Source organism: Raphanus sativus, chromosome 5 (genome assembly GCF_000801105.2).
Source record: "Raphanus sativus cultivar WK10039 chromosome 5, ASM80110v3, whole genome shotgun sequence".
Classification (NCBI taxonomy): domain Eukaryota; kingdom Viridiplantae; phylum Streptophyta; class Magnoliopsida; order Brassicales; family Brassicaceae; genus Raphanus; species Raphanus sativus.
In genome coordinates this window covers 26,158,435-26,289,579 of record NC_079515.1, presented here as the reverse complement: position 1 = coordinate 26,289,579, position 131,145 = coordinate 26,158,435, and the positions used below count along the sequence as shown (strand labels likewise).

The 131,145-nt window shown below is 34.7% G+C and overlaps 19 protein-coding genes, 2 long non-coding RNA genes and 1 pseudogene across 24 annotated transcripts; 13 read left to right on the top strand and 9 right to left on the bottom strand.

The window, feature by feature from the left end:
- Positions 1-10,191: 10,191 nt before the first annotated feature.
- LOC108858627 (uncharacterized) lies at positions 10,192-10,857 on the top strand. Its single transcript, XM_018632523.1, has one exon. It carries the CDS (start codon positions 10,192-10,194, stop codon positions 10,855-10,857), a length of 666 nt encoding a protein of 221 aa, XP_018488025.1.
- An 8,926-nt stretch (positions 10,858-19,783) lies between these two features.
- LOC108860082 (uncharacterized) lies at positions 19,784-21,681 on the top strand. Its single transcript, XM_018633994.2, has 8 exons — positions 19,784-20,006; positions 20,105-20,345; positions 20,512-20,723; positions 20,806-20,864; positions 20,961-21,002; positions 21,101-21,226; positions 21,300-21,382; positions 21,469-21,681. Exons 1-8 carry the CDS (start codon positions 19,799-19,801, stop codon positions 21,554-21,556), a joined length of 1,059 nt encoding a protein of 352 aa, XP_018489496.1. The 5' UTR covers positions 19,784-19,798; the 3' UTR covers positions 21,557-21,681.
- Positions 21,682-22,393: 712 nt separating this feature from the next.
- Positions 22,394-23,809, top strand: LOC108858626 (lysine-specific histone demethylase 1 homolog 3-like; annotated as a pseudogene).
- Positions 23,810-24,656: 847 nt separating this feature from the next.
- LOC108856976 (acetylglutamate kinase, chloroplastic) lies at positions 24,657-26,059 on the top strand. Its single transcript, XM_018630893.2, has one exon. It carries the CDS (start codon positions 24,850-24,852, stop codon positions 25,861-25,863), a length of 1,014 nt encoding a protein of 337 aa, XP_018486395.1. The 5' UTR covers positions 24,657-24,849; the 3' UTR covers positions 25,864-26,059.
- A 5,892-nt stretch (positions 26,060-31,951) lies between these two features.
- LOC108856512 (guanylate kinase 2) lies at positions 31,952-34,569 on the bottom strand. The gene is made up of 11 exons (XM_018630330.2): positions 34,355-34,569; positions 34,116-34,169; positions 33,927-34,037; positions 33,773-33,849; positions 33,569-33,698; positions 33,131-33,493; positions 32,922-33,043; positions 32,704-32,839; positions 32,566-32,611; positions 32,381-32,474; positions 31,952-32,295 (listed from the first exon to the last, which is right to left on the bottom strand). Exons 2-11 carry the CDS (start codon positions 34,116-34,118, stop codon positions 32,211-32,213), a joined length of 1,167 nt encoding a protein of 388 aa, XP_018485832.1. The 5' UTR covers positions 34,119-34,169; positions 34,355-34,569; the 3' UTR covers positions 31,952-32,210.
- Positions 34,570-39,495: 4,926 nt separating this feature from the next.
- On the bottom strand, positions 39,496-39,893 carry LOC130495177 (uncharacterized). The gene is made up of 2 exons (XR_008934450.1): positions 39,772-39,893; positions 39,496-39,610 (listed from the first exon to the last, which is right to left on the bottom strand). It is a non-coding gene; the product is annotated as an uncharacterized LOC130495177 (long non-coding RNA).
- On the top strand, positions 39,738-41,395 carry LOC108805348 (remorin 4.1). Its single transcript, XM_018577370.2, has 2 exons — positions 39,738-40,701; positions 40,990-41,395. The coding sequence occupies exons 1-2, from the start codon at positions 39,994-39,996 to the stop codon at positions 41,188-41,190; spliced, it is 909 nt and encodes a 302-aa protein (XP_018432872.1). The 5' UTR covers positions 39,738-39,993; the 3' UTR covers positions 41,191-41,395.
- A 1,484-nt stretch (positions 41,396-42,879) lies between these two features.
- LOC108863319 (calcium-dependent protein kinase 32) lies at positions 42,880-45,783 on the top strand. The gene is made up of 7 exons (XM_018637702.2): positions 42,880-43,762; positions 43,869-43,992; positions 44,082-44,225; positions 44,310-44,462; positions 44,553-44,836; positions 44,927-45,154; positions 45,306-45,783. The coding sequence occupies exons 1-7, from the start codon at positions 43,232-43,234 to the stop codon at positions 45,459-45,461; spliced, it is 1,620 nt and encodes a 539-aa protein (XP_018493204.1). The 5' UTR covers positions 42,880-43,231; the 3' UTR covers positions 45,462-45,783.
- Positions 45,784-50,250: 4,467 nt separating this feature from the next.
- On the top strand, positions 50,251-54,744 carry LOC108862547 (probable galactinol--sucrose galactosyltransferase 2). Its single transcript, XM_018636707.2, has 13 exons — positions 50,251-50,483; positions 50,728-50,923; positions 51,025-51,266; positions 51,358-51,448; positions 51,545-51,593; positions 51,676-51,767; positions 51,861-51,968; positions 52,453-52,575; positions 52,675-53,227; positions 53,304-53,371; positions 53,469-53,821; positions 53,910-53,998; positions 54,195-54,744. The coding sequence occupies exons 2-13, from the start codon at positions 50,733-50,735 to the stop codon at positions 54,534-54,536; spliced, it is 2,301 nt and encodes a 766-aa protein (XP_018492209.1). The 5' UTR covers positions 50,251-50,483; positions 50,728-50,732; the 3' UTR covers positions 54,537-54,744.
- A 6,281-nt stretch (positions 54,745-61,025) lies between these two features.
- LOC108860447 (polygalacturonase ADPG1) lies at positions 61,026-69,045 on the top strand. The gene is made up of 10 exons (XM_018634327.2): positions 61,026-61,280; positions 61,447-61,578; positions 61,687-61,860; positions 61,977-61,997; positions 62,088-62,295; positions 62,385-62,466; positions 62,599-62,707; positions 62,789-62,902; positions 62,994-63,171; positions 69,020-69,045. Exons 1-10 carry the CDS (start codon positions 61,026-61,028, stop codon positions 69,043-69,045), a joined length of 1,299 nt encoding a protein of 432 aa, XP_018489829.1.
- A 4,496-nt stretch (positions 69,046-73,541) lies between these two features.
- LOC130512810 (uncharacterized) lies at positions 73,542-75,703 on the bottom strand. The gene has a single exon (XM_057011173.1). It carries the CDS (start codon positions 74,568-74,570, stop codon positions 73,557-73,559), a length of 1,014 nt encoding a protein of 337 aa, XP_056867153.1. The 5' UTR covers positions 74,571-75,703; the 3' UTR covers positions 73,542-73,556.
- A 526-nt stretch (positions 75,704-76,229) lies between these two features.
- LOC108859399 (uncharacterized) lies at positions 76,230-76,818 on the bottom strand. The gene has a single exon (XM_018633298.2). It carries the CDS (start codon positions 76,752-76,754, stop codon positions 76,365-76,367), a length of 390 nt encoding a protein of 129 aa, XP_018488800.1. The 5' UTR covers positions 76,755-76,818; the 3' UTR covers positions 76,230-76,364.
- Positions 76,819-78,062: 1,244 nt separating this feature from the next.
- Positions 78,063-79,001, top strand: LOC108859635 (zinc finger AN1 and C2H2 domain-containing stress-associated protein 13-like). The gene is made up of 2 exons (XM_056986657.1): positions 78,063-78,270; positions 78,353-79,001. Exons 1-2 carry the CDS (start codon positions 78,172-78,174, stop codon positions 78,920-78,922), a joined length of 669 nt encoding a protein of 222 aa, XP_056842637.1. The 5' UTR covers positions 78,063-78,171; the 3' UTR covers positions 78,923-79,001.
- Positions 79,002-79,408: 407 nt separating this feature from the next.
- Positions 79,409-85,277, top strand: LOC108863355 (insulin-degrading enzyme-like 2). The gene is made up of 25 exons (XM_018637749.2): positions 79,409-79,641; positions 79,722-79,797; positions 79,913-79,980; positions 80,058-80,149; positions 80,242-80,315; positions 80,399-80,442; positions 80,573-80,624; positions 80,696-80,818; positions 80,899-81,011; positions 81,105-81,267; positions 81,387-81,479; positions 81,581-81,666; positions 81,755-81,841; positions 82,036-82,139; positions 82,323-82,425; positions 82,555-82,650; positions 82,738-82,927; positions 83,040-83,101; positions 83,190-83,294; positions 83,359-83,560; positions 83,650-83,983; positions 84,247-84,298; positions 84,369-84,455; positions 84,616-84,738; positions 84,866-85,277. The coding sequence occupies exons 1-25, from the start codon at positions 79,480-79,482 to the stop codon at positions 85,109-85,111; spliced, it is 2,937 nt and encodes a 978-aa protein (XP_018493251.1). The 5' UTR covers positions 79,409-79,479; the 3' UTR covers positions 85,112-85,277.
- A 382-nt stretch (positions 85,278-85,659) lies between these two features.
- On the bottom strand, positions 85,660-86,282 carry LOC108859593 (uncharacterized). Its single transcript, XM_018633502.2, has one exon. It carries the CDS (start codon positions 86,181-86,183, stop codon positions 85,902-85,904), a length of 282 nt encoding a protein of 93 aa, XP_018489004.1. The 5' UTR covers positions 86,184-86,282; the 3' UTR covers positions 85,660-85,901.
- Positions 86,283-87,962: 1,680 nt separating this feature from the next.
- On the bottom strand, positions 87,963-90,067 carry LOC108860883 (uncharacterized). Its single transcript, XM_018634734.2, has 5 exons — positions 89,820-90,067; positions 89,567-89,723; positions 89,086-89,438; positions 88,866-88,932; positions 87,963-88,715 (listed from the first exon to the last, which is right to left on the bottom strand). The coding sequence occupies exons 1-5, from the start codon at positions 90,065-90,067 to the stop codon at positions 88,707-88,709; spliced, it is 834 nt and encodes a 277-aa protein (XP_018490236.2). The 3' UTR covers positions 87,963-88,706.
- Positions 90,068-90,095: 28 nt separating this feature from the next.
- On the top strand, positions 90,096-92,935 carry LOC108861217 (pentatricopeptide repeat-containing protein At3g57430, chloroplastic). The gene has a single exon (XM_018635046.2). It carries the CDS (start codon positions 90,164-90,166, stop codon positions 92,819-92,821), a length of 2,658 nt encoding a protein of 885 aa, XP_018490548.1. The 5' UTR covers positions 90,096-90,163; the 3' UTR covers positions 92,822-92,935.
- A 2,610-nt stretch (positions 92,936-95,545) lies between these two features.
- Positions 95,546-96,246, bottom strand: LOC108860576 (uncharacterized). Its single transcript, XR_001950715.2, has 3 exons — positions 96,068-96,246; positions 95,895-95,982; positions 95,546-95,779 (listed from the first exon to the last, which is right to left on the bottom strand). It is a non-coding gene; the product is annotated as an uncharacterized LOC108860576 (long non-coding RNA).
- A 4,654-nt stretch (positions 96,247-100,900) lies between these two features.
- On the top strand, positions 100,901-109,065 carry LOC108862173 (villin-3). Of its 2 annotated transcripts, none has more exons than XM_018636221.2 (25): positions 100,901-101,049; positions 101,205-101,230; positions 102,292-102,396; positions 102,546-102,645; positions 102,815-102,883; positions 102,982-103,218; positions 103,309-103,486; positions 103,616-103,748; positions 103,867-104,026; positions 104,106-104,256; positions 104,352-104,452; positions 104,543-104,701; positions 105,092-105,160; positions 105,237-105,305; positions 105,390-105,527; positions 105,704-105,832; positions 105,979-106,126; positions 106,306-106,316; positions 106,391-106,531; positions 106,626-106,751; positions 107,112-107,174; positions 107,342-107,443; positions 107,943-108,159; positions 108,284-108,468; positions 108,555-109,065. In XM_018636221.2, exons 3-25 carry the CDS (start codon positions 102,341-102,343, stop codon positions 108,666-108,668), a joined length of 2,856 nt encoding a protein of 951 aa, XP_018491723.2. In that variant the 5' UTR covers positions 100,901-101,049; positions 101,205-101,230; positions 102,292-102,340; the 3' UTR covers positions 108,669-109,065. The 2 variants fall into 2 exon arrangements, with proteins under 2 accessions (XP_018491723.2, XP_018491724.2); XM_018636222.2 differs by having other exon boundaries at positions 101,205-101,234; positions 102,295-102,396.
- A 5,868-nt stretch (positions 109,066-114,933) lies between these two features.
- Positions 114,934-121,855, top strand: LOC108862174 (villin-2-like). Its single transcript, XM_056985810.1, has 19 exons — positions 114,934-115,184; positions 115,361-115,460; positions 115,672-115,740; positions 115,837-116,073; positions 116,163-116,340; positions 116,458-116,590; positions 116,766-116,784; positions 116,886-117,044; positions 117,430-117,498; positions 117,586-117,654; positions 117,747-117,884; positions 118,067-118,195; positions 118,354-118,501; positions 118,688-118,698; positions 119,933-119,995; positions 120,171-120,272; positions 120,773-120,989; positions 121,114-121,298; positions 121,385-121,855. Exons 1-19 carry the CDS (start codon positions 115,129-115,131, stop codon positions 121,496-121,498), a joined length of 2,196 nt encoding a protein of 731 aa, XP_056841790.1. The 5' UTR covers positions 114,934-115,128; the 3' UTR covers positions 121,499-121,855.
- A 4,108-nt stretch (positions 121,856-125,963) lies between these two features.
- On the bottom strand, positions 125,964-127,651 carry LOC108805318 (uncharacterized). Its single transcript, XM_018577336.2, has one exon. The coding sequence runs from the start codon at positions 127,487-127,489 to the stop codon at positions 126,146-126,148; it is 1,344 nt and encodes a 447-aa protein (XP_018432838.2). The 5' UTR covers positions 127,490-127,651; the 3' UTR covers positions 125,964-126,145.
- A 1,426-nt stretch (positions 127,652-129,077) lies between these two features.
- Positions 129,078-130,719, bottom strand: LOC108858624 (peroxisome biogenesis protein 3-2). 3 transcript variants are annotated; one of them, XR_008946117.1, is made up of 6 exons: positions 130,445-130,719; positions 130,263-130,336; positions 130,062-130,169; positions 129,742-129,950; positions 129,467-129,594; positions 129,078-129,376 (listed from the first exon to the last, which is right to left on the bottom strand). XR_008946117.1 is itself a non-coding variant. In XM_057010674.1 (6 exons), the coding sequence occupies exons 1-6, from the start codon at positions 130,456-130,458 to the stop codon at positions 129,169-129,171; spliced, it is 585 nt and encodes a 194-aa protein (XP_056866654.1). In that variant the 5' UTR covers positions 130,459-130,719; the 3' UTR covers positions 129,081-129,168. The 3 variants fall into 3 exon arrangements, 1 of the variants encoding a protein (XP_056866654.1); XM_057010674.1 differs by having other exon boundaries at positions 129,081-129,376; positions 129,898-129,950; XR_008946116.1 differs by having other exon boundaries at positions 129,742-130,169.
- Positions 130,720-131,145: the final 426 nt, after the last annotated feature.

Below are 131,145 nucleotides of genomic sequence, written 5' to 3'. Positions count from 1 at the left end.
TTGACATTGTATAAAATTATATAATTATTATTCCGCATATATGATTTTACAAATTATATTCATGTTATTATTTATATAAAATAATTACACAAAATAAAAGGAAAATATTTATGACAATTATATTTTTTTTTTAAGTTTTATGTTATTGTAGTTGTTAACTAAGGTTAATTTTTTTTAATATATGTCGTTTTACTACTTCTTTTAGTTTTATCTTATATATAATGCAAAAAAAATATTTCACAAAACAAAATTTGTATCTGAATTTTTAAGATTATTTGTATTAACAGAAATAAATGAGATATCCGTAAGTATTCGTAAATATCTGCAAATATCTATTTATTTTTCGGATATCTGTTTCTCCAAATATCTGTATTTTTCTGAAGCAAAGCAAATCGAAAATTAAATATCTATAACATACAAGCAAATCAAAAATACGATATGTGCCAAGGCTTACAAATATGGTATGCAATTTTTATTGTAATTCGTGTAATTTCTTTTTATAAATAAAAGTTAGTCGACAATAGACAAAGTCTATCAAACTCATAAAAAAAAAATTTTGTTTAAAATATTTATACACAACAACCAAAAACTTTATGCTAATTTATCAACAATATGGATCTGAATGATGATCACAATTTTGATAATATAAGCTGTACAAAATTAAAATGCAATATGATCGAATTGCGGTTCATGTGGTTTTTGGAATAAGTATGGTTTTGATAAAATTATTGGTGTGAAATTGTGTTTGGTTGGTAAAAGTATTATATGCGGAATTGAAAAATAAAGTAAAATTGAAATGAACAATAAATATATCAATATAATTGATACAGCTAAAAATTAAAATTTTCTATTTAGTGTTATTAGTGTACAATTTTATTTACTACTTAGAACTTTTAAATACCAAAATTCATCTGAAATAAAATACATGTTTATCTATTAAAAACTAAATAAATACAATAAATAATTATATTTATAAAAATAAAAATAATTCTTTTGATCGAATAACTAATATGCATATAATTTAAAGTCACTAATTACTTTTGCTTATCATAAACATATTAAATTTTATAAATATGATGAGTGTATTCAGTTTCATCACTATAGCGAGGCTGCTTGAGCTTAAATTTAGTAATTATACTAACCAATTTTTACTAACATTAATTATTCTAAATTACTATAATACTCAAAAAGATACGTATAAATAAATTTTATATCACATTTTTACTATATATTTTATAAACTATGTAAACTATTAATTATACCTTACAAATATGTATGCAGTGCCGTCCCAAAGTTTAGGGTGACTTAAAACGCCATTAAATTACGAGGTCTTTTATAGAAGTACTAATGATACATAGTAGTACAAATAATACAAAGGTATAAAATCATTGAATATAGTTAGAATAGAAAATATTTTGGACAAAGGAGGGATCAAACAAGAGTGTATGTTAACTCAAAGCTTTTTCAAGAAAAATAACCTTAGGCTAACTAACTTGTTATGTTGTGGCCCTAAAATATTCAATATCTTTTATGGCCTAAAGCAAGTGTTTTACTTGTTTTATACCAGGGACGGGTCTGTCTGTATGTTAGTCATTTAAAAAAAAAGTATGTATGTCGCTTGTTAAGTAAAAGAAAAACAAAATTCTCTAGTTTTGACTTTTGATACACAGACAAAGAATGAAGGAGAACACTGAATTATTCTATTTCAATTTCACGTAACTCTAGAAAATATTTACTGTGTTAAGTAAAAGAAAAAAAATTATATAATTTTGACTTTTGATACACAGACAAAGAATGAAGGAGAACTTTGAATTATGAGTCTATTTCAACTTCACGTAACTCTAGAAAATATTTACTGTGCAGAGATGGTTTTATAGTGAACCTCATGGTTTTGTACGAAAAGAAAAATACGAAGTGTTTTTAATTTTCAACTAGATTTTGATCCGCGTTTCGAAAGCGTGAATTGTTTAGGTTTATTTTCGAAGCATGTTTTTTTTAAATTTATAAATAAAATTTGACACGAAGTATATAATTTAGTATTTTGTGATTGTTATATATTATTATGTAACAAAATTGTATAATATTGAAGAAGAGAATTTGTGTAAAATTATATACTTTATGAATTAGTTTATTTTAGATTTTATATTTACATTTTTATATATTTATTTTTCTTAAACCTAGACATTTACTCAAATCTAAAAAATCTGAAAAATCTGATCGTGTCCGAGTCCAAAAAAATTTACATATTAGGTATTTTTGGACCAGCGGATCTTGGTTCGGAAGGATCCTACCCAAAATCCGGTCGGATACTCAACGTACATGAAATGTTTTGTATATATTAGATATATTTGAGTATTTTGGATATGTTTCGATATTACAGATATTCTTTTTTGAGTTAAGTTTTCAATTATTCTTTCAGATTTAATGTAAAATTTCAAATTTTAAAAATATATTTTTTTCGTATTTTTGTTTTTTTGGGATATATTTCGGCAAAAATTTCAGAATTTTTTTGGGTATCTAAATATATTTTCGGTATTTGTTGGGTTTTTGATTATTTTTTAATTTTTAGATTATTGTAAAGTTTTCAGGTACTTCTAATCTTTTCAGATCTTAATGTCTAAACCAACCTAGACCTGCTATGTACCCAAATATTACATGTATGTTACATGTATCTGAATTATCATTTTGAACCGACCCAGACATGGAACCAACCTAAACCCTAATTAAAAAAAATCAAATATTTATTGAGTCCAAATATTTAAGACCTCAAAAGCCCAGATGAAAAACACTTGATCCGAATATATGAATATCCAGCCCTACTCTCTCACTATATTTTGTGTATTTTATAAAGGTACTAGTGGTTTTCCGGCGCTACGCGCCGGGTGTGTATGTTTTATTCTTACATGAATTTATAATTCATTATATGATCTTAGTAAAGAAAATATGTTAAAAATATGAAAATAAAAATATATTAAAAATGATATTTTTCTAATATTTTTTATAGTAGTTAACGAACGTAGTATATTACTTTGTTTGAAATTGTTTAATTCAAAGAGAAATAACATAAGTGGCTGTTACTAATTGATTTAATAAAAATAGAATAAAAAGCTGATAATCGTAACAAAGTTAATTTAGTTAGAAATAAAGCAAAGTTGACATTTTATTTAGAGAACATACTTATATTATTAATTATTAGAATACTTATGACCTATTAAACTTGTACTAATATATGTAGTTCAAAGAATAGAAAGATAGAAAAAGTTTCATATTTTATAAATTTTATAAAAAAAATAAGGGTGAAGTATCAATTTTTGGTAAACTAATTGATGAGTATTAATACATACTTTTCAGATTACCATGTTTATTTTTTAAATATGGAGGTGCGAGTTGTATGTGTTAGTTTAGTTTGAAGGCCTCTAAAAATATGTATTTTAAAATAAGAAACATAAATTTATTTTCTATATTAATTTTGTTATAATGGAAGACTATGTCCGTCTCTTAACGAAATTCTTGTTTGTCTACCCTTATTTGCAAATATCAATGAATCTTGATAAATTTAAATATATTTTTTTAGCTAAAAATATAAATATTTGGTAAACTCCTCTATTTAATGGACAAATTCTGTTTTAACCGGAGTGGAACATTTCACCAAATCTTCTTACCTTTCCATCAAGCAACAACATATCAACCCCACCAGCTTGCCTCTTTCTTAACATTTCAGGCTTGCCAAAATTGTTGTATCCTAGTCTTAACAACATCTCTATACCGGCTTGTCTTTAACTCTGAACAATGAAACTGGGACTTCGACATGATCTGAAATGAAAAAAGTAAAGGGATTTCCACCCGAGCTCTCACACCGTCTATACATAGGCAATGAAGCTAAGGAAGCATGAATTAAATAAATATTCAATATGAGAGAGTGGGATGAGTGGGATGAGTGGGATTTCTGGATTCATGAACGGTTACGTCGATTATGTTAAAGAAGAAGAATCGTAGAGGTCCTATTCTCCATCGTCAACATCAAATTCTAAGAAACCCTGTGAAGCAATGTTTTGAAATTTGATTCGGATACTAAACCAGACGATTTACCGGGTCCTTGGGTCAAATGATCAACCGCTGATTAATATGAATTAAATTTATTATATAATAATATATTAGCAATGAAAATAAATATATAAAACTAAAGTTAATATTTTAAAATGTTTTTAAACATCAAAATAATAGTTTTATAAAATACTACAATTCCATCAAATATTTTTTCTTTGGTTCTTAAATTTTGGATTTTTTACAAAACCTAAATCCGATTAATATGAATTAAATTTTGGTGACAAAAAAAAATCTGATTTACATTGGGTCACCAAATCTACCGGTTCAATCGCGGATCCGGATCGGATTCAAAACACTGTTATAAACTTGTGGACATTTATGAAAGAAAGTTTAAAAATTCAATGCCTTTCACAATTAACACCAATTAAAACCCATTAAATATAAATTGATAAAATATTTTAATGGTTAAAGAAAATGCCACATGGCATTTTCCCCCCAAGGAGATAAAAAAGCCTACTTTATATATAAAGACATGCGTTAAATTGATATGGATTAAGATTTACTTGGTAATTTTTTTTAGCTAATTCAATAGAACATATTTGTATGGTTTCAAGAGTTTTTAAAATTTCTTAATAATTCTTTTTATCATAATTCTTTTTATAAAAAATTAAGTTGATGTAATCTACAATATTTATAATATGTGGATCTACAATATTTATGTGGATTTACATATTGTACTATATCATTTTACATTATATAGTTTCAAATATTTACAAACTCAAATTTAATAAAAATAGTTTGACAAATCATATGTTAAAACACACACACACATATATATATATATATATATATATATATATGTGTGTGTGTGTGTGTGTGTTTTAACATATGATTTGTCAAACTATTTTTATTAAATTTGAGTTTGTAAATATTTGAAACTATATAATGTAAAATGATATAGTACAATATGTAAATCCACATAAATATTGTAGATCCACATATTATAAATATTGTAGATCTTCAGCATAAAGTTAATTTATAGAAGAAGTGTCTTATACAAAACGAAGAGTAATAATAACAAAAAATTAAAATAAGATTTTGAGGCATGTTTTTAGTTGGATGATAATATATTGTCCTAAATTAAATATGCAGTTTATTTTAATCAAGAAGTATAAACAATAAAAAATAAAAAACATGTATGGACATGCGGCATAGATGGGAATGCACAAGAGGGTGCAACAAAAATAACGATATTAATTTGATTCCTATTCCTTTGGACTCTAATGTTTTAGGAAAGTCCCCATTAATTGATTTCCTTTAATTTCGATAACAAATTAACGATATTAGTTAATAATATCACGCATATTGGTTAAAGGAAGGAATAAAAATTGGGTAAATATATTGTATTGACTAAAATATTATTACAAATATATAAAGTAAGACCAGTAAAAACTAAGTCTAAATTCAAGAACCAGAACAAAAAAATCAAAACTTTTCTGAAACAGTTACCAATGAAGACTGTTTGGGAAATTCCTGGAAGAATTTTCGGCCAGAATCCGGCCCCTGTTTCTGCTAGCAAACCACCAGACCCACCGATGATCCCTCCTGACCCACTAGATCCATCCTCACCCCTCTCACCCAACAACTTCCAAACCCTTTCAGATACCAAACCAACAGCTAAGCTCTCGCCTAACTTCAGATTTGGCAATGTAGCCAGATCTACAACTGTTCCCTCATCCGCAAGGAAATGGATTCAAACTGTAAAAGCTTCGGCTGCTGTTTCAACTGATACAGAGATGCAATCTCTGTCTCCTGCTACTACCTCTTCCCCAGTACATGAGCCCACCGAAACCCTTGTTCCTTGAGACAAACCAAACGCATAATCTAAGATTAATCCCACCAACTTCCACTTCTCCTACCATAACTAACAAAGCTTCATCCCCACCACCCTTCCTCCTTTCCACACCTATCACCAACTCCCTAAAAAACCCAGATACAAAACAAAACCCTGTAACAGACCAAAACCCACCTTATCTCTACTGTATCTGAAAATGTTGCTCTTTCGACCTAAATAGAAAGAATAAGGACTGAAGAGGATAAGATTCTGCGACATCGTGCTCCAGTATCTATAAATTTGTCAGGTAGACCTAGGGTGCTCATCCCAGACTCAGTCTTCAAAAAGAGAGAGGAGATCCACAAAGATTTCATCATTTGTTACTTTAATGGGACGCCCCCTCCCTTTAACCAGATTCAAAGTGTTTTTCACCACCTGTGGAGCAAGGGTAAGCGCTTAGAAATCCACAATAACCCTCTTAACCGATCTGTTATTGTTCGAATTCAAAGTGAATACCTTAGATAGAAGATACTAGAGAAGAACATTTGGTATGTGGGGGACTCAATGTTCCACATAGCTCAGTGGTCTTCAGCCCATTTTAAGACTACACCACCGCTCAAAGCCATTAAAATCTGGGCTCACTTGACAGGAGTCCCCCTTGATCTGCGCCATGAAGAAGGTCTAAGTCTAGTAGCAGGACTTGTTGGGGAACCAAAGGAAACTGATGACTTTACAAAGAACATGGTAAGACTTACCTTGTCTCATGTTAAAGTGGAGGTCGATCTCACTCAGCCGCTACCTTCAGTTGTCGAGTTCGAAAGAGAGAATGGCGAAGTGGTTGAGGTTTTGGTACATTACCCATGGGTACCACAGACTTACTCACACTGTCATGAACTTGGTCATATTGTGAGAAATGTCTTTTGTATACGCCTCTCCCACTTGATGAAGCTGAAGCTGCAAAGAACAAAGCAACACTCAAGCAAAGAAATAAAAAGCAAACTTCTCAACAGAACTCCACAATAAAGAAAAAAGTGTTCAGGCCTGTTTCCACCTCTCAAATTCCTCATGTTCCTGTGGACTTAACGGAAATTGATGCTATGGAGGTTGCTATTACACCTGAAGTATGCTCTGATACTCTAAAGTTTGTTGAGTCTGCTGACGTGGCTTCTTCTTCTCGTCATGTTCCCACCACTAACCCAATCTCCCATTTTCCCAATCATGTAACCTCCTCAAACTGCCAGCCCATTCATGCCTCAATCTTTTCATCCTCCTCCTTCAACTCCCATGAGCCTCCTCTCAGACCTTCCTTAAAAAGATCTTGTTCCTCCCCTATCCTTTCTCCCCCTTCAATTTCCACTTCAAACCCATTCTCCCAACCACAAAATCAGCTTTCTGACCCATCCACCTTAAATAAACCAACCCTTTTTTCTCTCCCACTTTCTACCCTCCCATCAGTGTAATCTTCACCTTTTGTTAACCTGGGTTCCTCTATTCTTTCAGAGGACCCTCCTTATACTTCTCAATGAGCGTAAAACTCTTTTTTGGAATGTCTGGGGACTTAATCTCCCGACTAAACATAGACGTTTTGCTTCTTGGCTTAATATTAACAAGCCAACTTTTGATGCGATCCTCGAAACACATATCAAGCAGCCTAGTTTAACCCCAATCATCTCTTCCATTTGCCCAAATTGGAAGTTTATCTCTAACGATTCTTCTGACCCTGATGGTAGAATCATCCTCATATGGAGGGATACTGTTGATGTCCAGATTCTCACCAAGAGCAGACAGTGTATAACATGCAAGATCACCTTCCCAAATCATCAGCCTATCTATTACTCAGTAGTTTATGCATCGAACTTGACTGCCGAAAGAGTGGAGCTTTTGAAACAGCTCATACATATACAAACAGTCCTGGATCTTGAAAACAGCTGTTGGTTCTTATGAGGAGATCTAAACCAGATTCTTCATCCCATGGAGCATTCAGAGCCAAGCGTTGTAGTCCCTGATTTTGAAATGTATCAACTACGAGACTGCTTAATTCAACTGGGGCTGTTTGATCTCAGATACATTGGACCTACCCTAACCTGGATCAATTCCCAACCTTCAGACCCAATTTCAAAAAAGCTTGATAGGCTACTCACCAACAACACATCCATTGCTTCCTTCCCCCACGCCCTGGCTTCCTTTTTACCCCCTCTTTTCTCAGACCATTCGCTTTGTATCCTAGACCTAGCTTTTACCCTCCCCTCAGCTGGAACCCAACCTTATAAATTCCAAAACTACCTTATAAAGCACCCTGGTTTCGCTCAGCTTTAAACTAGTCTCAAACTCTTGTGCAGCTCTGTTGGAAACTGAAACTAATCAAGAGTGACCTTAAACTTCTAGATAAAGATAACTACTCTAAGATTCAAGAAAGAGTGAGTGAGACTAACCGTTTGTTACAACTTGTGCAGGTTGAAGCCCTCCAAAATCCAAGCCCCGCCTCGTTCCTAGCTGAAAGAGAGCTGCATCAAAAATGGAATTTTCTTCGTGAGATAGAGGAAATATTCTTCAAGCAAAAGTCAATGATAAATTGGCTGAGGGAAGGAGAACTCAATACAACTTATTTCCACCGGATCTGTCAGATTAGGGCGACTTATAACGTAATTCGAGTCTTCATTTCCATCACTGGCGCCTGGATAACAGATCCCCAGGAAATGAGTAACCTCGCTATCAGCCACTTTAGATCAATCCTTGGATACCAACCTCTAATGCTCGTCACACGGCCTGAATGGTTTCAAGATCTGCTCAACTTCTCAATCCCTCAACATCTACTTCCCATGATGCTTCCCTTGCCAACAGAAGAAGAGATCAAATCAATATTCTTCAAGCTCAACCCTAATAAGGCTCCTGGTCCGGATGGCTTGACTTCGGAATTCTTTAAAGCGACATGGGACATCCTGGGCTCTGAGGTCTCCACCTCAATAAAGAACTTCTTTGCAAGCAACTTCCTTCCTGCAACAACAAATGCAACAATCCTTACTCTGGTTCCGAAATTTCCTGGTGCTTCAAAAGTGATTTCAGACCTATATCATGCCTAAACACCATATACAAAGTTATTTCTCGGATTCTAGTTAGGCGACTAAAGCCCCTGCTTTCTTCGCTAATACTACCGACCCAAACAGCTTTCGTAAAAGGGAGATTACTGGTGGAAAACACAACGCTAGCAAGAGAACTGGTTAATGGGTATCACAAAAACAAGGGAGCAAAAAGAATTACCATTAAGGTGGACATAGTGAAGGCGTTTGATACTCTATCCTAGTCCTTTTTATTCTCATGTCTTCAAGGTCTTCAGCTACCTGAAAGATTTATCCGGCAGATTAAAGCGTGTGTTACAACATCCAACTTCATGGTAGGCTACAATGGTTTGGTGCATGGCTACTTTAAAGGAAAAAAAGGAATGAGATAGAGAGATCCTTTTCCCCCTTATCTATTTGTCATTGCTATGAATTGTCTCTCTCACATGTTAAATAAGGCAGCAAGGCAGAATATATTCAACTACCATACAAACTGTGCACCGACAAAACTCACTCTCCTATCGTTCGCGGATGATCTCCTAATCTTCATAGACGGTTCGATTGAATCGGTGCAACAAGTATTGCAAGTGTTGAATGAGTTTGAAACACGGTCCGGTTTGGCTGTGAGCATGCAAAAAACTAGCTTTTATGCTTCAGGATTGTCGGTAGCGGAAACAGATACAATACAAGCTGCGACTGGAATGGCCTTGGGCTCCCCCCTTCTGGTACTTGGGTGTCCCCCTCAACTCAAAGAAGCTATTCCTGACAAACTACGAACCTCTCCTGCACCAAATAAAAACAAGATTCTCATCTTGGTCTGTCAAATCTCTATCTTTTTCAGGACGCTTGCTACTCATAAAGTTTGTGATTGCAGGGATTACTACCTTCTGGTGCTCGGCCTTCAACTTGCCGAAAGCGTGTATCAACCGAATCAATTCTCTGTACAGCATTTTCCTGTGGAAAGGCAATATTGAAGGTCACAACTCAGCCAGAGTTTCTTGGGAAACGGTGGTGCTGACTAAACGACAAGGAGGCCTAGGGGTAAAAGATTTGTGTACCTGGAATAAAGCATGCACGCTTCGACTTCTTTGGCTCTTGTTTTTCAGGCCAGATTCTGTGTGGGTGCAATGGTTCAAAGAGGTTATTCTCTAAGGATCGCTGCATAACTACTGGACAACAACACCAAAACAATTATATTCCTGGCTAGTTAACAAGCTTTTGAAACTCAAGCAAGTTGTGTTCCCTCTGATAAAGATGCGTTTGCAAAATGGGGAATCAACAAGGTTCTGGTCAGCTAACTGGACTCCATTTGGAGATCTCACTACTTTCTTATCAGGGACTAATTCAAGAATGGGAATACCTCGCAATGCCATGGTTTCAACGCTGTACTCAAATGGAGTTTGGTGTCTTCCTCCAGCTACGTCAGAAGCTCGGATACAGCTCTATACTCACCTCACGACTCTTCACCTAACTGCAAATCAAAACTACTATGAGTGGAAAATCGAAGGTCGTGTGCACAACACTTACAAAACATGCACCGTCTACGATTATCTACGGGAGAGTAAACCTGATGTCCAATGGCACGGTGCGGTCTGGTTCTCCAAAGCTATTCTGCGCCACACTTTCCATACTTCGCTTGTAATCCAGAATTTCTTGCCTATTAGAGATCGACTGATAAGTTGGGACCTACAGGTGGATGATCGTTGCCTCCTATGCAATGCTCAACCGGAAAGTCGTGATCAGAATTACTTCTCTTACGCCTTCAGTAATGATTTGTGGCAGACTGTAACAAGAAGGTTGCAGCTACAACCGTCAACTACATGGCAGGACACTATTGATCGGATGATCTCTCTTCCTTCGCCGCTTCCTCATCGTCTCCTTATACTCCTAGCTTGGCAAGCCACTCTGTATTGGCTCTAGAATGAATGGAACGCTCGTCTCCACACAGCGACATTCCGATCAGCCAATCAGATTTTCACCATTATGGACAGGCAACTAAGGAACAAACTACAAAGCTTCAGGAAATCGAACCCGCCACGTTCTTCAACTATGATGCAAGATTGGCTCCGGTTTGATTGATCTCGACTACTTCTCTCTCTCGTCTGTCTTCTTCTCCTTCGGTGAAAACAAAGCGACGATTGATTCTACTGTTTAAATTAGTTACTGGTAATTGGGTATTGGGCTAAAATTGATTGTGCTTTTGGACTCTGATCAAAGTAAAGTTTATGGGCTATGGGCTTTTGTAAAAAGTTTTTATTTTTCTTTTATTCAATATTAAGAATGCAGTTTACAAAAAAAAAATTATGTCTAATGAAAAGCTCCAAACAACATTTTTAAATAGATTTATTAAAACTTCTTCTCTTTTTATAGTATTGACTAGATCTCGATCCATACAACTGTACGGGTGATTATTTTTATTTTTATACATGTAACTATTTGGTCTACATGATTAGTGGTATATAATTTTAATATTTATCAATTATTAATATTTTATTATATATTTTCAAATATAATAATTTTATAGTTTGTATGCATGTATTTATTTTTTATTTCAAATTATTAGTGATATCTCTCTTATTAATAGATGAACACTAATTAAAACCTTACATTGTATGATATTTACGAAAATTTCCATTCAACTTTCTATTAAATTAGATATTAATTTCCATTATAGTTTTATTTTAGATTTTGATCATACATACATATTAATCGAATTATACGTATGATTTAAATCTTTGACTAAATAATCTACATTAAGTGTAATTAATATCAACCTGCATTAAAAGTATTATATTAAATTAATATCGCAAATTTAATACAAAAGTGTACATGATTTTAGTATAATTAAAAAATTAGTTAGATACTTAAAAGGTTTATTTTAGTAAAAATTAAATATACATGTATATTATAAATAATAACGAAATTAATTAAATATTTAAAATATTTGTTTAAGTGAAAACAAAATATACATTTATATTTTAAATAAATACAAATGTATATTTATATTGTAAATAAAAATGTTTGAAAAGATTTTGTTGGGATGTAATTTAGAGAAAATCTTGGAATATCTATTTGATTTGTTTGTTAAGAATAATTCAAATATATATACAAAAAATCATTAAGTAATTTTTTAAGGCGTGGTCCAAATAAAAAATCACATATGAAATAAATCATAACTTCTATTTTAATATTTTAGATGTTTTTAAATATGTGTGAAATTTTATCTTTTCTATTTTTTCAAAAACGCTTTTATGCCCAGATATCATAAATGGTGAAAGCGTAGCAGTTTTTATAAATATGCTTTGAAATCTGCGTTGAACAAGTCACCAACCACAACTGTAAAATAAACCTGGCTACGATATGTGCAATAAATTAGGGATGACTATATCATTGCTGATTAAACTTCCTCTGTATTCACTGACAAAAGAAAACATCCTTTGTATTCATTAGAAAGAAAACAAAATAAAATTTCCCTTTAAAGTGTTTCAGAAAAAAAAAAGAATTCCGTTTAAAGATAAAATAAAACTTCCTCTGTGTTAATTTGAAAAAGTAAAATAAAATATCCTTCTTAAAAGCCCAAACTTATGTGATCGGTTGAACTGTGAAGCAAAAATCATATGTAAAACGTATTTGGAATAAATAAATGTAACATTTTAGAAAAATAATTTATATTTTTATATTTTTATGGTTATTAACTTATTTGTTTTATTTGTAATCTTTATTTGTTTTATCTGAAATCCGTGGTGTTCATACCAAACCAAAAAAAAACAGTGGTCATACTGAAAAACTAAACCCATTTAGTTTGTGTACATATGAGATCAATAGATCCACAATAGTTAAGTACTATAATGAATCATATGACATCATTCAAATATTGGTTAAATTGTTTTTTAAGCTAAAGGCCTCTTTTAAGTTAAGACTATAGTGGTTAAAATGGCAAAAGTCACATGTTAACATCTCAGATTATGGTGATGATTGTTTAGATAGTTTTTAGATTTTAGTTTTTGGCTTTTGGTTTTTAGTTTTTAGATTTTGATTTTTAGTTTTTGATTTTTGTTTTTGGTTTTTGTTTTAAAAATTGATGAAATATTTATTTTATTTTAAAAATTTTGTTGTAATCTTAGTTTTTAAAAAACTGGAGTGATTATTTTATTTTAATTTTACTATATTATATTATTTATTAAATAAATTTATTTCAAAAAATGCAAACCAACCAGATAAACCAAAATACATAGTATATATGACATTACATAATTAATGCAGTAAAAAGACAATATAAAAATCTACTCAAAATAAAAATTAGTTTTATTTAAAAAAACTTCTATAATACAAATATAATAAAATATTTTATTTTAAATACTATTCACTTCCACACATATTAAACAATATAGAATTGGTAGTTAATTTATTATTTAAACATACTAAATAAATTTTAAATAAATTTTTATAAATTTTACTTAAAAATAATAAACCATTAGCTATCAATTTATAATTTTATTTATTTTTCTTATACTCATTCATAATATAGTAATATTTTACTAAAAATATTCTGAAAATCCATAGGACAAGTTTTGAAGAAAACTTATGAAAACCTTTGTTTTTTTGGTTTGTTTATAAATAGATATTTATTTTTTAAATAGTTTCTCTATATTTTTTATTGGTGATTTCTATAAATATTAATACATGAATGTACAACTATATAGTTTAGAAAAAAACCAACGGCAGTTTGTAAATAAAAACCAAGAAAACATAGATTTTAGTTTTTGTGTAGAAAGACGTAGTTTTCTCAAAAATGGATTTCCCTAAACTTTAGTAAATCTATTTTAGAAATATTTTACTCTTTTTATTATTTTAAATGGGTTTTAAGGTTTTTGCATATGGATTAAGAAGAAAATACAAATTTCTATATAATTTATTTTGGTTACATAAAACTATTATTAAATGAAACTAATTCAATCAATAAAAAAATCAGTATTTTGTGTAGTTAGACATAAAATTCAATGATATTAAATTTTATCTAGAATAATGAAAATATCAATTATTTTGAAACAAAAAAAAATTCCTCTAAAGATCATTTAAACTGATACAGAGGGAATAATTGATAAAACTAGATTTTAGAAAATCAAAAACTAAAAACATTTCAAAAACCACAAACAATCAATTTATGTTGCGGTGACAAAAAAAAAATCAACATATGTTGCTTTTATAATTATGGATGGTGGCGATATAAAGGAGAAAGAGTAGATGAAGCGGTGCTTGGAGTGGGACCGGGGTAATCTTCTTTGATACGCTTAATCAGAGCTTGAATCATTACAGTAAGCGGCATGGGTGAATCTGACATGACTGCTGATGAATTTGACAGATCGAAATAGATATAAATTAAGTTACTATAATTCTCCGGTTCCAAAGGACTTTATCTAGTGTTGTTGTTATCTATTCTATTAATTCTTCAACATAAGTTACTATAATTCTCCGGTTCCAAAGGACTTTATCTAGTGTTGTTGTTATCTATTCTATTAATTCTTCAACATGACCAATTGATATAAGTTATGTCCATCTATTATTTTCCATTTCTCACCACGTATAAAGCATTACATATTTTTCTAAAATACTAGATTAATAAGTGCTTCGAAATTTCCGTAACCACCACGTATGTTGTGGCCCCACAAACCTGTTAAATTTTTTAAAACTTTGTACCACGTATATGTTTTTTCTGCTACACCTTTTTAATATACATATACATTTCTGTAACCACCACATATATTTTTCTAATGTATTGAAAATTTTAGAAATTTATTTTAAAATAATTTCTTATATGTATGTGGTACAAATGTATAATTATACAATTTGAGATATTTAATATAGTAATCAAAAATTATATTAAACTAATATTAAATACAAATATGATTACAAAAATAACACAAATATAAAATTAAATTTCTCAAAAAAGTAAAACAAAGAACATACCACACTTTCAAATTAAAACAAATATATTTCTTAAAAATATAAAACAAAAATATATCTGTCCTTTTAAGAATGGATCATAAGTTTGGTCCAACTATTTGAAAAATCGATTTGCGAATATGGGTTATGAGTATTTTATGCGGGTGAATGTGGGTTGGTGGATTTTGGATCGCGGCTACCCGTCGACCCGCAAAGTATTTAAAAAATAAAAGTAAAAATTAGATATTTTACAAAAAAATATAGGAATTTAAAAATATTAATTTAAAATTTAAATCATGTATAAGTTTTTAATATAAATATATTTTTATAATAATTAAATTAAATAATGATTTTAAAATATATATAACCCGCAAATAACCACAAAATTAAGCAGAGTAGGTGCGAGTACAAAATTATTTGTTTGCGGATTGTGCGGGTCATATTTTTAACAAAACAAAATTGAAAACCCGCAGGTTGGCAGATCAGCGGGGTGAGTTCGACCTGCAACCCAGCATTAATCGTGCGCATACCGGATCAATTTTTAAATTGTTATTATTTAATAAAATATATTTTGATTAAAATTTATACACAAATATGATTACAAAAATACAAATATAATCAGAAAGAAAAACAAATATAAAACAAAAAAATTAAAACAAAAAATACCCGCCTTTTTAAGGGCGGATCAAAATCTAATATTATTCTATTAATTCTGCAGCTTGCCCTATTGATAAAAGTTGTATCTATTTTTTAAATTTTATAACTGCATCTACAATATAAAGTAAATATAACTGCACTAGAATATTATTTAACCGTACGTAACTTACTAACTTCCTTATTTTCATCAAGAGCATACAATATATGTGGGGCCCATGTTCTATCACTTACTTTCTTCTACAGTTTTTTATTTTTTTAGCAGTTTTTTATAATTAGAAAACACAATCGTGATAAGTGATTATTTCCCATACAAAGCCAACAAATCTTTCATCCTTTTTTTTTGATCAACAAACGTTTCATCTAAATTTTTCAGGAAACTTGGGTTAAAGCTAACAAGTCGATTATAACAAATCGTCATAAGTTATAGTTGTTGTTGAAAACACTTGGATGATAACTTTAGAGAAAGTTGCAGGAAACTTAAAAAGATGTCTTTAGAAAGAAGAAGATTTAATAACGATTATGCCATTAATGAAAAAAAACAAAAATAAAAACTAAAAGATCTTTTCCGGATCACGAGACCAATTAGTTTAATAGGTTAACGGGTCTAAATAGATTTATATTATTATCATAGGTCAAAATTTTTAAATTTATATTTATGCTATTAAAATTCATAGATTTATGACGTAACTAACTAAACGAATATACATAACAAATAGTTGTACAAAACAAATAGTTGTACAAGATCTATAAGTTATATGCAATTTGTACAAACCCAAACTTTTTTCTTTTTACTAACCCAGATTTAATAAATGGATATACGTATAAGGCTTATATGTTATATGTAGTTTCTTCAAACCCAAACTAAATATACATATTTTCAAACAGAACGTTCAACCACATTCTTATTTAGGAATGAGAATACATGTGATGTTTCAAAATATAAATACTGATGTTACATTTTCATAAATAATATTCCATCATGAGAAAATAACGGGAACTTGGACAATGATAAATCCTTTTGATTGGCATTGAAATTACATATTTAAATTATTGTATTGTTTTGACCAAAACGAAAAAAACAAATTAAAATTATGATCCGACCTCAACTTTCAAACCATATATCTTATTTAAGTTTCAAATATTATTTTATTCAAATCAAAATATATAACTGTATATGAATTTTGATAATAGATAAAAGGTTTATTATAAATATATTCTTATATATCTTTACAATTATTATATTAAAGAATTATTGTTTAAAAAATACAACTCGCAGATAACCGCAAAATTAAGCGGAGCGGGTACAAAATTATTTGTTTGCGGTTTATACGGGTCAGATTTTTTGATCAGAACAAAATTGAAACCTGCGGATTAACGGGTCAGCGGGCCGGGTTCGATCCGCAACCCATCCTTAACCGAACGTATACCGGATCAATTTTTAAATTGCCGTTATTTAATAATATATATTTTGATTTATACACAAATATGATTACAAAGAAACATACGAATACAATCACACAAAAAACACATATATAAAAACTAAATTTAAAACAAAAATATACCCGCCCTTTTAAAAGGCGGGTCAGAATCTAGTTTGAAAGTAATTCTTGGCATTTTAACCTAGATCCCAATATGATAAACGGAATCGATGTGAAAATATCTGATTCGAAACTGAATTAAAAATTTATAAATATTTTTTAGGTTTAAATTTTGTACCTAAAAACCCAGAATAGAAAAAAAAATGATTCAACCGGATTCGAAAATAACCGACCCAAATAAACTGATCCAATATTGTACTCAATTTAAAGTTATTTAAAACTCTAATTTTTTCTGTTCTATTATATACATATATATATATATATGATTTTATAGTTTAGTTGAAATATCTTTTATTAACAATATTTGTTATTATTTTATAACATTTTTTGGTAATGTGAAATTTTAAAATTATATTTAAAAATATTTTATTTTAATTATTAATACTTTAGCGTAAGTTATTTTGTAAAATTTTAGATATATATGATAAATAGTGATTAGATATAATATGTCATGTCTTTTTAGATTTTAAATATCTGAATTTTATATCCGATATAATTCGAAAACTGCATATATTTTATAGGTATTACAATTATAGATCTAAACTGATTTAGAATCGATAAAACTTGATTTAATACCGATCCGAAAAACTATAGATACTTGTATAGATCTAAATTTCCAAATTGAATTTGATAGGACGATCCAAAAATCTGGATATCCAGACTTAGTCGAAAGTACGTAGAATAGCTCTAGGCTTTGTAGCCTCAATGATTCGGTGAAGCCCCTCCCTAAAAGTAAAATGCCATTATTTCATAACATCAAAAATCTTGAAATTAAGATCTTTTGCAAATATTATGTACACTTCTCTTTTTAAATTGTCATAAATCGAAAGGGGTGTGTTAAATCATTTGTTTGTCAGGTTTAGTCTCTTTTACAAGTTAATCAGGACCAATATAATTAATTAAACATTACTATAAAATTTAGACAAATAAAGATTATGTCACACAAAAGAACCAAAATTTCTAGAATGGCACCAATTTAAGATATGACTGGTTTTTCTGTTATTAATCATATAAATGTAACTTTTGTGGTTGCAAATAGTTATTGGTGTTTTGAAACAATCACAAAATGTTACAAATTGTTTTAAACCGTTCTATTTTTTTAAATCAAAAGCTAGTTTCAACTAATGCTTGCGGTTGTTGACGGTTATGCAATGATAAATATTTTTCCTGAAAAAAAAATTAACTAAAACATTCAATAAAATATTTAAATTGAAATAATAGAAATGGTAAAATGTATTCATATTATATTTTAATTTATATTATAAAATTTTAAAACAAAACTATTTTATATAGTTTTTAAAAATTTAATAGTATGATTTCAAAAATATAATTTTTATATTTATTATAATATTATGATTGTTAATACTTTTATAATTTTATTGTTAATCTATTATTTACCAGCTATTGAATTTAGTAGTTAACCAGCCATAAAAGTTTCGTAAATACATTAATTTATAACCGATATATCAATCTTATAAATCTCTAAAAAATATTTAAAACTACAATCACCTACATCTGCAAACTCACGTAACTGTACCTGCAACCGCTAAGTTTACATCAGTCATTACCTATTACCTTGAGTGTTTGCTTAGCAAACTTATTATACCAAAGCTAGGCGTGATTATATTTTCTGATTTTTAAGATTGAACAGAGTTTTTAAAAAATTATGCATAACTACAATCTTGGACTGTAGTGTCTTGAAGAAATTGATTTAACAAAGAAACAAAGCCCAAAAGTAATGGGCCATTGACGGATATCTGAATCAAAGAACCTGCACACAACGGTCTGTTTGACCGAGAAATCTAGTCGTAGACCGTCCGAACCTCCTCTCATATGCGTGACAGGAGACAGCTGCCATTATGTCATTGTTTTCACTAAAGCAATATAAACGAAACTTCACAGAAACTTTCTCTCTCGTCGCTAGCTTTCTCTTGCTCTCTCTCTAGTAGATATCAGAGGCAAGCTCCTCTAGTTTCAAGCTAATGTTAGATCTTTAGTGTATTTTGATAGGTTTTCAAAATGGGTTTGTTAATTTCTTAAGAAAAGTTTAAACCTTTTGGTTCATGCATATTTCATACGACCTTAACTAGCTCTAATTAAGCATTCAAACTTTCAGTAAAACTAGCTTTGTCTCTCGGCGTTCAGATCTAAGGCAAAGCTCTCGTCTTGGTTACGTATGGGGTTTCTAAATAAGTCGAAACTTTTTTGCACAGATTTTCAAATGGGTTTGAGTAACTTATGAAAAAGTTGAAATCTTCAACGTTTTTTTGCGTGAATATTTTCAAGCAAAGATCAGCTCGTTCCTGACTTTTGAGTCGACTTTTGAGCCGACTGTGTAATATTACTAAGCAAAAATTGTATCTTCCGCGAATGTTTTATTTTTCATTGTTTTCAAATGATCTGTTTGCGTAATATTTTCAACGTATTGGCCTACCAGAAACGCTTCAGGATGCTTCACTGGGTTCATATGAATTTTGCATATTTGTGAATGTTGAAATCTTTTGAATGTTTTGGCACAAATTTCTGAAATGGGTTTGAGCAATTTGTTAGAAAGTTGAGAGCTTTTGAAATGTTCTCTCTCACTTTTTCAGCACTAGCCTCTAGTTTCTTCCCGTATGTACTCTTGTATTAATGTCTTTGCTATTTTGTTTTGCAGATCAACAATGGAACAAAATGAGCCGATCATCATACGATTGCGAAATCATGAGAACCAAGTGTACACTAGTCTTATCGGAGTAGGCCCTCACACTTTTCGGGTTTCTTTCAACACAGGGATGCACGGGATCTGGATTCCAGGAAGAATTCCCCGTGTTGCCAACCAGGTGAATGCCTACGATGGAGATGTGTCACCCACGTACCTCGAATTTCCTGGTAATACTTTCTTGAAGTATGTCCATGTCTTTTTATGTCCAGTAACAAAATAAAAAAAAACTGAGGAAAATTTGTGTGTTTGGGCTTTGTCGTATAAGGAACGTTTGACTCGATTAGGTTGCGAAATGGTGCTGTCACCATATCCGGGAGGAGGAAAACCGAGTACATTCTGGTAGGACACACGGGAAACTATGTTCTGTTTGGTCCACAAGAGTTCGTAGTCTATCGAAGAGTTGTTCCACGTCAGTTTTACCTTAATCTTCCCTATGATGGGTTTGTGGGACTTGGATTTACTCCGCCAGCCAATGTTGATGCAGTGGGTGCTAATAATCCAATCTGGTAAAATACCTTTTACGTTTCTTTTATTAATTTTAATTAGTTACCACTCTAAAAGTCATTAATGAAAACTTAGGTGTCCCAATTCCCTTTTAAATATATGACGTCTCCATATCTTGCATTGCGTTTGCATGTTTAATAATATGAATGCTTAATTATTTGTTTTTAGCACGACAATGATGAACCAGGGTTTGCTAGGAAGCAATCGATTTTCTCTTTATCTGCGAGATTACTATTTTAATGGCGATGATGGTGGACGGCTTATCTTTGGAGGTGTTAACCAGGGACATTACTTAGGTCACCACCAATATTTTGATCTCGTCAACAACTTGAACCAATGGATGATTCATATGTACTCAGTTTCTGTTGCAGGTCATCTAGGTAATAATCACTTGTTTATTTGAAAGATGATTTTTTTTTTCTAATAAAGTAACCAAAAACTATATTATTCTTTTGTTTGCAGCACAATTCTGTACTAAAGTTCTCATAGACAGTGGATGCAAATACATCTATGGGCCTCCTGTAAGTAAATTTACTTAAGCTAATGAGTTTTTTTTTTCTTCTTTTTTCTAGTGTAAATCTTTAATGGATTCTCTTTGTTTGCAACTTGTTTATTAGCATATTATCTACAGAATCAACCGACAAATCCTTGGCAGAGATGTAAGTTATATTTGTGTATATAATATAATACTTTAAAAAAAAAATTAGCTTAACACTATATATGTCTGAGCGTATTTGTATAATTAATTTTTAATTAGGTACCACTTCATGGAACAACAGTACTTACTGAAGGTGAGGCAGCAGGCATATTAGATTGGCCCCATGTGTCATTCAACTTCATTGAAGGTGATGAGGATGCTTCTTTAACCATAGCTCCACACAACGTGAGTAACAAAAATCATAATTTCTCTTTTGATTGTTTTGAGTTATTTGTTTTGTAACACATAGTTTTTGTAGTATGTGATTGCTGCTGATACGGATGGACTATTCATCTCGGCGTTCCGACCTTTGGTTTTTCAACCTGGGGATGAGGGACACTTGTAAGTCAACCCAACATTTTAGTTTTGTCTTAGCAATTGTTTTGATTATCCTTTTGAAGACTACTGATACTTTTGATTTGATACAGTGTTCTAGGTCTTCCATGGCTCCGTCGATACCACACTGTCTTCGATTTTGGGCAACAAAGGATTGGCTTTGCTCTTGCTGTCCAATAAGCTTAACTTGTTTTTATGTTAAGTAACCGATTTCTATCTCTACAGTTATACATTATGGTTCTGTAATGAATACTTATGACGTTTGCTTGCTATCTTGATCTACTTCTATGACTATATTTTATTCATGTTTCTTTTTAACATAATGTGAATCACTCAAATGTCTTCTAGAGAAAATAGGATGATTTAAAACATCTTCAGCTACTGCTTGTGTGGGTAGTTCAATTTCGATCCATATCATCAACTCATAGCGAATGATAAGAGTTTGGAACCTAGTTCTCAAAGAAAACTCTGAGATTAGATGATGCAACTTCGCGTGAGAAATTTGAAAGCGCGATATCTCAGTCAGAACACTCTCACCAAGGTCACATCTTGATCAGAGTAGACATAATTCTATCAAAGGATTTATTTTCTTGCTCGTCACTGTCTTCTTACAAAGGATTGGTTTTGCTTGATCAATTTGGAGGGGTTTGTGTGGTTGATTCTTAGGAAGTTTTGTTGATTCTGCGCAAATTTGAGAGTATTACACTGGAGTTGAGGTTGGGTCTAAGAAATAAGAGGGTTTATATGGATGGTAAGGGTTCCAAGAGAGGATCCTCAGTCTGTTGCTGATGATGATGAACCTATCGGATCTCTCTTTTAAAGTTCATGAAGCACAAAAGTTCAAACAAAAATAAAGTTGAGACAAGAGGTACTGGAAAACAGAGGCGAGAGATAGGCTGTGGAGAAGAAATTGAGTGATGTAAGCAAGGATGACACCTTGGCCAATTTTAGGAAGAAACTGAAGGGGCGGAAGAAAACTGTTGGATCAGGAATCTCAAGAATGTTCATACTATTGATATGGATCACGGAGCATCTGAGCTTGGCATGGATGGTACTAAGAGCTTGGATGATATTTATAAAACCAAGGCTAAATCAAGAACAAAATCAACGGTATATTCTACTGAGGTTGGGGATGAACCGTATTGCTCAAAAGACAATGGCTGTGTTGATTCTAACATTAGAATGTGACACTCACAAGTCACAATGCTCTCTTAGATTGCAGCATGACTTTTTTACTTATTTATATACCTCTATTACGTCACTGTGTACATATTCTTGTTCGAGTTATAGAAACAAATACTACAAATATCTCTAGAATAAGAAGAATACTGAATAGTGAGGATACAGAAAGTAAGGAAAAGCTGAGCAATGGCAACGATGTCCCAACAGATGGAGAGCTCGAGGACAACCAGCTCGTGTGGCAGGTGAAGCACCTGCAAAGGCAAGTTTTTCTTTACTTCTAATTAGTGAAATGCATTGTTAGATGATTGTGAATGTGTTTGTTTTCTCTGATGACGGGAATGTTCTTTTCCTCCTTAATCAACTCTTCTTTTTTTTATTTGCTTGTTTGTTTAACAAATAAGGTTTGTGTTTTTCGTCTTGCAGGCATTTTCTGAGGCCTATCATAGTACTTCATTGCAGCTTCCTAATATTCCCTCGTTTCATAAATTAGTTTGCCAGACGAGAACATTATGCAAAAGTGGACGAATCTGATTTGAAGAAAAGATTTCCCGACAATGTCTTAGGATGACAAGATTGTATGTCTGAGATAGACTCTAGGAACTGCAAAGTTTGGGACTGGTATGATTCTCCTGCCTCCTGTCTTGACCTTGACAGTTCAAGGATTCCCGTCGATAACTGCTCTCACAGCGTAGAAATGATCCTTTGTCTCATTTCGAAGTTCAGAGAATGTTCTGGAGAAAGTGGGGGTTGCGGATACTGGTGGTAGTAGCGAAGCTGTCAAGTATTATAATGCTATAGATAGATGGCATCTCAAGCTGCTGATCCTGAATTTCTTAACCGTGCCTTGCTTATGAAGGATTGAAAAAGATTCAATCGCATGTTCAACGGGCCACTCCAGCCTGACCAACGAGCGAATGAATGTTGTCACAGGGTACATACGTCCTTTAAAGTGAATAAAAGTCATATCCGTGGTGCAGATCGTTTGAAACAGAGGGTTGTAGATTTTGTTGGATCGTTGCTTATGGCCCCGTATATAGAGCAAAGAAAATTCATGTGTACAAATCAAGAATGATAAAGACAGCAATAAAGGTTTGTGTAGTACTGACGCTATCCATATCGAAATATATGAAGAGACGTTTACAGAATACCACACTTTAGAGATGTTATGATTGCACGCACATTTGAGCTTTGAAATGTGCCAAATTGGACAAAATTCTCTTATTTTAACGAGAACATGTGACTACAATGAGATAGAAATCAGCTATAATCGAATGAAACTAATCTTTATTAATTCTATGTACATTTTTTTTGTGCACCAATTTATTTGATGTACATTAAATTTTCTTTTATTATATAGATTAAATCTTCATTTTAGTCTGATGCAGCAGTACGCTGGACATACGTCCTTTAAAGTGAATTAATCAAGCAGAGATCTAGAGTAAAAAAAAGCTTATCAAATATTGCCTCCTCTGACGTTACTAATTCACACGCCCTAAGATCTCTCATCTCTGTGCACTAATTCACATGCCCTAAGATCTCTCAACTCATTGTCAAAAAACCAATGTCTACTTTGTCCCAACTCCATGGTTTAGTCCTACTTTCCAAGCCGAACTGGTGAAGCTATTCCCACAGAAAGAAGCAGTCTTTCATCATTCGCTAGGTAACTTTATCATCCAACGAATGAAGTTTTAGATATGATCACTAAACACTATAATAAGAAAATTATATTTGGTAGGTATTGGAGCTTGTTTTTGAATTATAATGTAGCACATATACTTGTTTCTTCTTACGTACTAAGCACATATTGATGCTACTACAAGCTTGTTTGCAATATAAGACATTTTCAACAGATTTTCTTTACCTAGTAGGCTAGTAAATTAAAGCAGTAAAGCACCTATTTTTGTTAGTGAGCTTCTATTTTAGATAAAGGAATGAAAAAAATCATCATTTCAATACAATTTTATCAATGATCCGATTATGTAATTTTATACGCTGGGCCGGGCCTAAGCCCCTTGGAATGAAACATTTTTAACGGGACCCATATTATCTCTGACCCAATAATGTTCGTTGGTATTCAATGTAAACGGCATCGTGCCCTTAGTTAATGGCTGAATCGTCGTCGGAGATAACAACCTAGGGTTAGGACAGTCGTTGAGCTACCTCCCACGTGTCTAATGGTCGTTGGCTCATTCATTGTTATGTAATAAATCATTTGAAGGTCTTAAAGAAAAAACACTCTTTCGGTTCAGTATATTCGCCGCAGCCTCCCTCCCTCCGGTTAAGATTCAGATATGGCCACCGTCACAACCAATGCGCCACCTAAATCCTTCTCCTTCTCTGTATCCACTCCTCTGAAACACCTAATCACCAAATCTCCATCTCTCTGCTTCCCTCCTCGCAAGAATCACCAGCGCCTAGGTCTATCCATAAACGCCGTCGTATCTCCACCTCCTTCACCGGATTACAGAGTCGAGATCCTCTCCGAATCGCTACCCTTCATCCAGAAATTCCGAGGGAAGACCATAGTCGTCAAATACGGCGGCGCAGCCATGACGTCTCCGGAGCTCAAAGCCTCCGTCGTCAGCGATCTCGTCCTCCTCGCGTGCGTCGGTCTCCGCCCCATCCTCGTCCACGGCGGAGGTCCCGACATCAACCGTTACCTGAAACAGCTCAACATCCCGGCCGAGTTCCGCGACGGGCTCCGCGTCACCGACGCCACGACGATGGAGATCGTCTCCATGGTACTCGTCGGAAAAGTCAACAAGAACCTCGTGTCGCTGATCAACGCGGCGGGGGCCACCGCCGTGGGGCTGTCGGGACACGACGGTCGGCTCCTCACCGCGCGGCCGGTTCCCAACTCGGCTCAGTTAGGTTTCGTCGGAGAAGTCGCGAGGGTTGATCCGGACGTGCTGCGTCCGCTCGTTGATTGCGGTTACATTCCGGTGATCGCCTCCGTTGCGGCGGATGAAGCTGGTCAGGCTTACAACATCAATGCGGATACGGTGGCGGGGGAGCTCGCGGCGGCGCTGGGAGCTGAGAAGCTGATTCTGCTGACTGACGTGGCGGGGATCTTGGAGGATAAGGATGATCCGGGTAGCTTGGTGAAGGAGATTGATATAAAGGGAGTGAAGGAGATGATTGAAGATGGGAAAGTAGCTGGTGGGATGATACCGAAGGTGAAGTGTTGCATAAGGTCTCTTGCTCAAGGAGTGAAGACGGCGAGTATTATTGATGGAAGGAGACAGCATTCTCTGCTTCATGAGATTATGTCTGATGAAGGAGCTGGGACTATGATTACTGGATGAAGTTTTGATGTAATAGATGATCTCCATCATCATATTCAAATTCAAGTTCACGTTTTTTTGTATTTCGGAATGCCAATGCTTCTCTCTTTGGAGACAATAAGGATAGTTGAGTTAATCTTATTCTCTCTTTTGCTTGGCTTTGTTACTGTTTCTACATTTTGTCAAACTATCTGATTCAGTCGAAAGAGTGTTAGCATATGTTAGATCCTTTGGTTACTTCCTGATTTTAAGTTGATTTGGTTAGCTCCTGATTTAAAGTCTCAACCTATCCTCACGTACATCTTTGAGGTGTGGGCACTGTCAAGGGGTCGGCCTTTCAACCTATCCTCACACAATTACCTGATATAAAGCCAACTAGAGCTTGATCCGCACACCCGTGCGGTTATTTATTTTACGATAGATATATAAACATTTTAAATATAATAATTTGATGGTTGCACTTGCACTACTTTAGTTTATTGTTGAGACCAAGTATTACGATACCGTATCGTATTATGTAATTTAAAAAAAAAGAATTTGATATGAGTATTAATATAACATGTTGAATCATATATATATTAACATTTCTTTCATATTATAATATATTACTTAAACATATTATTAATTTTGAACTTTTCCTAAAATTTTAATAAAACAAAGGTAATATATGAGTAAATCACGCCTAATATATATACAAATTATTTCATTTGTTTGTTTTTTTAGCCAATCATCTAAACTTTTAGGAATATGTTAGGAATGTTAATTGGTCTCCCATATTTTAGACTTTTTGTTTTATAAAAATAGTTATTATTAAGGTAGTAGTAGAACTTGAAAAAATAAAAATAAAAATAGGAATGTTTTTTTTTGGAATGTTATTGATTTTATGAGAATACAAAATTATTATTTTTGATTTTTCGGGCAAAAATATCTTTTAATAATAACCTTAAAAAATAAATATTTTAAATATATTTTGCATTTTAGCTCTTTAAACAAACCATACGATTGTTCATCAAATATGGCTTGTAATCTCTTTGAAAAATCGGTAAACACACACAATAGTAATTACAAAATAAAAGAATCCAAAAACATGTAAATTATTTATTGGTTTAAATTGTTATATGAGAAACAATTCCTTGATGAGTACACAATTGAATAATCATTATATATATTTTGCTTGAATTTATGTGTTAGGTTTTACACAATTGGTGTATAATAATAGTTAATTGAATCTTCTATTGTTGGATTTCATTCCAAGACAAAACAAACCGAGATATAATTAGTTTTTTTTTGACAACTATAATTAATTTTAAAATCGTTATATTTGGTGTAGTATGTCAATTTAATTAAACTTATTTAGTTATGCAATAAAATGACCTATTAAAAGGCAGTGGCACAAGTTGATAAATATTAAGTAAAAATGAGGTTTAGTTCTAAACTGTACTTTTTAGATGTAATGTACTTCTATTTTTCTCTTAAAAACATAAGCCCATTGTTTTTTTTAATATTAATGCTATTCATATTTTAAAACAACATTATATATTCTTTTCTATTCTCTAATTCATGTTTCCAAACAATTCTGAAAGATACTTCTATTTTAATAAGATAGATATAGATTTCCACACAGTTTTAAAAACCGGTTGGGCTGGTCCGACCATTTATCCAACTATAGTTTCGAATCAATGTCCGGTCTGATTTTCAGAACATTGATAAATATATTATGTTGAGTTGAATGTGTTATTAATATATTATGGTATTTTGGGACAAATTTAAAATCAGTTAAAAATAAGTGATTAACTTACAAATTTAATATCTTATTTTTATTAGATAGTTATGGGGAGATTGTAACTTTAAAATATTTAATAGTTGATATTATTTATTTTATATACTTTAAATTGATAAGGCTGTTTAAAAAATTATAAAGAATGATGGTTAGTTAAAAGTGATTCACGTATTATTCAAAATGCTTCAATTTTTTGTTGAAAAAAATCATTTCTTTCTTGTATCAGTTAGAGAATATTTAGGTAAATAGATAACTAATGATAATTTTAAATGGATAGTTATTATTAAAGGGAATAATACAAGTTGGTAAATACTAAAAAGAATCAAGGGTTATTTTCTATTTGTACTTCAGTTTTAATATGATAGATGAACATTTCAAAAGGTGTAGGCCTCCCAAGATTTTCCCTGAGTCCAAAGCCCAATAATGTTCAAATCTTTTCATTACAATTCGCCTTTTTTTTTTCTCAGTTGTTCGTGGGTTGGGCCACATGTTATGGTGTGTACAATTAAGGAAAGACAAGATTTTTTCAATATAATTAAATACTAAATATAAGAAAATAATAGATATATGTTCATCGATTTTCTTTAAAAAAACACTAGATCTTGATCCGTGCGACCGCACGGGTATTAATTTTCAGTTATAATTTTTATTTATTTATACTAAATAGTATATTTATAATGTTTGATTGTTTTATATTGACTAAAGCTAGGGATATGTATTTGGGTATCCACTCGAATTCGGTTAAAATTTATTCGGGTTTGAGATTTTCGAGTTTAAAGATTCTAACTCTATTCGGGTATTTATAAACTTTGATTCCGGTTTGATTTAGATCTTTGCGGGTTTGATAACCTATTTAAATTATTTTAAAATTTTCAAAATTTATATATCTTTAAATATCTTTAAATCTAAAAAAATATAACATATAAATTTGAGTAATGTAAGTTAAAGTATCTAAATTAAAAATTAAAATAAATTTAACTTGAATATTTGGATGAAGAATATATATACATATATTTTAAATATTTTGGTGTTTTGATTATTGTTTATCTACTTTAGATGTTTACTTTTGACTATTTTTTATATTTCAAATCAACTTAAAATAGCTTATATCTTGGATATTAACTCGAAAATAGCTAACATATTGAAGTATATAAATATGATTTAAATACATTCGAATATCCGAAATATTTCGTTCGAATAATGTTTAGTTATGGTTCTCTAGATACCAAAATGGTAAATCCGTTTGGATATTATCTATTTTCGGTTCAAATTTGGTAATATTTTTTTCGTTCAGATTTGTTCAATGAAGAGTTGATATTATAATTTCCATGAATCGTTTGTCCAATAAAAATCGTTTGTCCATTAAACACATTAATCAAAGTGAAAAATGTATTTTTTTGAATTTGACATTGATTTAATTGAGAAGTTAATGAAGTATATTTAATTCAAATTTAATTTTAGAAAACACATTAATGTAAGTGGAAAAGACAACATTAAAATAGAAAGTATTATTTAATTGTTTATTTAATCCAAATTTAATTTTGGAAAACACATTAATCAAAGTGGAAAAGACAACATTAAAATAGGAAGTATTATTTAATGTCGGTGGCATTGAAATGTAAATAACACTTAAAATTAAGTGGCATTCTATATGTGTACTTCTCTTTTAATAATATAGATTAATTTTGGAAAACACATTAATCAAAGTGAAAAAGACAACATTAAAATAGGAAGTATTATTTAATGTCAGTGGCATTGAAATGTAAATAACACTTAAAACTAAGGAGCATTCTATATGTGTACTTCTCTTTTAATAATATAGATGTTTAAGTATTATATAATAAAATACAAATGTTATATATGTAAATATTAAACAAAAAGTATTATCAAAAACCTTATACATTAAATTATCAAGAGAGGCACAACACACAATTTTTTTTTCCCTCAAAAGAGAATATTATATTAAGACATCCAAAAGGATGAAGTATTACAACCTACTGCTGAGCATATACAAATAGAGCAGATTCATCCCAAAAAATCTATACAAAGAACACCTAAGGTCACTAACCAAAATATCACCACCTGATCACCACAGGTTACTACCACAAATAGCCTTAGCCTTTATCAGCCAACAAGAGATTGCCCAACCAACCCGGTGCACCCCCCGAGACATACGATTGTCCCCATTGTGGTTGATGGGCACTCTTTGCTATTGCAAAGGCACTCCTATTTGAGGATCGAGATTCAACCACACACTTCCAACCCCTAAAAGAATCCAAAAGAGGTTTAACCGAATGTATACATTGCACAACACACAATTTATATATAGGAATATATATTGTGATTAAATATTTAAAATAATTTCTCTTTAAAATATATGATAAAATGAATTTTGTTTAATAGGTATTTTAAATCTATAAATTTTAATAACATATATCTTAATTTTTTGTTATAAATTTTCTTTGAAACATTTTTTTCAAACGATTATAAAATTGTAACAATACACAAATTATAAACTGTTATGAAATGATTACACTGATGAATTATATATATAAGAAATCAAGAAAGAGAAATAGAGATATTGCACAAAAGTCTAAAAATAAAAACATTTGCAGCGGCGTCTATCTCATCATGTATACACGACAGCTTCCGTCTGATCGCTGTATATTAGACCGTGATGGTTGAGTGGTTCTGGAAAATTTACAATATAATTATTTAGTTATTCTTGATCATTTGAATTTTGAATCAGCTTCTCAGCGATATAAAATGAATTATATTATAAATTATCTACAACACAAGTAAGCTTATTCATCATAATCTCTTGAATCATGTTTACTTATATAAAATACATATAATTTAATTCATGTATATGTTGTACATTTTAAAAAACCTTTTAGATAATGTAAACATATTATTATTTTTACATTTCGACTCATATATATAATTTTACTATTTAATAAAAGTTTCACATATAAACTTGTGTTGTAACTAATTTACAATGCATATGTCATGTAATTTGTGATTGCAAATTATAGTATTGATGTTGTTTTCTTTTTTTCAAAAAAAGATTATGAAAAATAATTAAAACTATTAACTAAAAAACTTTAAAATATTGTGTGTTCTATTCTCAGATTAATAAATAGAATAATTTGTTGACTACAAGCTTAATTGTGTGGTAACTTTAAAGTTAAATAATTAAAAATTAATAGGTTGGTTTCTCGATAATTTGATCCATTTATTTAAAAATTGGTAAGCTGGATCTTTTATACTCCCTCCGTTTTTAAAAGATTCACGTTCTGGAAAAAAACCTTCGTTTCAAAAAGATATATATTTTTGTGTTTTCAATACATTGATTAATAATAATTGTACATTTCAAAAAAATATAATTGTATTTATTAAAATTTTATTGGTTAAAAATTATGGAAAATAGTTCATTAAAAATATAATTTATTGCTAACTATAATTTTATGTTTTTTTTAATAAGTGTGAATTTTAAAACATGAATCTTTTTTTTAGAAATGGAGGGAGTAGACGAGTAGTAGGGTTCAAAGCAATGAAATTATAGTTGTGCTATCATTCACTGTCAGTAGATTATTTTCAATTCAGTGGAGGTCGAGGTGTTTCTTCCATATGTTCTATCTTTCTCTTTTATTTCTCGTACTATTAGTGTAGAAACTGATTGCCTGGCTAAAACAGCTCTATCACATCTCTGTTTTTCTCAGACAATTGAGCTTCTTCAACTCTAGTTGCTAATGAAATGTTCTTTCTCGGGCTTTTTTTTATCTCAATGTTTTCTTCTGCTTCGTGGTCTGACCCAATCAAAACAGCTGAACCCAAAGCATGCACTTGACGTGATATGATTTGGCCTGGCCCCAGATAGATACTTTAAACAGAGTGGTGGAGCACACGAGACAGAGATGGTAGACTACAACGAACCTTCCTTCAATTACACTGTCACCGACTTTTGGACCCACGAATCTATGCAAGTTGCGATCTTTCAATGACCCATTTTAATTCATAAGTCCCACCAAGTTGCTCTCATTTTTTAATAGCTTTTGTCTTCTTCTTCTCCTATCGAGATGCTTTTCTTCTACTTGATTGGCTGATTTTACAACTGTAAACTGACACTAACTGTATTGCATCATGTCCGAACACTAAAACACTGTTGTGTAAGATCTAAATTAAAAATTTTTCATTTTTTTGTCTGTCCTATTCGAGTTGCGGAATCTCAAGAACAACCATTTCACAGATTACAACCTTTTGATACTTTTCATGTCCTAATAAAACCAAAAGAGTAGATTCTTTCAAGATTTTAGATCAAACAAAATCTTTAATCAGTAAAAAGAAACACAGAACATATTATTTCATCAAAACAGATCATGTCTTTTTTTGGTATCATCGTCGTCATCATCATCATCATCATCCTATCTAGTAAACACATAGCACTACCTTTCAACCGCGAGAAAACCTTAATCTTTTCAGTAAACAAGAACAGAAATAAAAAAGAAACAAAAAGCAATGCTCATCATCATCATCTAAATGGTTTCCCTCTTTGGCTTTCAGCGGAGAAAGGATCAAAGACTTTTTGTTAACTGGACTTTACGGTGTCCAGAACTATCCCTCTTGTTCTCCCTGGTGCTCCCCCATTAATTGAAGCTAAATCCAACACGATCCTGCTCTCACCAAAATACGTTTCATTAAGATAAACTCTATAGAGAGATCAATTTAAATTAACAAAAAAAAAAATCAAGAACTTACATGTCGTTCTTGGTTGCTTCCCCTGTTTCTTGAATCAAAATCTTATCTTCCTTCTTTGTTACTGTGTGCTCCTTGGGAAGATTGATCCCTTCTACTGCTTTCATCAAACACAATCCATTAAGATTACATTTCAACGTAATTAGTACATACATTGTGTCTAACTCTTCTGTTTTGTTTTTATTTACCTTCTACACCATTCACAGGAGCGTCATCGTTTATCCCCAAGAGATTCTGAAAACAGAGAGATAGAGCCATTGTTATTTATCATATATCAAAGTGCTTTAAGAGGATGTGTTTTTTTCTTCTCAAAACAATAAAGTCACCTTGAGGTTCTTGTAGCATTCCTCAAGGTTGTCATTATAAAGGATATGTTCAAAAATGCCAGAGGATTTCCCCGCTTTGATCTCAGCTTCAGCGTTTCTAAGCCGCTTTTGAATCTGCTCCTCTGTCTCTGTTCCTCTGTTTTTTTTTTATTTACAGAAACATTCAAAGATCTGAAGAAACAACAACTCTTATGGTTAAAAAACTCTTGATCTTTTACCTGGATCGGAGCCTATCTTCAAGCTCCTTCATTGAAGGAGGACATACGAATATGAATATAGCATCAAGAGAACTCGCCTTCACAGACCTCGCTCCTTGAACATCAATGTCAAGAATACATCTCTAAGAAAAAAAGAAAAGTTAATATCATTTTAAAAAGATCATCAGCAATCAGCATGAAAGAGATTGATCATTTTTTTTTATATTTACCTTTCCTGAATCCGTTACGACCTCAACAGACTCAATGCTAGTTCCATACAGATTACCATGAACAGAAGCAAACTCAAGAAACTTCCCGTCGTTGATCTCTTTCTCCATCACATTTTTATCAGTGAAATGGTAATGAACACCGTTCTTCTCCATACACCTCGGAGATCTAGTCGTGTGGCTCACGGAGAACCCAAACATGGAAGGAAACTCTTTCATAAGCATAGATATAAGCGTTCCTTTACCAACTCCAGAAGGACCGCTTATGACGATAGGCTTCTCCGCGTTTCCTCTCACTCCTTTGCTCCAAGCGACAACCTCTTTCCCTAAGAGTTTCCTTTGTTCCCGGACAAAGGGACTGTCCACCTATATGCCAAACGTTTCAAACACATTGAGAAAAAAAACAAACAGGGAAGATTCTGTATGTCTCCAGATACTAACCTCAAGGAACCAGATAGAGTCGTCGGAAGCTGAGCCTTTTTTGATAACCAAGATCCGGCCTTGTTTGAGAACAACGGCAGAGTAGCCCTTGCAGGGCTTAGGGCCTGTTCCGAGAACAGTAGGAATGGACCTGAAACACACTCTCCGAAATCAATGGGAAGCAGAAACAAACAGACCAAAGATGGGAACCGTTAGAACACACACCACTCGTTGGTGGTTTTGTCATGAATCTTAACTCCAAGGAACAATGGGTTCCCTTCATGACTTCCACCAATCACATACTGCAAAAAAAGATCAAAACCAAAGGTCAAAGAATCATCAAGATTAGTTTTCACCGTTTCTGAAACATTAGGCTTACGGATCGATCTCCGATTTGGACTGATGTATCTCTGTCTTCTTCGGATTTGACGCCAAAGCCATTGGTGTGTCCATTCTCAAGATGATCAACAAAGAAAGCTGCTGCTTCTCCCTATTAGCAAAAAGAATGTAAGGAAGCAATGACACAATGAAGAGAGCAACGAAGTGAATCGCGCCAAAAGAGGCTCACCATAGAGTTTTTTTTTATAAGCTTCCCAAGAGAAGACACAACTCAGAGCCTGAGCTATGGGCACAATCACAAAAACAAGAGAGATCAAACAAACGAACAACAGAATAAAGGTTCAACCTTTGTCGTGTTTTTTTTTTCAAAACCCATCAAAAAAAAAACAAAACTTTGGAAAAACGTAAAACACAGATCTCAATGAAAACAATTCTATGGAACAAAACCCAGAAAGCATTTGTTGGTACCTTGAGGAAAGACGAATGGATCGAGTTGGACGAGAGGATTGTGTATCTTTTTTATAATCGGCAAAATTTATGAAAATTAAGAAACAAGTAATGGGTGGGGTGCTTTGTTTGAATAACAAGGTTTCAGTTTTTAATGGCAAAACGATGTATCATCGTCGACAAGTCCCAAGACAACTTGGAGACAAAAGCGGCCGTGACGGTGTGTGACCTCTAGGAAATCTCGGAGCACCTTCTTTTTTATAATAAGGTTATTAGTATTGTTTATTCTATTAATATTGTTTAATTAAAGTTTTTTTATTTTCATTTAAGAGAAAGTTTAGTAAAGACAAAAAAAAATAATAGGGATGAGAAATTTTACATATGGTTGTTAACATGCAACATAGTATACTTGCCAAAGATAAGTAAAAAATATTTTAATTTATCTATATGAACTATGCTGATAGGAAAAATGATATAAAATATTTCTCTTTTATTTTATGAAAAGATTACTTTTCGTGTATATGAGACGGAGTATTTAATACAGTACTATTTAAAAAATTGTGTCAACTAGTAAACAGTACATTATACGCATTGATTGAAAAAAAATGAGATTTAAGTGGTGATGACTTTAACGAAAAATAATAAATTCTCTCTTTTTCTAACTTTTCGTAATTTTAAGGCACTACAATAACTGTGATCCGAAATAATTAACTTTGATTCGCAGGTGTCACGGGTAATCATTTTGTACTTTATACAGTAAAATAATGCTAACTTAAATGTTTTGATATGCATAGTTAATCTAATACTCCACCAGTATTTTGTACATTTAGTGATATTTTAATATTCTACTAAAAAGTAATCGATTTAGTATGACAATTCTACTGTAAAACTAAATCTAAAATTGCAACATTTTAAAGTTTACCTCAATTATGTAATGTAGTAAGCTAAAATAGACTTCACCTGAAATTCATTAATCTTAAACGTATGTAAATGGAAGATTTGAGAATTATATTACATTGTCAAGAAAATCTGATAAAACTTTGTATCTAAAGAATATGATTAGAGTCAACTGTTGAAAATAGTAAGTAAATATGAAAGTTGAAATTTATAATTGCAAATTTTGACTTTTAGAGTTTGGTATTTAAAATTCAGATTTAAAATTTATATTTGTTTTCTGCTAATTCGAAAATCTAAAAATATAAACTATTTTCATGAGATGTGGACTTTATTGATCAACAAAGATTTACAAAGTGCAAATAATTAAAGAATTTACTGGTGAACTTATGAGATGTGTATTTATTGGTGTCTTATAACGTATGATTATTTTAAAAAACTGATCTATTTTAAAGTATTTTGTGTGATTACAAATAAATGTTTAAAGTGTTTTACCATTTTGATGCAAATGTCCATAAAAAACTGGTTGATGAAAAAGACTCAAGTAGTTCAGGCTAAATAAATAAAAGGTCAATTTGGCTGGAAATACACAAAACATAAGTTTATTAGCATATATCATGCAATACAAAAGATATTTAGGTAGTTAGAGAGAGAAAGATAGGCAAAATTACTCAACTGTTTCCATCTTCTCTACTCTTTCACGATCAATCCCCATCTCTTCTCTACTCTGTTTTTATGGTTTATATTTTAGATCCTTTGTACTCAAAACAATTTCTCAATCTTTGCAACTCTAAAATCTGAAATGGCATCAGAGAAAAAGTAAAATCCTTCATTTATAATCGGCTTAATATTTGTCAGTTTTTGTTTTAATCGATCATTTGATTAGCCATTTATTATAACTTTCACTAAACCAAACTTAACCATTTCTAATAGGTTCTCGTTTTGTGAAAACTATTCAAACGCCATCAACATGTGATCCAGAACTCCAAAATTTTCTCATAAGTCATAAATGATTTGAAGAAACATCTAAAATGGCAACGGAACCTTAATAAATAAATAATTGACTAATGCGATGTGATTAGGAAGGTTTTGGTAGATCGGATCCAGTCAATATCCAACAATATGAACACCATCGCTAGCCGCCACCGGAGGCTTGTTCTTCACCGATCATCACCGTAGCCATCGTAGCTGATGTCCATGGAGCCATCGTTGCTCTTGTTGGTGTTGTTCAGCGGAGCTGAATGGAGACATGGAGGAGAGACGAGCAACGGAGCGGCGCCACCGTCACCGATTCACATGACCTTCAGTGGTGACCCGCCGGTGGTGCACCCCATGTCACCGGAGACGTTGCCGTGTTGTCAAAATTTATGTCGTGTGGTTAACCAAGGAGAAGCGTAAGATCTAGAGTAGGTTTATCAATAGAAGCATTTCGGGGGTTTAGAAAAAATGCACAGTACTTTTTCATATACCTAATATAATTTTTTTTTATAGTTATCTGATGCAATTACCCTAAATAAAAACCACACGCTTTACCAAGTATGAAGTATTACCATTTTCTAATATCTCTTGGTAATTATAATTTTAAAATTGATGAATCTTTTTTTTTGAAACTAAAAAAATGATGAATCTTGCAGTTTAAAGAGTTAGTCTTTGACCTTCAAATTGAATAAACATACATTAACAATGTAGAGCTTTTAGAAAACAATATATATAATGTTAAAAACAATATATAGCTTTTATAAATAAGCACATATTTAAATATAGTTTCTTCCAGTTTAAATTATACGACGGTCTTTAATTATAGCATCATCATAAATGATGAAGACAGTTAATACAATCATTTTCAATATTCAAGACTTTTATAGGTTAGAAATCGTTGACATGATTTAAAACAACTTCTTCAAAAGACAAGCCAAAAAGCCTTAAACCTTCATATAGTTGCAGGCGACTGAACACGAAAAGGACTAGAGTTAGTTAACGTAGAGGAGAGGTTAACATCTATTAATCTAATTGCGTAAAACGTGAAACTAATGTTAGACAAAGTCATAGGCGATTGGTTACAAACATGGGATATTGTCATCAAAAATTCAAAACTTCTATTCAAACATGACATGATCCTGACCAAACCATCAATCCTCCAATTTTGAATATCGTAAAGTGGATAAGGACAACAATACATAGTTTGTGTTCATTCCTCTTTTTCTTGCATCTCATGACATTCTCTATTTTTTTGGCTATTCGATTACGCCGTACGTGGACAATTTCAGTAATGCCCATTTGCGTAAAGAATATTATCCCTGATGGATAATTAAACACTTCTAGAATGTATATATCTGCCACTGCCAGGTCCTTGTAATAGCCATAATACTTACCTAACCAGACCTCGAACCTTTTGCCTAACAGCTGGACCATATGGAAAATAGCACAATTGGAACAAACCAAACTCTGTCAGATCTGTATAACACGTAGTCGATGTCTTCGAGCACCAAATTCAAATTGATTAGTTAGAACTAGGGTTTGATTCGCGTGAAACACGAGACTGTTTTTTTTTTTGACTAAACGAGACTGTTTTCTTTATTTCTCTATTGATCAAACTCAAAATTGTTTGGTGTTTTTAAACTGTTTCTACATAATGAGTTATTTATAACGTCGTTGGATATTCATGCAAACAAAATGATATGATTTCAGTCAAAAATGTATCAAATATAGTCCGTCTAGCTTTGTAACCGTTGATAAAAAAAGCATCGTAACCATTTTAAATATGTTTTTTTTTCATTTTTGTAGTAGATATAGTATATCTATAATTGTGTTGTATATGTGTTTTATTCAATATTGTTAATAGATTAGATCGTTTATGTTTTAAAATGCAATTTAATTTGTTATTAAATGTTTATACAAGCCAATATATTTTGGTACAATAAATTCCTAATTTGAAATAATAAAATAGAGAATCACTCTCAAAAAATGGGAAAAAAAATATTTTCAATTCCAAGAACATATAGAGAATGTTGGACATCGGTTGAAAAAAAAAATATGTGTTAAGAGATTGTTTAGGAACCAAACTGTTTTGGATCACAAAAATTGTTTAGGAATGAGATTCTAGGATGGAACTTGGAAGAAGACAAAGTAATTTTGTCTTAGACCAAAGCGATCCAGAAACCATTTTCAGTTTGGTAAGTTGGTAACCAGGACTATTACTATTATTATTAGAAGAGACAAGGTCGTGGACTAGGACTTGGTCTCCCTATGGATGCTGCTAACGCTAACGTGTTTCCAACGTTGCATTCAAGCATTTGATTTTATTTTTTTGTTACGTTGAGAAGTTTCTAACAATCCTATTTTCTATTTGCACCCGTCAATTTCATTATATGATATGTCAACCAACCCCCTAGAAAAATAATATAGGTTTTCTATCCCATGATGATCATGCGGTAAGCTGTAAACTATTGTGGTTAATTGATTGGGCTCTACTAGAAACGAGGTGATTCGTAGCCCACCTCGGCCCAGTTATATTTTACAGATCGCAAAATGTTCTATATTTTTCTCGAGTATATATCTTCCTTGTCACATAAACTATAATCGGTGCTTGATTTGGAGAATCAATTCATACAGTACCGAATTTTTTTTTTTTTTGAAAACAGTACCGAATAATTTGGCAACATACTTTACTTCAAATCACTTTTTCTGAATACTCAAATCTCTAGTTTGTAGACACTTGTGGCAGCCAGCCAGAAACATATTTTTTATAGACACTTCCTTCTCTTCTACGATTAAATCTGCATCGTATCAACTTTTTTTTATTCTCGAGATATGTTATATGTATCAATCCAAGTTTCTATATCTTTATTGCTTTTACCTATTTTTAACTATTTGAGTAGCAAAGCAAACTTGCAATGTTACTCTAAAACTTTTGACAAGTGTTACTGTTTTCATAAAATACTAATCTTGTAAAAAAAAAACTAATCTTGTGGGTCAAATGTATGAGAATAAGAAACTAAATAATAAGGTAGATATGATATAAATTGACATTTGATACGTGCCGTTTTCTTACTGGGATCTTCGAGCAAATTCAAAAAGCTGACGTGTGTATCTTATTTTGGCGGGACACGGTACCACTCGTTTGGCGCCACGTACATAGCTTTATTACAGGAAGACACGTGTTAGCTTGTAGCTTGGTCCACAAGCATTATCCCATATTCGTGGTAGGTCCCGTACTGCCGACACTCCTTGCACTACAATAGTTTTATTTTTCTTTTGCCATTTAAAAGAAACATGAGAAAATCTCTTGCAATGTGAAAAATTCATACAATTATTTTGCTTTTACAAAAAGACTAACCAGTTGATTAAAGTCCCCTTTTACTTTTAAAGATCTCTGCATATGCTCTTAAATAAATAAAAATATTGAACTGAATTAGGTTAAAAGTGTGAAAATTAGGTTTAATTTAAATCAATTAGTTTCCACCGAATCAATTAATCAATCTCTTGCTAAAATATCTTAAGAGATAACACGTCTTTGAAAAATATTAGTGTAGTCACTTATTTACCTGGACGAACGTAGCTTTCATGGAATAGACTCTTACACTTGTTAATATTTCACCTCTCATCTAAGCAATTCGTTACACAGAATGATTAAGCCTCATAATCATTGATTATTTATGCTTCCTTTTGCCTTGGTGTCCTTCTTTCATCGTCTAATTAAACTCATCAAGAGCTCAGCTTCTAATCACACAGTCCAGTACTATACTAGCTAGCTAGCGACACCTCTGATGTTGACTTTGTACAGTCAAGAGAGCTCGTCAACAGAGATCACCACCACCACAAGTACTAATGATGCTTCCGATCGCCGGGACGAGACTCCTCCTCCGTCGGAGACCGTGGTGAGAGATATTCACGCGATGACGACGACGGAGCTACCCCGTCCACAGCAAAGAGGAGGACACTTGTCTCCCACGAGGTCGGTGAACTTTAGCGACGGAGCTTCTTCTATCGGCGAGAACTTCACCACCGTGAGCAGAGAGTTCAACGCTCTAGTCATCGCCGGCTCTTCCATGGATGCTAACAACAACAACAACAACAGCAACGGAAGTAACCAAGTGGTAAGTCATCGTGACGTCATAAACGAGCTGACTAGGATCAGCGAAGATGAAGACGGTGGTGGTGGTGGTGGTGGTGATCACCATCATCAGGTGCCTGAGGAAGATACGAACCCGTGGGCGATCGTTCCGGATGGTTACGATAACCGGGCCGGTTCGGAGAATATTGTGACGACGACTTCATCAAGTGGTCAGAACCGGATGGTGACGGCTGCCTCAGTGCAAAGGGTGAAGAGGGATGAGGTGGAAGCAAAGATAACTGCGTGGCAGACGGCGAAGTTGGCTAAGATTAATAATAGGTTTAAGAGACAAGAGGCCTTTATTAACGGTTGGTTAAATGAGCAGGTCCACAAAGCTAACTCTTGGATGAAGAAAATCGAGGTTAGGAACTTTATACTCCTAGATCCCACTAGTTAACGAATTATGTTCTAAAAAATTAATATAACACAATTTATATTTATTTCAAACATATTTTTATGAATTATACAGATTATAGTCCTGTAATCAATTATTGTGTGTGTTAAAATATATTTCAAAAGAATTAGAGTTTTGAAGTTATATTATTTTTATATGAACACGTTTGTCATTTACATATTAGAGAAGTGTTTTAAAGAATTTAATGGCTATATCCTATATGTATGTTGTAATGTTGATGATATCTGGATGCAGAGGAAGTTGGAAGAAAGGAGAGCAAAGGCGATGGAGAAGACTCAGAACAAAGTGGCTAAAGCTCAGAGGAAGGCGGAGGAGAGGAGAGCGACGGCGGAAGCAAAAAGAGGTACGGAGGTTGCTAGGGTTCTTGAAGTCTCTAATCTCATGAGGGCCGTCGGACGACCTCCGGCTAAACGTTCCTGCTTCTCTATCTCCTAGCTAAGCGACGTTTCATTCCATCTCCAAATATTTCATGTGCGTGATATATATATTTATATGCTACAAACGTCCCATATTATACTGGGAATCAATGTGTATAAATAGAGTGTAATAGCTATTGTATGTTTTCCACAAAAGTTTATTAGCTTAAATGTACAAGTTGGGGGAATTTTATCAAACTCTGAGATGCCTGGTTTTGAATCCACATGTATAAATTGTAACTAGAATAGGATGCTTATTCTTTTATACTTTTCATACCTATCATATTATTTTTTATGAAAGTTGAACTGTAATAGTGCAATACTTCAGTCAACTACTAGATCAATAAAAGAAAAAAAGCTTCGTGTGAAATGTGAACCGCATGATTTTTTTTCCAAGGATCTCTCATATGTGTTTCTTGCTCATCCTGTCTTCCACCATAATGCATCAATGGGTTTAGAAAGCCTTTGTATATATCTGGGTCAGAAAGAGCTTTGATGGGCAACATGCAAAAGTCTTAAGCAATGAAATAATGATGGAAGGTTTTCTAGAAGACAGAGAAGATAAATCTCTGAAGTTTATTGCCTAACATTTTTAATTATAATTGACCTTTTGTGTTAATGTAAGTAAAAAATTAAAGAAATCATTAACTTGCTAAGAGAGTAGGATTTTTTTTTTTTTGGCACAAAGAGTAGGACTAACAGAAACACTCGTGTGAATATGTAAGGATTAAGTAAGGTTCATCATCGTGATGGATCTCAATAAATCTAAACACACATTTTGACAAAGTCTCGTCCTCTTGCTTACTCGTTTTCTACACCATTGACTTTGCTTTTAATAGTACTTTTTGTTATGTAGTCTAATGAGGAGGTTTCCCATACTAACGACTTTGTATAGTATAGCTTTTGCTTCTTCTAAAAAAGTAAAATCAAATTCCAATGTAAATCTCTCATTTTTTTCCTCTGAATAAAAAAGAAAATAGAGTAAAATTCAAATCCAATTACATATCTCATTTCATAATGAAATTAATGAACAAACAAAAAATACATTACTCTATTTATAGAATGAAATATGAAATTGGATTAGATCATTTCTTATTCCATACTCCATTTCATTCTATTTTTTTTACTAAATAGAATAAGGTTGGAAATGCCCTTATATCAATAGTATTGGCATAACACAAGAATAATCAAGAATATTCACATTTGAAAAAGAAAATTATAGTAATACATATTTAATTTGGCATATTTTCAATTATGCTGTTGGTTGGATGGCAATAAATAAAATATTGTTAATTGGGTGACTTGGGTCCGACGAAAGAGTCAAAATCGCCTAGTTTGACCGTAATAATAGAAAAAATAATAAAAGATCACAAAAAGATAAAGGTGGCTTATGTTACATTCTTTTTTTAAACTGTATTATATTTACAATTTTACCTTCTTCTCAGTTCAAAGCTAAAACGTGCCACAGACTCGCGCTTTTACTTCTTTTCTTTTCCTCCTGTTAGAGTTTTACTTTTTTTTTGTTTACTGAAACTATTAGCGAGCTGGGGTCGAAAATGAAATTGTTGTAATTTCTTGTAACGCAGAGAGTAAAAACGACATCTTGATTTCTTATTAATGGAATTATGGAAGAGAAAGTGGAAACACATTCCTCCCTTCCTTATAATTAATAAATTTTAGAATTATTTTATATAAAAAAATCAGAAAGAAATGGAAAAACAAAAGAATATCAAGACAGATTAAGGGAGGGAAGATTCTGATGACTTTCCTTCCATCATGTCTTAAATTATTTTTCGTGATTTTCAGACAAAACATCAAACAATTTGATTCATACAAAGAAAAATACATTGACCTCCATCTTCTTTCGATTTTCACGCGTTTATGATCCTCTATTTCTTCTCCATTCTCACAAATATATATACCAGTCTCATCAACATTTCATCCCTAAGTACCACCATCCCTTGATCTTCCCCCATTGTCTTGGAATCACCTCGTGAACATTCCTCGATCTCTCCTATCTGCGACCAGTTTGATTTGATCCGTCATTGTTTAAAGGAGCCATGGGTAATTGTTGCGGGTCAGCGGGATCGTTAGCGAAGAACGATAACAACAACAAGCCTACAAAAGGAAAGAAGAAGCAAAACCCTTTCTCCATCGACCACGGCAATAACAACGGAGGAGGTGGAAAGATAAAACCTCTTAAGCTTATCGTGCTAACGGATCCAACAGGCCGCGAGATCTCTCAGAAATACAAGCTGGGGAGAGAGCTAGGCCGTGGAGAGTTCGGTGTCACGTACCTGTGCACCGACAAAGAGACCGGCGAGGTCTTCGCGTGTAAGTCGATTCTGAAGAAGAAGCTGAGGACGGCTGTGGATATAGAGGATGTTAGGAGAGAGGTCGAGATCATGAGGCATATGCCGGAGCATCCCAATGTTGTCACATTGAAGGAGACTTATGAGGATGAGCATGCTGTGCATTTGGTTATGGAGCTTTGTGAAGGTGGTGAGTTGTTTGATAGGATTGTGGCTAGAGGGCATTACACTGAGAGAGCTGCTGCTGTTGTCACTAAGACAATTATGGAAGTTGTTCAGGTTCGTCACCTCTTTATTTATCTCTTGATTTGTTTTAAGTTTGAAATGGCTAATTAAGGTTACTGGATTTAGTGTTGACATTTTTGTGTTGTGATCATCTCTACAGGTGTGTCATAAGCATGGGGTAATGCATAGGGACTTGAAACCAGAGAACTTCTTATTTGCAAACAAGAAGGAGACTGCACCTCTTAAGGCCATTGATTTTGGTCTCTCTGTTTTCTTCAAACCAGGTATTGTGTTCTTTTTTTGCTTTCCTTTTTTTACTGCTCTTTTGATGTATGGTAATAATCTCAACCCACACCATTGTCTTGTATTGCAGGCGAGAGGTTCAACGAGATCGTTGGGAGTCCTTATTACATGGCTCCTGAGGTGCTTAAACGAAACTATGGGCCAGAGGTTGACATATGGAGTGCAGGTGTAATCCTTTACATACTACTCTGTGGTATCCCTCCTTTTTGGGCAGGTTAGTCTATTTTTCACATCTTCTAGTAACAGATGTCACTTTAAGGATCATCAGAGTAATCAAGTTTGTTTGTACCATTTTCAGAAACTGAACAAGGAGTTGCACTAGCAATTATTCGATCTCAGCTGAACTTCACAAGGGATCCATGGCCCAAGGTTTCTGAAAACGCAAAAGACCTCATCAGGAAAATGCTTGACCCTGACCAAAAACGTCGTCTCACAGCTCAGCAAGTGCTAGGTATATATATAGTATTATGGTTTTCTAATGGTGCAATGTGTGTTATGTTGTCACAATAGTAACCGGTCTTGCTTGCTTCGTTTTGTGCAGATCATCCGTGGTTACAGAATGCAAAGACAGCACCCAATGTGTCACTAGGTGAAACAGTAAGGGCAAGGCTGAAGCAGTTCACCGTCATGAACAAACTCAAGAAACGAGCACTCAGGGTTATTGCTGAGCATTTATCAGATGAAGAGGCTTCTGGTATAAGAGAAGGGTTCCAAATGATGGACACGAACCAAAGAGGGAAGATAAACATTGACGAGCTGAAAATAGGGTTGCAAAAACTTGGTCATGCTGTTCCTCAAGATGATTTACAGATTCTTATGGACGCTGTAAGTTTTTTTATTTATCATTACTTCACTATGTATAGGCTTTGAAGTTATATATATACAATTTACTGAGCTTGGCTTTCCTTTTTGCAGGGAGATATCGATAAAGATGGATACTTGGACTGTGACGAGTTCATTGCCATATCAGTGCATCTAAGGAAAATGGGCAATGACGAGCATCTCAAGAAAGCGTTTGCATTCTTTGATCAAGACAATAATGGCTATATAGAAATAGAGGAGTTAAGGCAAGCTTTGTCTGATGAAGTTGGTACGAGTGAAGAGGTTGTTGAGGCCATTATCCGAGATGTTGATACCGATATGGTTGGTTATAGGTTCATCATGCACTTTATTTATTTATTTTATATGTCCTATCATCATCCATTTAGCTTGGGAGGAACACATTCATTTTATTGGATGATAGAAGTCTTAGGAACAACTAAACATGATCTGAATTCTTGTTTTCTTTTTGCAGGATGGAAGAATAAGTTATGAAGAGTTTGCGACGATGATGAAAACAGGAACAGATTGGAGAAAAGCTTCGAGGCAGTACTCAAGGGAGCGGTTTAATAGTATCAGTCAAAAACTGATGCAAGATGCATCGTTGCATGTCAATAGCGAGGCAATATGAGAGAATGTGAATATGTGACAATCATCATTTGGAGATTAAATTAAACTGATGCAGATCTTTTTTCTTTCTTTATATATTTTTGGTTTTTAGTCACTACGATTTAAGTATTTTAGGCATACAGTAGTTGTAAGGAATTGTGTCATTAAGTTTCTGGCTGAAGAGCGAGCGTGCATGCATGGATCTAAGAGAGCTACAGAGTGTGGCCTCTGTAGCTATTTTGTACAATTATATAGAGTTAAAGAAGATCATCAGTTTTTTTGTGATAATCTGTAATTTTCTATAACAATTCAAGAATTTTATGAGAAATTGATTTTTTTTTTTCCTTTTTTTTGGGGAGTCCAGAATATGTAGAGAGCCTTTTATCATTTCTACTCTTAGGCAGATTTTTAACATCTTATATAAGTATGTTCAGACACATAAAGCATACGTGATACGACTTGGTAAAATTTTGACAATGTGAGTTTATGTTACAAGTTTTTTTTTTGACAATGAGAGTTTATGTTACAAGTTACAAGAGTTTATGTTACAAGTTACAACCGACAGGATGAGAAAATTCGAATGAAGATCGAAAGTCTGATACTCTGATTATTATTTTTTGAGGAATAAAAGAGAAAGAGCAGAGCAAATCATGTTATTTTCTTTTTCAAGATCAACTTTGTGTCCACTTTTTTTTGTCAGAATCTGTTAAAAATGCGTGTAATCCTTTTTAAAAGAAACTAAATATAAAAAGACCATATGGTTTCTCAAACCATATACGGAATTATCATTAGTCAAATAAATCAGTATCAACACACAGACACAGTTACACGTTCGTCTCCGTAATAAGACATGTATAACACTTACACGTTGCTCTTGTTTCGATCGTTTTCTTATCCAACATACTTTCTATTTAACACATATTCGATATTTTGAACACTTTTAACTATACAAACAGTCATTTCATTCTAATTATGTTTAGGCGATTTCAACCTTTGGGCACTGCACAATATAATGTCGTTGGCTTATCGACGTATCTAATCTAACACAATATGTCGTCCATATTATCGTCATCCTGCACAAAAACATGTTTTGATGAATACCTGAATAAAAAAATACCACCTTGTTTTATCATAAAGGTAAAAGCAGTTCCATTGGTTAAGAAACCAAATAAGGTAAAAGCAGTTCCATTAGTATACTTTTAATTTATTTTCAAAAGTTAAACCCTTAGAACATTTCCAATATATGTTTTTATATTTTTCTCTAAAATAGAAATTTCTATTATAGAGGTAATTTTGCTCTAATGTATGTCTCTATAATAGAGTTCCTCTATTTTAGAGGAAAATATAGAGGAATGCTATTTTTTGACTCGATTCAACACTAGCTTCAGAAGTACCATCGCTTGTATGTGTTGTCCTTCACAAGCATACAAATATAAACAAAAAATGCAATTGAGCTCGCATCATTGCTTTAGTTAAAACGTATAATAAAAGTTCACGTTCGTCTCAAAGAAAAGGAACAAAACATCCACGTCGTAGTAGTCTTATCGACACGGGAGACTTGCGTGGCCATTTTGTTTTATTTCCAATTTGTTACAAAATTATTAAAAAAATCAATCATGCAAAAGGTGTGAGGATGAGCGGTAAACGAAGGATACACATGTCTGATGTGGACCTTGTAGTAAGATAACAATAAGCCGTGGAAGGATAGTAATCATGATTATAGAGTTAAACATTAAAGTAAGGATACGTATATAAATTACATTAGATGCAGCCAACAAAAGTAATAATCGTATCACAATGATAAAAAGTCGAAAGTGAAAGGAATCTAGACAATGACGTGCTGAACTGATCAATGAGCGGGGATTAGATCTTTCCCCGTTTGATGAACTCGAGCTTACGTGCCTGGGACCTACTTGCGCCGCGTGATTACAAAAACAGAAAAGCTTTACCTTATTGACTTGTGTGTTTCCTTTTTGTTATTCTGGGGAAAGTATCTTAATTTGAATTTAATGCAATTACTAGGAATGAATGAATCCGATGACATTATAAAATACTACTACTTGATTGTGATTTACTTGCTTAGGTTTTTGCATTTAGGTAGGTTTAGTGATAAAAGTCGACTGTATAATATACTCTGCTATTACAAAGTTTACGTAGGCAAATGTTTTTTTTTTCAAATATAACATATTGATTAATCCAGTCAGTTATAAAATGAATGTACTTAGAACATCTGCATTGAGGGTTTTAAAAGGAAGTTCACACCAATTCCAAAAGAAAAAATAATATAACAAAGGCAAAATCATGAACCTGTATCATGTAAGTTCGCCCCGATGAATCCGTATTGTTACTGTTCTGCGGGCTTCACGATACATGACAGTCTGCAATAGATTCATTTATTAATTTTTTTTAAAGAAAAAAAACAAACAAAAAAAAATTAAAATAATCAAAAAAGGTATTGGGAATCGAGATGGGGGTTTGCCAATGGAGGGAGGGGGGGGGGTTTGTGCTAAATAGTAAATTTTATTTGAAAGATGTAGTTACATTGTTTGATGCGAGTTTAAAATATTTACTGATTAATACCAGAGATAATCGGATTGACTGTTACATAATTATCATGTGATTTTGTTTCGAGAAAAAAACTCAAATCTCAAAAGTATGTTGTAGCACATTTTTAGATCTCGTCTATCAATAACCGTAACTGGCAGTATCAGTTGTATCTGCAAATATTCGTAACTGGCAGTATCAGTTGTATTGTTTTCGTTATTAGTAATAATAAACTATGAAGTAAACATTGGATGCCGTGGTCCCGTGGGTCACGGACATGGACCTTATTGTTGATTTAATAGGAAAGGCATATGGAAATATAATCTAGAATAACACGAACTGTAGTAATAAAACCTCGTAACTATATATACCTGTCGATATTTATTGGAATCAGTCGCTGAATCCAATATATTTGACTTGAACAATCAACGACTGCGTATGTATCCATACCGATCATGGAACTACGTAAACATATCATACTCTTCAACGGTATACTATCGCAAGCGTTATTATTTATCGGGTTGTCGTTTCCTGTATTATCCATAAGAAAAACATCTGTGACTGTTCGTACAAAAGAGCAGTCAAGTGAACCAACTCGGTTCAAACGAGTCGTCAAGTGTTGACCACACATGGTTCCGGGTAAGCGGATAAGGACTGTAACATCAAATGGGTACGTGCTGCGGTCCGTATCTCAGTGACGATGTTAGATGTGCTCCGCAAACGAGTCAAAATAAAACACAACTTGTATTATCTTCTCAATTATAAAAAAATAAAACTACATATTAACATGTGTTTTTCAGCGGAAATTGATAGACTTGGGCGGTATCCGTCGTCGCCTTGTTGATAATATTAATATATTGTGATAAAATTAATATATTTAGTCTAAACCTAATAAATATTCACCTCAAAATTTTACAAAAAAAAAAAAAAACTCGACTAAAAAATATCTACATACGAAAAAATATCTACATAATTTTACGTATAAAGCATTTTTAAAAGATAAAGGTGTTTGTCAGGATAAATTAAACTAAAGATTATAATTTGTGAATTCGAGACACCTGACCTGACTGCCGCCCATGTGGTATAAAACCACTGAACCAGACTCGTGACATGACTTCATCCATAAGATTTCCAAATTGATCAGCATTGCAAAAATATGTCATGGTATACGACTGTAAAATGTCAAAATATTAATTAAAGATCTACTTATATATTACTGGCTATTCTCATGTATATATTACTGGCTATTCTCATGAGACACGCGATTCAAGTAGGAAACATATTTCAAAAGACGCGTATAGAATAACGTAACACGATTTCTTGTACATTTGGGCGTGGTTACATGATTATGTGCCAAGGGAGCGATTAATTACTATTTATAGTTTCCTAATAAGATCTGATTCGATTTTTTGTTTTGTTTTGAAACTATCTGATTCGATATTTAATATGATCTTTTACACAGCTTTGACACACAACACATGCAAGCTAGTTCTGGGCACTAGGTCTATAACCCCTAAATCTTTTGAAGAAAATTACAGTCATAAACTTTTAAATTTGTAAAAAAAAGAAATTATTAAAACATTAACTAAATTATCTACAATTTCCAAAATTTTAGAACCGAGTATAAATATATGATTTTCAACATTTCAAACTTTTATTTTTAACGGACCTAGCAAAACTATTTTCTATTTATATAGTTTGAAAATTCATAAAAAATGTAATGAAAACTATTTCACTTATATCAAAATAAAATTACTATTTTTGTTTAATTTAAAAGTAAGAGGAATATAATATTATATTTTATTGCTGATAATTAACGAAAGTTAACAAAAAGTAAAAAATATAAAAAACAACGTTGAATCAGTGATTTAACACAATAAATTGGTTTTGTTGTATCTCTCTATTTCAATTTTAGCTGGCAAAATTAGTTTATTTATGTTAGAAAGTATTAGCAATGGCAGAAAACCCTTTATAAAAAAAAGTATTAGCAATGGTTGATTCTGGATCTAAGTAAAAGATTAGCGTAAATCAGAACCCTTTTCAATAAAAAAGAAGAAATATAGTAAAAATAAGTAAAACAAAAGAACAGTAAGTAAGTAATAGTAACAATTTAAATATTTGAAAAAAATGAGTTGTCTCTGATTCAGCAATGAGAAAATATCATGATTTTTTCTAGTCAAATTATCTATATGAACGGGAAAAGTAACACGACACGTGGCGACATCCTAGCGGCTACTCCCTCATATATAAACCGTGTCTTCTCCGCCACCACTTTCCATTCCATCAAAAGCAAAAACGTTTTCGATTCTTGGAACCACCAGCTTCGTATCTAATCTCTATTCATTTGACGGAGCCAACACTTTTTGTGACGGCGATTCCGTGTTATTCCTTTATCTCCCTATCTTCCACGCTTTAGCTTCTGAATAGTCTCTGAGTTTATCTCCGACTTTATTTTTTTTTGTATCTTTCAGTCCGATACGAACGAGGAGCAAGCAATCCTGTAAGTTTTCAACGGATCATATGTTGCTCTTTTTAGGCCTAGGTTTGAATAGTGAAACTCAAATAGAGATTTTTGAATCTTAGTTTCATAAATTTATTTTTGGAAAGCTTAATTTTATTCTGAAGTAAGTAAATACACAACACAAATCTCGAATGGTTTTAATCAAATTCACTTGCTATTTGTATCCTGTAGATTCTTGTTTTATTGTTTCTTAAAGTTTTGTTTTCTCTGTTGTTTGAAACAGAGACGATGACGATCACTTCTAACATCTCTGTCCAAAACGACAACCTTGTTGTCCAAGGGAAGACTATCCTCACCAAAATCCCCGACAACGTTATCCTCACTCCGGTCACCGGCGCCGGATCAGATTCCGGCGCTTTTATAGGCGCAACTTTTGAACAGAGCAAGAGTCTCCATGTCTTCCCCATCGGTGTCTTGGAGTAAGTTACCAAACTCTCCCTTTTTTTTTTCTATCTGTTACTGAGGCAATTTTTTTGATGGTTGGTTAAAGCTTTTATTGTTTTGTGTGAATCTTTTCTAGGGGTCTTCGGTTTATGTGCTGCTTCCGGTTTAAACTATGGTGGATGACTCAGAGAATGGGAACCTGTGGAAAAGACATTCCTTTGGAGACACAGTTCATGTTGCTGGAGAGCAAAGACGAGGTTAACGGAGACGATGATGCTCCTACTGTTTATACCGTCTTCCTCCCTCTGCTCGAAGGCCAGTTCAGAGCTGTTCTTCAAGGAAACGAGAAGAACGAGATTGAGATTTGCCTTGAGAGTGGTAAGTCAAACTAGCTTAATTTACAATTGATCCATAGATAGTTGATGGTTCAAGAGCCAAGAAACTGATATATCTTTTTTTGTTTCGGCAGGTGATAAGGCGGTGGAAACTAGCCAAGGGACACATCTTGTCTATGTTCATGCTGGGACCAATCCTTTTGAAGTTATCACCCAATCCGTGAAGTATGTTTTTGTAGAACAAAACCAAAATATTTATGATTTTGTTTGAAGTTTAATGTGTTTGTGCTAAGGTATGGTAATCTTTTTTGCTGTGTACAGGGCTGCAGAGAGACACATGCAGACATTTCACCATCGCGAGAAGAAGAAGGTTAGTAAACATTAATTATTATTATATGGTTCTTCGATTTGATATGGTCTCCTCAGGTTCGTCCTCTTTGTTTGTTGTGTAGATGCCTTCTTTTCTAGACTGGTTTGGCTGGTGTACATGGGACGCGTTCTACACAGACGTGACTGCGGAGGGCGTCGATGAGGGCCTTAGAAGGTATATGGACGTATAGTTAATTTGTTGGTAATTAATTGTTCAAAGCTCTGTTAAGTTGATGGTGTCTCTGATGGCCTCTTGGTTTTGCTGCAGTCTTTCAGAAGGAGGTACTCCTCCTAGGTTTCTGATCATTGATGATGGTTGGCAACAAATAGAAAACAAAGAGAAAGATTCGAACTGCGTTGTCCAGGAAGGAGCACAGTAAGTTATCTTTGCTCTTGTCTTTTATGTAGATGAGGTATCTTAAGTATGTTATGAATCCATGTTTATCTAAATTTTTTTAGTGGTTCTCTGCATCTAAAACCAAAGATAAAAGTGGCTGTAATGAAAATTAGATAGTCTGGCATGGGAACTGTGGAGTCTAGTTCATAATTGGAGGTGTGAGTGTATTTGATAAGCTCGAGGTTGAGGATATACTACACTTTTTAATGTTCTGAAGTTGGTATAGCCGGTTTTTAAATCGGATATAAATCGGTTTAATTTTCTTAAATCATGCAAATAATGTTAGTTCAAATCCACAAATTGGTCTATTTTTTTGTGTATGTCAGATTTTGACAATTCATCAAAATTATTTTATAGTTAAACCTAAAAACTAAAAAAATTAATATAAATGTAAAAAAAAAATATAAATAAATTTTATATAAGGTATGGGAGAGACGCTCAATTTTTCTGTCTTCCTATACAGGTTTGCTACTAGACTTGTTGGTATCAAGGAGAACGCAAAGTTTCAGAAGAATGATCCAAAGGACACGCAAGTATCAGGGCTTAAGAGTCTCGTTGACAATGCAAAGCAGCACCACAATGTGAAGTATGTCCTCACTCTAATTTATAACACTTTGTTTTTTCATATGTGACAAGAAGATGTGCATACTCACTCATAAGGCTTTTGACTCCTTTATATTTACAGACAAGTCTACGCGTGGCACGCTTTAGCTGGCTACTGGGGTGGAGTGAAACCCGCTGCCTCCGGAATGGAACACTACGACAGTGCATTAGCTTACCCAGTTCAGTCCCCTGGTGTCTTAGGGAACCAACCAGATATAGTCATGGACAGCCTCGCTGTTCACGGTCTCGGTCTTGTCAACCCTAAGAAAGTGTTCAACTTCTACAACGAGCTGCATTCCTACCTGGCTTCCTGTGGTATAGACGGAGTCAAAGTTGATGTCCAGAACATCATCGAAACCCTCGGTGCCGGTCTTGGCGGGAGAGTCGCTCTGACACGCAGCTACCACCAAGCGTTAGAAGCTTCCATCGCTAGGAACTTTAAAGACAATGGGTGCATTTCTTGCATGTGTCACAACACGGATGGGTTGTACAGCGCGAAACAGACTGCTATTGTTAGAGCGTCTGATGATTACTATCCTAGAGATCCTGCTTCTCACACTATTCACATAGCATCGGTTGCGTATAATACTCTTTTCCTTGGAGAGTTCATGCAACCTGACTGGGACATGTTCCATGTAAGTAAAAAACAAATTGCTTTCCGTCTTTATTACATCATGCAAATGCTTACACTTAATGTTCTGTTGTTACCAGAGTTTACACCCAACGGCAGAGTACCACGCTGCAGCACGTTCAGTAGGTGGATGTGCAATCTATGTCAGGTAAAAAAATCCTTGTCCACATAATTTATTGTGATTTCTTGTAATGTTTGACCAGAGGTCTTAACCGGAGATGTGTTTTGTCATATTACACGAGCAGTGACAAGCCAGGCAACCACAATTTTGATCTATTGAGGAAGCTGGTTCTTCCTGATGGTTCGGTTCTTCGTGCTAAGCTTCCTGGCAGGCCAACACGTGACTGCCTATTTGCTGATCCAGCTAGAGATGGAACCAGCTTGCTCAAGATCTGGAATATGAACAAGTTTACTGGTATAGTTGGTGTATTCAACTGTCAAGGTGCTGGTTGGTGCAAGGATACCAAGAAGAACAGGATTCATGATACTTCTCCTGGTACTCTCACGGGTTTGGTCCGTGCGGAGGATGCTGATCTCATCTCCGAAGTGGCTGGTCCAGATTGGAGTGGAGATTCAATAGTCTACGCTTATAAATCAGGTATTAAAAAAAAAATTCCACAGACAAAACAAAACCTCTGACATTACAGTTCAATGCTTATGAACATGAGCTTGGTTTTGATTTACAGGGGAGCTGGTTAGACTACCAAAGGGTGCCTCAATCCCACTCACTCTCCAAGTCCTTGAATATGAACTCTTCCACATCTCTCCTTTGAAGGTAAATATAGTAGGACGAGACATTGGCTTTGGTTTCTAAATTTTAAAGAACTATTATACTTAGGTCGCATAGCTTCAAAATTGTTGGAATATATTTTATTGAGATTAAAAATGTTTATATGGTCCCTCCCTTAGTATATTACTAGACTATTGAACTTTGATTGTTAATTAACATGCATTAAATTTGGGCTGCACAGGAAATCACTGCAAGCATCTCGTTCGCACCTATTGGACTCCTGGACATGTTTAACTCAAGTGGGGCTATTCAGTCCATGGATATCACTACCGTGACAGACGAGAAACCTGAGGTTTATTCCTCTTCAGTGGTCAGCGAGAACCGTTCTCCAGCAGCGCTGATATCTCTAGGTGTTAGAGGTTGTGGTCGTTTTGGAGCTTACTCTTCTCAGCGTCCGCTGAGATGCGCCGTTGATAGCACCGAGACTGAGTTCAACTACGATGCAGAGGTTGGGCTTGTGACGTTGAACCTACCAGTGACAAAGGAAGAAATGTTCAGATGGCATGTTGAGATTCTGGTGTAAGCGAAAGAGAAGCTTGGTGTAACTTGCTGGATCGGGTTATTATTCTTTTTACTACCATTTTGCCATTGTATTGTCGTTATAGACGTTTTGTAGTAGTCGACTAGTAGTATCTTCGCTTGTAATAAAATGTAATCTCGTTCTGTCTCTGTAGTTCTTTTGTTTCAAGATGAAATGGTCACAAATAAGTAATTCTAGAATGCATTCATTACATCATTCACCTCGTAAGAATTCAAGAACTCATCTATGTTTTGGCAAACATAGCTATTCACAATAAATTATATGCATGTTACACATATATGTAGTACAATACATATACTAGATAGTGATGACGACTCAACCTTACACCCAGAAGCGGACCCACATTATGGCTACAGGGGTCATTTCACACCACAAATATATCAAAAAATAAAATTTGTAAGCTGTGATTAGTAATTTAAAGCAGCTTATTTGGTTGAAATTGAGACCGTTGAACCCACAGAACACGTGTTCGAATCCACTATGTGACCTTTTATTATATTTTGACCCCTCAGAAAAAATTCTTGGGTTCGCCATTGCTTACACCATATTTGTACATCTAATCATCATACACAAAATTCAGTCAGTATGTCGAAATACATAGTGAAATCTCTCATTCGTGAGATACAAAATAGGCTTAAAGCATTTTTTGATTTTCAAATGCATTATGTTATCTTTTTTTTTTTGTCAAAATGCATTATGTTATCTATAGCGTGAAATGTAAGGAGTTGTTCGAAAATATATGTCTGAAGTCCCAAAGCATTCTTCTACATTATTTGCTATTGTTTTCAGTTTTTGAGTGTTTCTTTGCTCTTTTATCAACACCAAGTAACTAAAATATAATGTGTAGAACATACATTGGAATATTGACATCCACGAACGCGATGTGCAAGTTGAATCTTAACCATTAATTAAGACAGATACAAGACAGTAGATTCCAAATGTTAAGCAATAAAAAAAAAAGACAGTAGATTCAAAGAAGGAAGCAATAATTACACCGAGGTTACAACAACGACTAGACAAATTTCCAAAACTATATCGGCCATATTTTTAGGTTTCGCAAGCAAACTTTGCAAGCACATATATCTATATTTGTTTTAGTCAAATGGTAACTTATCACAAAGTTGATTATTTTGTATGTAAGGGATAGTTACGTTATCTCTTGTGGTTGTTAATCGATAAGAAAATATGTAGGACATTAAGTCTTTGTCGTTGTTCTTGATGTTCAATGCATTGTAGTATATTTATCATGTAACTTGAAGCCGCAATGATTAGAGTAAATACCAAAACTATATAATCATTGCATTTTTTCGAACCTAAATTTTGAAACAAGGTGACGGGATACGTATATATCTAACTAACCACATCAATTATTTATTAAAAAAAAAACCACATCAATTAGACGATCCAATCAAATACGAATTACAATGAACAACTAACCTATTATATACGAGATGTCAGAGCCTAAATTAAAGTTAATCAAATATTTTTTGAAACGGTAAACTGGTCTCAAGCTTCCACGTTGAATCTTGATTATCATCGACCACTCGATAATTAATTATCAAGATCAAATACTAGTTAAGAAAATAATAGTCAATATAACAAGTTTAATTAGAATTTATCTCTTGAAATGTTTTTGAAAGTCAAAAGGTATTTGATTAGTGATGAAATATAATATCTCTAAACTAATCAACCATACAAAATTATAAGATCAGTGATCAATTTTAGACATATTTTTCATCATATTCGAGACTTTTTCATATAAAAACATTTTGCGCTTTTGATTTGAATACAAAAGTACTGTATAAACTTGTTAATTGACTTTCCAACAAAATAATATAATTTTGCATGCACAATTTGAAATATAACGTTATTTTTTTGAAAAAAATAATAAAAAATAAAAGAAATAAATATAACGTTATTTTAACATACTATCACTCATAACATTAGGCATTTCAAGTGCCGTTTACGAATTTACATTCTATTTTCAGTTTGGTATATCTTTCTTTGTAACTGACTTTGGTATTTTTACACATTATACATTGACGGTTGAACAATACTTGGGTTCACCCCTGAGGTGAACTTATGAATTCACCTCTTTCCTTATTTCAATTATATTGCTATAAATATTAATGTCACATTAAATAAATTATAAATTACAAAAAAGTAAAATTTAAATCATAAACTCTAAATTCGAATCCTAAACCCAAATCTTAGATTTTTAATTTTAAACCATACCCTAAACCCAAACATATACCCTAAACCCAAACCTATACCCTAAACCCAAACCTATACCCTAAATCTTAAATCTAAATTTAAATCTTAAACTCTAAACTCAAACCATAAACCCTAAACCCAAACTCTAAACCCTAAACCCAAACTCTAAACGCTAAATCCTAAACCTTAAACTCAAAATGTAAATCATAAACCCAAATTTTTCAAATACCTTTGGGTTAATGATCATCAAATGTATTTTCAAATACATTTTAGTGTATAGAGTTCGGGTTTATGGTTTACAGTTTGGGTTTAAGGTTTAGGATTTAGGGTTTAGAGTTTGGGTTTAGGGTTTAGAGTTTGGGTTTAGGGTTTATGGTTTGGGTTTAGGGTCTAGGATTTAAATTTAGATTTAGGATTTAGGGTATATAGTTTGGGTTTAGAGTATATGTTTGGATTTAGGGTTTAGGGTTTGGTTTAAAATTTAAAATCTAAAATTTGGATTTAGGATTTGAATTTAGAGTTTATGATTTAAAATTTACTTTTTGTAATTTATAATTTGTTTATAATGTGATATTAATGTTTATGGCAATTTGATTGAAATAAAGAAAGAGGTGAATTTATAAGTTCACCCCAGGGGTGAACCTAAGTATCTCTATAATATTATTTGAGAAGTCAGTTTCTTATGTGTCGCACTCACGTTTACTCTCACGATGGTTGATTACAGTGATACCCTTAATGAATTAAAATTATTACATTTAAATATTATTGTTGAAATATTTACTTTTCTTTTTAAAAATTTACAAATAACATTTATAATATAAAGGAAACATGTATAAAGTAAAAAAAACCAATTTAAAACAAAAATATATGTATATATAATGTGATTTTATCAAAACGGAAATTTCACAAAATAGTAATATTCCATTTAAAAAAGAAATATTTTAAATAACATAAAAATACTTTTGAAGCGATAAAATATTTTCTTAGATAAAAATTTTATATTTTTATATAATGTGATTTCATAAAAGAATTTTCACACATATAATCGTGATATAGAAAAAGAAATATTATTTATTTTAAAATATAATTTAACAATATAAAAACATATATTTTCAATGTAATAGAAGTATTTTTATATATCTATCCTTTTCTTAAGTAACATTAATTGATATATTTTTATTTGACTAAAATTTTTTATAATTAGTATTGAAATATTCTATTTATTTTTTATATTTAGTTGACTATAATATATTTCAGTTAGAGCAAACAAATATCTAAAACTGTATTTTTAATTATATAATATGACTTCTCAAATACTAGCACACTATTTTTATTGCTTATTTTTAAGAGATATTAGAAACTAAAAAAAAAAGCTAAACATCTTTTGATCAAATAATTACAAAATATTTAAAATAACATAGCACTATATACTCTGACAAGGTAGGTATATTACATTTTATCACTATTGAAATTATTTATTTTCTTAATATTAAATTTATTTTTAAATTTTATGTTTTAATGTTTGTCAAAGTTAATATAACCATAATCAAAATACCAAGACAAATCTGAATTCTCATTTTATGATTATTTAAAATAAATTTTAGCTTAGTTACAATTCAATAAATCTAAGGAAAGAATTATTTAGAATTTATAAAACATTTTAATTATTGTAATATTGATATATATTCATGAACTTTCAAAAATGTAACAGTTACTTAAAATGTAATTTCCTATTGATCATCGCTTATATCTAATATTTTTTAACAATCAATATATAATTTGATAAATACTAAGAAAACACATGCACATTTAAATGATAAATAAGACTAATTTGATTTAACTTAAATATAATAAAATAATTATATTTAAGTTTGAATTTGAAAGAATATATTTAACTAAATATATTCACAACATGAGTGACTCAACCAATTCAACTTAAATATAAAATCATAAACTTAACTGCAATAAAAATATATAATTTTAGAATAATAATTTATTTTTAAATATAGATTATAGGATAACTCAAAACATATTAACAATGAAAATAAAATATTAACCAACTGTTACAATTTAGTTATTTGGTAAAAATATAATAATATATATGCACAATATATTATCGTTATATTAATTTATGTAATTTGGAATCAGACATTTTGGTTTATTTTTATTTCAATCTAAGCACAATATATCTTAAGTTATACATAATATTCCTAAATATATTTATATATCTAAGACAAACAAACAACCTAAATATGAATAACAAAATTAAAAATTTAATATATTTAGTGAAAAAATATTATATTTAAATTTACAGAGACATATGCAATTCAATATATCCAAATGATAACTAAATTAACCGTAAAACAATAAACCAACTAGATATAACATATCTAAAATCATGTCTAATTAAATTAATTTAATATAATTATAATTATTATAATATTATGCATAAAATTTATAAATTAATAAAATTAAAATTAAATATCAATCAATTATTATAATATATTTATTTTATAAATTTATACCCGTGCATGAGCACGGGAAAATCACCTAGTTGTTCTTGACGGTTGATCGAGATATTCCGGGCTTTCAAATTGGAGAACTTAAGGAATTTATTTTTCAGTACCTCATATATATAGTATGTCAATTCTGAAATATTTGGCAAAAATTACCAGATTCACCACGTGCTAAATTTCAAACGTATTTTTTTATTGACCACGGTTCTAGTTAAAAAAAAAACGGAAAATTAAATAATTTGCAGTTCGTTCAGACACATGTGATTAAATACGAGAGAGCCAAAGAAAAATTATGATGTATGTTTCTTCTGCATTTTTTCCTAAAGGACTGGACTTGGGTTCACCCCTGTGGTGAACCTTTAAATTCACCACTTGATTTATAATCAATTAAAGTGACATGTGGATGATTAAATTAAAATATTAAATATATTTAAAAATAGTTTAAAAAAAATAATGCCAATTCTACATCCGAAATCTTAATTTCTAAATCCTAAACATTAATTCCTAAATCCAAACCCTATACCCTAAACTCAAATCCTAAACCCTAAACCCAAATCCTAGACCCTAAACTCAAACTGTATACGCTAAACTCAAATCCTAGACCCTAAACTCAAATCTTATATCTAAATGCTAGATCCTAAACCCAAACCGTATACTCTAAACTCAAATTCTAAACCCTAAACGCAAACCGTGAACCCTCAATCTAAACTCTATACCCTAAACCCAAATCATATACCCTATACTCTAAACCCAAATCCTAAACCCTAAACCCAAATCATACCTACTTCGGGGTGCTATCACTAAAATAGAAAAAATTACGTAGTAATTCTTCGGGGTTTACGGTTTGGGTTTAGGGTTTAGAATTTGGTTTTAGGGTATACGGTTTGGGTTTAGGGTCTAGCATTTGGATCTAAGGTTTAGATTTAAGGTTCGGCTTTAAAGTCTAGAATTTGAGTTTAAAGTTTAGAATTTGGATTTAGGGTTTAGGATTTGAGTTTAGGGTATAGGGTTTGGATTTAGAAATTAATGTTTAGGGTTTATAAATTAAGATTTAAGGTTTAGAATTGACATTATTTTTTTTTAGTTATTTTTAAATATATTTAATACGTTTTATTTAATTATCCACATGTCACTTTGATTGGTCATTAATCAAGTGATAGATTTTAAGGTTCACTATAGGGGGTGAACCCAAGTCCTGTCATTTCCTAAAAGATACTAGTATACTACAAGGGAAATTTCAACCTCTACACAAAAATAAAAAGCAAGAAAAAGTAAAAGAGACATAAACTACTACCGAATTTATTGAGATACAGGAGACGACGACGTACTGCTTAGGTCAGTAATTACACATGATGAAATGTTACTGTGAATGGTATACAATGATGAACTCAAACTATTGTTCTAATCGAAAAGAAGAAAAAAATAACCAACTAAAATGCAAGACTCCCTAACAAAGAAAGAAAAAGTAAATAAAAATTCAAATATGGTAAGGCTAGAAGTTTATGTGATGTTTTCGTATCAATCTCAATCTCTCTCCATACCTCAAACGCCATTAGAACTTTAATAAACCTAACTTTATTTATCCATTTCAAAAAAGATTTTTCTTATCCATTAAGTTGTCTATAAATAATTAACGACACATACTTTCCCACAACAAAGAGTCTCATCTTACTCACAAGAATCATTCACACACTCTTACTAAAAAGAATACCATCTCGATCCTCCAAAGGCTTCACTCGAAATGGCACGTTGTTGCGAACCTCTAGCTATTTTCTTATGCGTTCTTTTCATGCTCTCTTGGGTTGAAGCTTTAAGTATCAACATTGATCATGGATATGATCATGAAGATGGAAGCTTTGAATCCGATAGTTTAATCAAGTTCAACAACGACGACGTTCTTACCTTGGAAAACTCCGATAAACCCACTTCCGACTCTTCAACTGTTAGTGTATCGACCTTCGGAGCCAAAGGAGATGGAAAAACCGATGATACTCAGGTATGTCATCTTTAGAATAATGTTTATAAAATTAATGATCTATGGCTAAATAAATTCAGGAAATATATATATATATATATATATATATATATATATATATATATATATATATATATATACGTTTTATAATTTTAATTGTATTTATGATGCATGCATGCAATTATAGGCCTTCAAGAAAGCATGGAAGAAGGCATGTTCAACAAAAGGAGTTACTAGTTTCTTGGTCCCTAAAGGGAAGACTTATTTCCTTAAGTCTACTCGATTCAGAGGCCCATGCAAATCTCTACGTAGCTTTCAGGTAGTAGTAATATGCTTTTGCTTTTAGTTAAATGATTTTTAATCAATCCCCTAATCCATTATCCATATATTTAATCAACTAGTTAACAAATTTACCGATAAAATACAGATCTTCGGCACTTTATCAGCATCTACAAAACGATCGGATTACAACGAAGACAAAAACCATTGGCTTATTTTGGACGATGTTAACAATCTATCAGTCGATGGCGGCTCAGCGGGGACTATTGATGGCAACGGGAAAATATGGTGGCAAAACTCATGCAAAATCGACCGATCTAAGGTATGTATAGTGTATTGTCCACCAATCACTATATGTCACACATTTCTTATTGAATATATGCTTATTTAAGATACTCCTAGTGCTAATATTAATTGGTTTCCTTCTCTTTATTGCAGCCATGCACAAAAGCTCCAACAGTACGTAAATACTAAAGCTCCATATATAAACTAAGTGAACGTCTGATTATAAGATTGGCATGTGTATATACGTGTGTTATGCTTATGCAGGCTCTTACTTTGTACAACTTAAAAAATTTGAATGTGAAGAACCTGAGGGTGAGAAATGCGCAGCAGATTCAGATTTCGGTTGAGAAATGCAACAATGTTAATATTAAAAATGTTGAGATCACTGCTCCTGATGATAGTCCCAACACGGATGGTATTCATGTCACTAACACCCAAAACATTAGTATCTCCAATTCACACATTGGAACAGGTAATGATCCATATATATAATATTCGAGTTTAATGATTATTATACAGTACATATATTATTTATAATATTTCTTGGTTGCTTTTCTATAGGTGATGATTGTGTATCCATTGAGGATGGATCCCAAAATATTCAAATCAATAATTTAACTTGCGGCCCCGGTCATGGGATCAGGTAAGTCGATTCATTTTTTTCTTGTTTTCAAACTCTAATTTAAGGGTTATATATATCTAACATGCTAATCCTTACAAATAATTAAAGTAAATATATAACACATGGATTTTTGTTAATTTTTTAAATGAGAAGCATTGGGAGCTTGGGGGATGACAATTCCAAAGCTTATGTCTCGGGAGTTAATGTGGATGGTGCTAAGCTCACTGAGACTGACAATGGAGTAAGAATCAAGACTTATCAGGTGACTGATTTTGAATTTTTTTCACAAACAATTTTGTTTTTAAAAAGTCAATATATAACAATGCCTTCTTACTGATTTCAGGGAGGGTCAGGAACTGCGAAGAACATTAAGTTTCAAAACATTCGTATGGAAAATGTCAAAAATCCAATCATAATCGACCAGAACTACTGCGACAAAGACAAATGCGAACACCAAGTAAATGATTACTCGATTAATTTGATTTGGCCAGATATATAATTTTTTTTAGTACTATACTCAGTCGGCTTGAAATATATATGCTTATTAGGACTCTGCAGTGCAAGTAAACAATGTGGTGTACCGGAACATAAGCGGTACGAGCGCAACGGATGCGGCGATAACGTTTGATTGCAGTGAGAAATATCCATGCCAAGGTATTGTGCTTGACAATGTGAACATCAAAGGAGGAACAGCATCATGCAAAAATGCGAATGTTAAGAATCAAGGCAACGTTTCTCACAAAGCTAAAATCTTGTAACTCAAAATAATCGTGCAAAACGGTAACTTTCTCTCTCATCGAAGAAGGCGATTCCCGTCGACACCGTGCCGCTCCTCTCCGCCTCTCACCGGCGCCTGATTAGGCGTCGTCTCCTCGCCGAGTCTTCCTCTCCCTCTCCTTCAAAAGAGATGGGGAAAAGAAAGGCCAAGAAAATCTCACCGTCGAAGAGTCCCAAGCCTCCGGAGCCGCCTCCGCCGGCACAATCACCTCCGCCGCCGCTTGTTCCCGGTTCTGAAATCGAAATCGTCGCCCTATCTCCTGCCTCTGAGGAAGTTTCCGATGCCCATCTCAGCCTCCCAGCCGACATGGTTGCTCAACCTGCTCAAGACAGTACAGATCTGCGTTCTCCACCCACCAATCTTCCATCTGCCAAGACAGAGATCGTCAAGCAATTGACAGATCCATCTTCAGGCGAGAAGGATGTTGGAAACACCCTTGATGAGTTGAGCCCCGTAGCGTCTGCGGAAGCTCCTCAATTGGATAAACCTCATGTTGAGTTGAGCACTGTGGCGAAGTCTACTTGCTCCTCTGTTTCGATCCTAGCTACGGGAGAGGTTGAACAAACCTCAACTGAGGCTCTATCTACTGAAGTATCAGCCTCTGCTGAAGCCAAGGAAGTACCTTTGAGCTCGCAACAGGATGCTAATAAGGTCCCACCTACTGGAGTCACAGGGGAGTTGGCGACTTCAAACCTCGCTGATGCTGAGCGTAACTCTCCGGCCGCTGTCGATCCTCCGAAAATGCCTGCCAAACCTCAAGAAAAAGCTAAAGACACTTGGTGTGATCGTGCTAAGGGGACCAAACCACTGTCTAAGAAAGGCGAGGCCTTCATTCTACCCTCGGGAGAAGCATGTGTCAAGATACCAAACTCAGTTATAGAGAAAAATCGTAAAGCTTGGGAGCCCTTTGTTCTTGGACAGTTTTACTCGGATCCTCCGTCGCAGGGTACTCTACACAACATAGTGAATGGCATTTGGAGTAAGCAATACAGAGACATAGCGGTTTCAAAAATGGAAGGCTTCTCCTTTCTTTTTAGAATCCCGAATGCAGCCACAAGAAACAGGGTCATCAACCAGAAGCTGTGGCAAATCGAAGGGCAAACGATGTTCGTTGATAAATGGGAGCCTGGTATTGTTCCATCTAAACCGGAACTCACCTCTGCTCCTATCTGGCTGGAGCTACGCAAGGTCCCCTTTCAGTTTTTCAATGAGGATGGCTTAGAACGTATAGCAGGGCTTGTTGGCGAACCACGGTTCCTGCATCCGGCGACTGCTAACAAAACTAATTTGGAGGTTGCGAAAGTCTTCACTATAATAGACCCGAGGAAACCGTTACCGGAGGCTGTTAATGTGCAATTTGACTCCGGCGTTATAAGCAGAGTCTTGGTTTCCAGTCCTTGGATGCCCCCGGTTTGTGGGTTCTGCAAAGAGATAGGCCATTCCTTGCGACGTTGTCCGACTGCTCCCAAGCCGTGTTCTATCTGTAGCTCTAATGACCACACGGCGGCTAAATGTCCGAATAAAAAAGAAACAAGAGGACGGAAGACCAGGCGTAGTAGATCTAGATCGAAGCAAATGTGGGTGGCTGTTGACAGCCCGATACCTGATTTGAATGCAGTGGAGAGTGCAGGATTGGCAGAGCAGGCTGCGCCTCCGCAGCTTCAACACCCACCACCTCCTGGTTTTACCAAAGAGATTTCTAAAGCAACCTCTAGCTTTGTGGAGATTGTGAGCCAGTCTAAGCTAGGCACGGCTAAGGATAAGACAAGAGGGGAAACAAGTGGCTCTACTCCCCATAAACAGCTGCCAAGAAGCGCTTCTGCTACCTCAAGATCGTCTCAGAGTGACTTGCAGGCTGACTCCTCGGATGTGGAGTCTTCTGATTCAGAGCTGGAAGAGGGTGAGTTCAGTAAGCATGAGCCGGACTTCGAGGTTGTGCGGAACAGAAAGAGATTCTCAGGTCAGAAAGGAAAACGGGGCAAGTGCCCCAAAACCAATTAATTTTTATGTCGACGGACATTTTTTGCTGGAACATACGCGGGTTAAATAAACTATGTCACCGCAGCGGATTAAGGAAATGGTTTAGGAAGCATTCTCCCTATTTTGGTGCGTTACTTGAGACGCACGTGAAGCACCCTAAGAAAAACAAATTCATTTCGGAAATTTTTCCTGGTTGGTCTACGGAAGACAACTATGGCTTTTCTCCTCTCGGCAAGATTTGGTTAGTATGGCATCCGTCTCTCCTAGTCTCTATCATCTCCAAGTCTCTCCAGATGATCACGGTGGAAATAACTTGGCCAGCGACACATAATAAGTTTTTTATTTCTGTTATTTATGCGTCTAACGACGTCGATGAGCGACAGAACCTGTGGGCTGAAATTGAAGCTTTGGCGTTATCTCATCAGCTTGATACTAAGCCTTGGCTGATCCTGGGTGATTTTAATCAGATCAGAGATCAAAAGGAGCACTCAAAACCGCCCTCTCTCAATATGGACAAGAGGATCCGCGATTTTAATCAATGTTTGTTGGCAGCAAATGTTGATGATCTTAACTTTCGTGGGAACACTTTTACTTGGTGGAACAAGAGAAAGCGAGACCCGATAGCAAAGAAGTTGGACAGAGCATTAGTGAATGAGGAGTGGTACTTTCAGTTTCCTTCTTCAGTGGCCTATTTTGGAAGTCCGGAGTTCTCTGACCACGCTGTTATATCCATCACTCTAGACCCTTTCATTCCAAGGACCAGGAAGCCTTTCAGGTTCTATAATTTCATTATCTTAAGCCCTGATTTTCTTGATATGATCTGCAGCTCCTGGTTTTCTATGAATGTCACAGGTTCGGCTATGTTCAGGGTTTCGCGGAAGCTTAAGTTGTTAAAGAAGTGTATTAAGGATTTCAGCAAGATCAATTACTCTGGCATAGAAAAAAGAACGGCACAAGCTCTCACAAAGCTGACAACCACTCAGAACGTGATGCTTGCAAATCCCACCATGAAGGCTGCAGCGGAGGAAATTCAAGCGTTGCAGGAATGGGAACAGCTCTCCAACGCTGAGACTTCTTTCTTTTACCAACGCTCTAGAATCAACTGGTTAGCCTATGGTGATGGTAGCTCCCGCCTATTCCACAGATATGCAGCTTCCCGGCAGGCGATCAATCACATCCACTTCCTCATATCTGATACCGGTGCTAGAATTACTGCTCTACCAGAAATTCAGGATCAGTGTGTCAGCTACTTCTCTGAGATCTTAGGAGGCTCCACCACGCAGCCGATGTTTGTGCAAAGTGATCTTGACCTGCTGTTCGACTTCAGATGCTCAGATGCGCAGGTTGCTGGCTTTGAAAAAGAGTTTACGGCTACAGACATTAGGGAAGCCTTCTTCTCCCTTCCAAAGAACAAAACAGGCGGCCCTGACGGTTATTCTTCGGAATTCTTCACCGCTTCTTGGTCAGTTGTAGGCCCGGAAGTGACTGAGGCGATTCAAGAATTTTTCAAGTCTGGCTCTCTGCTCAAGCAGTGGAATGCGGCAAACCTTGTGCTCATTCCGAAGATTCCTAATGCGTCTCATCCTTCACAGTTTAGGCCCATCTCTTGTCTTAATACGGTATACAAGGTCATTGCTAAGCTGTTAGCGGAAAGGCTAAAGGTTATCCTCCCGTTAATGATTTCAAAAGCCCAATCGGCCTTCCTGCCTGGACGGCTTCTTGCGGAAAACGTGCTTCTTGCGACAGATTTGGTTAATGGTTACAACACTGAGATTATCTCTCCCAGAGGCATGCTTAAAGTGGATTTGCGCAAAGCGTTTGATACTGTGAGATGGGACTTCATCATCGCTTCGCTCAGAGCCCTTGCTGTTCCTGAATCTTATATTAACCTCATCTCTCAGTGCCTTACAACCGCGTCTTTCTCGGTTTCAGTCAATGGTACAACAGGGGGCTTCTTCAAAAGTGCAAGAGGTATTAGACAAGGTGATCCCCTGTCTCCATATCTCTTTGTATTAGCGATGGAATGCTTGTCTAGGCTTCTTCTTGCGCGCTATGAGGACGGGAACATTGGATACCATCCTAGAACAGAGAACTTGAAGATATCTCACCTGATGTTTGCCGACGACGTAATGATTTTCTTCGATGGAAGCAGCAATAGTCTTCATGGAATTTCTGAGTGTCTTGATGATTTTGCTTCTTGGTCCGGGCTTCAAATGAACCCAACTAAGACAGAATTATTCACTGCGGGATTGGACCATAGTGAATCCGTTGCAATCAGCTGTTATGGATTCCCTAATGGTACTCTTCCCATTAGGTACTTAGGTCTTCCTCTTATGAGCAGGAAGCTAAAGATAACGGAATATGCACCTCTCATAACTAAAATTACTAAAAGTTTCCAGGCTTGGGCAGTCAAGCTTCTTTCATTTGCTGGTAGGTTGCAGCTGCTCAGATCAGTTATCTTTGGGTTGATTAATTTCTGGGTTTCTGCTTTCATGCTTCCGAAGGGCTGTATAGCGATGATTGAATCTCTGTGTGCTCGCTTTCTCTGGTCCGGCAACATCGAGAAAAAAGGAATAGCTAAAGTTGCCTGGTCTACTGTCTGCTTGCCTAAGCAGGAAGGTGGTCTTGATATTAGAAGTATCAGTGTGTGGAATCAAGCTCTGGGTCTTAAGTTCATCTGGCTTCTTCTCTCCAACTCTCCATCGCTTTGGACTGAATGGCATAGAAGTGTACATCTGTCAGGATCCTGCTTTTGGACTATAGAACCTGCTCAATCTGACTCATGGGCTTGGAAGAGAATTCTAAAGCTCAGACCACTAGCATTACAATTCTGCAATATGAGGCTAGGAAATGGTTCAACCACCAGTTTCTGGTTCGATGTGTGGTCCCCTTTTGGCCAATTGATAAATCACTTAGGGCCTACTGGTCCTCGGGCTCTTCGTATCAGGAAAGACGCGTGTGTGGCTGATGCAATCTCTGAGTCTACTTGGTCGCTGCCTCACCCACGCTCGCAAAAGGAAGTCGATTTACACTGCTTTTTAACTACTATCTCTCTTCCTCTTGTTCATGATGTTGTTGATGTATTCGAATGGAAAGCTGCTGATTTTCCTTTGAATGTTTTTGATTCTAGGGCTACTTGGGAGGTCCTAAGGCCAAGACAACCTAATCAACCGTGGTGTGACGTCGTCTGGTTCAAAGGGGCAGTACCTAAGCATGCTTTCATGATGTGGGTGACCAACTACGACAGGCTGCCAACAAGGACCAGACTGTCATCATGGGGGCTGGCGGTACCGGTGACATGCCCGCTCTGTTCAGCATTCCCAGAAACCAGAGACCATCTGTTTCTTTCATGCCAATACACCAATGATGTTTGGGCTCAAGTCTTCGCAAGATGCAATCCTCCGTCGCAGATGTTTGCTGACTGGTCTGAGCTCTTATCTTGGATACGAGGAGCGAGCACGAGGAAGAGGATCCTCTTACGAAAGCTAGCAACTCAAGCGCTGGTTTTTCACATCTGGAAACAAAGAAATAATCTGATTCACAACAATGCTAATCTGCCATCTTCTAGTGTTTTCAGGAGCTTAGATAGGGAGTTGAGGAACATCATTTCTTCTAAGAGAACCAGGAAACAGTTCAACTCCCTAATGGTTTTATGGTTTAGATAATTGTCTTAGCTATTGCTGTCCAAGTGGTTGGATGTTTTTGATTCATCTTGTTTTTATTCTTTTTTGCCAAGATGTGTCAAGCTTAGATCTTGCCTTTGTAAAATCTTTCTTCATTTATACGATATTTACAATTTAGCAAAAAAAAAAAAAGGCAACGTTTCTCCTCAATGCTCTTAATTAATTAGCTATAATTATGTAATATATCTACGTGTCGTTAAATAATAATAATATATATGTATTTCTCTACGTATTGATTGTTGATATATGTAGAATAGTAAAGATATATGGGAATAAACATACAATAGTCGAAAGATTTGCTGTCTTGTATACTACTATTGTTGATTATGTGTATTTTCACCAATATGAATAAGATTATCAGATTATGGGTTTGTCTGCTATTTTTTCAAAACCATTAATTATTGTGAACATATCTACAAATTAGTGAATTACACTAAGTTGGTTTCGTTATTTAAACATAACAGTTTGGTAATGGTAAGTAAAATATAATGAAAAAAACAATGCTCGTGTTATAAAATAACTTACAATTTTATAGTATCGAAAAATTTAAATAAGAGTGAAATTTTATACCCGCAGAAATAAAAGAACACTGATATAAGTATAATAACGAGAGAGAGAGTAAGTTATATGAGGAAGAAGAGAATGGTGTAAAAGTGCGCATTACAATCGATCGAAACAATCGTTTATATAGAAGTAAAAAGAGAAAGTTACTGTGTGTGCATAGTGGCAGTGGGCTCCACATAATTTACTTCACACGATCATTTTCAATGATCGGTGCTTCCTTTGTTGACATTCCATTTTTCACGTTTATAACACTCCCCCTTGGAGACCAGTGTCACTATCTCTTCTTGCTTAACGTTTTTGTTGCCTCGTTAAAAACCTTTCCAGGAAAACCCAATGGAAAAAACCATAGTAAGGTAAAAAGAGTACAACCACGTAAGCTCCCCCTCGGATGAGCAGTCATAGATCATTCCGATGACGCATTCCAATGTTATGAACATGTTTTCTGAATACCGAGGTAGGAAATGATTTAGTGAAGAGGTCAGCTGCATTGTCGCTTGATCGAACATATCTTACTTCAATCTCTTTCTTCTTCTCGAGCTCTTGAGTGTATGAGAAGAACTTCGGATGAATATGCTTCGTTCTATCGCTTTTGATATATCCTTCCTTTGTTTGAGCAACACATGCCGCATTATCTTCATATAGAATAGTTGGCTCCGTATTTTCGTCAATTCCACTGCTTGAACAGATATGTCGGCTTATTGATCTTAGCCATACACATTCTCGACTTGCTTCATGGAGTGCGATGATCTCAGCATGATTTGAAGAAGTAGCCACGAGTGTCTGCTTTTGAGAACGCCAAGATATGGCAGTGCCTCCAATAGTAAAAACGTATCCCGTTTGTGATCTAGCTTTGTGTGGATCTGACAAATAACCTGCATCTGCAAAACCAATCATTTGACCCTTTGAATTTTTAGGGTAAAATAGACCTAAATCAATGGTCCCTTGAAGATAACGAAAGACATGTTTAATTCCATTCCAATGTCTTCGTGTGGGGGATGAACTGAATCTTGCTAAAAGATTGATGGCAAAAGATATATCTGGTCGAGTACAATTTGCAAGATACATAAGAGCTCCAATTGCACTTAGATATGGAACTTCGGGACCAAGTATTTCTTCATTTTCTTCGGATGGTCGGAATGGATCATTTTCAACATTAAGTGATCTAACTACCATCGGGGTGCTAAGAGGAGTTGCTTTATCCATGTTAAAGCGTTTCAATACTCTTTTGGTATATGTAGATTGATGTAGAAATATACCCTTTTGAGAATGCTCAATCTGTAAGCCTAGACAATATTTTGTCTGTCCGAGATCTTTCATCTCAAATTCTCCTTTTAAATAATCTGATGCCTTTTGTATTTCTTCTTGAGTTCCGATAATATTAAGATCATCAACGTACACCGCGATTATCACAAATCCGGTTGTAGTTTTCTTTATGAAAACACAAGGACATATAGGATCATTTGTGTATCCTTCTTTTGTTAAATGCTCACTTAGACGATTGTACCACATACGTCCTGATTGCTTTAAGCCATATAATGATCTTTGCAATTTTATTGCACATAACTCTTTAGGTTTGGAACTTAAGATTTCTGGAATTTTAAATCCATCTGGGATTCTCATGTAGATATCAGTATCTAATGATCCATATAAATATGCCGTAACCACATCCATGAGACGCATCTCGAGATTTTTATCAGCTGCTAGACTCATCAGGAATCTAAAAGTGATTGCATCCATAACAGGAGAATATGTTTCCTCATAATCAATTCCAGGCCTTTGAGAAAAACCTTGGGCTACGAGACGAGCTTTGTATCTTGTAATCTCATTTTTTTCATTTCGTTTTCGGACGAACACCCATTTGTATCCAACAGGTTTCACATCTTTGGGTGTGAGCACAATAGGTCCGAATACGTTTCGTTTGTTAAGGGAATCTAGTTCGACTTGAATTGCATCTTTCCATTTCATCCAGTCATGTCTCTTTTGACATTCATATACAGATTTTGGTTCTGGATCTTCGTTTTCTTCATTTATTTCTTGTGCTAAGAGATATGAGAAAACATCATCAATGTCATCCATCTTATTTCGTTTCCATATCTTTCCATTATGGATGTAATTGATAGAAATCTCGTGATTTCCTTCAGATTCAATATGTTCTCTATTGTCGTTAGATTCACAATTTTCTTCTTCCAAAATATTTTCTGTTATTTTGGGAGTATCATGCTTTTCACCTTCCTTACGTTTCCTAGGAACTTTATCTTTCGAACCAATAGGTCTACCGCGTTTCAAACGTGTTCCTGATTCACGTGTATCAACTGCCGCTCCATATTTTTGTGGTATTTCAATACGAGCAGGAGTATTTGCAGCTGGTATGTGTGATTTAGTTACCATTTTGGTATCAGCAAATGCATCGGGTAATTGACTTGCTATATTTTGTAACTGCATGATACGTCGAACTTCTAGTTCTGATTGTTTCGTAGGAGGATCAAGGTGTAATAAAGATGGCACATTCCATTTGATTTCTTTTCCTACTTGATTATTGTCTCCCCCTAGGGTTGGGAACTCTTTCTCATTGAAATGACAATCGGCAAATCGTGCCGTAAACACATCACCAGTTTGTGGTTCTAGATATCTTATTATTGATGGAGAATCATAACCAATATATATTCCTAACCGTCTTTGTGGTCCCATCTTTGTACGTTGCGGTGGTGCTATTGGGATATAAACTGCACAACCAAAGACTTTTAGATGGGAAATATTTGGTTCTCTACCAAACGCTAACTGTAATGGGGAATATCTATGGTACGCACTGGGTCTTATCCGAATGAGTGCTTCTGCATGCAGAATGGCATGTCCCCATACAGAGGTTGGAAGTTTTGATCTCATGATCAATGGCCTTGCAATTAATTGCAATCGTTTAATTAGTGATTCTGCCAAACCGTTTTGTGTATGAACATGAGCAACTGAGTGCTCTACTTCAATCCCTGATACCATACAGTAATCATTAAATGCTTGGGATGTGAATTCACCAGCATTATCTAATCTAACTCTTTTAATTGGATGATCAGAGAACTGAGCTCTTAATTTGATTATTTGAGTTAAAAATCTCGCAAATGCCATATTTCGAGATGATAATAGGCAAACATGTGACCATCTACTCGACGCATCGATTAATACCATAAAGTAGTAGAATGGTCCACATGGTGGATGTATTGGTCCACAAATGTCACCTTGGATTCTTTCTAAGAATTTTGGTGATTCTTTATCAATTTTGGTTGGTGATGGTCTTATGATTAATTTCCCAAGAGCACATGCAGCACATGTCATTTTATTACTTTGATATAGATCTTGGGTTTTCATTGAATGACCATGTGAACTTTCAATGACTTTTCGCATCATTGTAGTGCCTGGATGACCAAGACGGTCATGCCATAATGTAATATCTTCTGGATTTCTTTTGACCACAAGGTTTGATTCTATCGCATTAATATAAGTCTGATGTAATCCAGAAGGAAGTTTTGGAAACTTTTCCAGTACAAGATTTTTGCCTGATTTTTCAGAAGTTATATACATATACTTCTTTCCATTCTCAGTTGCAGACTGAGTTTCATATCCTTGAAGGTATATATCTTTGAAACTCAACAAATTTCTCTTTGAATTTGGAGAATACAAGGCATTGTTTATGGAAAACTTTGTTCCATTAGGCAACATAAAGTTTGCTTTGCCAATTCCCTCGATCAAATCCGTAGGACCTGATATTGTGTTTACAGTCATTTTTGCTGATTTTAAGTTAGAGAAATATCTCTTATCTTTCAGAATAGTATGTGTTGTACCACTATCTGGAATGCAAACTTCTCTGCCAATTTGCTTAGTTGTTGTTCCATTATCCATTTCTGTAACACACAATTAATATTAATAAAGAAAATAAATTTTCATAAGTAAACATTATATAATTATACATTGATTATAAGCACACACACTTATACATTAGACTATAATTATACATTAGTTGTTTCGAAAAACAATTTTATTCTAGAACTGAAAATACATAATAGTAATAATAATTTATGACATCACTGGCATTATTGGGCTTGATTACTATAAGCATTTTAATTATCTTGATGAGTGGCCTCGTTGACATCGTCCATAAAGTCAGAAGACTCAAGGTATGTAGATGTTGTACCCTCGAAGTGCTCATTGAGATTAACTTCCTTTGATTTGCCTTTGATGGTTTCTTGGTACAACTTACATAGATGCTGAGGAGTTCGGCATACTTGAGACCAATGCCCCTTCGATCCACATCTGTAACAGACGTTCTCGTTTTTACGAGTAGGGTTTTCTTGGGCTTCATTCCCTTTTCCACGATTGGATCGATTCCATGTGTTGGATCCCCTTCCTCTTGGGTTGTAACTCCTTTCATTACCACGATTAAATCGATGGCCACGACCACGACCGTGACCACGACCACGACCACGACCACGATAGGAAAAATTTCCTCTTTCCGGATTTTTTACATCCGTCGCATTCACCTCAGGAAATGCTTTGGTTCCCGTGGGTCGGGTATTGTGATTTTTGATAAGGAGTTCATTATTTTTCTCCGCTATCATGAGCGCTACAGCGAGTTCAGAGAACCTCGTGTATCCACGGTTTCTGTATTGTTCTTGTAGAACATAATGGTTTTTGTGGAACGTTTGGTAAGTCTTCTCAAGCATTTCTGCTTCCGTTACGGGCTTACCGCAATATTCTAATTGCGCCGCTATCCTTAATATAGCGGAATTGTACGTTTCCACCTTTTCAAAATCTTGAAATCGTAGGTTCGCCCACTCATCGAGTGCATGGGGAAGAGTTATTTTCTTCTGGTTATCAAACCTCTCCTTTAGGGCTTTCCAAAGATCTAGAGGATCTTTTACCCTCGCATAGTCATGCGTAAGATTTTCATCTAGGTGTTTTCTCAGAAATATTACGGCCCTAGATCTTTCGTGAGAAGCTGATTTATTCCCTTCTTTTATTGTCTCGAGTATTTTCTCTGAGTCTAGATGAAGCTCCATATTAGTTATCCATGCCGTGTAATTTGCCCCAGTTATTTCCAAAGCCGGAAACTGGAGTTTTTCAATATTTGCCATTTCTGAATTTCCAAGACACAAAATAGTAAATTTTATTAGAATTTTATAATATTTAAAATGAACCGTTTACATTAATCATGCAAGCAATTACAAATAGAAATAATGTATAGAAAAGTAAACCGATATTCATCGTAAATTCCCCCGGAGCAAATTCTCCAACGAATAAACCGTAAATAGATACACAAATTAGAATTGCAACTAAAATCAAAAACGCGCGAATCATCTTTCTTGGAATGAAAAACCGGAGGAGAGCGATTTGAAAATATTTGAGAGATAATGAAATGTTTGGATGAAGAAAATGAGTGAAGTATGAATGTATTTATAGATGTAAAAATACTGTTCATAGCCGTTGTAAAAAGGTAAAATTTTTGAATTTTTTTCTTTGTGACCGTTGGGGTTGAATCGTTAAATCGAAAAACAGTTTGAAAATATCGTAATAATCAGTCAATCAATTTTAGTAAATTTCACTATATATATATATATATATATATTTTTTTTTATAGGTGAGCAAACATTTGTATAATAAAATTAATATAATACACAAATAAATATTAATCGTATTATGGTGATAGATTAATTTATATTTTAATATTGAATAAATTTTGCGGCGGCACAGCCAAGCCAAATGATAATGGTGTAATTAACAATCAAGGTTTATTAACGAGGCGACATACCGCCCGCATTAATATAGATAAATAATAGTGAATTAAAACAAACACTATAAAATAATAAACAATAATATAGGCGGTATACCGGCCATTATAGCAGGGTAAATATGATACATATAAACTTTACCGAATTGCAGAGTGATCGTGCTGATAACGTGTTATAAAATAACTTACAATTTTATAGTATCGAAAAATTTAAATAAGAGTGAAATTTTATACCCGCAGAAATAAAAGAACACTGATATAAGTATAATAACGAGAGAGAGAGTAAGTTATATGAGGAAGAAGAGAATGGTGTAAAAGTGCGCATTACAATCGATCGAAACAATCGTTTATATAGAAGTAAAAAGAGAAAGTTACTGTGTGTGCATAGTGGCAGTGGGCTCCACATAATTTACTTCACACGATCATTTTCAATGATCGGTGCTTCCTTTGTTGACATTCCATTTTTCACGTTTATAACAGCTCGTACTTTAGTTTTCTTTATTTGACAAAAAAAAAGTTAAGTTGTGCAAGTGGATGTTGATACATTTCACATGGGCCGAGTTTGTGCCTACGGACCTGAAATCTGAATACTAAAAATGTTAATCCAGTGTGTGGTTTCCTATACTTATTACAGAATTAGCTGTCAAATCCCAAAATTAACCAAAAAGAACTAGTTTTCGGTGAGGTCTTGCTTTATGGCACACTTTACTAAAGATTCATTGAATAAAATCTTGATATATTTCTCCTACACTTATCAAGAGTGTTAACTAATTTTCAAGCAGCTCTTGTGTTTTAGACTACTAGATTAAAGTCCACTGAATTAAAATCATGATGTAATTTCATGTAAGTTAAGATTTTCCTCTGATTTTGTTGCTATACAATTCATGAGGATAAAGTATCTATACATTCTCTTCTTTTTATTTTATGTTAATGCCGTTGGTCTCAAATCTCAACGGAATTAAAGGTAAAAGTTGACAAGAACTTTTGCTTTTTGTTTTTCAAATAATTATCAAAAAACATCCGAGTAAATTCCGAAATCAATGTTCATAGAATAAGGTACACATGAAAAGAAAAAAATGTCTTCATATTAATGAGATTACACAATGGTGAAAGCTATTGTAGTTTGACCCTTTTTCTACTTTTACTTCTTGTTTTGCTCTTCTGCGGCTGCTGGTTTACTCGGCTCCTCCACTGTTGCTGCCGTGGCTGGAGGCGGCGGCGGTATAGGAGGAGGAGGGGAGGCGACTGTGGGGACTCCAGCATCGATGCAGCTACGGCACTTCCTCTCAACCCAACCTTCGATGTCATGGTCTCCTCCGTCAGATAAATGGCGCCCCCCGCAGAGTCTAGCGAAGATGCCAGCTAAGACTGATAAAATGGTGATGACGGCTAAGACGATGACAAGTGTTTCTATTGAACGGTGGTCTGAGTTGTGACTCGGCTGGTCTTGTGGAGGTGGGTCCACGTATATGGTGGTTGGTGTGGTTGTGGTGCCGATTTGGTCATCGAGTCTTGCCGTGACTCCAAACATGAGAGTGAGTGAGAGAACTAGAGAGAGCGAGAGAGAGAGAGTTTCAGGTGAGCTTGTGGGGGGGGGGGGGAGGCAAGGGTTCAAGACTTAGAAGTGGAGACTGGAGAGTGTTGTTATATAATAATTATATAAATACTTTTTTGGGCAACATATAAATACTTCATTATAAATTAAAAATACAATAAAGACTAAATGGTATTAATTGTAATTATGATCTATATCTTTTTCTTTCCTATCTATGATTTCAATATGTACTCAATTGGTTCACATGCATTGGATTTAAAAGATATTCACGTCACTTGACTCATTTCAAAATAATCAAATTGTATAAACTAGTTAATTAAAAATTAAGAACAATAGGAAAAGAAAACTACTCCCTCTGTTTTTAAAAGATGTATGTTCTAGAAAATTTGTTTGTTTCAAAAAGATATATTTTTCATATTTTCAATGTAATTTTTGTCAACTAATTATGAATAATTGTGAATCTCAAAAACATTAATTGCATTTCTTAAAATCTTATTGGTTTAGAAATACAGGAAATATAAAATAACAAAAAATTATGTACTAATAAGTAAGTTTTAATATGTTTTATTAAAAAATGTGAAAATCTCAAAACATCTATTATTTAAAAACAGATGGAGTATATGGTAAAATTAACTATCGCAACTCCCAATTTGTCCTCAATGTCTGTAGAAACCAAAAAACCACATGCATTTGGTTAAAACCAAGAGGTAAATGTTTTGCTGTCCCCATCACACATTAATTACCCTCTCTGCCACTTCTTGTCTTTCTATCAAGCTCCCATTGACTCAAACTTAAAACTTCATTTATTCTTACAAAAAAAAATGTGATTATCACGAAGACATGAACACATACATTATATATCTAGACAACAGATTCATTTTATGTATGAACTCACTAGTAACTGGTTTAGATTTAGCCTTTGTCTTTATATGACTGTAAAGTTTTTGGCAGGGTGAGATATCACTGGGTGGGGTTATTTCATCTTGTTTTATCTCTGCCTCTTCTCATAACTTATACTGTGAATGTGTCAGCTCAATAATGTTATTGAGTAAAAAAAAAAAGAAAATAAAGAAATTGATATATACAAGCCAAAAATATCTGGTGAACTAACTGAGAGAAAAGAAAGATCGGTACATTACAAAAGTCGTGTATGGCTAAGAGCCCAATAGTGAAAACTTATAAACCCATAAGGCCCAATTATAAAATAGCCTTAAAGCCCAGTTTGAAAAGGGTTGACCTTAAATAGAAGAAAAGAAGAAGACGTTGACATTTCTTTACGATTCTTCCAAGTTCTCTCTTCGTCTAAATTCTCGGAAAAATCTGAGATTTTCTCTCCCCGGAAAAAATCTCTTACCGGGAAACACATACGAGCTTTTTGTCGGGTTTGGTCTCAATGGGGACTCCGGAGTTTCCAGATCTGGGGAAACACTGCTCCGTAGATGATTGCAAGCAAATCGATTTCTTACCATTCACATGCGATCGCTGCACTCAGGTTCCAACGCAGATTCATTTGTTTTTTTTTTCTATGTCTAAATCAAACAACATATGGGAGATGATCTCTTGCTGTATTGCAGGTGTTTTGTTTGGATCATCGTAGCTACATGAAACACAATTGTCCGAAAGGAAACAGAGGAGATGTAACGGTCGTTATCTGTCCGTTATGTTCCAAAGGAGTTCGGTTAAACCCTGACGAAGATCCAAACATCACGTGGGAGAAACATGTGAATACAGATTGTGATCCGTCGAGCCACGAGCAAACTGTCGAGAAGAAGAAGAAGAGATGTCCTGTTACGAGATGCAGAGAGTTGCTAACGTTCTCCAACACGATAAGATGCAGAGATTGCAGTGTTGAGCATTGCTTGAAACATCGGTTTGGGCCTGACCATGGTTGTGCTGGGCCTAAGAAACCTGAATCGAGATGGTCTAGTCTTTTGGCTTCTGCGGAGGCAAGTATAAGCAGACTCGGTACCGATCTTAGCCAGAAGTTACAGTCTGCTAGTGGTGGTAATGTTGAGGGGAATGGGAAACAGAGTTGTGGTAAAGTAACGGTTGATGTTTGTCCGAAATGTAGTAGAGGGTTTCGTGATCCCGTGGATCTATTGAAGCATATAGATAAAGATCATCATGGTACTTCTAAAGCTTAGATATTTGGTTACACATTGTTGTAAATTTGTAAATATATCATTGTCATTCATTGATTTAAGAAAAAAAAATTTGTGCAGAGTCCAGAAGCTTGTCTATAGGTTTCATGTTTTGTTGAAAAGGACAAGATAACTATAGTTTCTTTAGACACTACTTAATGAAGACAACTTCATGCTAAATATATGTTGAACTAAAGGCTCCTCTGGAAGGCGTGGAGACTATAAATACTAAGACAGATTCTTCTCGGCTTCCTTTGTCTTTTTTTATAAACTAAACAAAGACGTGGTCGTAGAGTGGGGACGTATACACTATACAAAGGGAAGACCCAACGAGGAAGACTTAAAAAACTATATCAAAACTAATCACCGTTGGATCTCTATGACATGATAAGAGATGGACCGTTGATATTTATTCAGACGTACACTGTAAACATTAGACAACTTCTTCTCGGCTTCCTTGTCCTATTAAAAGGTTAGAAAAAAAAAATATATAAAAGAAAGACGTTGGACATCACCAGAGCCAAGAAGACTCAGTCAGGGTAGACTTCAGCTAAACGGAGATGGCGGTTGGAAATGAGAACATGGAGGTTGCGGCGGTGGCGGTACCGATGGATAAAGGTGGCGAGATAGTGAAGCCACGTACTGACAAGAGAGAGTACCGGAGGATTGTTCTCAAGAACTCTCTCGAGGTGTTGTTAATCAGCGATCCAGAGACTGACAAGGTAAAAGAGATTAGATTCCTCTTCTTGTTTTAATGCTCAAACAAAAGAAAGATTAACTGATTGGATGGGCCTGTTCTTAGTGTGCTGCTTCGATGAACGTTAGTGTTGGATCGTTCTCGGATCCAGAAGGATTGAATGGGCTTGCTCATTTTCTTGGTACGTTCTTTATAGCAAGATTCATTCACTAACTAGTAACCTGAATCAGTTCTGTCTAATATAAACAGTTATGAACACTTTAGCATCTGATTTTTTTTTTGGGGTGTGTGTAAAGAGCATATGCTGTTTTATGCAAGTGAGAAGTACCCAGAGGAAGATAGTTACTCCAAGTACATCACTGAGGTAACATTAATATTTGTTATTCTCCAGCTTTTAATATACAAATTTGATCAGAATTTGATCTTCTTTGTTTTTATTAGCATGGAGGGAGTACAAATGCTTATACATCCATTGAAGACACAAATTATCATTTTGATATCAACAGAGACTCTTTTGATGAGGCTTTGGACAGGTAGGAGGACTTACATTTTTGCTTTTATACTTTTCTGTTTTGTGTACTAATCTTAACACATTTCGTTTCATATGTTATGATTGTCTTACCAGGTTTGCACAGTTCTTTATTAAACCATTGATGTCAGCTGATGCCACCATGAGGGAGATCAAGGCTGTTGACTCTGGTTACCTTCTTGACTTTCTTAAATAGCTTTCTTGTTGCAGTTTGTCTAGTAATAAAATTTCTAACGAGTTCGCTCTCATTCAGAGAATCAGAAAAACTTGTTGTCTGACTCTTGGCGAATGCGTCAGGTATCTCTCCCCATCGAGCTTGTTGTACTTATGTCTATAACCTCTGAATATTTGACAACTCACAAGTCCATTAATGTATGTCTAACATCTAACTTGAGAGTGTTTTGTCTTTCTTTTTGGGCTCACACAGTTACAGAAACATCTAAGTAGAGAAGACCATCCATATCACAAATTTAGCACAGGTTCATGTTCTACCTATTCTTTTAATTGGTTATGTTAACTATTCTGCTAATAGAGTGATATGTTTTCTTAGGGAACATGGATACTCTTCATGTACAACCCGAAGCAAAAGGAATAGATACAAGGAGCGAACTTATTAAATTCTATGATAAGCACTACTCTGCCAATATCATGCATTTGGTTGTTTATGGCAAGGGTAGGTGTTGAATCTAACACAAAACTCAAGTTTCTTTTGTTTCTGATAACAATACATCTCTTTGCTTTGGATATCTTCAGAAAGCCTTGACAAAACTCAATGTCTAGTGGAAGGGATGTTCCAGGAAATTCGAAACACCAACAAGAGTGTCCCTACATTTCCTGGTCAGCCATGTACTCCGGACCATTTGCAGGTTTTTTTGGTTCTTTATTTCAGATATTTTTTATCGTTTGTTTCAGCTACCATGATGTTTCTTAAGTGGTGGTTTTTTCATTGGTTGTTTAAGGTTCTTGTGAAGGCTCTACCTATAAAGCAGGGTCACAAGCTTACTGTTTCGTGGCCTGTAACACCTAGCATCCATCATTATGAAGAAGCACCATGCACGTACCTTGGTCATCTAATTGGTCATGAAAGCGAAGGAAGTTTGTTTCATGCGTTAAAAACCTTGGGTAGGTTCTAACTCTGTTGCTGTTAATAGCCAGGATAAATCTTAAAGATTGATTGTCTCCTCTGTGTTAGTCATATAATCTTAGTAGTTTTGCTTAAGATTTTCCTAATACTATCACAGGTTGGGCAACGAGACTGTATGCTGGTGAAGGAGACTGGACTATGGAGTATGCTTTCTTCAATGTTTCAGTTGATCTTACTGATGCTGGCCATGGTAGGGCTTCTTTTATTCTTCCTTTTTCTTTCTAGTCTTGAATAGATGCTACCAGTTTGCTTGATTTTACCGAGATCTGGTTTTGATATTGTGGTTTACAGAGCATCTGCAAGATATTATAGGGTTGTTGTTCAGACACATTAAACTCTTACAACAGTCTGGTGTTTCTCAGTGGATTTTTGATGAGGTATATTGGGAGAGTATTATTTATCTTGCTAGTGATATTGTGTATTAAAGAGTTTGATACATTTTATTTTATTTGATTGTTGTTGAAGCTCTCAGCTATCTGTGAGGCAGAGTTTCATTATCAAGCTAAAATAGATCCAATCTCTTATGTTGTGGATATTTCATCAAACATGACGGTAATAGTCTTTCTTAGTTATTCAGTGACTTCTCATACTTTTGGAATCACAAAAAAAAAAATAGAATAGAGGATTGCCTCTGTTACAATCTTATCAAGCATTACTATGTTGTATAAAGTTTGATCTTAGAACTAAACATTTTACATTATTTTTAAGAAGAGAATATTATGTGTTATTTTGCAATTGTGCTTCAGATATACCCAACCAAGCATTGGCTCGTTGGATCATCCTTACCTTCGAAATTTAATCCAGCCATTGTACAAAAGATTCTAAACGAGCTTTCTCCTAGCAATGTCAGGTAAGTATCCGTTGTTGCATGCATCTTACACAAGCAAAAAATGACCTAGTGTTGTATTCTTTAAGCAGCCCTTAGGCTTCAATGTTATGTTAGAGTTTACATGCAGTTCAAGCATTGAAAACTTAAGCTCGCTGCCGAGTTAGCTGGTCGTGTCACATTATCTAATACCATTATGTTTTGTAGAATCTTTTGGAAATCAAATAAGTTTGAAGGACAAACTGACAAGGTTGAGCCATGGTACAACACTGCTTATTCTTTTGAGAATATAACTGAAAGCACTATTCAGGTTGGCTTTTGATATACTTTTAGCTTCCTTTAATGTTCAAATTTGTATTCTGTTTGATCCAATATATATATATATTCCTATTACTATGGAGGAAGTAATTTAACTTAGATATGTGCTTAACAAATACAGGAGTGGATGCAGTCTGCACCTGATGTAAATTTGCTTCTACCAACACCTAATCTCTTCATTCCTACAGATTTTTCATTGAAGGATGTTAATGATAAGGTTCAGTTCCATCACTCTAGTTACAAATTAAAAATGTCATTACAAAGCACTTGTCTCATATGATGCTTTAACTGAGTTCTGGAACAGGAAACCTTTCCTGTTTTGTTGAGAAAGACACCATTCTCAAGATTGTGGTACAAACCTGATACAAAGTTCTTCAAACCAAAGGCGTATGTTAAGATAGATTTCAACTGCCCCCTTGCAGCCACTTCTCCTGATGCTGCAGTTCTTTCCAATTCTTTTGTATGGTTGCTTGTGGACTACTTGAATGAATATGGTAAGATTTGATATATAAAATTCTCTCTGAAGTACCTCTAGACATTAGGCAAGACAACTCTATAGTAACAGATTTCTCGTTTATGTCATTTTTACTCTTATATGTGTTTCAGCTTACTACGCTCAAACTGCTGGTCTTGACTATGGATTAAGCCTTTCGGACAATGGTTTTGAGGTAGGCTTGTGTACATGGATTTCTGACGTTTCCTTGTGTATTATTCTCAATGAATTTCATGTTTTACTAAAATGTTTCTCGTTTCCAGCTCTATCTTGTTGGCTTTAATCACAAACTGAGGATCTTGCTGGAAGCTGTCATGCAAAAGATAGCAAAATTTGAAGTTAAACCTGACAGGTTTTCTGTTGTCAAGGTAAGTAACCTTTGAGAGTAGACGTTATCAACCAGTTCCTCACTGCATATGATTCTTGTAATAGGAAACGATCACCAAGGCGTACCAAAACTACAAGTTCCAACAACCATATCAACAAGCACTGAGTTACTGCTCAATGGTTTTACAAGATAACACTTGGCCTTGGACAGAGGAACTAGATGCTCTTTCTCATCTAGAAGCTGAAGACTTGGTGAGTTTCGTTCCGATGATGTTATCAAGAACCTTTGTTGAGTGCTACATAGCAGGTACCAATCTTATCCTGTTTGCATGATTTACTTTTCTCTCTAATCCTTTGTCGTATGGTTCTTTGAATATTGATTATGTCTCTTTTCAGGAAACGTTGAGAAGAATGAAGCGGAGTCAATGGTGAAGCATATTGAAGATGTTCTTTTTAACGAGCCAAAACCTATTGCTCGTCCGTTATTTCCATCACAGTTCCAGACAAGTAGGGTTGTAGAGCTGGGAGCAGGAATGAAATACTTTTACCATCAAGAAGGATCAAACCCCAGCGATGAAAACTCTGCTCTAGTGCATTACATTCAGGTTCATCAAGATGAATTTGCTATGAATACTAAACTTCAGCTCTTCGCTCTCATTGCAAAGCAGCCCACTTTCCACCAGCTTAGAACAGTGGAGCAACTTGGTTACATCACTTCACTTTCTCGGAGGTATGTAAGCTGTTTCGACTTACTATGTTTAGACAATGAAACTTCTTTTTAAAATGATAAAAAAATATTATATGAATTTTATGTTGTCATAATTCAGATATAAATAATAAGTATACTATGGAAATTATGATTTCTCTTTTTAAAAAGTTGTTTATAATTTTTATTAAATAATAATTTCTCTAAACTCTTAGTACCGGCTCTGATAATATCCATGAGTTATTATGTTTTTGATGCATAACCACTTTTTTTTTCCGGCAACACAGCAACTACTCTGGTGTTTATGGTGTACAGTTTATTATCCAGTCTTCAGTTAAGGTACCAACTTTTCTTGCCTCTCTCCTCCACTCAGACATTTAGTTTCTTAACTTCCTTTTATCGATAATAGGGTCCTGGACATATTGATTCAAGGGTTGAGTCACTACTCAAGGATCTTGAGAGTAAGATTTACAAGATGAGTGATGAGGAATTCAAGGTGAGATAGCCTAACTAGATACTATATATGCTTTGCTTAAGAGAAACACCTAACTAGATACAATATATATGCTTTGCTTAAGAGAAACAAAGTTGTACAGAGAGGCATCCACAGCTTCACCATTAAAGCCTATTTGTAACTGACATGACTTTCTATATAGAGCAATGTAACAGCTTTGATAGACATGAAGCTTGAGAAACACAAGAACTTGTCGGAGGAATCCTACTTTTACTGGGAAGAAATTCAAAACGGGACATTCAAATTCAACCGCATAGATGCAGAGGTAACACTCTTTAAATCATAGAAAACTTGCTCTTGCGTTCTCCAAACTTATCACTGTTCAAACACTTTAAGCCCTAGCTCAAGCTAGTGACATATATAGCTTCTTGGTGGTCGTTTTTTGTGGTTAGGTGGCTGCACTGAGAGAGCTAAAGAAGGAAGAACTGATAGGTTTCTTCGATGAATACATAAAGGTTGACTCACCAAAGAAGAAATCTCTGAGCATATGCGTTTATGGAAGCCAGCATTTGAAGGAAATGGCGTCTGACAAAGACCAAGTTGCATCACACTTCACAGAGATCGAAGACATTGTCGGTTTCCGAAAGTCTCAACCTCTTTATGGGTCGTTGAAAGGATGGAACCAGCTGAAACTGTGAAGAGGCTCCAAGCTCTTTGCAAGGATATGCATGAACAAACACAGAGTATACCAAAGCGATATTTGCTCATATTGTGAATCTTTATTCATCTGTTATCATTTATCATTGAAAAACAGGAATGACTTATTTGTGTTGTGGTTTATTGATATACAATTATTTGGTTGGATTTATGATCAGAACTCTTCATGTCCATATGTTAAAACATTGGGACAGCTAATAACATGATGTTGACTCTATCTTTTAAAATTCTCAAATCATTGTCAACTCTCAGAAGAACCTTCGGGTGTGGTTCAATGAATGATATCATTGTTAACTCTCAGCAGAATCTTCGGATGTGATTCAATGAATGATCGAATTAATAATTGATATTTTCTGATTCCCAACTTTATTGGACATATATATGTATGGGCTAAAACCAGTGGGCCACATTTGAGATCTCTCTATTCTTAAAGATCCGACAAGAATAAACGAATTGCGAATAATTTAAAAGACGCTTGCAGTCGCCGTAAGCAAAGGAATTATTCCAAAGGGTAAAGAATCATTCCAAAAGGCAAATAACTTCGTCAATAAATATTACGAGGGGTTAAACCAAAGATGCAGCAACCTAATACCGAACCAAGTCAAACAAACAAAAAATAATAATAATCAAATTTTCATCAACATCCAATAGTTTTGGAATCCAGAGATGTTTTAATGTAACATCAAAACCTCACAAGAAACAGTTTTCTCAATCAATAACGTAACCAAATGAATATGTTTTTTTTTTTTTACTTTTTTGTTGACAAATCAATCAAACAACAGAGAACAACAAGAGATCTCTGGCGTCTTCATACACCTGAGAAGACTTGACACCGCAACCAGCACCAGTTCCTGTTCCTAACCCACCAACCAACACCGTCGAATCTTGACCTGACCCACCCGTTACCCCACCTCCGATTAAATCAGTGACGCCGCGACGGTGGTGGCCGTCAGAAGGAGGATGGTAATAGAGACGCGCTGTCTGAGGACAGTGAGAATGAAACCTCGCCACTATTCTCACGCCTAGATCCAACATCTCCCCGTACTTTCCCATTTTTTGAAGAGCTTTTATTTTTTCTTCTCTTTCTCTTGAAGAGAGAGAGAAGGATATAGAGAGAGACGAGAGAACGATGGAGAGTTTTTCCAAGTCGAGTCAAATTTATAGGATGCAGGAAAAGCGGACCAAGTCTTATCTCGAGGGTTTCATAGTTATTTCCTGTATTTTTTCCTTGTCCCTACGTTTTTATTGTATTTTAAATGTGCCCCTCCTCATGTCTGTTTATTATATATAGTAATCTTACTTACCATAAGTTATTAAAATTAGTTGTTTAAAATTCATGATAAATTATTATTTCCATGAATGGTAACATATTAACTACCAGATAAATAGTACTCCTTCCATTTTATAAAATTACATATTTTAGAAAAAAAAATAAACACAAAATCTTATTTGATACATTTTCAAATCCATATTTTATTTACTAATCGCAGACTTTAAAGAATTTAACTGTATTTATTTGATTTTTATTGGTTTAAAAATTACGGAGAAAAGATAATCATAAAAAATTATGTATATATAGATAAATTTAATATGTTTTATTAATATGTATGAAAAATCTAAAATATCTAACATTTTGAAACAGAGGGAATATAAAAAAGTATTAAATTGAAAATTATTGAAAACCGTTGGGACTCTATCTATTTATGAAACTAATGGGTCGATATTATGGGAAACTGAAAATTTCATTCTAAGATGTAAATTTAGCGTTTTTGTTTTTAAGGGAACTGGTTTAGCGTTTCTTAACGTTTGTCTTTCTATGTTTTCTAATAATTAATACTAGGAAATTAACGAATCCGCGTTACATTTGGTCGTCACCATAGCAAACAGTCGCCGCGTATTTTTGACTTGCTGCAATACCGCAAAAGTCGCTTGAGAGTTAAGCGTTTAATATCATCCGACTATTTTGGACTTGCTTTACTTTTTGGACTTTAAATTCGTACCGTATGAGCGTTTGTTAGTAATATTTCAAAAGTAATTAACATAACACATGACAGGTTCCGCTATTGATCTATAAAAACTATTACAGCAAATTATACTAGTGTCAACTGAATTTGATTTTTGACGCATATTAATTTGGTTTGTATATGACTATTAATTGGTTAGTCAAAAAAATTGGTCAGTTTTCAATTAACTGATTTAGGCTAGTTTTTTCACGAGAATGTATAAATATATACTTATTTAACTATCAAAAAGTTACTAAATTTTTATTTAACTTACCTATGTCTGAAATATGACATTTGAATTACTTATAACTTAATAAGGGAAACTTACCCTTCCTCAACTTAATAAGGGAAACTTACCCTTCCTCCTTTGTTTCTTTTAGGTAAACAAATCAAATTGATACTTCACTTGCCAATTTAATTGATGATTTGCCATTAATGAGAGTAATTAGATTTGTCAACAAAGAAAGTTAGATTGGATTTTTATAAGATTAGTCGAATTAACTAACTTTGGCTCTACCTTTTGTAGTTATTTTTGGGTAGGCAGTGTAACAGGAACAAAACTTAGGTTCACCCCCTAAGGTGAACTTCTATATTCACCCACCAATAGGAATTAGTTGATTGAGATTTGATATCTTTTAAAAAATGAAACCAAGTAATAAGAATTTAATGAAATAAAATTATGTTTTTAGATAAATAAAAAATAGTATCAATCAAAAAAAAATATTTTTTTAATATTGATAAATCCGTCAGAAAATACTAAACCCTAAACCCTAAATTCTAAACCCTAAACTTTAAATTTTAAATACTAAACCCTAAACCCTTGGAAAAAGCCTGAACCCTTGGGCAAATCCTATACCCTAAACCCTTAAATTTAAACCAAACCTTAAATCATAAACTAAATCCTAATCCCTAAACCCTAAATCATAACTTCTAATACTAAACCCTAAATCCTAAATTCCAAAATGGTTTATAGCTTAGGATTAAGAGTTTATGATTTAATATTTGTCAAAGAGTTTAGGGTTTTAGGGTTTCGTGTTTAGAATTTAGGGTTTAATATTATGGTTTATGATTAATGGTTTAGGGTTTAAGATTAACGATTTAGGGTATAAGATTTGCCCAAGGGTTCAGGCTTTCCCCAAGAGTTTAGGGTTTAGTATTTAGAATTTAGGGTTTAGGGTCTAGTATTTTTTTACGGATTTATCAATACTAAAAAGAAATATTTTTTTTATAATTGCTACTATTTTTATTTATCTAAAAATATAATTTTATTTCATTAAATTCTTATTACTTGGTTTCCTTTTTTAAGAGATATCAAATCTCAATTAACTAATTCCTATTGGTGGGTGAATGTAGAGGTTCACCTTAGGGGGTGAAGCTAAGTTTTGTTCGTGTAACAGAGCCCACTTATAAATTCTAGCGATCTATGCCATATGTATATCTAGCCATCTACAGTATATGCATATATAGAGTTTTCATTTCCCTTATCAGGACAACTTAGACTGTATATATAACCATAAGGTTGCAGAGGGATATAGTATAACTCATACCTGCTTCCAGCAACGTCCTAGTTTTTTCATGCAATCTACAAAAAAAAATAAGGAAGCAAAGATAGCTATGATCATTTATCATAAGGCACATTATGTGTAGCCTTCAAGTTTCAAACAGTTTGCAGGGTATTCAATCAAATAATCTCATGTCACAACAAAGAATATGAAAAAGTCGAGTTACATACCTTGTAAATATAAGGATCAAGTGTTCCTCCTGTGCCAAACCTCTTCACTTCCTCCATCTTCAACAACCTTGCACCAGTATAGCAAACTTCATAACTATCTTCGATTGGCATAATAGGCTTGAAAACACATTGCTAATTCATGGATAAAAATTAAAATGTTTTAACAAGTATGTGTTGTGATAGTGTATGTAGCATGAGAGGAAAGCTGTGAAGTATATACATTCTGAGAGCTTTGCTTGTATCTGGTGTGTTGCCAAGAACCTGACGGATATCAACCTCAGAAGCAGAAGAAGCTGAGGAAAGAAACTCCAAGATGTCTTTTGCTCTACGCCGTATAGAACTCGACCTGCTACTCTCATTCTTCTTCTTCTTCTTCACGTCTACTCTTACCTTCTCGTAACTTTTCTGGTTTCTAAGTTTGATTCTGCCTGCAGTGGTGGTAACCTCGCTGGAAGCAGTTGACAAGCATGACGACTCTTCTTTGGAATCAAGAGAGCATATGAAGAGATTACACACAGAGTTCACGAAGTTGAAAGATCCCCAAGTGACCTGAGAACGGCGTTTTCTTGCTATCTACGTAAAATGTCAGAAAAGCTAATCAATCTAACGTTCCCAGTGTTTCAATCTTCATACGATCTAGAGAACAACAATCCACACGATTACGATTACTCCGAAACAGAGACGTGATGAAGAGTTCGTACCTTGAAATCCATGAGATGGAATAGATCTCTTCCGCGATTGTTACCATCGCTTGATAGAGCCGATCCGCACGATCCCGATCGCAAACTCAAGCTCAGATTCGAGGTTCCTTCGTCACACCACTTGCTCTCATAGCTCGATTCCTCCACAGATCTCGACCTATGATCACAAACAAGGAGGAATACTTTCACAGATCTAGATCGCGATGCTCGTAGTTAGCTCAGAAATTGAAACTAATCGGTTGTGCTATGCGACCTTGTAGGTGAGATGAACACCGGCCCATAGGAAAGGAGGAGGAGAGAAGAAGCAACCGTTATCTCCGTCGTAGAAGGAAACTCCATCATCTTCTTTTCTAGATTGGCTTCCGAACGAAGATTCCTCTGAGTTTCTGTCAGTGGCGGGATGATATGATCCGTTTGAATTCCACTCTCTCTCTCTACTCGCTCTCTGTTTACTATACCAACGGGCAGAGGAAGACCAAAAATAATAACTATCGAGCCCATTAATGGCCCATATACGTTCCTCACTGTCACTGAGTGTCACAGAGGCCGCACAGAGATGATGTGATGATACGACGCCAATAACTATATCCCAGAGTCATGTCCTCCTCTTGCCTCCACTTTCTTCTCCCTCCCGTATCTCAACCGCTTCCGTTTTCCCGCCACAAACCTCGTTACCTTCTTCGCGCCACACAAACCTCTTCCGCAGCAGCACTAGCGGAAGTCTCCGACGCCGTCTTCGATGGCTCCCCTTCGAAACTCATCTCTCGGTCACTCTCCCCGGAGTTTTGGATCGATTCCCTCCGCTCGAAAGTCCGATCAAATCTCCTCCGCGAAGCCGTCTTGACTTACATCGACATGATCGTTCTAGGCATAACGCCCGACAATTTCGCCTTCCCCGCTTTGCTGAAGGCCGTCGCCGATCTACACGACGTGGATTTGGGGAAGCAGGTCCACGCACACGTGTATAAGTTCGGATACGGAGTCGACTCCGTGACCGTCGCGAACACCCTCGTGAATTTGTATAGAAAGTGCGGAGATCTCGGCGCTGTGCACAAGGTGTTCGATAGAATTACCGAGAGAAACCAGGTCTCTTGGAACTCGATGATTTCTTCGCTGTGTAGTTTCGAGAAGTGGGAGATGGCGTTGGAGGCGTTTCGGTGTATGTTGGATGAGGACGTTGAGCCTAGTTCGTTTACTCTGGTGAGTGTGGCTATCGCTTGCTCGAATTTGCGTGTCTCTTCGGGTTTGTTGCTTGGTAAGCAGGTTCATGGTTATAGTTTGAGGAAAGGTGAGTTGAATTCGTTTATGGTGAACACGTTGGTGGCTATGTATGGTAAGCTGGGGAAGTTAGGGTCTTCTAAAGCCTTGCTTGGGAGTTTTGAAGGTCGTGATTTGGTCACGTGGAACACTGTGCTGAGCTCTTTGTGTCAGAACGAGCAGTTTCTCGAGGCGTTGGAGTATTTGAGGGAGATGGTGTTGAAAGGTGTTGAGCCGGATGGGTTCACTGTTTCGAGTGTTCTTCCTGTGTGTTCACACCTGGAGTTGTTGAGGACGGGGAAGGAAATGCACGCCTACGCTTTGAAAAACGGTTCTTTGGATGAGAATTCGTTTGTTGGGAGTGCTTTGGTTGATATGTATTGTAACTGCAAGAGAGTGGCGAGTGCTCGTCGTGTGTTTGATGGAATCTTTGATAGAAAGACTGGCCTTTGGAATGCTATGATCGCTGGGTATGCGCAGAACGAGCATGACGAGGAAGCGTTGTCTCTGTTTATTGAGATGGAAGAAAGTGCTGGGCTTCTGGCTAATACAACCACAATGGCAAGCGTTGTACCTGCCTGTGTCCGTTCTAGTGCATTCTCCAGAAAAGAAGCGATCCATGGTTTTGTCGTCAAAAGAGGTTTAGGTGGAGACAGGTTTGTGCAGAACGCGTTGATGGATATGTATTCTAGGCTGGGGAAGATCGATATCGCCGAGATGATATTTAATAAATTGGAAGACAAAGACTTGGTTACATGGAACACCATGATTACGGGTTATGTATTCTCAGAGTGCCATGAGGATGCGCTTCTTCTGCTACACAAGATGCAAAACTTTGAAAGAAAAGCAAGCCAAGCTGATTTGAAACCTAATTCCATCACTATGATGACAATCCTTCCCAGTTGTGCTGCACTGTCAGCATTAGCAAAGGGAAAAGAGATCCATGCTTACTCCATCAAGAACGATTTGGCAACTGGTGTGGCTGTAGGAAGCGCTTTGGTTGACATGTACGCAAAATGTGGCTGCCTCCACATGTCGAGAAAAGTGTTTGATCAGATTCCAATCAGAAATGTCATAACTTGGAATGTCATTATAATGGCTTATGGGATGCAGGGAAACGGGCAAGACGCCATAGATCTGCTCAAGATGATGATGGTACAGAAAGTAAAACCAAACGAGGTTACATTCATCGCAGTGTTTGCAGCTTGTAGCCACTCAGGGATGGTGGATGAAGGATTGAGAATATTCTACAATATGCAAAACGGATACGGGGTTGAACCTAGCTCAGATCATTATGCTTGTGTCGTAGATTTGCTTGGAAGGGCTGGTAGAGTTAAAGAAGCATATCAGCTCATTAACACAATGCCTCTTGATTTCGACAAAGCTGGAGCTTGGAGTAGCCTCCTAGGTGCTTGTAGGATTCACAATAACCTAGAAATTGGGGAAATAGCTGCGCAGAATCTCGTTCAGCTGGAACCAGACGTAGCTAGTCACTATGTGCTACTTGCTAATATTTATTCATCAGCAGGTCTCTGGGAAAAAGCAACAGAGGTGAGGAGAAAAATGAAAGAGAAAGGGGTTAGAAAAGAACCTGGATGTAGCTGGATCGAGTACGGAGGTGAAGTACATAAATTCATTGCTGGTGATTCATCTCACCCGCAAAGCGAAAAGCTCCATGGATATCTGGAGACGTTGTGGGAGAAAATGAGGAAAGAAGGATATGTCCCTGATACGTCTTGTGTGCTTCACAATGTAGAAGAAAATGAGAAAGAGGTTTTGCTATGTGGACACAGTGAGAAGCTAGCGATTGCGTTTGGGATACTCAACACATCACCGGGTACTGTTATTAGGGTGGCTAAAAACCTCAGGGTTTGTAATGACTGTCATCAAGCTACAAAGTTTATCTCAAAGATTGTTGACAGAGAAATCATATTGAGGGATGTTAGGAGGTTTCATCATTTTAAGAATGGAACTTGCTCCTGTGGAGACTATTGGTGAAACTTGATTGTATACCATTTATCTTCTTTCTCCCCTTGTATAATACTGTAAGTGCTGATTTTTGTATAATTCACAGTTGATCAAATAGAAAACTGATTTTTTATTACTGACAAAGCTATGATCACCAAAACAAACAACCGGTAACAAGTTAATATTACTTTAAATGAACGACCGTTAAGACTAAATATGATTAGGCTAGAATATATTCGAAGTATATATGTGGATTAATTGACTGCATGATCAATGAAAACGGCCAATTTCTAATATATCTTTTGAGCTGTTATTGTATGACATTCGTGATGAGTTGGCTTTTGTATATACTAGATTCGATCTCCGCGCTACGCGCGGATAAGTGTTGAATTTAATTTTTTTTTTAAAAATGAAAAGTTTAATTTTTGCATGAGATTAGAATAATATTTTAGTGGTGATAGATATGGAATGCAAGTAACTAACAAAAAGAGCAAAATAATTAATTAAATAACGTAAATAATGCAAAAAAACTTCATTTATCCTGAAGAATAAAGTATGTAATGTGGTCCATATTAGAACAACTTGAAATTGACAAAAATCAAAACAATTATCTTTATTTAAATGGGTATGAAACAATTGCTATCAGAAGTAGATACATACTTGTTATAGCTGAATAAGAATTCTTGCTATGTCTTCAAATGAATGCCCCATCGTACATTATTAATTTGTTGATTTTTTTCATTTTTATAGGAGGACATTTTGATATTGTTGGAATTAAAGCATTATAATTAAAATATAATACATGTGTGGGATAGAAGCTCTTTGAAGATCTCTTTGTATATAACGTTTTTGACCTTGAGCTGATGTGAATCTTTGCTTTTAATGATGGTTAATCTCGCTTTGCTTGTGACACGTGAGAGAGCAACATAAAGTTGACCATGAGAGAACACGGGTTTGGGCAGATACAATGTGACCTATTTTAAATTCTGGTATTGGCTTTTGTTGATCGTCGTTGCATAACACAATCTGATAGGGAATTGCCGTCAACGTAAAGTAAACGGTAGTTTTGTCTCTTCATGCAAGAAAACAATTCTTGGGATCAAGACCTCTTTTCCGATGTGCGATCCGGTGATAATTATTGTCTTCAGAAGGCGATCGCCTACGTAAGTTAGAATCATACGGATACCATTGCACAATCCCTTTCTTTGATTTATGTTTCGTAGAAGCATAACTGAAGTACCAACTTTGAGAGTGAGCTTATGCGATGGCAGCCCTGGATATTCCAATGAATTGAGGTACTCAACAGTATATAGTGTATCATTCTGATCTGATCGAGGATCTAATATCTCAAAACTATCAGAGCTGAAGTAGTAAGTGTGCTGTCAGAGCTGAAGTAGTAAGTGTGAAGATGGATAAACAGCAACGATTCTACCACTTCAAACCAACCTTTAGCAATAGATGCGTTGCAGGAGTTGTGTAAATTCTCTGTTTATATAGATTTCGTAACTTTGTAAAAAATGGGTATTAAAAACGTTTTAGATCCAAGCCATATTTTCAAATATGTAGAGTTCATGGAATATTGGTAGTAGAAATTTTCTATTGATAAACATGAATAGAAGTAGAAATATATTTGTGGTGTAATAGATAAAACTCCAAAATTTTCTAAAATTATTTTTCTCGTTTTTGACTTATTTTAGGTTGACGTACAGTTGTGGGTTTGCAATCATGGTAAATTTAATTTCTGAGATTTAATATCCAACTTTAGGCTTTCGTTTACGGAAATTTGTGTTTGCAGAATTTAATTTTTTTTGTTGGTCTTAATTCCTAAGTAGAGCTTTAGGATCTTTGGATTCCTAATAATAAATTTAGATGTCAAATGATTTGAACATGCATAAATCCCCATTAATTATAACGTCAATTTTTAACACCAAATTTGGCTACAATTTTACTTATGCACACCTTGTCATATGATTGATACACACATTCGTTTTTTTTTGTCAACATACACACATTCGTTTAAACCTGGATATCAGACCAGTTTGAAATTTAATCAGACAACACGAGTTTAGGTTCTTATATTTCAAGAACTAATTTTTGACATACATTTGAAGAACTACTTTTTTTTATTAAACAAAAAAAGAACTATTTTTTATACATACATTTCCTTTGGATGTTTTAGTTCCTTAAAACCTATATAAATGACTTTGGTTTGCAGTATTGATATATCCAGCTAATAATATAATGGTAATGTACTCTCACGTATTGATTTTAGAATACGATAGTTACCTAATAATATAAGCAAATTATTTTTTGATGTGAACAATAAATAGATTTTAGTATATTACATTACAGGTACTGATGTGGGGATAGAGTTAGAGTAAATTAAAGTAGGTGACAATTATTTTTAGTTTATATACTCTAATTTCAGCCTATCAAATAAAAAATTATTCTGTCTCATTTATTCTAAAAATGAGAAAACAATAAAAACAGAGTACATCTTTTTTTTGTCAACAAAACAGAGTATATAAATCAAATTTAATGAAATGAAATTTATTTTTCCAAATTTATTTATATTATCCCTCTCATTTTCACCATATTTTTCACCTTTTTGCTCCGTTATATAACCACACTGTACATATGTTCTGAAATCTATATTGTACTGTTTTAACATGGAAACTGATGACTTCTTGTGTTTATTTATTGCTTTTATCTGACTCCGATAACAACATAGAAAACATAGTTAACAATCTTATCTTTATTATCTGAGTTTCTCTATCGCAATTGAACATGTTAGATGACATCATAATTTGTTTACATGGTTTTGACCAACTCATGTTTACAGAAAACCGGTCTCACTAAAGTTTATTAAATATTTGGCAAACAACGCATTTGTGTATTTACCATTATTGCACTTCAAAAACCGCTGCATCTTACACTGAAAGGAGGAGTGATGGAACCAGCATATATTCTAATGAAAAGAAACATTACCTGGAACAAAGTAACATCCTTCTGAGTGTTATCTTGAGAGGGAGTAGAAGTAAAAACGTCTCAATGAGTTACTGCAGTGTAACAAAATCTCCTAAGAGGGTCTTAGAAACATTACATGGAACTGCTTAATAATGGTTAATAAGCCCAGCTATACTCCCTTTATTTGTAGCATCAACGACTGCTTCCTCACTGATATTGAACAGCTGCAACACAAATCCTTCCATTGGTTAGAAGAGAGATAGAGAGAGAAATACATAACAGTGGAGATAAATGGGAAATAGTCTCAACTCATATAGCATTCTTTCCTTCTCTCAGGTCTGCAATGGTAAGTCTCACCTATTCCAGTCTGCATTTAAGAATCTGAAACAAAATATTGTTTCTCATCATTCTCTCTCAATAAAAAACAGACAAACCCCACATTCATAGATAATTCTTCTTGCAGAAAGGCCCCATCCATGTATTACAGGTCTACAAAAGAAGACCCGATAAATTTCTGTTCTCTGTGGCATGAAACATACATGTAGATTGAAATCTCTTTAAAACATCAGAGAATACTTGCCTGCAGTGTATACTTGGAGAGAGAGCTTATTCTTGTTTTGGTAACTTGAGTGTGAGAAACCATGTTCATTGCTGCAAGTTTCAGTCAAATGAAACCGACCAACCCGGTTGCTTGTCCCTTGGATTGAAGAGGCAGGAAACCGAGCAAGAATTAGATCGCAGAGAAGGAAGAAAATATAAGAAAAGCAACGCAGCTCTTAAGACAGGGTGAGATTCATTTCATGGCATGGAATAAAAGACAACAACCTCGGTGCTATGAAGGCTGCACCATGTGGTCTTGCTTGAGAGCTTGTTGCAGCTTTAGTACCTCGTACTGTTGTTATGGCATAAGGTTCACTACTTGCTGGAGCAATGTTGGACAGAACATCCGGGTAGAGAAGTGCCTAGAGAAAAGATAATCAAACACAGAGCAAATATAATAGATTTAATTAAGCTTCCAAATTATATGATCAATCTGAAGAGAAGCACTTTGAACAAATCGAAGAGACTAATCCTAGACAAAACACAGACATATAAAATATTGTATTGATATTACTATATCAAGTATACTTCTTCCTAATTGTCAGAATTATTCTAAACTAATTAGGTCCACAGATAACAGAAGGAGATGCCATGGTGATTTACGCCATAGACTTTTGTCAAGAGAACTAATAAAGAGCTTATCTTTGCCTTAGGTGAAACCGTGAAAGTCTAGTGATCTCGTGCAACAAATTCCTGTTACCATCAAATTCTCTGCAACACAATATAAATATGTTAATCGTCAGCTAATGTACTGGAATAAAAAAAAGGCCGAGGTCGTCATAAGCTGGAGATCTAACAGGAGTAAGCCTGCATATATATCCAAAGAGTATAATTTAGTACGTAAGATCAGAAAATTCAAACCTGTGATAGCGCATCCTACACCAAAATCAATAACTGAGCCAACGAATTTTCATTTTATCTGAGTTACAACCAATAGGTTCAATCACAAGTTAACAAAAAAAAAATTAAAAATCATTCTTTGATCCATAAAGCACACAACTTTTTGTATGTACAGAACCAACCAAAAATAGTAGAGAGTAACATTACCAAAGTCATCGAGCATAGAAGGTAACACCAGCCTCTCCCAAAATCTCTGTTCAAGAACAAAATTTTTAAAAAGTTTATTTTTGAAACATGAGTTGCAAACTTGGCAGATATAACACAAATAAATGTCGGAAAAAAATAAGAACACAAATAAATGAAAGCGCGACATTAAGATTTATATGTAGTAGTGGTGGAGGTGATGGAAAAAAGAAACCAAGGAGGATTCTAGATATGGGTTTGCCGATGATTTGCATGTATGTTGCTAATGAATCGAGAGGAAGCGTAACAGAGAGTGATGTTTCCAATGACTCAGGCTCCGGATTTTCTTGGATCGAGTCAAATATGTAGTTGCGTAAATCAAAGCGGCATTCGACGAAGAACTTCGTCCTCTGAGGATAAAAAGAACACAAAAATTAATCGGTCTTTTCAATTTTTTTTCGAAGCCCATATGTAATTTCGGTTCAAGCCCATCAGACGAAAGACAGCAATAATGTGGAGGTTTGCTGGTTTTTGATTGGACGGAATTAAAGTGATGACGTGGATACGGTTTCCTTTGAGGTTATTTACCTTTTAATATAGTATGATGTTATATTAAATATCATATATTTTTATTTAATATAAGTGTAAGTACTTAACGGTGTATTATCATGAATATAGACGATGATCGTCAAAATTCTAAAGGCCTCCTTTTGGATTAGGGCTTTGGGCTACTTGATTGTTCTTCATTATGTGTTTCATTAACTAAATGGGATGATCCCCAAACACTAAGGCCCAGTGCTTGTATCTTTTTCTATTTCTTCTGCATTTTAATATGAAAGCCATTTGCAAAAAAATGAATATAGACGATGATAGCGCCAACCCTTAACATTGTGAAGATATCAAAAAGGTATATAAAATTGGCTGAGTTTACTTGGTCGGCACCGGCGTACCGACCGCCATCACCTAATGCAAGTAATAAATAATAATACACATGTTTTCTTTTTAATACCTTACAAGTCAAGCCAATTCTCAAGAAAAAAGACATAGAAGTCTAAAACTATACCAATCATGATGTGTATTATAGAGATATCTGAATATATCAAATAATAAATACCACTATATACATGTGACGTTGAATGTTCCACTCCGAAACAAAAAAGAACTAATAGAAGCTTAAAGGAACGATAGCCCCACGGCCCCCACCCATGTCCTCTGCTAAGATAATCAAATATGCGAAATGGACCCAATGGTCGTCATGAAATGATGAGTTTTCTTAAACAAAAGTTGCTGTAGTATTATTTTACAATATGTTTGTGTTGACTGGATGAACTATTCTGAAGATTACCGGTCCAAAAGGATTATTCAAAACTTTTAAATATGTTGAGAATAATCAAAACATCAAACAGTACCATAAATTTTCTTTAGCGGACTTATGATTTTGTTTAGTTATTTGTCAATTTCAGTCTTGAATGTTTAACAACGTATGTTAGGGAGATAATTGAATCTATAATCAGTGAAGCAAAAAGGAAAAAACAACACTAATCCATCATGGTTAATCATTTTAAAGTTCGATACTCTCTCACCAGCACAATAACATTTTTAACACTCAAAATAGAAATATAAAATAAGGCCCAGTTCAACGATTCGATGAACCATGTATCATATCATTTTTTAACTCTAAATTTTATTAAAATTTTCGTAATGAAAACATCATGGATTACAAAATCTGGTAGAAAACCATTTGTCATATTATTTATTTATTTTCTGTAAAATAGTGAGTAAATTTGAAAATTAGAATTTTAGTTTGTAAGACTCAAAATTTAAGATTATAAAATAGTAAAAATGATTTAAAATGTAAGATCATGTGCAATTGCATAGTCAGCTTACTCCTAGAGCTGAGATTACATGTGATAAGGTAAAATTTGAAACAAGATATAAATTTGTTGGTTTGGATTCAATTTTTCTCACAAACTGAATTGTCATTTGATTAACCAAATATATAGCCATGTTTTAAATTTCAGTTGAAAACTGAGATCCGATTATTTGTTAGTATTGTATTCTTAAAAGATTAGTTAAATTCCGGTCTAGTTATTTCTATCAATAATACATACACTAGATGATAACCGCGCCATGCGCGGAGTGAGTTTTTTAAAATATGTTGTAGTGAAATATTACAATTAGAATGAATCTTGTTATCAAGATTTTTTTTACATTTGATTTGGGGTGGACATTCGGATACCATTTGGTTCAGTTTAGTTTGGTTCGGTTCAGTTATATTTTGATTTTTATGAGTTCGATCCGGTTCGGATCTGCGGGTTCGGTTTGGATTTGGACTCAAATAACTCATTTTATTTTTAAAAAAATAAAATTCGTATATACTTTAAATTTCTCAAAATATAAAAATAAAAAAATTATTTATAACATATAAATGTGTATAATGCAAGATAAAATACTTAAACTTAACATAAAATTTGGTTAGCTTCAATATTCGGATAAGAAATCAATAGATATTTGAAGTATTGGTATTTTGAGTATCATTTAACTATTTTAATCATGTATTTTTAACTATTTGTAAATATTTTCAAATATTTTGGACAACTTAATAACATTTTATATATTTTTAATATTCTTTTAGATATTAAATTCTAAAAAAAAATAATCTATTTAAGTATATAAATCTGGTTTCGATATATTCGATATCCGAAATATTTCGTTTCGGATCATGTTCTGTTCTAAAAAATATCATCTTAATAACATCTTACAATTTTTGGTAATTTATAGACGTTTTAAAAAATTCAAAATATAACATATATGAAAACTCTATTTTTAAAAATATGTTTAAGTGATTTTTTTTGATAATATTAATTAAAATAAAATGTAGAGGATACAAATTTTTTTATCAAATATTTTTGATTTGTAATCATTAATTATCATATATACGTTAATCATATTAGGTAATTTCGTAGCTTTTTTTAAGGAAATAAACTTACGTAGCTTTTATTTAAGGAAATTATTTAAGATTATTAATTAATATGATAATTGGTTTAATAAAAAGTATAATATATATTTATATGGACTAGCCTATTTTTCTAAAGATTTCTGAGAATCATCCTAATAATGACACGTGGCTACAAAACATGTTGTAATGTTCCAGAATTAATATATAGGGGATACATATATATATATGTTTCAAAATAATATATATTTTAGAGTTTTCACATATATTAAATTTTGACTATAAATATATTATTTTTGTGATTGATTATTTTTTGTAATTTTTAATATCAAAATTCAACAAAAATAAGTAATCTACTCAAAAATTTATGATTTATAATTATTATCTAATTCAAAATTCATCTAAATGTATAAAATATATTTATATTTTTAAAATATTTCTTAATGTGCTTGGAAACTGAGGAAATATTTTTTTTTTGACCAACTGAAACTGAGAAAAAATAAATTAAATAAAACATCGATAGGCATAAAAATGAGAAAAAACAATAAGGGAAAGCCATCAGGACCGGATCTTTATCCGTCTCTCGTCTTTTCCTCAAACCTTTTGGTCTGCTTCATCTTCGTCTTCCACGCCTCCTCCTCCTCGTCTACACATACTGCAAAAAATCTATAAATCTACTCAGGATAAAGCAAAAGCCAAACAATTAAAAAAGGTATAACAATATTAGAAAAAGAAGAGATACGCTTAGCTAGCTATAAACACAGCTCACTTCTCCTTTCTAATAATAATTCAATTTCCTTTTCCTTTTTTTTTTCTTAAATTTTTTTTATTGCTGCTGATCTCTCTCTCTCTCTCCCTCATTCACAGTGCTGCTCGGAGATCTATCTATTCAGGTACGTCGGGAGTTGTATAATAAATCAGCTGATTCGCAATTGAATCGGTTTGCTTCGTGCTTGATCTCTGCTTAAATTGTTTGTTTGTTTTTAATCTAGTTATGGTGTCGTGCATCTTGGGTTATGTATCAGCTTTGGTTATTTCTTGGGAATCGGTTTAGTTAGGGTTTTGATCACAAGTAGCCATAGGAAGTTGATGAAGTAGTACACTGTACACTCCTGAGATTTTGGGACCTTAGGCAAATTTAGTGAACATTTGAATTAAATTATAAGTTTTTTTTTTACAAATTTGGGGCCTATGTTTCTATGTAATTTTCTTCAAAAGGCGGCTTTGCCTAGAACTAGCCCTGCTGATCATCACATGGAGGATAATATTTCGTGATCTCTAGCTACCAAGATTTGACTTCAAAACTAGCCTTAGCCAAACATTGAATAGAAATATAGAATATATATTTTATCTTGACGAACTATATTTTTTTGCTTCATGCCTTGGAGTATTCTTATAACGTGTGGAATGCTTGAGATCCCCATGGAAATAAAATTAAATATCTTTTTAGAGCGTTGGTACTGTAAGCGGTGGGGAAATGTATGGCAGAAAGGAAGATTTGATTCATTATTCGTCAAGGCTAGTCTTTGTAAGAATTCACTGTATTGTCTTGTCTCTTCTCATGTTATGAGATGTATCATTTACATCTGATCTTTTAGCATTACATCAAACTTCGTGTGTTGAGTGGATTTTGGAGTGTATGTGGATTCTTGAGGCAGGCCTTTTCTCTGATACGCACGCATAGCATAACGTCACCACTATGTCTTGTTTTCCAATTAAGAATCCAAGAGTGTGACACTGTTCACTTTTGTAATATATTTTCTCCAAATAACGATTAGCCTGAATTTCCTGAATAATTGCAAGAAAATAGTGAATTCTAGGAGGGACTTGAGTAGTATATGCAACGCCAAGAAACTTAATGGTTTCATAGCATTCTCTCCAATCGCAGTTTCAGCTTATTAAACAATCTCTTACCTTCTTATATTTCCCCCCACTTGTTCTATTTTCTGGGCAGGAGTTTAAGTATTTTCACGTGAAGGACGAGATTGCCAATTATATGCAAAATGTCTGGGCCAACAAAAGTATTGGATCCTGCATTTCAAGGAGCCGGGCAGAAACCGTATCCTTTACACAATCTTTGTTTCTCCGTTTTGCTTTAATACTATGTCAAGATAGCAGTCTTCTGTGTATCTTTGGATGCACTAGTTTTCTTGATACTGTTGACATGTTTCAGTTATGTCTGAGGTGTTGAACTTTAACATTTATTAGAGGGACTGAATTCTGGAGAATCGAAAACTTTCAGCCAGTTTTAGTGCCCAAATCTGAACATGGAAAGTTTTATATGGGAGATACTTACATCGTCTTGCAGGTTTGGGATTTCTTCCACTGTTATTTCCCCCTCTTTATTTATGCTAATCATAGGCATATTATAAGATAATGACTTGATATTGGCTTACAGAACAGGAGAACATGCTTCCTTGTCTGATCATATGTATAAAATATAGTTTATATGCCCTTTATTATTTTCACATTTGCAGACAACACAGAATAAGGCGGGTGCTTATCTATTTGATATACATTTTTGGATTGGTAAAGATACAAGCCAGGTATTTGTTTTCAGATTATTTTTTTGGTCACTCTAGCATGTAGTGAAAAAAACAAAGATGAATCTTCTTTGCTACTAATCTGCGATTGATGATTCCAGGATGAAGCTGGAACAGCAGCTGTGAAGACGGTTGAACTTGATGCAGGTCTCGGAGGCCGAGCTGTCCAACACCGTGAAATTCAAGGTCATGAATCTGACAAGTTCTTGTCTTACTTCAAGCCTTGCATTATACCGCTAGAGGGTGGTGTCGCCTCTGGATTTAAAAAACCCGAGGAGGAGAAATTTGAAACCCGGTTGTATACGTGCAAAGGGAAACGTGCTGTCCACTTGAAGCAGGTTTCTTTTTCTGCAGATTTCTGGAAGTGATGTACTCTCTTTACTGGGGTTTTTTACTATGTATGCGAGCTTATATGTCTTCTTGCGTAGGTTCCTTTTGCTCGCTCATCACTGAATCATGATGATGTGTTTATCTTGGACACCAAGGAAAAGATTTATCAGTTTAATGGTGCGAATTCAAATATCCAAGAAAGAGCTAAAGCTTTGGTAGTCGTCCAATATTTGAAAGACAAGTTTCATGAAGGAACTTGTGACGTTGCTATCGTTGGTAAGTTTTATTGACTCATATCTTCTTCTTTGCCTTTTGTCCAGTCAATCAAGTAGTAGTTGGATGCACAATATATTTGTACACAGATCAGGGTACTCATGCATGTATAATAATTTGCTTGCATAACAGATGATGGAAAATTAGATACAGAATCAGATTCTGGCGAGTTCTGGGTCCTCTTTGGGGGTTTTGCTCCAATCGCAAGGAAAGTTGCTAGCGAGGATGACATTATTCCGGAGACAACTCCGCCTAAGCTTTATAGGTACTTGTCTCCCTATTGATTTGGCTCTTCTCTGTTGGTTTTCAGTTGATCTCTGCTCTTAACACTTGATGTAATGGTCTTATTTTAAGAATCTGATTTATTGTTGCCCTTTGTTTAGTATCGCTGACGGTCAGGTAGAATCTATAGATGGCAACTTATCCAAATCTATGCTGGAAAACAATAAATGCTACCTTCTGGACTGCGGTTCTGAAGTATTTATCTGGGTTGGCCGAGTTACTCAAGTTGAAGAGAGAAAAACTGCTATCCAAGCTGCTGAGGTAATACTGGAAGCGTCTAACTTGCTTAGCTTTGGTATACAATTTGAGCATTAGTTCTCATGTTTACTTTCCTCTCCAGGACTTTCTTGCTCGTGAAAATAGGCCAAAGGCAACACGAATAACCCGTGTTATCCAAGGTTATGAGCCCCATTCTTTCAAGTCTAACTTTGACTCTTGGCCATCAGGCTCGGCAACTCCAGCTAACGAAGAAGGACGAGGAAAAGTTGCTGGTAAAGATTGCTTTGATACTCAAATCATTAATGAAAAAAAAAATGAGTGGTTTTGTTTAGCCCTGACTCACTTTGGGTGTTTTGCGATTTTCTAGCATTACTTAAACAACAAGGTGTTGGGTTAAAGGGCCTGTCAAAAAGCACACCAGTGAATGAGGATATTCCACCGCTGCTTGAAGGAGGTGGAAAGTTGGAGGTCTGTTATGTCTCCTGACTTGTTATACTACTATTTGCTAAATATAATTGGTTAGTTTTTATCCGGAAACTCATTGAACTCGTGTTATAGGTTTGGTACATTGATGGTAAGTCCAAGATTCCTTTATCCAAAGATGATGTCGGAAAGCTCTATTCTGGGGACTGCTATCTGGTCCTTTATGCCTACCATTCTGGTGAAAGGAAAGAAGACTACTTCTTGTGCTGCTGGTTTGGAAAGAATAGCATTCAGGTAATTATGAGAAAAGGTGCATCTATAGTGCTCATATTATATAAAGAAATATCTCTATTTTAGTTGGCTATCATTGGTATCTTTTAGCTCCTGGGTTACTAATTGCAAGGGGGATATTATGACATTTCAGGTATTGACTAAGCCGACATGTTTTGGTTAATGTTTGATTTTATCGTCTGTTTGGATATCGACTCGAAAGAGCAAGATGTGCAAAATTGATATCTGTTGTGCTGCAGTTTTGCTCCTTAGTTGTTGCGGGCAACTCTTAGTATCGTATTTTACTTTATAAGCTATTTTCTCCTGACTTTGGAATAGTGCTCGAAGTTCTATGTATATTTCAAAACATCCTCAACTTCTGGCCAACTTAATTTTGTTTTCTCCCAAGTTTAGGAGGATCAAGAGACGGCAGTCCGTCTGGCGAGCACAATGACAAATTCGTTGAAGGGGAGACCAGTGCAGGTACCATATGATCTGTTAAATATAAGCAATGGCTACTAGCACTTAAATATTGTTGAATAACTTGATATTCTTGCAGGCTCGTATATATGAGGGTAAAGAGCCTCCACAGTTTGTTGCGCTTTTTCAACATATGGTGGTCCTTAAGGTATTTCTTTTGATTGTTAATGCAATTTGATTGTTGCTGCAAGACAATGTACTGGTAATTGATGTGGTCACATTTAACTTTTAGGGTGGTTTGAGCTCTGGTTACAAAAATAGTGTGACAGAGAAAGGTTCAACAGACGAAACCTACATGCCGGAATCAATAGCACTTATTCAAGTATCTGGAACTGGAGTTCACAATAACAAGGCATTACAAGTTGAAGCGGTGTGTGTCTACCTTATTTTCTGCCTGGCTAAAACTTTTACACCCTTGCCTATCTATTCGTGAAATATACAATTTACATAAGGATGCTTAGTTGCCTTTCAATTTTGTATTAAGATCACGTATTACTCTAGGTCTACTACTCTATCGCATATCGTCTGACATTTGTGTTTCTGCAGGTGGCAACTTCGTTGAACTCTTACGATTGCTTCCTTCTACAGTCTGGTACTTCCATGTTCCTGTGGCATGGAAACCAAAGTACGCATGAGCAGCAAGAACTGGCGGCTAAAGTTGCTGAATTCTTAAAGGTAGTTTCGAGTTGTATTGTTTTTTCATTTTAGTTTAGCTGAAACTGTCCCAAGTATATGAAGCTTAGAGAAGGATGTTTCTTCGTATCATAGACTCGCAATTCTTTGATTGGTAAATTTGATTATCTCTTTTCCTGCTAAGTCAGCCTGGGATTACTATCAAGCACGCCAAGGAAGGAACGGAAAGCTCATCATTTTGGTTTGCACTTGGGGGAAAACAGAACTTCACCAGCAAGAAGGTTTCCCCTGAGATTGTCAGGGATCCTCACTTGTTCTCCTTTTCATTCAACAGAGGTAATTTACGCCAATCATCAATTACTGGGGTCAAGAATCTTCAATAGGGTCATATTCATTCTTAATCTTATATATTATCTGATAAAGTGGACAATCTTTGATATATATCTTTTGTTGATAAACTCGCATATTCTAACTTTTTCTTCTCTTCTTCTCAATGTGTGAACATGGATCCTCAGGAAAATTCCAGGTGAGAATTTAGAAACATATATCCAACGTCTTTTCTATCAAAACGCGTGCATGGTTTAACATTACTTTACACAGGTTGAAGAGATTCACAATTTTGATCAAGATGACCTCTTGACGGAAGATATGCATTTACTAGATACTCACGCTGAAGTTTTTGTGTGGGTTGGTCAATGTGTGGACCCCAAGGAAAAGCAAACCGCCTTTGAGATTGGCCAAGTAATACTCTTCATCAGTTTTACTTCTGAGCATAAGTTATCCATTGCTTCCCCCTTTGCTATCTTGTTTGCTCATTTATAGTTTTTTTCCGCAGAGGTTCATAGATCTGGCTGGTTCCCTCGAAGGCTTGTCTCCAAAAGTTCCATTATACAAAATCACTGAGGGGAATGAACCGTGCTTCTTCACCACTTATTTCTCGTGGGATGCTACTAAAGCCACTGTAAGACTTTCTGTCCTCGAATATGTTTTGGGTAACTAGAATGAGTTTTCATAACCTGCTAGTTAATTGTGAAAGTTTAGAGAAGGTTTGGGAGCATATACTAATTTAGAAGCAATAAGTTTGTTACACGGTATGCAAATGCCAGTTCTGTTTTCACCAACCTCATAAAGATCTTAATAAGTCAGAGTTAACATCTCTCATTTGTTAAATGACATAAACGAGGAAACTCTGCATTTATAAAGGGACGGAATATTAGATTGGAAGCCGCCAGAACAGGCAAAAATTAACTGCTACTGTCATCGACTTTTTGCAATTTCCACTTCTTTCTCACTAAATTTAGCTTTGGTATCTGTAATGCAGGTGCAAGGAAATTCCTTCCAGAAGAAGGCAGCATCAGTACTTGGTACACACCACGTTGTGCAGGTAAACATGCTTGCTGGGAAAGTAGGAGATAACCATATCCCTGTGTTTTATCTCTAATAGTAGCAGATAAGAACATGTGACGATATTGAAATTGATGCCTCGCTTTCCTAAGTTAATTATATTACATTCCTAAAACGTTGGTATGTAATTTACCCTTCCCGCTGCAGGACCAATCTAGTGGTGGAAACCAAGGACCAAGGCAAAGGGCTGCTGCTCTGGCTGCCTTGACTTCCGCATTTAACTCTCCTTCTGGAAAGACAAGCTCTCCGGTAAATAGTCTAAGCTCAAATTTTGATTGTTTCGACTAGACTCTTTCTGAATCATCATCTATAAATCATGTGACTTTTTCTTGAAGAAAAATTGCTTTGGATCTCATTTTCCACTGTCATCGGTATTTTAAATCTGTGCAAACCTTAAGCTTGCCACCAGATCAAATCCCCAGTCATATCATATTAGAGGTTAAGAATGTAAACCATATTGAAAATTGACATTTTTCTGTTCTGCTTATCATTAACTTGATGACTGAACATGTAGAACTCGGTCAGCATCTTTGTTTCCTAGATTAAAATTGCGTAGCTATGTATCTTTTGAGTTTTCATTTTCCTTTTTTTTTGTTTATTCGAATAAAACTTTGTACAAAGTAGAGCGCAATTAGTTGTTTATATTCTATTTTGTCCTTGTAACTGTGGTATGTTTAGCGAATCACAGCTACTAGTGTTCTATCTCCTCGAACAGTTGACTGAGACTATCATTGCCTTTTAACTGCAGAACCGGGACAGATCAAATGGAAATCAAGGTGGTGCAAGACAGAGGGCTGAAGCGTTAGCCGCATTATCATCCGCGTTCAACTCTTCACCATCATCAAATTCACCTCCACAAAGACCAGGATTGACAACTCGATCGTCACAAAGAGCAGCAGCACTGGCTGCTCTCTCGCAAGTTCTCACTAATGAGAAGAAGAAATCATCTGATACCAGCCCTTCCGGTAAGTTGTTGATCTATCCCATATGAGTTAAAAGATTAAAACATATGTAGATTGTTTGTTTATTCGTTTTTTTGTTTTGTCCTTGGTTTTAAATACGCTGATAACACTGTTTGTGTGGTTACAGCTGAAGCTGAAGATGAGAAACCCTTCTCAGAAGAATCTGCTGAAGCTAAGGAAGAAGAGGAAGTTTCACCTGCAGCAGACGTGATTGCTGAGGAAGCAGGAACAACTGGTGCAACTTTCACTTACCAACAGCTACAAGCTAAATCTGACAAACCAGTGAAAGGAATTGATTTCAAACGCAGAGAGGTGAATCATTTTAGCCAACATTATCCTCTCTTCTTTTTTGAGCATAAATTGTCGGGTATCTTATCACTCTCAAACGGATCTATCAGGCTTACTTGTCTGAGGAAGAGTTCAAGACTGTATTTGGGATGGAGAAAGAAGCATTCTACAAATTGCCTAGGTGGAAGCAAGATTTGCTGAAGAAGAAATTCAACTTGTTCTAAGATATCTCCAGATTAAGTTCAGATAATTGAGAACAAAGGCAATATTTGTCATTGTATTACAAGTTATGTAGTGACCTCAATGCTGCAGCTTTGAAGACAACAACCAGTTCGTTTTGTTTTTGTCTTTATTTTGTTTCTTCCTTTCTTATTGTTTTGGTTTTATTGGGAGTTTCTTCGTATTGTTTTGTTTTTTCAGAAAGAAAAATATGCTCTTCATGGGTGGCTTTGGGTTTGATTCTTCATATTCTCATCACAGTGATGTGTTATTGTAATCATTGATTGGTGTGCTTTCGCATTTTTTTTTGTTGGTCATAACGGTTGTGTGGTGGTGGTTAGTAAATTCTTTGATTTGAATTTCACATTTATTTGATTATTAAAGAACACTTGTCTACTTGTACACTCATGAGTACACTTGAATGGGTATCAGTGTTCAATGATTTTTCATCGATATAGTAGTTTGCTTGCGATGTACTCTCTCTGTACCATTTTTAGTGGTGTTTAAGGTTTCTACACAAAGATTAAGAAAATACAAAATTTTATGCAATTTATCTTGGTTACATAAAATTGCATTAAATAAAATCAGTCTAACCAATAAGAAAAATATGTAGTATTTTGTAATTGGTTGAAAGTTTCAATTGACATTAAATTTTATCTAGAAATGTGAGAACATCACTTATAATAGAACAAAATAAAAATGCTTAAACATCACTTAGAATGGTACAGAGGGAGTAGTAGTTTGCTTGCAATGCTGTTATAGTTATGGTGGTTTATAAAATGTGTATACCTAACAAAACTTAGAGAAGCCTTATTAATGTGTTGACTGTTGAATTTAAATTGGAACTCTCTTTCAAAATCATAATGCAACCAGAAAATAAAGTGATCTACAGAGCAAACAACCACATTATATTGCCTGACCTGGTCTCCACCAAATTGGTACTATATTTCTCTCTTCTTTTTTTGTTTACTGCAACAAAATTGGTTCAAATTGGTTCTTGTCGTTTCGTGTTTTTTTTGGAACTTGACTAACGCCACCCGAATTTTATTGTTTCTCCCAAATTGACCCTTGATATCTCATTTTGACAAAATTTCTCATCAATAGCGTTTCAAATCCCATTAGAATCGAGAATCAATTTAAGAGAGAGAAACACACCAGGAGGGAAGAAACGATCACCAAAATTTAAATACCCCTGAATCCTTTTTCCCACTCTATTTTCCCAGAAAAGAAAAAAAAAGATGATGAAAGATTTGGAGAAGAGAATAGCGAGATTGGAGAATTTACGAATCAAGCAAAAAGAAACAGTCAAAGAGTTCACCAAGAAGTTTACGGAAGAAGAAGATGAGCCGGTTTGTGACGATGACGCCGCCGAGGAAGTATTGGCAAATCACGGTGGAGCTAAGAATACTCAGGTGACTCTCATGCGTCATCAGCTGATTTTCGATTCAATTAGCCTTCATACCTTTTTATTGTCTCTGCTCATGCGGCCAGAGCTTGTTGTTTTGCAGCCTCCAAGTTAACATCATCGTCATCAAGAGAGATTTGATTATGAATAATCAATTCGATTACACATATATTGAATTAGATACAGATTGAGTTAGAGATAGAGAATAATAAATGCATTTATTCAGTTTCATTTATATAAAACTGAGTTTTTTTGTAACTGACAGAACTAAGTTTTTGATAGTTTAGCTATTGTATACTAGTTGTATTAAAATTAGTTATCTATGTCTATCGCATCTATCTTAATAGGTGTGAATACTGAAATCAACTTTTTATTCTTCTAACCTACCTCAGTAGTTAGAATGTACTTAGAATGTACATTATTTATTCATTTTCTTAAGTTTACCAATTTAAACCATTGAACCAATAAACCTCAATTGTTGATTGATATAAACTTCTAGATAATATTCCAATGATCTCATTAGATACATTGATCAATAAATTTCAGATATATATATATATATATATATATTGAAAAATTTTATGTTCTAAGGAGGGTGTATTCAACTACGGCTGCTTTTCCCTTTTTAACTTTTTCTTCTCATTTTATGATTTTTCAACAATGTTTCTCTTATTCTATACTTTTTCCATTTCATAGTACATAATGTTTTAATATATTTTTGATGTTTTAAAATATAATTTTAACCTTTTATAATAAACTCAACTTTGTTGAAAACTGGTCAATCACTTATATTTTATGATTAATTAAATTATTTAAATTTTAAATTTATAACCTTTGTAATATATATGATTTTAGATATAAGATCATATATTAAGAAACTGAAGGAGCACTAAAATGTAGTATTTCATATATTAAGAAATCATGAAATACTTTAGTGTGGAAATTTCTCATAATTTTTTTTTTAAAAAATACTCAATCTCAATATATATATATATATATATATATTGAGAAATCTTATGTTCTAAGGAGGGTGTATTCAACCAAGAGTTTTAAGTGATTTGTACTAAAATGACAAATTCATTGTTATTCATTTGTATTAATATTCCGATGATCTCATTAGATACATTGATAAATAAATTTCAGATATAAACCATTGAACCAATAAACCTCACATTGTTGAATGATATGAACTTTCAAATGATATCCAATGATCTCATTAGATACATTGATCAATAAATTTCAGATATAAATCATTGAACCAATAAACCTTAGATTGTTGAATAATATGAACTTTCAAATAATATCCAATGATCTCATTAGATACGTTGATTAATACATTGATATTCATCAAAGTTTATCTCAAAGATTGTTGACAGAGAGATCATATTGAGAGATTTTAGGAGGTTTCATCATTTTAAGAATGGAACTTGCTCCTGTGGACACTATTAGTGAAACTTGAAAGACGAGATTTATATTATTTTCTCCACTGTATAATGTTTTAAGTGTTGATTCTTGTATATTTCACAGTTGATCAATAAAAATGAATCTTTTAGTGAAAAAGCAACGATCATCAAAATGTGGGCTGTTGAAGTTTGTTTGAATAAAAAAAAAAAAGCTTTTATGTATTAATTTTTTTGTTCCTATCATACTGAGAAATGTTGATGCTAAGTTGTCCGTGGAGTAAGGTTTCTTACTTTATTTTTTGGGTCAATGGACTAAGGTTTCTTTTTAGGTGAATATTCTCAATGGATGAAAATATTATCCACTTGGACTAAGACTAGCAGTGACCTTAGCCTCATATAACTTTTTATATAGTTTTTTCTTAATAATCGTTTTGTATAGTTTCATCGTTGTCATCTGCTTCGACTCCGACGATATATAAATATTGTTAAACTTAAATATAATTAGTCCTTAGACTAGATATTCAAAGTATAAATATGGATTAATTGACTGCATGATTAATGAAAACGACCAAATTCTAATTTATATTTTGAGCTGTCATTTTGTTTGGCCTTCATGATGAGTTGGCTTTGTGTCTTGATGTATATATTGGTGATTTTCTTCTCTGAATCAAGCCTCTCTTTTTTCCTTTAGAAAAAAATAATAGCATTTTCATAAAATATCGATGATGGTTGCACTCTGAAATCTCAACTCTGTAAGGATAGTTTCACAAAAAAAAAAACTTTGCAAGGATAGCAAAAGCAGTGTATAAAACTGGCTGATGTTAACTGGTCGGCACCGGCGAACCGAGCACCATCACCTAATGACTATTTTATATTTTAATTATGAAAGTAACACTACGAATCATGATTATTGTAGAAATATAATAATCCTAAAAACGATAATAAACATGTGACGTTGAATACAATCCACTGAGAAAACAAGAAAGGTTCCAATAGAAACATAAAGAAACGATACCCCCAACCATGTCCTCTGCTAAGATAACCAAATAAGGATGTTCCGAACTGATTGCTGAGCCTCGAAGAAAGAAGGTAAAAGTTATATATTGTTTCCCTATGATAATAATTAAAGTTCGTATGCATGTATTTTATTCACTGGAAAGAGTTCATTTGTGTCTATTTCATATGCGAAATGGACCCGATGGTGGCCATGAAATGATGAGGTTTCTAAATAAAGTTGCTGTATATTATTTTACAATATATTTCAAGCTTTTTCATGTTGACCGGATATACTATGCTGAAGATAACTGTTTCAAAATTTTAGGGGATGCATTGAATCTGAAATTTGAAATGATTTTTAATAGGTTTGTAGATGATTGTAGGAGAATTGTAGAATTTGGAGTGATTTTTGTTAAAACACTCTAAAATCTTATTTAAAACAGTGAGATTTTTATTTTTATTTTTATAACTAAAAAACTCTCCTCAAATACTCTAAAAACATTTAAAGTACTCTAAAATCTCCCACTTATTTTTTGTTTAATAATAGTGGATTTCAGAGTGTTTTGTGAAATTACAAGTTCAATAACACTGGATTTTAAAGTGTTTTTTAAAATACATGTTTGAATAACCATGAATTTGTCATTTTAATACAAATCACTGCAACGTAGAAATAAAGTGTGTGTAAAAACAGTTATAGAGTATTGAATTGATTATGTGTGTTAACGGAATACTACGACGTACTACGGTGGTGGTGGAAATGATATGAGAGTAAGGAAGGTTTTTTTTTAGCAATAGATTGAAACTCCGGGTGATGGAAGCCTAGATGTTGAGTTTGATTATGTAGTTTAGCTTCGAACTGTGGAAGCCTTTTCTCTGATACGCACAGTATAACGTCACCACTCACCATTATGTTTCTTCTCCAATGAAAAATCCAAGAGTGATGATACTGTTTGACTTTAGTGTTATCCTTCTTCAAATAATAATAAGCTTGAATTCCCTGAATGATTGCCATAAAGTAGTGAATTCTGGTGAGGGAATTAAGTAGTCATGTTTGCATGAGTTAAAAATATAAGGGCATGTTCGTTTGTACATCTAAAAGATGCATTCAGATAGTCTATCTGGATGTCTTATCCAGATGCTCTACATGGGTGTTGTTCGTCTCTTCATTTCATTTATCCATCTAGATGAATCATCTCAATACAACTATGTTTGTTTGTTTTTTTCAACTTGCATCTACATCGAGATAAACTTGTTACTAAAATAATAAAATAAATTTATTTTAAAAAATTTGGCAGAAAATTGCATTTTCTAAGTTTTGGAGGAAAATGTGCTTTTCGATTTTGGCAGAAAATTACATTTTCAAAGTTTTGGTGGGAAATTGCATTTTCTCGGTTTTGGCGGGAAATTACATTTTTCCGGTTTTGGCAGAAATTGCATTTTCCGGTTTTGACGAGAAATTGTGTTTTCCGGTTTTGACGGGAAATGGTGTTTTTGGTTTAGGTGGAAAATTACGTTTTTCCGGTTTTGACGGGAAATTATGTTTTCCCGGTTTTGGCGGAAAATTACATTTTTCGGTTTTGATGAGAAATTGTGTTTTCCGGTTTTGACGTGAAATGGCGGTTTTTGGTTTTGACGGAAGTTGACGAGAAAATGTGTTTTCCGTTTTTGGCGGAAAATTACGTTTTCCCGGTTTTGGCGGAAAATTGCATTTTCTCGGTTTTGGCGGGAAATTATGTTTTTCCGGTTTTGGCGGAAAATTGCATTTTCCCGGTTTTGACGAGAAAATGTGTTTTTCGGTTTTGACGTCAAATAGTGGTTTTCGGTTTTAGCGGAAAATTGCGTTTTCTCGGTTTTGACGGAAAATGTAATTTTCCGTCAATTCCGGTTTTGACGAGAAATGGTGTGTTTCCGGTTTTGACGGGAAAATGGTGGTTTTCGGTTTTGGCGGGAGATTTCCTGTTTTGACGAGAAATTGTGTTTTTTGGTTTTGGCGGGAAATTGCGTTTTCACGATTTTGGCGGGAAATTGCATTTTCCCGGTTTTGGTGGGAAATTGCATTTTTCCAGTTTTGACGAGAAATTGTGTTTTCCGGTTTTGACGGAAAATGTTGTTTTTCGGTTTTGGCTGGAAATTATTTTCCTGCTTTGGCGGGGATATTTCGTTTTTCCGGTTTTGACGGAAAATTTCTTTTTCTCATTTCGATGAACAATTTTGAGGAGATATTGCGTTTTTTCGATTTTGGCAAAATTAGGTTTTCCCGGTTTTGACGAGAAATTGTGTTTTTCGATTTTGACGGAAAATTGCATTTTCCGGTTCTAGCGGGATTTTTTTTTTTGACAAGATTTATCAAATTTTTGGTGAAACTCACCTTCATCCATACACTCCGTGAAGACTCACCCTCGTTTGGATGACAATTTGAAATGAGTTTTCATAAATACAGTTGGGTGATTCATTTGGATGTAGAATTTAATGTACAAAACGAATATCAACTTGCATCTTCACCTAGATAGATCACCCAGATGAGCAAACAAACAGCACCAAGCTCAAACGTGCTCTTTAGGTTATCGGGGCCTGACCTTTTGCTTTTTCTCTGATTGTTATATGTATGTTCTTGGCAGGTAGTTTTCACTTGAAGGAAGAGATTGACCATTATATACAAATATGTCTGGGTCAACAAAAGTATTGGATCCTGCATTTCAAGGAGCCGGGCAGAAACCGTATCCTTCCACAATCTTTATTTCTTTCCGTTTTGCTTTAGATTACATCTGATGATGAGTGGAAGTAGAGAGGAGAATGCAATTTCGTGTGGGTATCGCTTTTGTATGCACTAGTTTTCTTGGGATTGTTGGATGTTTCACTGCTATCTGAGGTGTTGAACTTAAACATTTATTAGAGGGACTGAAATCTGGAGAATCGAAAATTTTCAGCCAGTTCTAGTGCCCAAATCTGAACATGGAAAGTTCTATATGGGAGATACTTACATCGTCTTGCAGGTTTGAGATTCCTTCCACTGTTGTTTTCCCCCTCTTTATATATATATATATATATATATATGCTTATCAATAGACAGATTATAAAATAATGATTTTGGTATTTGCTTACAAAACAGAACATGCTTTCTTCTCTGGGCATATGTATAAAAATATAGTGTATATGCCCTTTAGTACTTTTCATATTTAGCAAGTTTCTCTTTGATCTATGCAGACAACACAGAATAAGGCGGGTGCGTATCTATTTGATATACATTTTTGCATTGGTAAAGATACTAGCCAGGTATGTCTTTTCTGATTTTTGTCATGTTAGCATATAGCGAACAAAAACAAAGATGAATCTTTTTTTTTGTTACTAATCTGCGATTGGTGATTTCAGGATGAAGCTGGAACAGCAGCTGTGAAGACGGTTGAACTTGATGCAGGTCTTGGAGGCCGAGCTGTCCAACACCGTGAAATTCAAGGTCATGAATCTGACAAGTTCTTGTCTTACTTCAAGCCTTGCATTATACCGCTAGAGGGTGGTGTCGCCTCTGGATTTAAAAAACCCGAGGAGGAGAAATTTGAAACCCGGTTGTATACGTGCAAAGGGAAACGTGCTGTCCACTTGAAGCAGGTTTCTTTTTCTGCAGATTTCTGGAAGTGATGTACTCTCTTTACTGGGGTCTTTACTATGTATGCGAGCTTATATGTCTTCTTGCGTAGGTTCCTTTTGCTCGCTCATCACTGAATCATGATGATGTGTTTATCTTGGACACCAAGGAAAAGATTTATCAGTTTAATGGTGCAAATTCAAATATCCAAGAAAGAGCTAAAGCGTTGGCAGTCGTCCAATATTTGAAAGACAAGTTTCATGAAGGGACATGTGACGTTGCTATCGTTGGTAAGTTGTATTTGATGCATTTAGAATTCCTATTTGAAAAATCTTCTTTTTTTTACTTTTTCTTCAGTACACAAGTTAAGGTACTAATGCATGTATAATAATTTGCTTGCATAACAGATGATGGGAAATTAGATACAGAATCAGATTCTGGCGAGTTCTGGGTCCTCTTTGGGGGCTTTGCTCCAATCGCAAGGAAAGTTGCTAGTGAGGATGACATTATTCCGGAGACAACTCCGCCTAAGCTTTATAGGTAGGTACTTTATCTTCCTTTTGATCTGGCTCTGCTCTGTTGGCTATCAGTTGATTTCTACTCTTAACACTGATGTAAACGCCACCCTGATGGCATGATAGATGTTTCTCTTGCAATATTACTTATTTTAGGCTTTATTTTAAGAAGCTGATTTATTGTTTCCCTTTGTTTAGAGTATCGCTGATGGTGGTCAGGTAGAATCTATTGATGGCAACTTATCCAAATCTATGCTGGAAAACAATAAATGCTACCCTTTGTTTATTTTTCATCCAAACTCATTGAGCTCATGTAATAGGTTTGGTTCATTGATGGTAAGTCCAAGATTCCTCTATCCAAAGATGATGTTGGAAAATTCTATTCTGGGGACTGCTATTTGGTCCTTTACGCCTACCATTCTGGTGAAAGGAAAGAAGACTACTTCTTGTGCTGTTGGTTTGGAAAGAATAGCATTCAGGTAACTATGGCAAATGGTACATCTTTGGTGATCATGTTATTATAAACAAATGTCTCTGTTTTAGTTGGCTTACATTAGTATTTTAGCTCCTTAGTTAATAATTGCGAAGGGGATATTAAGACATTTGACGTTTTGATTAAGCCGACATGTTTTGGCTTCTTCCTAATGTGATTTTATCTTCTGTTTGGATATCGACTTCAAGGAACAAGATGTTACGAAATTGATATTTGCAGTTTTGCTCTTTAGTTATTAGGGGCTGCTGTTAGTATTGTCATTTACTTATGAGCTATGTTCTCTCGATTTTGGAATAGTTCCCAAAGTTCTATGTATATTTTAGAAGATCCTCGACTTCTGGCATCTGAATTTTGTTTTCTCCCAAGTTTAGGAGGATCAAGAGACGGCAGTCCGTCTGGCGAGCACAATGACAAATTCGTTGAAGGGAAGACCAGTGCAGGTACCATATGATTTTGTTATACGTAACTATATGTAAGCAGTGGCTACTAGCACTTAAATATTGTTGAATAACTTGATTTTCTTGCAGGCCCGTATATATGAGGGTAAAGAGCCTCCACAATTTGTTGCGCTTTTTCAACATATGGTGATCCTTAAGGTATTTCTTTTGATTGTCAATGCAATTTGATTGTTGCTGCAAGGCAAATAGACAATGTACTGGTAATTGATGTGGTTACATTTAACTTTTAGGGTGGTTTGAGCTCTGGTTACAAAAATAGTGTGACAGAGAAAGGTTCAACAGACGAAACGTACATGCCGGAATCAATTGCACTTATTCAAGTGTCTGGAACTGGAGTTCACAATAACAAGGCATTACAAGTTGAACCGGTACGCGTCTACCTTATTTTATATCTTGCTAAAACTTCTACACTGCAAACCTTGCCTATCTCTTCGTGAAATATTCAATTTTAATAAGGATGCCTGGTGGCTTTTCAGTTTTGTGTTGAAAACACATGTTGCTCTGGTTTGACTATTATGTCGCATATTGTCTGACATTTGTGTTTCTGCAGGTGGCAACTTCTTTGAACTCTTACGATTGCTTCCTTCTACAATCTGGTACTTCAATGTTCCTATGGCATGGAAAGGAAAGTACGCATGAGCAGCAAGAACTGGCGGCTAAAGTTACTGAATTCTTAAAGGTAGTTTCGAATTGTATTGTCTTTCATTTTAGTTTAGCTGAGACGGTCTCAAGTATATGATTTACACAAACTTTATATGAAGCTTAGGAAACAATGCATCTTCATATAACAGTTTTTTGATTGGTAAGTCTAATTATCTTTTATTCCTGCCAAGTCAGCCTGGGATTACTATCAAGCACGCTAAGGAAGGAACGGAAAGCTCATCCTTTTGGTTTGCACTTGGGGGAAAGCAGAACTTCACCAGCAAGAAGGTTTCCCCTGAGACTGTCAGGGATCCTCACCTGTTCTCCTTTTCATTCAACAGAGGTAATTTAGGCCAATCATCAATTATTAGGGTCTAAGAATCTTCAATAGGGTCATATTCATTCTTAATCTTATCTATGGCACTGTTATCTGATAAAGTGGACATTGTTCGATATTTTTACTTGTTGATAAACTTTGCATATTCTAACTTTGTCTTCTTCTTCTCAATGTGTGAACATGGATCCTCAGGAAAATTCCAGGTGAGAATTTAGGAACATATATCCAACGTTTTTTTTCCTATCAAGACGCGTGCATGTTTTATCATTGTTTTTAGGCCTGGGCGTTCGGATATCCATTCGGGGTTCAGTTCGGTTTTTTCGGATTTTGGTTCTATTTTGTAACACTTTCTAGATCCCATTCTAGTAAATTTACAAGTTCGGTTCGGGTTCGGATATAACACATCGGTTTCGGTTCGGATAATACCTGAAGTAATCATATATCATTCGGATTCGGGTTATATCAGATCGGTTCGGATATACCCTAAGTAAAATCTAAAATTCAATAGAAAAACATAAAAATATATATACTTACTTATATATAATGGAGTATTTAAGATATTTTTTTAAAAAAAATAGATACTTATTGTTAGATATCATGTTGAAATAAATATGAAATTGAATATTTGAAGTACATATTTATGTTTTAGATATTTATATTATACTAGGTGTTTTGCCCGCACATGCGGGCATAAATTTCTTATAAATACTTATTAGTTTATGTCTTATTAATCTAAAACCAGCATAATAAATTATTATTTATGTTTTTAAATAGTTAAATCAAACATCAAAATATTTATGTATGTCAAATATTTTTAATCAAAATATATACTTATTATTGTGTTAAACATTTTTAAAACACTCATATCTTAGAGATAGTTTAGAGAATATATTTATATTTTTTTGTTGACTAATATTTAATAATAAATTATTTTGTATCTTAATTTTTTTTTTAACTTTTATGATAAAAATATTGTTTTCAGATAGGCACAAAAAAAATATATATAGAACAATTATCTTTTTTTGATAATTCTAAAATACTATTTTGTAATCAATTATTTAATATAGCATATAACATATAAACTTTATATCATTAAAATAAATTAATGAATAGTTAGAAACTAATAATAATTTAATAACCTATCTAAAAGTCTAAAACCTAATAAAATATGACAAATAAGAAAAGCTAATATAACATATAAATTTAATATTAATAAAATAAATTCATTTTTATTTATATAGAATATTCATCAAGGCTATTATTTTAAATTAATGATTTAGTGACTCAGCTCTTTGTTCGGATATTTTTCGGGTTACATAAATATCCGAACAAACCGATCGGAATTTCCAGGAAAATTTCCTTGCACCTGCATTACATATTTATGTTGCAATTTCCACTTCTTTCTCACTAAATTTAGCTTTGGGATCTGTAATGCAGGTACAAGGAAATTCCTTCCAGAAGAAGGCAGCATCATTACTTGGTACACACCACGTTGTGCAGGTAAACAAACATGCTTGCTGGGGAAAGTAGGAGATACCACATCCCTGTGTTTTATGTCTAATAGTGGCAGATAAGAACGAACAGATGTGTATTGAAATTGATGCCTTGCTTTCCTAAGTTAATTATATTACATTCCTAAAACGTTGGTGGTATGTAATTTACCTTCCCGCTGCAGGACCAATCTAGCGGTGGAAACCAAGGACCAAGGCAAAGGGCTGCTGCTCTGGCTGCCTTGACTTCCGCATTTAACTCTCCTTCTGGAAAGACAAGCTCTCCGGTAAATAGTCTAAGCTCAAATTTTGATTGTTTCGACTAGACTCTTTCTGAATCATCATCTATAAATCATGTGACTTTTTCTTGAAGAAAAATTGCTTTGGATCTCATTTTCCACTGTCATCGGTATTTTAAATCTGTGCAAACCTTAAGCTTGCCACCAGATCAAATCCCCAGTCATATCATATTAGAGGTTAAGAATGTAAACCATATTGAAAATTGACATTTTTCTGTTCTGCTTATCATTAACTTGATGACTGAACATGTAGAACTCGGTCAGCATCTTTGTTTCCTAGATTAAAATTGCGTAGCTATGTATCTTTTGAGTTTTCATTTTCCTTTTTTTTTTGTTTATTCGAATAAAACTTTGTACAAAGTAGAGCGCAATTAGTTGTTTATATTCTATTTTGTCCTTGTAACTGTGGTATGTTTAGCGAATCACAGCTACTAGTGTTCTATCTCCTCGAACAGTTGACTGAGACTATCATTGCCTTTTAACTGCAGAACCGGGACAGATCAAATGGAAATCAAGGTGGTGCAAGACAGAGGGCTGAAGCGTTAGCCGCATTATCATCCGCGTTCAACTCTTCACCATCATCAAATTCACCTCCACAAAGACCAGGATTGACAACTCGATCGTCACAAAGAGCAGCAGCACTGGCTGCTCTCTCGCAAGTTCTCACTAATGAGAAGAAGAAATCATCTGATACCAGCCCTTCCGGTAAGTTGTTGATCTATCCCATATGAGTTAAAAGATTAAAACATATGTAGATTGTTTGTTTATTCGTTTTTTTGTTTTGTCCTTGGTTTTAAATACGCTGATAACACTGTTTGTGTGGTTACAGCTGAAGCTGAAGATGAGAAACCCTTCTCAGAAGAATCTGCTGAAGCTAAGGAAGAAGAGGAAGTTTCACCTGCAGCAGACGTGATTGCTGAGGAAGCAGGAACAACTGGAGCAACTTTCACCTACCAACAGCTACAAGCCAAATCTGACAAACCAGTGAAAGGAATTGACTTCAAACGCAGAGAGGTGAATCATTTTAGCCAACATTATCCTCTCTTCTTTTTTGAGCATAAATTGTCGGGTATCTTATCACTCTCAAACGGATCTATCAGGCTTACTTGTCCGAGGAAGAGTTCAAGACTGTATTTGGGATGGAGAAAGAAGCATTCTACAAATTGCCTAGGTGGAAGCAAGATTTGCTGAAGAAGAAATTCAACTTGTTCTGAGATATCTCCAGATTAAGTTCAGATAATTGAGAACGAAGGCAATATTTGTCATTGTATTACATGTTATGTAGTGACCTCAAATGCTGCAGCTTTGAAGACAACGACCAGTTCGTTTTGTTTTTGTTTTTATTTTGTTTCTTCCTTTCTTATTGTTTTGGTTTACTTGGGAGTTTCTTCGTATTGTTTTGGTTTTTCAGAAAGAAAAATATGCTCTTCATGGGTGGCTTTGGGTTTGATTCTTCATATTCTCATCACAGTGATGTGTTATTGTAATCATTGATTGCTGTGCTTTCGCATTTTTTGTTGGTCAACAGTTGTGTGGTGGTGGTTAGTAAATTCTTTGATTTGAATTTCACATTTATTTGATTATTAAAGAACACTTGTCTACTTGTACACTCATGAGTACACTTGAATGCATATCAGTGTTCAATGATTTTTCATCGATGTAGTAGTTTGCTTGCAATGCTGTTATAGTTATGGTAGTTTATAAAATGTGTATACCTATCAAAACTTAGAGAAGCCCTATTAATGTGTTAGACTGTTAAATTTAAATGGAGCTCTCTTTCAAAATCATAATGCAACCAGAAAATAAAGTGATCTACAGAGCAAACAACCACATTATATTGCCTGACCTGGTCTCCACCAAATTGGTACTATATTTCTCTTTTCTTTTTTTTTGTTTACAGCAACAAATCAAGGAAACAAATTAGTTGGGAATCATAATGATTACGTCAAAATTGCATCATTCTCCAACGTGATAATGATGATCCAATCCAACACACAAGATTTGTTGACTCAAACAAACGTAGAAGAGCCACTATTAAATCTTCTCTTGGTTTACAAAAATGGTTGTCACCGACACAATCTACGTACGTTTCTACTTTTGCTTTTTTTCTTTCTGCATATATACAAGCTGCATTTAGACAAAAGAAAGTATTCGAATGGACGACGACATTTTGAGTTATACAGATCAGCAGCCATATAGTCTTGCACGAACTCTCTGTCCACACTAGAAGGTCCACTTGGAAAAGACTTATTGACACGAGTATGAAAGAAAGAGTGTCGGTTCCCATTTGTCCGACTTACTCTTTCTATGATGAATTAAACTAATTTTGTTAACGACGATACTTGTAAGAATGTACTAATAGCAAGGAAAAAAAACAAACAAGAAACAATGGTTCTTTTTATAAACCAACATAGTGGAAACCTCAAGTTTCTTGCAATCTTTCATAGTTTCATAGAATAAACAAACATTAACAGAAGGCTGTATTAGATTGTACTAGGCAAACGCTCCCAGACACTAATATCGAAGCAAACCTCAGATCTGTATCTTTCGACGCCGGTGAATCATTTTCTCGCCGGCGTCGGGACTGTTCATCGTCTCTCTTCCTCTTCTTAACTTTCAGTTTCTTCTTGCTTACCGTTATGTCATCTGTTCTTGCAACCTCTGTTCAACGTTTGGCGGATTCACTGTCTGTAGAGATCTTCGTGGTCTCAGAGCCTTGGCCTGAGCAAACCGGAACAGTATTTTTCTCCGGGGGCTCCCGGAAAGCCGAATCAATTAGTACCGCGGTTCAGTCCTATGATATCTCTTTCCTCTCTTGTACTCTGCTCCTCAGCAGCCGCATCCTCAGCTCATCCGTACCACTAAAGAGACCAAAGCCTGACGAAATGCTCCGACAATCCCATTGCTCTTCACCGCAACACCTCCTTCTTACCTCTGCTCCCAACGAGATGGCGTCCAGTGTCAGTGGGGTTCCACATTTGATCCGACGACCGGTTCCGAAAGCACAAGGTACGATGAAGTTGTACTTTCCTCTTCACGCTCTCATCATCATCACTCCGTCAGGCGCCTGCCATGATCTTTACTCCAGCGAGAGATCCTGTACTGTCAGAGGCTACATCTCTTATCCGATCGGTCTTGCTGTGCAACCCGTCCACTCCGGTGTGACCAGTTTCAGCTCCGCCGCGTCCTTCATTTCCTCTTCACGTAGTCTCGGCGGCGTACAGTTTGGTGACCCAAACCCTAGCAACTTAACTATCTGGGCCTGGCCCATTAAGGGTTATAAAGAGGTCAGCCCGCTTTTTGCTGCAGAATTTTTAAACCAACAGTTTCAAAGCCCACGTTTATGTGGGGGAGTGTGGCCATTTTAGCCAATTTGCTAATAGTTTTCGATGGATTCATTGAAATTATTACCGGAACTGATATGCATACAACGCCTTATCTCTCTTATACGAAGAGTTCTCATAGTTTCCGTTTACTGGTGGATTCACCGGGACAATCTACATCACCATCATCCTACCTTCGCGAGAGGCGAGCCGTATTACCATGTCCCTCATTTATGAGGAATGTTTTCCTTCCAAACATTAAATGGAGGTGTGTATCTTTATCTATAGCCGTTTTGCTATCTTGTGTACCGGTCCGTTTGGAGCCTGAAGATGCAACGGATGTTGTTTCGACGATATTCCGAGGTGCGGATTGGATCTTAACGTCACAATACAAAGTGACTAAATCTCAAGTCTCTAGCATTGCCCTGAGTCTTGCTCTGACGCATTCGAGCCATGCTTCGAGTTTGCTGTCATTTTATCTTAGAGGTTTCTCTATTTGTAGCTTGTATGCTTTTAGTATTGTTGTTGTTAAAGTTTGGTTAAACTCCTTCCTTAATTGTAGTTCGAATGTTTGATTATTAATGAAAGTTGTGTTTCAAAAAAAAAAAAACAAACATTAACATAACTCTCCATTACTTGAAAGTATTTCTTTTAAGAAATAAAATTTTATTTTCGGCTAACTAATTCATTAAATGTATTTTATGTTTGTCACTTGTTAGTGTGTTGCTCTTAATTGAAGATATAATAAGACGCGACTGCGCAAGCTTTAAAGCTCTACATTAATGTGTAGACTAAAACCCAACTAATCTCTAAGGAGAACAATAAGTCCAACCTCATGTTTTTATGATATCTAAAACATGGTTTCATTTTATTTAGCCTTAGATAAAAAAAATTGGTTAAGTTAATACTTAATAGGCTAATAGCCTAAGGTTGGAAGCCCCACACGCATATGACAAGCAATGTAAGAGTTAGAAAACTTTAAGGATATTTAAATACAAATGTAATGGTTTTGTTTCTTGATCCTTGAATTGTATAAGCTGGATAGTAAAAAGAAAAGAAGAAAAGCAAAAGCCTAGCACGCTTGTTTGGGTATATGGGAAATTCTTGGCTTCTAAATGAAGCCACTGTAGAGTATTGACTATAGGGTTACTTAACTTGATGCTCCTTGAAATGATCCCACCACCTTGTTTTATTTTAATATTTTCTCTTTTGTTTTCTTTCTTTGTTGTTCATATCTTTTCACAACTCCACGCTTTTATTGTGTGGACATACAAAGATATTGACTTCATCTATATCCAACACAATTATTGATATGCAATTATAATAATGCTATCATATTCAATCTAAAATTGTGTGACCCATATAAAAGTTATAATACAAATACTATTTTGTATTACACCATAAAACCAAATATTCAATTGACTCCAATCTAATTGGCCTACAAAATAACCAAATAAATGCTAAACATTCAATTGAGTTTTACACCATAAAACAAAAAAACGTTCAATAATTCAACTAAACGTTTACATTTATTAAACTTGGGTTACATGTTACCATTGTACAATAAGTAACAAACAGACATATGATATATATAAAGTGACTGTAATAAGTGGAGATATAAAGTTCAACCGAATCAAGTGATTAGATGATGACTTTTTTTGTTGTGTTTATGTCACCCTTTGAGGCCTCGATGATAATTGGTAACATTTGAGAGAATCCGATTCCAACGATGAATCTCGTGAATGGACATTATTGTTTGGTTAAAATAATAGTTTCAATAATTGAAGAAAAGAGGTTTTCTATAAAGTTTTTAGTGTTAGACGAACATATCATATTTAAGTGGTGGACAGATTGACTTTAACCAGCTCAAAAGACAACAAATGAACACATGCGACGAATGCCGTTATAGCAATGAAAAAGATATTAATAAGATAAATAAAATGTTATAATTATGAAAACATTTGATATCATCATAGCTGCTCTTTTGTTAAGACATACTTTCCTAGACTGATTAATCGGCGGAGTCATGGGTTATCGATAATCGACTTATAGTGGTATGCCATATAAACTTTTGATTTAAAATTGGTTTTATTATTTTCACTAAGTATATAACGTAGACCACAATCTAAAGGTAATATTTGTTCATACATGCAAATATGCAGTACGAGTAATTAACAAGGGCAGGTAAGGTCTAGGAAAATCATAAGAGATAGGCCAAAAATATATGAATATATCCTCGACAAAAAATATATGAATATATTCTCAATATGTAAAAATGGTGCATTACCGACATTTCTAAACATAAAAAAATACTCCTTATTTTCATGTTTTATATGATTATATCAAGAAGACCAAATCAACAGAACGTGGACATAAATAAACATCCAGGATACAAAATAAAATCTAGGAAAATAACAAATGTCAAATGTGTACAAAAAAACCTATTAAAATACAACGTAACATTTTTTTCTGATTTTTGTTTTGTATTTTTTCACCACCCTTTTTAATTTCCAAAATAATTATAACAAATAACAATTGCTAACAATAACTATACACAGAGGAATCTAACTGAGAGGAGGAACAAATACGTTTCATAATAACCCCCGCCATAACATTACCGCGCTGTATAATATCATGATCCTTAACCGACGAAGCCGCCGAGTTTCTCGTCCTCAACTCAGCGAGCGAACTCGCTTCCGCTATCGACTCACTCGGCCCCACCACTTCGAACCCTTTCGTCATATGAACATTCCCCACGAGTTGACTCAGCACCCCCGATTCCGACACCACCGAGCTCCTCTTCTTCCGCTGCTGCATCGCCGCCCTCGCGATCTCGGTGTGCATCGCGCTCGAGAACCTCCTGATCCCTTTCGCTCCTCCGATCATAACCGCCGGGTTAATAACAATCTCGGACGTTCTCTTGTGTTTGTTAGAGAAGAACAGGACCGACTCGGGGCTCCGGTTACGGATCCGGGCGAACGGATCGCCGAGGAAGAGCGAGGTCTTGGCGTCGACGAGCATCACGTGCTTGAAGCTGCGTCTGACTCGGCCCAGTAGCATCGGGTAACAGGCCCATCTCCTCAGGGATACGGGGACGTGGTCCATGAACCCGGATAGCGAGTTTTCAGGGTCTAACTCGGCCACGTCGAACCCCACGACCGAGCCGTGAGTCGTCATCATCAACTCGGTGTCGTTGTTATTAGTCCGATGAGTCTTCTTCCCCCAGATAGGCTCCGACGTGTCGTTCTTGGACTGGTTTTTAATAAACCGGGAGAGATTGAATCCCCAAACCGAGTCGGTTTGATTCGAGTTCCGGTACGCGTCGACGAGTTTTAAGAACGAGTGGTTCTCTTCTCGGATCAATCCGTCGAACCTCTTGGCATAATCGAAGAGCAAAACGACGTCGGATCGGGAAGTGACTCCGGAGCGGTGGAGGAGCCGCACGAAGAGGCGGAGATCTTCCTCCGCCGCATCGGAAGCGACGTGAGCGACGATCAGGTCGTGCATGCTCCTGGTTCCTCTGAGAAACAGAGTGCCCATCCCCTGGAGAGCATAGCGGTTGTTGATAACACCTCGACTACTTCTGGTGACGTCGCGAGTGAGGAGGAAGCGACGGTGAGAAACGGCGGAGGAAGGTTCGAAGGTGGAGAGAGTGAAGAGGAAGAGGGTGAGGAGAAGGAGGAGGATGCAGATTGAGATTGTGGATTGGGCTTTGGAGAGGAGGAGGCGGGAAGATCTGGTGCGGAAGAGTGTTGTCGTCGGAGATGATGAAGAAGAAGAAGAAGGAGAGACGTCGCTGTGGTCAGGGAAGAAGACTAAGAGAAAGCCCATTCCTCTTCCGCTATTGTTCTTCGTCTCTTTGGATGATGATATCAAACCCATTCTCTCTCTCTCTCTCTATAGAGGAGCTTCGTCTCTGGTTAGTGGTGACGAGAGGCTGAGAGAGTGAGAAGAGCTTTCTTTTTTATTTGGCTTTCTTCTCGAATTCGCCTTTTAATATTTTTGCATCAAAATTTGTTTTTTTTGTTTATTATTAATTGTTCCCGGGTCGGGTCAGATACTTGTTTTTGGAAACAAACAAAAATGTGGGGGAGACTGTTAATTCGAATTTTAATCAATTTAATAGCATTTGTATAAGAAATAATTTGAGAGTAATTAGATGTCTATAGTTTGTATGTAGCCTTTTTTATCAGCTATCATGTTCCATGTTCGGAATCGCGCTAGGCGTGAGTCGGGCGGTCGGTATGGGTCTAGCGAGTTGTAGAAAAATCGGGAATTAATCGCTGATTAATCAGGCATTAATTTTTAATAGTTATTTAATTTTCAGATAAATTATTTATATGAATGAATGAGTTTCATAAACAACAACGATATTTACTATGGTAGAGTGGTTTATGAGCACTAATATATGCAACGGGTCACGGGTTTGACCCAATTAATGCGTGTTTTGTGTCTTTTTTTTGTTTTTTTATTAATGGCATTTTTGTAATTTCGATCATCTTCTTCCTTATATTTTTTAGGGTTTTGCAAACTCAATCTCAGAACCGCCATACCTATGTTTCTCGGATTTTGTCAATTTCTTTTGAGTTTTTCATGATGATTATGCTTAAAACTCTTAGATCTAACATGTAGCACTCGATTTTGAGTATAAAACCTCAAAAACGTGATTTTTTTTATGCCTCCGAGTTATTGGCCGAATATGATGAAATCGATTCGCTCACCCTGCGCCCAGCGTTTCTCCGCCGTGTAATCGGCCGGTGCGGCCGCGTTTTAGAACCTGGATCATGTTCATGAATAATGAGAGAGAGGTCCTTAGTTAATTGTATCGAGCCTATAAAAACAAAGTAGCTTGTAATTAGGCTATGTATTATCGTGTTATTATTAATAAACCAATTTTGACTAACACGGGGGTGCGCCTAATTTTCCTTTTTTAAAAAAAGTTTGACGGTTCACTCACTACATGTGAAACCATTCAAAATTTCAGGCATGTGTAAATAACTAATTTGACCATTACATTGCGTGCCGATTTTATAGGGAGTGTTTGAAGTAATTTGTCATTTATGGAATGTCATCTTACAACGGGATTGTCCTTAATTTCGTGTAGTTATTTAGCTTAAGAAATAAACTTGGTAATCCAAACTAAACTAGTTATTAGTCATCCTTTTAAGAGCCAAAAATGGCAACATGCAAGAGGAAGAAAAAATAAATGACAGATACGTGTGGGAATACAGTTAGGAAAACTCTACAGTTAGTACTCCAGTCTTAGGCCCAGTTCATTAAATCTGCCTCCTTGATTACAGCTAGGATCCGTGATCAAACGGTGGAGACATGAGTAGGGTCGTAAATGAATGAGTGAAATAAAAATCAAAAACTGGGTCTTAGAGCAACTCCAATGGTGTTACCCACCATTGGAGTCCTTAACAATATAAAACTATTTTTTTTTTGTTTTTATACTTTTTGAATAGTGAAGGATTCTATTCTAAATTTTGTATCCAATGGTATTACCCATTATGAATCCTTAACAATAAAAAGAGAAAATGTGTCATATATTATAAATGCTATCAAAAGAGTTCGACCATAAGTTGATGAAACTTGCTCACAGTTTCATCAGAAGAGCCAACACTTGTGTTTCTTGAAAGCTTTGTGTCTTGAGGCATCATTAGATAATCAACCCAGTGATGTGGACTTCCAGTGCACATGAACTCATCCACAATCCGTGACAAGGTTTCTTGTAGAACTCTTGTGGTGATTACATCCTTTAACTGCATTCTGCAATTAAAACACACACACACAAACGTGTTTTTCATTGTCCCAATAATAGATAAATATAAACAATCTAGATACAGATTTGAAACATACCCTTTAAGAACTTCACTGACAGCACTTGGCATATTTGTAATCAAACTCGGCATTGCATTGGTCACAAGAAAATCAGCACTTGATAAGAACTTCTGTTCATCATCTCTATCAATGAGATCTAACTCTTCCTGAGAAAAGATCACAGAACAAGGGGCAGACAAGAACTATATCAAAGACTAATCAGCGTACAAACAATTTTAGTTCTTTTCAGTATAGAAAACAAGAAAGCTGATTCCAAAATATTAATCCAAAAATTTCATTTGCATAGTCATTACCATAACTAGACAGAGCTACTAGAAAGACAACCCAACAGGTTGTACTAGTTGGGGATGAGACGAGTAGAGCATACTGAATGCTGCTTAGAATCAAATGAGAACAGGAAAGAACGTGTGCAGTGTCGATTAACAAGTAGAGAATAGGGGAACACATACCAATCTTACAAGTATCAGGGGCATATAATCTGTCTTCACTCTCTCTCTCTCTACTGCAAGGTAGACAACAATCTCAATCAAGCCAAACAATAGAAACACAAGTAATTAATAACATCTCTGACATCAACATTCTGATACGCCAAAGCTTGATCTTTTCATCTAACCAGCCTGAGCTTTATCAGTGATTGGTCCATGTGGTAAGAAAGCCTTCCTTCTGCAACCGAAGATGAGATGAAAGCACAAGATATGTCGCAACATCATTCTGCTCACCTCTACAACTCCAGAGAGTTAGTTACATCAACAGATTAGTACTCACTAAAACTCCCAATTGAAAAAAGGAACAAAAATAAAAAGAAAGATAGAACCTTGTATCAGAGCTAGGATTGAGCTCAGCTTCACTTGGAAGAAACTGAAACCAAGAAACATTATGTAGACCCCCCTGTGGAAGCAGTAGTAGTACAAGGTTATCAAAATCAATTCTTTTCTCCCAAAAGTGAATGGCTTTAGTATGAAGAAGAAGAGGTTTAGAATCAAAGAGAAGACTTACAATTGTGAAAACATTGGTCCACATCGTTTTCTCCCACTCAAACAAACTCACTACTTTGATGAATCGTGAAGACACTATGAAGCTCGGAATCACGAGGGAAGCACGATTCCAATCATAAAGGCGGAAGAGAGGAGAATTTAATCACATAATCACGATTCTGACGATAATCACATAATCAAGAAGCTTATCAATCTAATTCTGCAGATGGCGGAAGAGAGGAGAATCTTTGGAGCCTGAGGAAATTGATGGACGATGGAGAAGAAGAAGAAGACCAATCACAAGTTGCCAGCGCATTAAGGATCAGGTCCATAAAAGACTTAATTAAGGACTGATCCTTAACTTGTGAATTTTTTTTATTATTATTTTAATCTTAAATGCACAAGGATTTGTGCTAAGGATTGGATTAAATCCCCCATTGCGGGTGGTCTTATATTATTCAAATGGGGGATTTGACAATATTTGTGTGGGAGTCTGTGAGAACAAGTGTGCGTAGGTGTTGAATGCTGACGATGGTGCATCTCATTGGAAGCTTCTGATGAACCTCCTGCACACGTGGCGGTGTCTCCTTCCACTACTGCAGATTTCCCGTTCTAGCCTTCTAGGTAGTGCTGAAATACTGTTCCATTATTTCGTTTAATTAATCGTAATTCATTCCACATTAAATACCAATACCAATACAAAGTAATTTTTCCTTTTTTTTT

Excerpts from the sequence above, each read along its gene's own strand:
- LOC108860082 (XM_018633994.2), top strand. The coding sequence starts at position 19,799 with ATGGAACAAAATGAGCCGATCATCATACGATTGCGAAATCATGAGAAC. Across the intron at positions 20,865-20,960 it reads AATACATCTATGGGCCTCCT|CATATTATCTACAGAATCAA; the intron begins GTAAGTAAATTT and ends CTTGTTTATTAG. Across the intron at positions 21,003-21,100 it reads GACAAATCCTTGGCAGAGAT|GTACCACTTCATGGAACAAC; the intron begins GTAAGTTATATT and ends ATTTTTAATTAG.
- LOC108859399 (XM_018633298.2), bottom strand. The coding sequence starts at position 76,754 with ATGTTTGGAGTCACGGCAAGACTCGATGACCAAATCGGCACCACAACC.
- LOC108805318 (XM_018577336.2), bottom strand. The coding sequence starts at position 127,489 with ATGGGTTTGATATCATCATCCAAAGAGACGAAGAACAATAGCGGAAGA.
- LOC108861217 (XM_018635046.2), top strand. The coding sequence starts at position 90,164 with ATGTCCTCCTCTTGCCTCCACTTTCTTCTCCCTCCCGTATCTCAACCG.
- LOC108859635 (XM_056986657.1), top strand. The coding sequence starts at position 78,172 with ATGGGGACTCCGGAGTTTCCAGATCTGGGGAAACACTGCTCCGTAGAT. Across the intron at positions 78,271-78,352 it reads CATGCGATCGCTGCACTCAG|GTGTTTTGTTTGGATCATCG; the intron begins GTTCCAACGCAG and ends GCTGTATTGCAG.
- LOC108862173 (XM_018636221.2), top strand. The coding sequence starts at position 102,341 with ATGTCTGGGCCAACAAAAGTATTGGATCCTGCATTTCAAGGAGCCGGG. Across the intron at positions 102,397-102,545 it reads CAAGGAGCCGGGCAGAAACC|AGGGACTGAATTCTGGAGAA; the intron begins GTATCCTTTACA and ends AACATTTATTAG. Across the intron at positions 102,884-102,981 it reads TTGGTAAAGATACAAGCCAG|GATGAAGCTGGAACAGCAGC; the intron begins GTATTTGTTTTC and ends TGATGATTCCAG.
- LOC108859593 (XM_018633502.2), bottom strand. The coding sequence starts at position 86,183 with ATGGGAAAGTACGGGGAGATGTTGGATCTAGGCGTGAGAATAGTGGCG.
- LOC108860447 (XM_018634327.2), top strand. The coding sequence starts at position 61,026 with ATGGCACGTTGTTGCGAACCTCTAGCTATTTTCTTATGCGTTCTTTTC. Across the intron at positions 62,708-62,788 it reads TAAGAATCAAGACTTATCAG|GGAGGGTCAGGAACTGCGAA; the intron begins GTGACTGATTTT and ends TACTGATTTCAG. Across the intron at positions 63,172-69,019 it reads TGCGAATGTTAAGAATCAAG|GCAACGTTTCTCCTCAATGC; the intron begins GCAACGTTTCTC and ends AAAAAAAAAAAG.
- LOC108858627 (XM_018632523.1), top strand. The coding sequence starts at position 10,192 with ATGCGTTTGCAAAATGGGGAATCAACAAGGTTCTGGTCAGCTAACTGG.
- LOC108858624 (XM_057010674.1), bottom strand. Across the intron at positions 130,170-130,262 it reads AATCCTAGCTCTGATACAAG|AGGTGAGCAGAATGATGTTG; the intron begins GTTCTATCTTTC and ends CTGGAGTTGTAG. Across the intron at positions 129,377-129,466 it reads GTCAGTGAAGTTCTTAAAGG|AATGCAGTTAAAGGATGTAA; the intron begins GTATGTTTCAAA and ends TTTTAATTGCAG.
- LOC108862547 (XM_018636707.2), top strand. The coding sequence starts at position 50,733 with ATGACGATCACTTCTAACATCTCTGTCCAAAACGACAACCTTGTTGTC. Across the intron at positions 51,768-51,860 it reads GTCGATGAGGGCCTTAGAAG|TCTTTCAGAAGGAGGTACTC; the intron begins GTATATGGACGT and ends GTTTTGCTGCAG. Across the intron at positions 53,822-53,909 it reads AGTCTACGCTTATAAATCAG|GGGAGCTGGTTAGACTACCA; the intron begins GTATTAAAAAAA and ends TTTGATTTACAG.
- LOC108862174 (XM_056985810.1), top strand. The coding sequence starts at position 115,129 with ATGTCTGGGTCAACAAAAGTATTGGATCCTGCATTTCAAGGAGCCGGG. Across the intron at positions 116,341-116,457 it reads ATGTGACGTTGCTATCGTTG|ATGATGGGAAATTAGATACA; the intron begins GTAAGTTGTATT and ends CTTGCATAACAG. Across the intron at positions 117,885-118,066 it reads AGGCATTACAAGTTGAACCG|GTGGCAACTTCTTTGAACTC; the intron begins GTACGCGTCTAC and ends GTGTTTCTGCAG.
- LOC108856976 (XM_018630893.2), top strand. The coding sequence starts at position 24,850 with ATGGCCACCGTCACAACCAATGCGCCACCTAAATCCTTCTCCTTCTCT.
- LOC108805348 (XM_018577370.2), top strand. The coding sequence starts at position 39,994 with ATGTTGACTTTGTACAGTCAAGAGAGCTCGTCAACAGAGATCACCACC. Across the intron at positions 40,702-40,989 it reads CTTGGATGAAGAAAATCGAG|AGGAAGTTGGAAGAAAGGAG; the intron begins GTTAGGAACTTT and ends ATCTGGATGCAG.
- LOC108863355 (XM_018637749.2), top strand. The coding sequence starts at position 79,480 with ATGGCGGTTGGAAATGAGAACATGGAGGTTGCGGCGGTGGCGGTACCG. Across the intron at positions 81,667-81,754 it reads CTCAGTGGATTTTTGATGAG|CTCTCAGCTATCTGTGAGGC; the intron begins GTATATTGGGAG and ends TTGTTGTTGAAG. Across the intron at positions 83,984-84,246 it reads ATCACTTCACTTTCTCGGAG|CAACTACTCTGGTGTTTATG; the intron begins GTATGTAAGCTG and ends CCGGCAACACAG.
- LOC108863319 (XM_018637702.2), top strand. The coding sequence starts at position 43,232 with ATGGGTAATTGTTGCGGGTCAGCGGGATCGTTAGCGAAGAACGATAAC. Across the intron at positions 43,763-43,868 it reads CAATTATGGAAGTTGTTCAG|GTGTGTCATAAGCATGGGGT; the intron begins GTTCGTCACCTC and ends TCATCTCTACAG. Across the intron at positions 45,155-45,305 it reads GAGATGTTGATACCGATATG|GATGGAAGAATAAGTTATGA; the intron begins GTTGGTTATAGG and ends TTCTTTTTGCAG.
- LOC108856512 (XM_018630330.2), bottom strand. Across the intron at positions 33,699-33,772 it reads GACAAAACCACCAACGAGTG|GTCCATTCCTACTGTTCTCG; the intron begins GTGTGTGTTCTA and ends AGTGTGTTTCAG. Across the intron at positions 32,475-32,565 it reads TCCTGTGAATGGTGTAGAAG|TAGAAGGGATCAATCTTCCC; the intron begins GTAAATAAAAAC and ends TGATGAAAGCAG.
- LOC108860883 (XM_018634734.2), bottom strand. The coding sequence starts at position 90,067 with ATGGGCTCGATAGTTATTATTTTTGGTCTTCCTCTGCCCGTTGGTATA. Across the intron at positions 89,724-89,819 it reads GTGTTCATCTCACCTACAAG|GTCGAGATCTGTGGAGGAAT; the intron begins GTCGCATAGCAC and ends TTGTGATCATAG. Across the intron at positions 89,439-89,566 it reads TCCATCTCATGGATTTCAAG|ATAGCAAGAAAACGCCGTTC; the intron begins GTACGAACTCTT and ends CATTTTACGTAG.
- LOC130512810 (XM_057011173.1), bottom strand. The coding sequence starts at position 74,570 with ATGGCAAATATTGAAAAACTCCAGTTTCCGGCTTTGGAAATAACTGGG.